The sequence below is a fragment of the Camellia sinensis genome, chromosome 7 (assembly GCF_055761805.1).
Source record: "Camellia sinensis isolate YWXY chromosome 7, ASM5576180v1, whole genome shotgun sequence".
NCBI lineage: Eukaryota > Viridiplantae > Streptophyta > Magnoliopsida > Ericales > Theaceae > Camellia > Camellia sinensis.
This window is the reverse complement of record NC_138967.1, coordinates 68418059-68531160: the sequence shown is the minus strand read 5'-3', so window position 1 is coordinate 68531160 and position 113102 is coordinate 68418059. Positions and strand designations below refer to the sequence as shown.

Sequence of the window (113102 nt, the reverse complement as noted above, 5' to 3'; positions counted from 1 at the left end):
CAAAAAATAAAAAATTTAATTTTTTTAAAATTTAATCCAAAAAACTCAAATCAAACACACTGATTAGTTTAGTCTCACTATGTTCCCTCATCGAGGCCCTTCAATTTTATTTCCAATGAATTGACTAAGTTCATGTGAAGCAATCTCACACTCCTTTCTCTCATTTTTAGCTTTCTCTAATTCTACATCATTAAGAATGGAATCGAGGGGTAAAATTAGGAGGATGAATCATTTTTCTTATTTTATATGTTATGAAAGAATTTAAGAAAAATGATTTGTCTACACAATTTCTTCCTCAATGACATGTGGTAAGTAAAATTTGAAAAGTTGACACACACTCTAATGGCTTCGTTTGGAAAGTTGTTATTTTAGTAGGCTATTTTAGTCTTTGGCTATTTTAATAGGCTAAAATTTTTGTGTTTGGGAAGATGATTGGATTTTTTTATGGTTGGATGCGATGTTTGTGAGAGAAAAAATGAAAATGATTATGAATTTGATGTGATATTTTGTCTTATTAGCTATTTTAGTTTATTTTGTCTTTTTGTGAATTTTAGCCTAAATTAGGCTATTTTTTTCTTCCCAATATCTCCTAAAAACTCTCCTTACATGTTACCACCTTATTCGGGGGATTTTTAAGGGGAGAGAAATTGTGTGGACATAGCACTGCAAGAAAAATTATCCCCAAAAAAAAAAAATTACAATTTGACCATTTTAATAAATGAAATTGTGAATTTTTTATTTTTTCAATTTAAATCCCAATATTTAAATTTTATAACAACCTCATTCATCCGTCAATTTCCCATTAAGTTATTTAACAAAAACTTTAAACATGGCACTCACTTATTACTTTTTCCAATTTAATTTTAATTGTAAAATTAACCACACCACATCAAAACTATATATTTAATAAATCAGAACCATTCATCAACAAATCTATCGTAAAACAAACCACATTGGAACATAATCTCATTCTCTTATGTTTTTTTCATCCCCACACCATTCCATCTCCAAACCCAGAGTCATCTGTAGTCTAAAGTCATTACCATCAACATAGGCTGATCAAAAGATGTGCTCATAAGATTGAGCAAAACTCTGAAAAAAAAAAAGTGTAATAATCAATAAATGAAGCACAAAATCATTAATTTTCATTGAAACTCTCATATTTGAAGCAGGGTTCAACACCACCGTAATTTATACCATTTCATTCCCTCATATTCCTCGATCGCCACCCATTTTCCCCTTTCGCCCAATGCCCAATTCCGCTCATATGCCTACTCCCTTTTTCCTTCCTCTCAATGCTTTCTCCCCTTTTGGTTTCGCTATCGTGACTAAGGCCATCTATTTCCCCTCCTCTAATTAGATCTAGAAAGACAAAAAGATCGAGTTTAATCAAGTTTGAGTTGTTGTCCGTTCTCGTTGAATCTAGGTTTTCATCTGATTGAGTTGTGCAAATTTAATTTTGGGCTTTAGTTTGTGTAACGCCTCAAAATAATTACAATAAATCATTCACAAATGACTATTTCAAGATGACATAAATAAAATAATAGATTTTCATTAACCAGAGTTAACTTACAAAAAGGTGACACATGCGATATATATTCATAAGTTATATCTTGAATTTATAGCATGCGATACCAACTTAATTATTAACAAAATAAATGTCTTACAAGCTTACAACTTTCCAAGGCTATGCTTGGTTACAACAAAAGAGAGAGTCCTAAGCTCCATACATATAAAGCCTAGGAATGGCAACGGGGCAGGGCGGGGCCGGGGACTACTCCCCCCATCCCCGATCCCCGAAATTTATATATGCCCCGTCCCCGTCCCTGATCCCCGACAGGGACCCATAGCCCAGCCCCATCCCCGCCCCGATCGGGGATCGGGGATCCCCGACCCCGAAAATCCCCGGTGGTAATTTTTCTTTTTTTATATATGTAAAAATCTGTAAATAGATTAAAAACATCCTGAAGCATCCATTTTTCAAAACATCCCGAAAATCCATTTTCATCCTGAAACAATAGATTAAAAATCTATAAATTGATTACAAAGCAACATCTGTAAATTGATTAAAAATCTGAAGCAACATTTTGTTGCCAACATACAAAACATCCTAAGGCAACAAAAAAATTTGTAAAAATATGTAAATGTAAACACCCTGAAGCAAAATACAAAACATCAATAAACATCCATTTAAATCCTAGAGCAACATCCTGAAAATTCAACATCCACTACATCCTGAAAATTCAACATCCATTACATCCTGTAGCAACATTATGAAAAGTCAACATCTATTACAACATGAAAATTCAGCAGTCCAACAAAACAACACAAACAAAACATCATGTAGCAACAAAATAACACAAACCAAACATCTGTCCAGCAACCCACACACATAAGAAAATTCAACAAGTACCAAAGAGAATAATTAATCCCAAGCACAACCCGCAAGGGATAGGTTACCCAAAAATTGAAATTAAAAATATATATATATATATATATATATATATATCCATTACAACATAAAAAAGCAAATCCATTGTTTCTTGAAACCCATACAAATCACATAACTTCCATCATCTCCTTCAACTTGAACTCCTGTTAAATAACAAAAGGAAAAAAACAAATAATTAATACTAATAATAAAATGTAAAAAATGTTAACAATTAAAACAAAAAAGATGACAACTAACACAAAAGTGGCACATGACTGATCCGACTCGATCTCATCATCATCATATATAGTTGCATAGCCCACCGATTCCAATGTTGAATTCCCTAAAAAGTAAAGAATATAAATTCAATAGTGAAATTGTTCCATGGTAATATAAGTAATAAAAAGTGAAATAATAATATGTAAATTGGATGAAATAATACCTTTCATCTCTTTACCCCACAACCAACTTTGTGCACACATTAATGCTTCTAATGTGTTTGAATGAAGTCTACTACGATGTGGACTCACCAACCTTCCACTAGAACTAAATGCTGACACAGAAGCAACAGTGGATACATGAATAGCTAAAATGTCCCTAGCTATTGTCTGTAAGGTTGGATACTTTGGTCCACTAGCTTTCCACCAATTCAAAACATCAAAACCTGAAGTTCTTGGCAAAACATCATCATCTAGATAATGGTCCAACTCTGATCTTACATTCTTCATTTTTTTACTTCTCTTTCTACTAATAAACAAATCAAATTCTGAAAGGGTCTCCGTAACAATTTCTGGATGAGTAGAAGAGTCACCAACAACATTGGTCTCCATACCAACTCGATGCTGATACTCTTGCAACAAATCATAACAAATATGACGAACCCTATCAACTTCATCTTCAGCTTTGTCTCCATAAAGTTTTTCAAAATAAAACTCCAATACACTCATCTTATACCTAGGATCAAGTACAACTACAACCCCAATAACACCATGTATCACTAACCAATATTTATCAAATTTTTCCACCATTTTTGATGCCATTGTTTTGATCACTTCAATTTCACAAGAGAGCCATTGAGACAGTGTCATCCTAATCTCACATAAAGTTGGGAAACAAACATTGGCTGTGGGATACTTTGTACCAGAAAACAACTCAGTGATAGAAAAAAAAATCTTAAACCTCCCACTAATCTCTCTAGCAAACTCCCATTCTTGCTCAGTTGGCACAGTCTTATATTGAGGCTCTCTAATTTTCAACCTAGAAAAGACATCCTTATACAATAAGGCTGTCTGAAGCATTAAGTAGGTTGAATTCCACCTAGTTGCACAATCAAGTCCTAATTTCTTAGTATGTGGAATACGCAATTGGTTGACTGTTTCTTCAAATTTTTCTACTCTTTTTGGTGTTGCTGTCCAATAAGCTACACTCTCTCAAATTTTCTCCACACCAACTCGTATGACATCCAATCCATCTTTCACTATCAAATTCAAAATATGCACACAACAACGCATATGAAACAAAGTACCACCCAACAAAAGCGATGAATTACTTAACTTATCCATCAACATGGTAATCATGGCATCATTTGTGGAGCAATTATCAACAGTAACACTCGAGATTTTTCTATCAATATTCCAATCCATTATACACTCAAGCAAAGTATCACAAAGAACTTCTTTTGTGTGTGGACATAGAACATAAATAAACCTAAAATATGATATTCATAAACAAGTATTAATAACATGTAAATTGACCTGAATAAGATAGAATTTTTAAATGATTTGCAAATGTACAAAAATATACCTCAAAATGCGACTTTGCAATGTCCACGAATCATCAATAAAGTGTGCGGTGACAGCCATGAATCCTTTCTTTTGATTGCTAGCAGTCCACATATCAGTTGTGATTGCCACCCTACTTTTATTATGCTCCACCAAACTCAATGTCTTCACCCTCTCATAATCATAAATCTTTAAAATATCACTCTTTATCGTATTTCGAGAAGGCACTTTAAACAATGGTTGAAGTGCTGCTGAATATCGTTTAAAACCAACATGGTCTACGATAGAGAGGGGATATTCATGCAAGATTATGGCATATGACAACTCTTTCCTAGCAACATCTTGATCAAAGATATAAGAATTCATTTTTGGAATCTCTCTACTAAAGTTGTTAGTTAACACTTTTTGCCTCATGTCCATCGCTTTTTTCCTAGTACAACTCTTATGGTGATCATGCAAATGTCTTGTTCCATTTTTTGAATCACCTCCAAGATGCTTATTACAATAATCACATATTGCCTTCCACACCCCATTGACTTGTTGTTTTTTAAAAGGTTCCCACACAACACTTGATTTTCTTTTAGTTCCTTCACAAGTAGTATTAGACTCTTCTAAATCAATAACATGTTGATTAGAGAGGGGAGACGGTGAGTTCATAGGTGCGTTCATAGCTGGCGATGAATGTTGTGACGCGTCACTCTCAAATGGTACTTGAGAGTTAACGGGTGCTTCAGAGTTAACATCTGACATTTTTAACCTTTATAAAAATAATATGGATTGAATTAATATAAATAAATTAAGTACTCATCATCTTTTAAACAAATTATGACATGATTGAAACAATTAGAAACAATAGTCTGATTGAAACAAATTAAATACTCATCATCTTTCTCTTAGAAAGAGTAGTGTGATTAGTGGACAACACACTAAGCAACTGTTACATGAACAATAAGTTATAAATATGCACCATGAGCTATATTCATCACTTTTAACATAGTTAGACAGACTCCTACTCCAGAAGAAAACTCATTATTTAGGATACATTTTTCTTTCACATGCATATTTTTAAATATTCTTGATGAAGTATAGGGGCTGAATTTTTTTGAATGCTTAATTTAAAAAAAAAAATATGAAGCTCCACATGCAAGGAAGCAATAGAATCAAAATACCTCCGGTCCGTAGAGTTCAAGCAAGCACTTTGACTGCAGGTCCTCTCCTCTGCTTGAGTTTAGATCTGAGTATATATCAGTGTTCTGTTATTTTAATCCTGAAATAGGACACATCCAAGGGTCTTAAGTATTAACCTTCTTTGCAACATTTTCATAACTGGCCTTGCTAATGAGAGAAAATGCAAGAACAAATACATCTGCCCCACGATAACTCAAAGGTCTTAATCTATTGTAATCCTCCTGACCTGTTAAACCATTAATACAGTTAAACCCAAAACAAGAAAAATTGAGAAAGTACTGAAACAAAAAAGATCACCTGGTTTAGAAACAAGCTATTTAAAATTACCAGTAGTGTCCCATAAACCTAGATTGACTGTGCTCCCATCCACAACCACATTTGCACTGAAATTGTCAAAAACAGTTGGTACGTAATCCTGTTTCCATTGCAAAACCATAAAAAGGATCAATGCCCAATAACTAAACAAGTTTTCTTCCACGACATGTCAGTAATAGTAAGAAATCCAAAAGTTACAGCACAATCATTCACAAATAGAGAATGCAGACCTAGGGCACCAAATTATATCAGTGTTCTGTTAGCAGAATTCAAACAAGAAATCAAAAGTACAAATGCTAAATAAAAATAAAATTAAAACATGAAAGAGTGTAAAAAATGTATATATATATATATATATATTGAAAATCTAGTGATATGAACCACACTTGCACTCAATAACCAGAGACCAGATTATAACGAAACAAGTAAATAAACAAAATTATCTTTTCTGTCATTTTAAATTTAAATCCGAATCAAGACTTGAAGAACAAAATAAAATAAAACCATTACTTCCCATGATGTCTTTCAGATCTGAAGCTAAATATACAAAATATTGACCTAAAAATAAATGGAAACTCAGATATATACTCAGATCTAAACTCAAATATACAAGATATTTATAGATCTATACACTCAGATCTAAACACTCAGATATATATATATATATATATAATATACATATATGTAAACCCTAGAGAGAGAGAGAGAGAGATACCTAAACAGAGAGAGCAGCGACGGAGGAGCGGCGGTGAGGGACGATCGGAGGATCGCCGGTGAGGAGGGAGGCTCAGCGGTGACGGATGCAAGAGAGAGAGAGAGACCAGTGGCGAGCGAGAGAGAGAGAGAGAGTAGCGCCGTGTGTGAGTGAGAGGCTCGGTGGTGATGGAGGATCGCCGGTGAGGAGGGAGGCGCAGCAGTGACAGATGAAAGAAAGAGGGAGAGACTAGTGGCAAGCTGCTAGAGAGAGAGAGGAGCGCCGTGTGTGAGAGGCTGAGTTAGGCGTCTGTGAAAGTGAAACCCTAAACAAATACAAGCATATATGATATATATATGCAGGGACAAAACGGTAATTTTATCTCGAGAAATAAGCGGGGCGGGGCCGGGGCTGGGCCGGGTCCGGGTCTGAAACACCTATCCCCGTCCCCGGCCCGGATATCATCGGGGATTAAATTTTGAATACCGTCCCCGGCCCGTAGGGGATATTTTTCGGTGAATAACCATTAAATTCGAGGACGAAGGGTCGGGTCACCGTCGGGCCGGTTTCAGATTGCCATCTCTAATAAAGCCCTTGGCTTGTAAAAATAGTAAATACAAAATAACAAACAGAGCCTTCAACTCCTAGGTCCTTCCAAACTAAGTCCTTGGAAGAAGCATGTCACCAGCTCCTAAAAATGGTTTTCCAAATAGGGTGAACCAAAATCCAGTGGAGACAATCTAACACAATATATGAACTTTAACAAGATTATAAATATAATGCACATGTTCAATGCTCAAAGATAAAATCATTCCAAGACCAAACTATGCCAAGTATTATATTCCAATGCATCTTATACCAATTCATTCATGTCATTTCATATTTCCTCAATTCATGAATCACATCCTTTGTTATCCAGACAACCCAACTGAGACTACAACTTAGTGGTTTTCTTACCACACAACCATTACACACAAACACTTCAATTTTCCATTTTACGAAAATTTCGTCCACGTGATCGGCACCTATGTATATACAACATTTTTGGGACTTTCACCCTAGACACACATTTCAACTTAATTCAATGGAGTCCATCCCCTTGCTCCTCCCAAACAATGGAGTACATCTCATTTCTCCTCCCAAACATCATACATATACGATGTATTAAAACACACAGTCATATTCAATGACAACCAATAAGAGCTTAGTTTCAATTCGCCTAATCCTTATGCAATTTCTACAACAATTATAACTATCCTCCACCGATAACCCAAAATAGATATTTCTACATAGATATACAATCTCTTCAACAAAATAAAATTATCCGAATTTCCATAGGTGGATAATAATGCAAATTTAACTCCACCATTAACGTAAACCCTCACCCAGTCTCATATTTCCAATACCAGTTTCATTAGTGTATACAAAATAACAATTTGAATCATTTTAGGGCAAAACTCCCATTTTCCCCAAAATCTATCTTGGATATCAATATCAACAAATTTACCACTGCCCAACTTCACATTTAGTCTCATAACCATTTTTAACACATACATTTGAAAATCCCTCTCTTGAATTTAAACCCCAAACCCTAGGTTTTTTAAAATCACCTCAACATCTAATGTTTTTTACACATCAAGAGATAACCAAGTTAAAACTCATACAGAGTGTAGAAAGTCTCTACCTCAAGTTGAAAGACCAAGGAAGAGATGAAGAAACCTCAAAAATGCCGAAACCAAGCTTTGATTGGACTAGAAGAGAGCTCTTGAGACGTACTACCTTTTTAACAAAGGCACACATGTAGAGAGATCACTAGATCTAGGTGAAAATGTAAAGAGAATGTGAGTTTTAGAAAGAGAGACTCTAGATCTAGGATTTTTGAAAAGTAGAGAGAGAGAGAGAAGTGAAAAAGTGATGTAAAATGACCTTTTTACAAATTAATATACGCATAGTCCGCTCGAGCGCAAGAAATGACGCTCGAGCGCCAGACACAATAAGTTGTTCCGCTCGAGCGCAAGAAGTGATGCTCGAGCACAGAATACACACATCTAGTAGTTTTGCAGACAACAGACCAACGCTAGAGCGCAAGAAAGGCCGCTCGAGTGCCTACCCGCTCGAGCGTAGGAAACAACGCTCGAGCGTAGAATACACTCTTCCAATAGTTTTGCAAACCTGCAAAAGTACTGAGAGTTTGCAAAGCCTGCTCGAGCGCAAGAAGTGCTGCTTGAGCGTAACATAAAAAATCTGAGCAACAAAAGTTTGAAAAACTAAGTGACCAACCTGTTCCAACCAACTCAAAATCCAAACTCAAGTAAGAATAAAGAAGAAAAGATATGGACAACATTCATAAACCATAAAACCCGAGTCCGGAAAGCCAATAGGCCGGGTCAAAACTGGAATCACTATAGTTTGCCATCCGTTCCACAGCCACCTCCAATGAATCTAGATTTTTTTCAATGAGCACTCTGACTTGTTCCTCCTCCGATGAATCTTGGTTTTTTCTAGAATGATTTGTCTACTTTTTAAAAATTTCTGTTTGAATTTTTTTACATTAAATTTGAATGTTGAATTTTTATTGAAAATGAGTTTTTGATTTTTAATTGGATCTAGGTGATTTCTCTAGGTGAATTTGGGTAATTTGTCTATTGAAGCGTGGTAGCCATGGGGAGAAGGGACTAGGTTGCTGGATGGTGGTGGGGTTGGAGCAATGGTAGTTAAAGGCGGTTGAGAGTAGATAAATACTTGTTGGAAGAGGGTTGTTGTGGCAAAGGGTGGTGGTAATGGTGATGTCGGTCAGTCAGTCGGTCAGTCGATGGTGATGATGGTGATTATTGAGTACGTTTATACACAATATATGTATATGTAGGGAAAGAATGATAACAAATTAACATGATTATCCGTTTTTGTTGGTGAGTTAATGGTTAAATAGACAGATGGCTTTAATTGAGATTAAGGCCTCATTTGGCATGTGCCTGTTTTAGCTTAAAAGTCAAAAAGTTACTAAAAAAATCAAAAAGTGATTCCCTTTTCTTTCTACTTTTTACACATTTGTTCGTAAATAATCAAAAAGTCATTTCAAACATACTAGTTTTTTTTACCTCACATTTTAGCCAAAAAACTAAAAAGTTACTAAAATAGTTTGTTCCCAAACGAGGCCTAATTTGAAAGTTTAGGGTTTATGTTGAAAAAAATTAAAAATTTAGGTTTGATTTGTTAAAAGGGTCAAACTCAAGTTTTTTTTTTTCTTCTTCTTTTTTTTTTTTTTTTTTTGTAATTTTCCCAATAATATGTTTAAGGGTTTGAATTCACTCAAGTTTGATCTTACTTGATAGAACAATTTGAGTTGGTTGGATTTATTTTGGGCGGATTTTGGTGATTCGAACCATTCACTTTATATGATTCGTTGAGTAGACTATTTGTGTAAAAATTAAGATGATCGGATATCAATAGTTATATAATTGAATTAAATTGGTATTACAAAAAATAAATGTCCATTCTTGAAATTATATTTGTCATTCATTTTTTAGGACAAATGTGATTCAAACATAAAAATATTGATATTCGATTATCTTGATTCTTTTTGTATGACTATTTTACTCAACAAGTCTTAAAAAATAAACAGTTCTGATCTTCGAGGTTGCCTTCAAAACAGATCCGCTAAGTCCAACTGCACTTTCAAGCAATCCAAACCCTTGATTTAATCCTTCATAAATTTAAATTTGATGAAAAATACAAATCAAATGCCCTAATTTATAATTATTTCCATACTTGTTCTACTTTTTCTCTCCATCTTATTAGTTTATTAACATAATAATTTTAAACAATTTAAAATTACAAAAGGAAGTATACATTGATTCTGGGTTAGCTCACTCCAATAAGCTTTGCTTGAGCCGCATTGTGCTAGTAAAACTAATTGAATCTAGACTGCACATATGTCCGTACCATGGCAAAAATATGTTCTATTCGAATTTGTATTTAAAAGAGCAAAAGTATGCTTTCGTTTGGGATGTGAATTGGTTTTCTAACTTTTTAATTTTATAATTATTTTATTCTGAGGCTAAAATGCCTCGTTTGAGATGAGTTTTTTTGACTTTTTTGACTTTTGTGTGAGAAAAAATAAAATAATTATTATTTAGATGTGACATTTTATCTTATTGACTTTTTCATTTATTTTATCTTTTTATGATTAAATTAACCAAAAACACTTGTGCCAAAGATAGCCATATGTTAAGTTCAGCTCTACATAATGTTAGCTCTTTTAAATAAAAATTTGATAGATGATGGATTAGATCAAATTTTAATATATTAAATAATTATTAAATTATTACTTAATAAATAGACTAATTAGCCTAATAAAAAGTTACAATTTAGCTCTTTTAAACACAAATTTGATAGATGATGGATTAGATCAAATTTTAATATATTAAATAATTATTAAATTATTACTTAATATATAGACTAATTAGCCTAATAAAAAGTTACAAAAAACTAGCCTCAGTTTAAATATGTTATTCACTTCTCATTATTTGAATATTACTTAAAATTTTAAGCTCACAAAGCTTCACAAGTAATCCAATCTATCTATCTATATATTATATAAGGAAAATAGACTTTTTAGTGAGAAGCTTTCTAGGTGCTTGTAGCTCGACTTTTTGTTTTCCTTTCGGATACGATCAGTCCCACAATTCGGACTCTTGTGGTTCTAAATCTAATTTCACAAAGTGGAATGTGAAACAATGAAAACACTAAAAGAGTCCAAATCTGACAATTCTTTTGAAAAATCGATGTTCGAATCAAATGCAAAAAATTGATTGCTTTGCCAGATTTCAGAGTCACCACCCAAATATTTTTGAAAAATTTAGGAAATCTGAGACTCGTGCTAAAGGCCACTTATCCATCATCACCAAAGTGTCTCGGCTCGGGAACTTAGGTACGAGAGGAGAAGGTCATGAATTGAGCACCCCACTCACTCGATCAAAGATCAGCCTCTGCTAATCATGATGTGATTTTTTATTTACATTATATGCTCTTGTTTCGGTTTATTAGCTATCTTTACTATGTGATGCACGTAAGTATAGACTAATTTGCAAAAGTTGGAATTTTTGATTTCATATTTGTTTGAAAATTATTTCGAATATGTACCACTTGAAAAAGTGATTGCATATGTACATTACTCAAATTATTTCAATCCAAGCAATTAGCTTTCATCCACAGGCATTCAAGCAAGTATATCAATTAAGCACTTAGCCTTATGGCAAGCATGCTAAACATGTCAACAATCACACGCATGCAATATGCTAAAGCACAAAAATGCTCACCTCGTACTTCAAGGCAAGCAAAAAGAAACAAAAGAAACAAAAGAGTTAGAAAACATACATACTCCTAATTAATGCAACATGACTAATGCAACACATGTGATATGTAACTAATAAGCTCGGCTACTAATTATGTCATGTGAGTCAATTTAATAGCATGTGATTTAAATACGTATTCAACGAAGTAATAAACGGCAATGCATTGTTTAGAATGATGAACCGAGCTTCGATGCATGAAAGACAAGTGGATGCAAGCATGAAAAATGCTAAAAGAAACATGATGTTCTAAACTACCCATTATAAACAAGTAAATAAAGGGAGAAAGACGTGGGATTGGAAGACATACACATTATTATATGTTTTCCCTCACACAAGAGGGTCTGAATGAATGTCCGAGTGTCTAAATTAAACTAACTATTACAAAACCGAATGAATAAATTAAGCTATGCTAACTACTTATTACAAATTCTAATAAATACCAAATAAATGAACTAGTTATCTAAGTTAACTATCTACAACAATTACCAATAAACAATGGCTACAACAATATTAAATAAGTATAACAATAATAATTAATTACAACAATAATAATTAATGATTAATCATCAAACAACGATGCACAATGCTCACATGCTCAGCGTCCAGAAACTACTATGTTTGCCCAGACCATTCTGTTTCACCTTCAGCCACTGCCTTCTGTTTTCTACAAAACATGCTGCTGACCAAACATTGGAGCCCGACCGACCCAAATAAGGTCAGTCGTGCCCTATTTTTGTGAAAAGCCCTATTTTTGTGATCTAAAGTGAAAACAGTGCAGACAGAGTTATTTTGAACTCTGTTTGTCCCTTCTACTCTTCTCTGTTATGGAAAGCCTCAAGAGAAGAACGAAGTCATTTCCAAAATCATCAATGAGCAAATTGATTACTTGATGAGTTACGACATGATTTTGGACAAAAATCAATGAGTGCAATGAATCAATAACCACCCTTTCTTCCTATCATATAGTAAGCTCAAAAAGGGAAGTAGACACGCTCCAAGATCTGTCAAAACATCATGAATTGACATGTGATGACTCTTGACACGATGGACTCGACATAACGTTCGGCCGAATCCAACCAATTTTATTCATCTTCCTTATGTCGGTTGACTTGCTTTTAAGCCAATTTTATTAATCCTTTTTGATTTACCTTTCCATTACTTAATCAATTTGTCCAATAATGAGAGTAACGCCCACTAAAAGGAGAGAAGCGTCAAATGAGAAGTTGTTTTCGACATTAGAGAGACGTAATGCCCTAATAATGAACCTCCGAAGAGATTAAACCATCTTTCTCATGTTTAAACAACATTCGGTTGAAACAACTCTCAAAAAGAAAAGAAAAACCAAGAAAGAAGGAAGGTTGCAGAAATGATTATACAAGGTTGATTTAGTACACAAGTAAGACTCTTTACATGGAATTAAGTAAGAAAGAGTTATCAACTCAAATGATTTAGTATCTAAGGCCTAAACAACTAAAGCCATGAGGACTTATAACACAACAATCATAATATTCAAAGCATAAACTATTTAAATAAATTAAAATAGCCCTAAAACAACCCCTAAAGTGTAAAAAACAGTAGCTAAAACCATGTTAAAAGAGCACAAAAAGATAGGCAAAAACAAAGAGATACAAAGCTAGTAAGCAAAGCTAAGGAGGGGTGGCTAACCCCTCAACTTTTGGGACTTCTAAACATATTTTAGCCTCTGAAAATAGTCCAAAAACAGCCCCAAAATAGTGGCTAAAATTAGAGAAATAAGTGGGAAACACAAGGATATAAGCTTGGAATAAGGTTCAAGGAAGGATGGTTAACCCCTCTACCTCTGGTAGCTCTTAAATCATAAATTTCAGCCCACAAAACAGCTCCAAAACAATGTACAAAGCATGTAAAAGAGAGGAAAAGAGTAAAAGAGAAACAAGGAAGAAGATGCAGAAGTTATACCTCTTGAAGGAGAGGATGCTTGTAGTTAAACAAACTTGATTTCAACACCCTCAAGTTTTATGAAATAAGGTTTGAAACTTCAACAAAAGCTTCAAGAACAAGCTCTAATGGTGTATGTATTGTGTATGTATAGCTAAAGAAGGTTTGAGGGTCAAAGGAGGAAGGAAGATGGAAGGAGGTCTACTTAGCTCTTCAAAGCTTTTGGAAATTTTTACTAACCTTGAATTCTGAAGGAAGAGGCTCTATTTATAGAATTTGAGCCAAAATGGTCAAAAATATCTTCAAAAAACAATAACTGACGAATTCCCACCAGCTATCCTATTTCTCACCACTGAGCCCCGACCGGACCCCAAAACCCACGACTGGGCCTAAAAAGCAAGTCTGGAAAAGTTTTCATTGAGACCTGGCTAGGCCTAAAATGGACCCGGTCGGATCGAAAAATCTGCATTCAAGCCTGACTTCAAATGGGCATATCTCCCTTATCCAGACTCGATTTTAGGTGATTCTTGAGTCTAAATTAATGCCCCAGAAGTCTACTTTCCAATGGTGGTGGCCTAACATCTAAATTCTAAGTAGTTAGAGAGATATGCCTAATTTAGTGAAGGCTACTCATCTCTATCTTAACGGTTTGATGCCCAACTTCTTCCCCAACTAGTTTTCTTCCCTCCCCTCATATTTTCTTCAAATCCAAACCTATAAATAAGATGTTTTAAATATTTTTTCAAAAAGTTCACCTCTCTTTCATTTATTTTCACTTTGTCCTTGCTCGATTTATCGAAAAATGCAATATTTGAAACGAGATGCGAGCCTCGAAATATCGTAGAAACATTTGAAAAAATATTTTGAAAAAGAGGGTTTTAACGTCTAAAATAGTTTGGCCAAAATGGGGTGTAAGGTTTGAGATTAGAGCTTGAATCCAAATTTCTTCGCTGAGAACTCAAAAGATTGCATAGTGTAACTTTCATCATCGGGTGCTTGGAATAAAACACCCAAGTCTTTCGGGCGGTCAAAAAATGGGGTGTCTATAGTGCTCCAAATACTCATTCTAACTTTTTTGATTTTCTTAATTTAAACAATTAAGAAAATCTTCATTGTCTAACTTTTATTTGATAATCCCTCATCGGGAAAATAAGGAAAAAATGAATTGTTTTACTCATATAAAGTAAATTTTATACTCTCATCCATTTAGTGAGGAACATTGTGAGAGTTTCAGTATCTAATATTAATTTTCTTAATTTTTAATAATTAAGAAAATCTCTATTAGCTAGCTTTTATTTGATAATCCCACAATGGAAAAAAAAAAAAAGAAAAAAAATGAGTTGTTTTACACATATAAAGTGAATCTTATACTCCCATCCCATTTAATATTGTAGTGTTGTACATGTTTCAATTCAATATAGTTTAAATTTTAAAAGTTTAATTAATTAATTATGAGATAATTATAATTAACTAATTAATAAAAATGATAATTTTAAAATAATTAATTACTAAAGTTTTAATTAATATTTTCACCTCATATTGTAATGAAAGAATCAAAAAATTATTAAAAACTTACTTCTCAAACAACTTCTTAGAAGTCTAAACAAATTTATCAAATATTTTACACAATAATCATATGAATAAAACTAATACTATATGAGACTTACACGCCATATGACTATTGTGTAGAAATTTTGATTTTTTTTTTGTGTTTTGTGTTTTGTTTTTGTTTTTGTTTTTGTTTTTGGAATATTTAACATATATCTATCTATTACATAAGGAAAATGGACTTTTTAGTGAGAAGCCTTCTAGGAGCTCTAAATTCTCATTCTAATTTTCTTGATTTTGTTAATTTTAAACAATTAAAAAAATCTCTATTGTCTAACTTTTATTTGATAATCTCATATCTGGAAAAGAAAGGAAAAAAAGAATTGTTTTACTCATATAAAGTAAATCTTATACTCCCATCCCATTTAGTGAGGAACCTTGATTTTCTTAATTTTAAACAATTAAGAAAGTCTCCATTAACTAGCTTTTATTTGATAATAATCTCCATTTGATAATACCACATCAGAAAAAGAAGGAAAAAAATGAATTATTTTACTCATATAAAGTAAATCTTATACTTCTATCCCATTTAGTGAGGAGCATTGATTTTCTAAATTTTAAACAATTAAGAAAATCTCTATTGGCTAGCTTTTATTTGATAATCCCACATCAGGAAAATAAAAAGAAAAAAAAAAGAGTTGTTTGATTCATATAAAGTGAATCTTATACTCCTATCCCATTTAATATCATAGTATTGTGCATGTTTCAATTCAATATAGTTTAAATTTTAAAAGTTTTAATTAATTAATTATGACCTAGCCGATTAGGCTAAATCATTTTTGATTTGATTGATTCGTTGGTTGAACCGCGATTTTAGCGATTTTATACTTTTATTTGATAATCTCACATTGGAAAAAGAAGGAAAAAATAAATTGTTTTATTCATATAAAGAAAATCTTATACTTCCATCCTATTTAATGAGGAGTCTTATGAGTGTTTCAATATCTCATATTAATTTTCTTGATTTTTTTAATTTTAAACAATTAAAAAAATCTCTATTAGCTAACTTTTATTTGATAATCACACATTGGAAAAATAAGAAGAAAAAAAAATGAGTTGTTTTACTCATATAAAGTGAATTTTATACTCCTATCCCATTTAATATTATAGTTTTGTGCATGTTTTAATTCAATATAGTTTAAATTTTAAAAATTATAATTAATTAATTATAATTATCATAATTAATTAATTAATAAAAATGATAAATAAATAAAAAATACTGCGAGTTATTCCCAATCTCGATCCCGCTAAATATCATCACCTGAAAGGGGATAACAGTTATAAACACATGGCAGAGTGAAAAAAATTATACAATGAGCATGAAGGTACAAAAATTACCATAGATAATTATTTGGCTAAATAGAGATTAGTTTGGTAATTGAAATATATAACTAAATGTAAATAACCGAAGCAGAATATAGAAATCATATAAGTAAATAATCATAACAATGGTGTCAAATAATTTTTAAAATTTAAACAAATATATTCATGGATTTCAATTTAAGCAAATAGAATTCAGAAAATAATTAACGTAATCGAAATATTAATATAATTTATAAAACATAGATTGTATAAAATAAATTATGATAATTCAAAACATATGTAAAATATATTATGATGACTCAAGTTATAATACAACTCATCTTAATATTAATTATAACTTTTTACTTTTTGTTTATCGCGACCCACTAAAACTCCAAACTAAACTCAAAATTTTATATAAACACAACTTAGAGGGCAGAGAGAGACTAAGAGAGTTTTGGAGAAATGATGATGAGATTTGCATCTATATATCCAGTGAACAAGGCGCGGGTAGCAAGACGCATGGACAACAAGACAACTTGGCGGGCACTTTTTCTTTTTTCTTTTTTTTTTTTTCTTTTTTTCATACAGATTGTTTGGTTTGTTTTGGAGAAAAAAATTTAGAAAAAATTCTTTACAAACAAATTTTCAAGAGTAATCAAACCAAAAAAAAAATTTCAAAAAAAATCTCAAAATTTTGTTTGGTTTGCTTCTTTCCAAAATCAATCTCCCTCTCATATACATCAAATCAATCACTTTTTTAAAACTCTCTTCCCAAAACAATTTTCCAAAACTATTTCTGAAAAAAGACAAATCAAACAAGTTTTCGTACTTTTTATCTCAAAAACTACTATACAAACACAAACCAAACAATATTTTAGTGTATTTTGATTTAGGAAAAATATAGAAAAAAAATAATAAAAATATCATAATACTCAAAAAATAATATCAAATAATAATATAAAGTTAAAATTATTTTTTGAAATAAGTATAAAGATATACAAACTATTATATTGAAAATAATGTGAATAATTATTTAGAAAAATTTCGAAAAATATACTTTTTAATACTCCAAAAGTATTAAAAATTTAATAACATCTAATTCTTTAAGTCACATGCTTCTAAAATTTAATATTAAAGTGGTGTGAAATTAATTGAACATTTGGGGTGTCACATTTCTTCCTTCTAAATATAAGTTTGTCCCCAAACTTGTCGTATCTTGATTTTCAAAGAGGTGTGTGTATTTTGCCGGTATTTGATTCTCCGTTTCCCATATAACTTATTCAACACGATGATTCCGCCATAAGACTTTTACCAAAGGTATAATCTTGTTTCGAAGAACTTGATCATGACGATCAAGAATCTGTACTGGTTGTTCTTCATAAGAGAGATCTTCTTGAACTTCCGCCATAAGACTTTTACCATAGTTATAATCTTGTTTCGGAGAACTTGATTACGACGATCGAGAATCTATACTAGTGATTCTTTATAAGAGAGATCTTCTTGAACTTCCAGGTTCTCATGATCGACAACATGCTTTAGATCTCGAAGATATCGTCGAAGCATTGAAACGTGAAACACATTGTGGACATTGGACAGTTCAGGTGGCAGTGCAAAGTGATATACCACATGACCAATCCTTTCTAATATCTCGAATGGCCCGAAGTAACATGGGTTCAACTTTCCTCACTTTCCAAATCGAATAACCTCTCTTGTTGGTGAGATCTTTAGGAACACATGATCTCCTATTTGAAATTCTAAGTCTCGTCTTCGTGTATCTGCATAGCTTTTCTAGAAGCTCTGAATAGTGGGAATTCGCTGTTGGATGAGTTAATTTTATCACTTGTTATTTGCACGATCTCGGGGCCTAACAGTTTCCTATCTCCGACTTCCGTCCAACACAGAGGTGTTCAACATCTCCTTCCATATAGTGCTTCGTACGGTGCCATTCCAATGCTTGTTTGGTAGTTGTTGTTATAGGCGAATTCCACTCAAGATAGGTGCTTGTCCCAATTACCTTTGAGGTCCAACATGTACACGTGTAACATGTCTTCTAAATTCTGGATTGTTTTTTTGGATTGCCCATCAATTTGCGGGTAATAGGCAGTGTTAAACTTCAGAGTTATTCCCAAGGCTTCTTGCAATTTGTTCCAGAAGTGAGATACGAAGCGGGGATCTCGGTCAAACACTATTAAAACTGGGGTAACATGCAATCGAATGATTTCCTTGATGTATAAAGTGGCAAACTTATTAAGGGAGTACGTGATTTTGATTGACAGAAAATGCTTCGACTTCGTCAATCAGTCTACTATAACCCATATTACATTATTCTTCGAGACCGACTGTGGTAGCTCGACCACGAAATCCATAGTAATGTGCTCCAATTTCCAACCAGGAATAAGGAGTGGTTGCAGCATTCCTGTAGGTCTTTGATGTTCTATAGCGATTCCGGTTTTCCCTTTCTGTAATTGTTGTATTTCGGACCTTGGTTTCGCGGAGTTGGTGGTTGTTTATCTTGTTGTCATCCTTTAATTCCATATATTTGAGTTTTAGGATGCGTTGGGCGTGTTTCGAACAGGTAGGTTGAGTTTTGGTCTCAAGTGTAGTTGCCCAGGTTTTTAGTGTTACGCTCGAGCGGGTCATTATGCGCTCGAGCGTAGTTTTGGTTTTTGGTTGTCCGCTCGAGCGGGATTTACACGCTCCCAGTATCTCGTGTCCCTGCAAAACTTCTACAGGTGTGTTTTTCACGTTCGAGCGGGTTTCCTATGCTCGAGCGGGTCGCGCTCGAGCGGGCATGTTGGCGTTCGAGCGGGTAGTGCTTTGTCTGTGAAAGGTCTGGGAGGGGGAAATCTACGCTCGAGCGGACTGGTTTTCGCGCTCGAGCGGATGTATTTTATTCTTGTGTCTTAGAGCTTGAGCGGGCCTTCTCGCGCTCGAGTGTGTCCAGATTTTTGTGCTTGACGCTCGAGCGTTCTATTCTCCGCTCAAGCGGGAGTGTCGTATATCAGTGGGCAACTGGGCATTTTTGAATCACTTTTTACATTCACTCTCTCTCTTTTACTTTCTAAAGACACTTTTCAGAGCCTCTCTCTCTAGGGTTTGATCTAGTTAGAGTGTTCTCCTATCCTTCGGCCTTTGTAAAAAGCATGTTGATCGTAGAGGGCTTCGTTTTGATCCAAAAAGTTTGGAGTTTGGAGTTTGGAGTTTGGAGCACTTTGGTTTTGGTCTTCTCCTCCATTTTAGCTCTAACTTCGAGGTAGGGATATCCTCCTCCTCCTTATGAGCTTTGTCTTTAAATTTTAGCATTTTGATATGTTGGGGATTGTTGGGTAATTTTGAGAAAGTTTGGGTCTTTGTGTAATTTTACAAAAGATGGGGTTTTATTTATATAAGCCTATATGCATGTTTAGCATGGAGAAATGAGATAAATGTTGGGTTATTGATAGAAATGGAACCTTAGGGTTGTTTTGTTAATTATGGGAAATGCCCTAATTACATTGATGAATTAATTTGTGAAATTAATTTTGAGAAATGAGAAGTTGAATTGAGAATGTTGAAATTGGGAACGTATGGGATTAAAGGGTGTAGTTGGATCATTTATCACTCACCTAATTGAAATGTTGATATTTTATCCATTTGGTGTATTTATTTTCTGTTTAGAAATAATTGCTTTGGGCTATCGGTGGAGAATAGTCTTGATTGTTGTTGACAATACATGATGATTAGGCAAACTAAAACTAATCGATTGAGTATGCTATCGAGTATAGCGGTTGGAATAATACATTAACTTTATGTATTGATTGATTATGTATATGATCTATGTTTATATACATTCTGTGTGGGAGGAGATAGGGGATGTACTCCACAGTTTAGGGGAAGATAGGGGATGGACCTCTAAACCGGATTTTGTGTGACATTGATACAGCACTACAATGTGTATCAAGTGTGGATTATGGAAGTGTTTGAATTGATTTGATATAGCACTAAAATGTATATCGTTATCAATTGTGAAGTATAGAAGTGTTTCTATGTGTTATTGATATAACACCAAAATGTGTATCCAACATGAATTTCGAAAGTGTTTTAAAGATGAGTCTTAATCTCATTAAGTTATTTGGCTAGGTTCTAAGCCTTGTTCTCAAACTCAAAGTTGAGAAAGAAATGGGAAATGAAATGTAACATAGACTTAAATGTCATGAAACGGTAACGTGTTATAAGTGGAAATATAAGTGTGGACCATCTATCGAATGCTGTTATTTTAGTCATTGTTTATAGTTGGTTTAGTATATTTCTACTGGGCTGTGGCTCACACTATATGGGACATCATTTTCAGGTACAGATAGCATGCTACCTCCAAGGATACAGCTTGGGAGGCTTGAGACTGTTGGGCTGTTTTGTATTTTTGATTGTATTACATGTATATCAAGCCAAGGGCTTTCTGTGTATAGAGTTAGTACTCCCTTTTTGTAACCAAGTGTTGACTTGGAAAGTTGTAAGCCCATAGGGCATTTATTTTTGATGTCAACATGTAATACATTTTGTAAAGAGTATTCTGATGGAATATATTTATGCTTTATTCACTTATGTTTAAGCATGCTATTGTTAGATGATTTATGAGTTTATTTTGAGGGCGCTACAACTTGGTATCAGAGCGTACCGGGTTCGAATACCTTGGGTACGTGGGAAGTGATTAGTATCACAATGTGTTTGTCTCGCTTGTTAGAGACTTATGTGTGACATTATGTGTTTATTTGATAATATGTTTATGTGACTACTTGGGTATGGGATTTAGTTTCCAGGATGTTGATTGGATCCTTGGGTTTCTGTGAGTCTTGTTGGAAAAGCACTTGATCAATGTTGTTTCTAACCGGAACTCTAGTAACGCCTTGGGACTATCATTATCCGGAAATAAAATTCGTAAGTGCTTATGTGTTTATGTGCTTACATGGAGTGAATTACAGTTGTCCATGTATTAGGACGCGAGTGTTTAGTTTTGGCACACTTATGAATGTGCTAATGTTCTTCGCTACATTTATTAGGATGTCAGGACGAGGAAGAGGTGGTAGACGTGGCAGATGTGGTAGGCAGGAGATGCCTTTATCGGATGATATTCCGGCACAGTAGGAGGGGGTTGGCCAGGCCAATGTGGCCGAGCCAGCAGGTCAGAAGGCTATGGGCCCTTTAGTCCAAGGGATAGCCGATGCTTTGAGGGAGTCTATAGGTATTCTCAGAGCTGAGAATCCAGTTCAGGCTCCAGTGCAGGCCCAGGTTGTTGAGGCAGGGCCTTCCTTCTTGAAGAGAGAGTTCTTCCGGTCTTACCCGGACAAGTTTATTGGGGATCCAAAGGAGCCATTTAAGGCTGACGAGTGGTTGAAGCAGTTGAGTAAGACGTTCGAGATGCTCGGCATCGAGGACGGGGCGTTAAAAGTGACCTTGGCATCCTTCCAGCTTAAAAGGGGCGCGGGTCAGTGGTGGAAATACATGAGGGGCCGTATTGCTGGCACGTGGGAGGCTTTTGTGGAGGCTTTTCAAGAGAAGTACTTATCTCCAGCAGTCAGGGAGAAGCTGAGAGACCAGTTCTACTAGCTTTTGCAGTTGAGTTCTTCAATGGCCGAGTATGAGGCTGCTTTTACTAGTTTGTCCAGGTTCGCACCTGAACTTGTGGCATCCGAGGAACACCGCTGTATCGAGTTTGAGAGGAGGTTGAGGCGCGGCCTCAAAATGAGGGTTCAGTGGCCGAGTATGAGGCTGCTTTTACTAGCTTGTCTAGGTTCGCACCTGAACTTGTGGCATCCAAGGAATGCCGCTGTATCGAGTTTGAGAGGAGGTTGAGGCGCGGCCGCAAAATGAGAGTTGGGGGGTCTATGATCCGAGACTATGGGCGCTTGGTTGATGCTGCAGCCCATATGGAGATCATGATACAGGAGGAGGAGGGACAGAGAGGCTCCAAGAGGAGCCAAGATGGTCAGGGGGATGGCAGGAGACAGAGGGGTACTAACCCTCAGCAGTCTCAGGGTGGTGTTGCTAGATCGACCTTTCCAGTGCCGAGTGCAGGCTCGGGGAGAGGCAATCAAGGAGATTTCACCTGTTACAAGTATGGTCAGCTGGGCCACAAGGCTTTGGTTTGCCCACAGAGGGGAGGAGGTCAGAGAGCTGCTTCATCTTCAGCTAGACCGCAGGGCTAGAGTCAGGGCAGGGCCCAGCCCTTGTCTCGTTATCAGTGTGGTTAGCCTGGGCACCTGAAGAGGTTTTGCCCACAGTTGAGTGCCACTTCGGGCGCGTCTAGTTTTAGGCAGACGCAGGGTTTTCAGCCAGCTCAGTCTGTGCAGGCCTCGAGGGCCAATCCGGGAGCCTCGTCGTCCCAGTCTGTGCAGCAGTCGTATGCTCCGAGAGGTGAGCAGGTGGATCAGGGGCCTACTGGGCGCGTGTACGCTGTTACCGCGTAGGATCTTGTACCTGCTTCATCAGTTGTGAGAGGTACCTTCTTGTTTTGCAACTCGGTTGCTAGTGTATTGATGGATACGGGTGCATCTCATTCTTTTGTATCTGCTGCATTTGCATTTGTTTTGGGATTGGAGTTGGCACAGTTAGCATCTCCTATTTGTGTAATGTCACCTATTGGGGGTGAGTTGATTTTGAAACAAGGATGTAGGGGTTGTGATATAGAAGTCGCCGATCACCGGCTTCTGTTTCCTTTTGTAGTTATGCCCATGATGGGTTTTGATGTTATTTTGGGTATGGACTAGCTATCATCATACCGGGCTGTTATCGATTGCTACTGCCAAAGGGTTACAGTATGTACCTTGAGCGGGGAGTGTTTCCATTTCTTGGGGGATCAGGTTGGTAGTGTGTTGCCACAGGTGTATGATCCGCGAGGGCGGAGTGAGCTTAATGGTCTACTTGCTAGCTTTTCGAGTAGTGAGTGCGGTGAGACCCAGACTGTGTTGCCGAAAGTGGTTTATGAGTACTCGGATGTCTTTCCCAAGGATCTCGTTAGTTTACCACCTCATCGAGAGATCAAGTTCTCTATTGATTTAGTGCCCGGCACGGCGCCGATTTCTATGGCACCTTATCATTTTGCCCCAGCCGAGTTGAGTGAGTTGAAGATTCAGCTCCAGGCATTGCGAGATAAGGGCTTCATTCGCCCTAGTGTTTCGCCGTGGGGAGCACCGGCCCTCTTTGCTAAAAAGAAAGATGGTGCCTTAAGACTTTGTATAGATTACCGGAAGTTGAATCGGGCTATGGTTAAGAATAAGTACCCTATGCCTCGTATAGATGATCTGTTTGACCAGTTGAAGGGGTCCCGTTGTTTCTCTAAGATAGATTTGAGATCGGGTTACCACCAGTTGAGGGTCAGGGAGGAGGATGTTTCGAAGACGGCATTCCGTACGCGGTATGGCCACTATGAGTTTCTGGTGATGCCGTTTGGGCTCACCAATGCACCGGCAGTCTTTATGGACTTGATGAACCGGATCTTCCGGGAAATCTTAGATCGTTTTTTGGTCGTTTTTGTGGACGACATTCTTATCTATTCACCTTCAGAGGAGGAGCACGAGGAACACTTGAGAGTGGTGCTTGAGTTACTTAGAGCCTATAGGCTGTGTGCCAAGTTTAGGAAGTGTGAGTTATGGCTGGGGGAAGTCAAGTTCTTAGGCTATGTGGTTTCCGGGAAAGGGGTGTCTGTTGATACATCCAAGATTGAGGCAGTGCAAGATTGGGCACAGCCTAAGAGTGTGTTTGAGATCCGCAGTTTTCTGGGGTTAGCTGGGTATTACCGCCGGTTTGTGAAGGATTTCTTCAGGCTAGCTTCGCCATTGACTAGATTGACTCGGAAGGGAGTCAAATTTGTGTGGAGTGAGACTTGTGAAAAGTCGTTCCAAGAGTTAAAAGTTAGATTGACCACCGCTCCGGTCTTGATTATTCCGGAGAGAGGGTTGGGTTATGCGGTTTATTATGATTCCTCACGAGAGGGTTTGGGTTGTGTGTTAATGCAGGAGGGGAAAGTGGTGGCCTATGGCTCATGTCAGTTGAAAATACACGAGAAGAATTACCCTACACATGACTTAGAACTAGCAGCTGTGATCTTTGCCTTGAAAATCTGGAGGCACTACCTTTATAGGGAGAGGTTTGAGGTATTCTCGGATCATAAGAGTTTGAAGTATCTGTTTACACAGAGAGACTTGAACTTGAGGCAGAGAAGGTGGATGGAGTTTATTGAGGATTACGACTTCGAGTTGCACTATCATCCGGGAAAGGCCAATGTAGTGGTCGATGCCCTTAGCAGGAAATCCATTAGTGATGTAGCTTGTATAGCCATCCGGGAGTGGGAGATGTTGGGTGCACTTGGCGAGTTTGATTTGCTTTTGGGCGAATCCGTTGAGGTTGCGGCCTTATTTTTTGTTGTTGCGTAGCCTACACTTGTGACTCGAGTGTTAGAGGCACAGAGAGGTGACCTTGAGGTAGAGTCCTTCCGAGAGAAGATCTCCAGTGGGAAAATTGAGAAGGGTTTGACGGTGTATCTCGACCAGAGTGTGAGATACCGAGACCGTTTGTTTGTGCCGGAGTTTTGCCGAGAGGTAGTACTCCGAGAGTTTCACCACTCACGCCTTGCGGTGCATCCGGGAGGCACTAAGATGTATCGGGATTTGGGTCGCCAATTTTGGTAGCGGGGTATGAAGAAGGATGTGGCGGTTTTCATGTCTAAGTGCCTTACTTGTCAACAAGTGAAGGCCAAACATCAGAGGCTAGCGGGTTTGTTGCAACCCTTGTCCATTGCCGAGTGGAAGTGGGAGTATGTCACTATGGACTTCGTTGTAGGCTTTCCGAGGACTCAGCGGGGTAGTGATGCTATTTGGGTGGTTGTAGACCGATTGACTAAGTCGGCGCACTTCATTTCGATGCGCGTGAGAGATTCGGTAGATCATCTTGCCGACTTGTATATTCGGGACATAGTGAGGTTGCACGGGGTCCCAGTGACGATCGTCTTAGATAGAGACCCTCGTTTTACTGCTAGATTGTGGCAGAGCTTGCAGAGTGCCTTGGGCACTAGATTGACCTTTAGCACGACTTATCATCCTCAGACTGACGGGCAGTCCGAGCGTATTATTCAGATCCTTGAGGATATGCTTCGGGGTTGTGTTCTTGACTTTAGTGGGTCTTGGGAGAGGCACTTGCCCTTGGTAGAGTTTGCCTACAACAACAGTTTCCAATCTAGTATCGGTATGGCACCGTTTGAGGCCTTGTATGGCCGACCGTATAGGTCTCCAGTTTGTTGGGCCGAGGTGGGTGATACACCTTTGTTGGGCCCGGAGCTAGTGAGAGAAACGACGGAGAAGGTCGAGCTTATTCGTAGAAGGCTTGTTACAGCCCAGAGTCGTCAAAAGAGTTATGCCGACCGTAGGAGGAGGCCTTTAGCTTTTGAGACGGGTGATCATGTCTTTCTGAAAATATCACCTAGGCGAGATTTGATGAGGTTTGGGAAGAGTGGGAAGTTATCCCCTCGGTTTATCGATCCCTTTGAGATCCTTGAGAGGATTGGGGAGGTTGCTTATCGTTTGGTTTGCCGCCGCAGTTGTCCGGAGTGCATGACGTGTTTCATGTGAGTATGCTTCGGAAGTATGAGCCGGATCCATCACATGTATTGGATTGGACCGATTTAGAAGTAGATGAGGATGCCTCGTATGAGGAGAGACCGGTTCGGGTCTTGGATAGGCGGGATCAAGTCTTGCGAGGCAAGACCATTCCCTTGGTAAAGGTTTTGTGGAAATATCACGGAGTGGAGGAAGCCACTTGGGAACGTGAGTTGGAGGTCCGCAAGAAATATCCGGATTTGTTTGCTAATGTTTAATCATGCATTAGTAATTTTGTAATATTGTGAACTTTAAAAACATTGAATATGTCTTAAGTTGTAAAACATTGTATATGTTGTGATTGATGGGAGTTATTTTTAACATTGTGTATGTTAAATATATTGTGGAAATGCAAGCATGATATTAATGTTGCAAGTGTTATAGAATTGTGGAGAATGTGTTAAAATTGGTAAAATTTCAAAGGGATGCATGTTGGTAATGCAGGTTGTTATATACAATGTGATTTGCCTCTTGAAAAGAGATGAGATTGGCCGGTAATGGGCCGGGTTGTTTAATATTATGTAGTAATATTGTTGGGAATTGAGAAAATCTTGTTTTTGAAGAACTTTTCGAGGACGAAATTCTTTAAGGGTGGAAGGTTATAGCGATTCCAGTTTTCCCTTTCTGTAATTGTTGTATTCCGGACTTTGGTTCCGTGGAGTTGGTGGTTGTTTATCTTGTTGTCATCCTTTAATTCCATATATTTGAGTTTTAGGATGTGTTGGGCATGTTTCGAACAGGTAGGTTAAGTTTTGGTCTCAAGTGTAGTTGCCCAGGTTTTTGGTGTTACGCTTGAGCGGGTCATTATGTGCTTGAGTGTAGTTTTGGTTTTTGGTTGTCCGCTCGAGCGGGCCTTCTTGCGCTCGAGTGGGATTTACACGCTCCCAGTATCTCGTGTCCCTGCAAAACTTCTGCAGGTGTGTTTTTCACGCTCAAGCGGGTTTCCTACGCTCGAGCGGGTCGCGCTCAAGCGGGTAGTGCTTTGTCTGTGAAAGTTCTGAGAGGGGAAAATCTACGCTCAAGTGGACTGGTTTTCGCGCTTGAGCGGATGTATTTTATTCTTGTGTCTTGGAGCTCGAGCGGGCCTTCTTGCCCTCGAGCGTGTCCAGATTTTTGTGCTTGACGCTCGAGCGTTCTATTCTCCGCTCAAGCGGGAGTGTCGTATATCAGTGGGCAACTGGGCATTTTTGAATCACTTTTTACATTCACTCTCTCTCTTTTACTTTCTAAAGACACTTTTCAGAGCCTCTCTCTCTAGGATTTCCCTTCTCTCTAGGGTTTGATCTAGTTAGAGTGTTCTCCTATCCTTCGGCCTTTGTAAAAAGCGTGTTGATCGTCAAGGGCTTCGTTTTAATCCGAAAAGTTTGGAGTTTGGAGCACTTTGGTTTTGGTCTTCTCCTCCATTTTAGCTCTAACTTCGAGGTAGGGATATCCTACTCCTCCTTATGAGCTTTGTCTTTAAATTTTAGCATTTTGATATGTTGGAGATTGTTGGGTAATTTTGAGAAAGTTTGGGTCTTTGTGTAATTTTACAAAAGATGGGGTTTTATTTATATAAGCCTATATGCATGTTTAGCATGGAGAAATGAGATAAATGTTGGGTTATTGATAGAAATGGAACCTTAGGGTTGTTTTGTTAATTATGGGAAATGCCCTAATTACATTGATGAATTAATTTGTGAAATTAATTTTGAGAAATAAGAAGTTGAATTGAGAATGTTGAAATTGGGAACGTATGGGATTAAAGGGTGTAGTTGGATCATTTATCACTCACCTAATTGAAATGTTGATATTTTATCCATTTGGTGTATTTATTTTCTGTTTAGAAATAATTGCTTTGGGCTATCGGTGGAGAATAGTCTTTTTAGTATATTTCTATTGGGCTGTGGCTCACCCTATATGGGACATCATTTTCAGGTACAAGTAGCATGCCACCTCCAAGGACATAGCTTGGGAGGTTTGAGACTGTTGGGCTGTTTTGTATTTTTGATTGTATTACATGTATATCAAGCAAAGGGCTTTCTGTGTATAGAGTTAGTACTCCCTTTTTGTAACCAAGTGTTGACTTGGAAAGTTGTAACCCCATAGGGCATTTACTTTTGATGTCAACATGTAATACATTTTGTAAAGACTACTCTGATGGAATATATTTATGCTTTATTGACTTATGTTTAAGTATGCTATTGTTGGATGATCTATGAGTTTATTTTGAAGGCGTTACATGTTTTGTTTTAACCTGCTGACAATGTAGGCATTTGGAGACGTGGCTTGCTATGTCTCTTTTCATTCCTGTCCAACAGTAATATAGCGTTCCTAATTTAGACCCGATCAATTGATGTTTTGAATCCGAGTTCCATTTGTCTTATTTAGATATTCATACTGTGTTTTCCTTTATTTCTCATTGAGTTTTGAGTATTGGAGTGTCTTGGCTTCGTTTGGAACAGGTTGGTTGCTAGTTGGTTCAAACTGTTGTTGTCTAGAATTTGGCTTCTTCGCTTGAGCGAAACTTCTTACACTCGAGCGAGCTTTGTGAGCTCCCAGTACTTTTGCAGGCCTGCAAAGATACTGGGGAGGTAGTGTTTTGCGCTCGAGCGACGCTCTTCTGTTTGTAAAACTTCTGGGAGTATGCATTCTGCACTCGAGCAGAGCTTCTTGCGCTTGAGCGGAACAACTATTGTGTCTAGCCGCTCGAGCGACAACTTTTGCGCTCGAGCAAGTTGCGTGTATTTCAGTTCGCAGAAACACCTTTTTACATATCTTTTTCTCTCAAAACCCTAGATCAGCTCTCTCTCTCTCTCTCTCTCTCTCTAAAACCCAACTTTTGTCTATAAATACACTTAGATCTAAGGATCTCTACCCCACTCTCTTTGATAAAAAGATAAAGCACTCCGAGGGCTCTCATTTGATCCGAATAGAGTTGAGTTTTGGCATCTTTAAAGTCTCTCCATTTCTTCCTTTGGTCTTCTAAGCTTGAGGTAAGGATTTTCCATACTCTTTTATGATTTTTAACTTAATTATTTGTTTTTCATAAACAATATTGTGATTTTAGAGAAATTTGAACAAACCTAGGGATTTGGGTTACAATTAAAAAAAGGCTTTACAAATGGAGGTATCTAAAATGGTTATGAGAGTGTATATGTGGTTGTGTTATAATAGAATCGTTGATTTTGGTACTTGAGTTAGATTTTGAAAGGAAATGAAGTTTGCCCTAAAATGTCTCAATATTTATTTTGTATAAATTAATGGAATTAGAATTGAAAATGTGAAATTGGGTGGATGTTTATATAAATAGTGGAGTTGGATATGTATTATCACTCACCTACGGAATTTGGATAATTTATCTGTCGTAGAGATTGTATATCTATTTACAAATATCTATTTTGGGCTATTGGTGGAGGATAGCTATGATTGTTGTAGAAATTGCATAAGACTTAGGTAAATTGAAACTAACTTCTCATCCATTTGCATTGTGTGTTGTCTCATCTTTAATACATTGTAAATGTATGACGTTTGGGAGGTGTCAAGATCCTCTAGAGTAAAACCTAGAGTGATCTCCTAGAGTGAGGAGATCCAACGGCTAAAAATAAACCTCACCAAAATGAAGGGATTCCTGCAAATATAAAGCATGAGAGTGAGAGAGAGTGAGAGAGAGAGAGAGAGAGAGAAAGGGTTGAGAGGAGGAGCCCTTCCCACCCCCGACGTGCCACCGCCGCCGCCGCTGCCCCACTATACTCCAACAGATTGAAGGAAAAAAACCACAAGTTCGTTCATCCTTCAAACTTAAAATATTGGGGCTTTGATTCCAAAAATTAGGAAAAAAAACCAGAATGAAGGATTTTCTTTGAAGGCATTGATTGTTTAGGCGGTTGGTTGTTTGGATACGTAAAAAATCTGAACTTGAGCCATAATCTAAACTTGGCTACCTCTCTAGAGTAAAAATTTGAACTTCCAAGGCAGTATTTCAAGTCCCAAAAAATCTATTCTTACAGTTTGATTTGGGACTTTTTACATGATTTATTTCAAATTTATTCTGAGAGGAGCCGATTTGATTTGTTCTATGTTCATTCAGAGATACTATATTTTTTTGTTTATTTATTTATTTTATAGTGAGATACCTTTTTTTATTTTATTTTACAGTGAGATACGTAATTTTTTATTTTTTTGTTTGACATTATTTATTTATTTATTTTACAGTGAGATACTCTTATATATATATATATATATATATATATTAAAGTGACATACGTAATTTTTGATTTTATATGTAATTTCAGTGTAGACTGAGCAAGTAACATGAATAGAAGAAGAGATGTAATTCATGCAGTTGGGAACTTGGGGTGAAGCTCGCATGGTTTTTGTGATTTGACAGACCTGAATGGCTGTAGGATGACAAGCTTTGTTGAGGCTGGTGAAGTCGACGCACACCCTCCATTTTCCGTTCTTTTTCTTCACCACGACAGTGTTAGACAACCATTTCAGATATTGTACCTCCTGTATGACCCCTGCACCAAAAGCTTGTTTACCTCTTGGATGACCGCTTCTGTCTGTTCTGCGGATGATTGTATGCTCTTTTGGACTATGGGCCGAGCTGCTGATTGGCCATTGAGTTGGTGACATGCAAAGGCTCGGTCCAACCCAGGAGTCTCGTAAGCAGACTAGGCAAATACCTCTAAATTCTTGCGGAGGAGAGTTAGCAACTGCTCCTTCTCTCCAGCGAGAAGTGAAGTGCCGAGCAGAAAGAACTTGTCTAGATCTCCTCCGCCCACCAAGATCGTTTCGAGGTCCTCCACCATCTTCTCTGTTGGTACTTTACTGACGTCTTCCAGTACAGGCTGATCAGGCAATTTGACCATCTGGACTTCCTTGCATGCTTGTTTAGACTTCATGGCGGTGATAAAGCAGTGATTTGCCGCTACTTGGTCACCCTTGATCTCCTCCACCCCATTCTTTGTTGGGAAACGAACTACCTGGTGGCAAGTGGATGGCACTGCCTCCATTGTATGAATCCAAGGTTGACCAAGTATTGCATTGTAAGGAGATGAAATGTTGATCACCAAGAAGTCGACAGGGACCACTTTGGACTTTGCTGTGACGGGCAAGGTGATCCGGCTGAGCGGCCACTTTGTCTGTCCATTGAAGCCGACCAAAGGGAAGACTGCAGGGATTAAGTGTTGCTCATCAAGACCCAGCTTTTTGAAAAGGTCATAATACATAATGTCAGCAACGCTCCCTTGATCAATTAGGACCCGTTTCACATCAAATTTGTTTGCCACACCGACGGTGACGATTAGGGCATCAGTGTGAGGATGTTGGATCCCTTCCAGATCTTTCTCGGAGAATACAATGTCGAACTGAGAGGGCTTTGCTTCTGTTCTGGACTTCTTGAGCAATGATCCTACTGACATGACTTGTTGCAAGTGCGTGGCTCTCTGAATCTCGCCACGAAGCGCATTCTCCCTTCGGGGGTCGGTTATCTCATGGATAACGTTTATCACTAGCCTTGGGGCTTGGTCCTCTGGTAGAGGGGTTGGGGGTTGTCCCTGCTTTGCCCTTGTCTTTTCCACATCGATCCATTGTTGGAGGTGGCCGACAGTGACCAAGTCTTCGAGATGCCTCTTAAGGTCTCTGCAGTTCTGTGTCTTATGCCCTTTCTCATGATGGTAGGTGCACCGCCACTCCTGGTTGCGCCGAGCAAGGTCCCCCATCATCTTAGGAGGCCAAACGAAGTAGGGTTCTCCCTTGATTTTTTCCAAGAGCCTGTAGATCGGCTCTGTGAACACAGTTGTTATGGCTTCGTAGGATCTACTCCTTTCTTCTTCGGTTTGCATGGTCAGTTGCTTATTTTGGCCATACCTCCTTCTTTGGTCCTCTATCCTAGGCTGTTCAGCCCCATGTTTCCAAGAGGCCTTAACTCCCTCATCTGCAACTGACACTTGTATAGAGGTTATGTCATCTTCCACACGAGCTCGCTCCTCTATTCGAGCCCTTAGCTCTTTCAAATCAGATGCAGGTCGTTTCGTCAATTACTGCCTAAGCTTATGTGAAGGGGGGAGACCTTGTTTGAAGTATAGAGCTGCCAACGGCTCACTACAAACATCTTCTTCCAAATCGCCATATGCCTCCCAATATCGCCGAGTGTATTCGTGCAAAGACTCTTTTTTATCCTTCCGAGTATTGAATAAGGTATCCAATCCCTTCGGGATTCGGCTATTAGAAACAAACTGTGCGAGGAAGGCTTCGGAGAGCTGAGCTCAATCATAGATTGATTGAGGAGGAAGCTTGTCATACCACCGGAGGCCGTGCTCACCAAGGCTAGAGGCAAAAACCTTGCACATGAACGCATCGTTCTGATTCCAAAGTGACATCATTTGGCAGTAATGGTTGATATGAGTCAGGGGGTTTGACTTCCCATCGTAGAGGATGAATTTCGGTGGACTATACTTATGAGGAGCTTCCACCGCTTCAATCTCAGGGCAAAGGGAGGAAGAGACTAGTTGGTCCAGAACACGATGCTCTATCTGATGAACGGACTGATCTAGATGCTCCTTTTCCCTTTCTAATCGCCGTTCTACTACTTTGTTCGACCGTCAGTCACCCCCTTAGTTGTCGTTCAACCATGTCCTCAAGTCACACGGTCGCTCGTCACAACGACGCGGAAGAGGAGAGATTGCTGAATAATGACTGATGGACTTTTGTCTCTTGCGAGAGTCTTCTCGGGGATTCTCTGTCCTACTACTAGCTCCCTCACTACGTACAGGAATCGGCCGGCTACGCTCACCACGAGCAAGATCGTAGTTAGACCGTTCATGTCGTGGGGGTAGCAGAGGAGTGTGTCTCCGTTGCTGCGACGGTCCCCCTTTAGACTTCCTTGGCTCACCCTGAGGTACCATCTGTTTCCTCAGTTGAGCACGTAGCTCCTCAATCTCTAGACTCATCGAGTCGATGACACGATCACAGTGGTCCTTCTCAACAAACAGCCGTTGAGAAGACTGATAGGCGGCGGCATGACATTGCTCCGCTGTATGAAGGGTCGGACTGTCGTGGTCCATCAGGCTGTCGTTCTCGGTAGGAAAGGCCAAACCCTTGTCTTTAGTTCTCTCCGTTCCTGGAGTCTTCTCTCCCATCCCAGGTTGCGAGGTTCCTTCAATATCCATCATCGGAGTTCGTCACAAACCAATCAGAGAACGATTTCCACAGACGGCGCCAAATGTGCGGACCAGTTTCCACAATAGAGTAAGATGGAACTTCGTGGATGAACCTTGGTGCTCCGATAGATGAAGGCCTGCACAAGGAACAAATAGTTAGGCTGACCGACCGGGGATTGGTCGGAAACCCCTCCGACAGTCGAGTCAGTACCGAAGTTTGGTAGAGACAAGACAGAAAAGACCAGTGTCTTTTTAGAGTTAAGAGATCGCCCCTTTTAAGGAGAGTAATGTTACCTTTTATAAGGATCGTATGACTTATTCATCAAGCTCCCTCGTTCTCCGCCTGGTCCTCAGCCGTAATGGTAGCACATCCCCTAATAGAGGGGAGCAAGTTCCGTCATTCGCGAGCACCACGTGCCTTTTACTTTACATGGTATTAATTGATCTGTTAGCACTCATGTGTCATAGAGTGAGAGCCTTGAAGCTCAAGTTATGGACTTACCCACTTCGAAGTGGGGAGTGGTGCTAAGGCCAGGCCCATGGTCTTTCCTTCTTCGGAGTGGGGAGTAGAGCTAGGGCCAGGCCCATGGTTTTTTCCCTCTTCGGAGTGGGAAGTGGGCCAAGACTGATCCCTTAGCTCGGCCCATCATAGAGTAGAGAGAGAGAGAGCCCACTTCGAAGCGGGGACCTTCGTCCAGTCCAACGAGGCTCCATACAAATAGGCTTGAGTATGGAGTAGGGATCTTCGTCCAGTCCAACGAGGCTCCATACAAATAAGCTTGTGTACGGAGTGGGGACCTTCGTCCAGTCCAACGAGGTTCCATACAAATAGGCTTGAGTACGAAGTGGGGACCTTTGTCCACTCCAACGAGATTCCATATAAATAGGTTTGAGTAATTGTGCCCCCTTCACCATGTATCAACAATTGCCATTCTAGTTTACCTCTTTGACATTTTAACAGGCAATGGAGTCCAGTCCAAAGGCAGACATTCCCAGTCTTAAGGATCTACTTAAAGAGGAAAATATGTACTTGATCACTAAGGTTTGTGGATTTTTGAATCTTGGTCATATATGTCTGCTTCTTGAATTAGCCTCTTTTTTTTTTTTTTCTTTTCTTCTTAATTACTGTGACGAAACATTCAAATTTTTAAAAGGGACAGGTAACATAATTTTATTTCATGATAAATTGGATTGAATCTACCATGACATTCTTCTTTCCAAAGATTTTGGATAAGTAGGGTGCTTTTTTGATTTAAATAGAATGAAAATTTTACTGCCTCTTCTCAAAATTTTGTTTATTGTCTCCCTGGTTGATTAGCTTTTATCAGTTAAAATGATGGAGATTTTCTTGATCTTACAACCTAGCCACAAGAAGTTAATCATATAATGTCTCAAATCAGAGTCTTTTCCCAAGTATTCTGATCACATAGCACCCTAAATGATTCTTTTGTTTATTTGCTGTGATAAATGGACAACATCATCTATATCTCCCCTCTGATTATTGATGATGGGTTAAAAATAAGAAAAATAGCTCATTTGGGTGTCTCTTACTTTTTGCATACCTTGCTTTAGCTTTGTACAATTCTTTGATTTTAAAGCATCTATCTTCAATTTTTGGTACCTAACAACGGATTCCACCTAAGCAATCACCCACCCCACACACACATTTCTTTTTTATTTTTGTTTTTCTTATTTGTAAATGACAATGAAGACCATTTTAGTTTGTAAGAAGTCACATGCCTAATAATTATTGTAGCAAAGGAAAAATCTCTATGACACTCACATGAACTCGAGAATAGCTCTGTTTGGTAGAGCTTATTTCTAACTTATTTCAGCTTTTAGCTTAATTTAAGCTATTTTGATGTGTTTGGTTCAGCTTAACAATACAGCTTATACCTTTTTGTAAGTCAAAAATCAACTTATTCTTTGAGTGGGGGAGGAGAAGCTTAATTTATAAGTCAAAAATCAGTTTATGTTCACAGCTATAAGCTATAAACTGTTAGACTATAAGTTATAATCACTTTTCCACAGCTCTACCAAACGGGGCCGTTGGTGTTCAACAACTTGTCTGTCCATGGAATAGAGAGAGGTCAGAATCCACCATCAACAGTGAATTGTGATTACTTGAAACCATGTTTTGCCTCTCAACTCTCCCATGCAATATGTTTTTAACCACCCAAAAAACAAATTCTCTTAAAAGATTAGTGTACACACATCTGTGTCGGGAAAAGAGTGAAACTTAATTGTAATTTTGGGCTGGCCAAAAGTACTTTACAAGGCTTCCAATTTCTGAAACGGAGTAGATCGTAGAGCTTGTAATTCAGCCTACAGAAACTAATATGTGATTATGAATTATGTAGTGGAAGTTTCTATAGTAGCTATGCACCTGATGGGCTTTATCGAATGAACTATTCCTTTATACCTCCACATTTGCTGATTGTGGGCATGAAATGTATTTACTGTACTCATGGTTGTAAGTAGGCAGGAGAGCAAGGGCGCTTACCTGTGCTGATTTTGAGCATTAATGAAAGCAGTCATCAAAGGAAGCCATTTGTAGTATTTTTGCATAGCACACATAAGTGCAAAGAGTGGTTACGGCCATTGCTTGAGGTACCTATTTTGAGGTTTTCTCAGACCTGCAGTTTTCATCAGATAGACTTTGTTAACACAAGAGATCATCCTATATTTTTCCATTGTTTCAGGCATATGCTTCGCGTGGATATATAGCTGTTGCCATTGATTCTCGTTACCATGGAGAGCGTGCCAGCAGTATGACCACCTATCGAGATGTGTGTATGGAATACTGATGTTTTGATTTAACTTTGCAATATGGGCCTGGTCAAAACAAATAAATAAATAAACAAAAGAAAAAAGTTGTTCGTATTCTCTTACTATATGACCTACCACCTTATTCAGGCAAATAGTTTGGTGTTAGGCATGATCAAAAACTAAATCTGAGCAAGTAATATTCCAAAATGAGAGGATTTTGTGTTGCTGCAGTGAGATACGACTCCTATGGATTCTCTCATGTTTCAAATCTGAGAATGAGTTCATAACCCAGGTTGAGAACAACATTGTTGTCCTAATATGGTTTTGCTACTATCATGCAGGCTCTCGTTTCATCATGGAAACAATGTGATACAATGCCATTCATATTTGATACGGTAATTTCTTCATTCGTTCTGTTTTGAAACATATAGTTTGACGAGTCTGTAACAGTATATATCAAATATTTCAGAATCCAATGTAATTAATGAATAAAAAAACTCAACTGAAAACTTTGCATTCTGCAGGTCTGGGACTTGATAAAACTGGCTAATTATCTTGCACAGAGCGAGGATATAGACCCTTCTAAGATAGGAATCACCGGTGAATCACTTGGAGGTTGGAACTTGGAAGAACAAAAATTTAAAAAAAAAAAAAAAAACATAAATTTCATTGTTGCTAAACATGCATACAGTAATTCTTAAATGCAGGAATGCATGCATGGTTTGCTGCTGCTGTTGACACCCGCTATGCTGTAGCTGTACCAATAATTGGGGTTCAGGTTTGTCATACCCAAAGTTGTATGCGATAAGTGAGGATTTCTTAAATCTTTGTATTGGACATTTGGTACGGAAGAGTTGACTATTTATGCAATATGGTCTTAGGGCTTTCGATGGGCTATGGACCATGACAAGCGGCACGGTCGGGTTGACAATATCAAGGCTGTTTTTGAAGGTGAGGCACAGAAAGATGAAATTAATTAATTTCGAACATCAAAAAGTAAAGGGAATTAACTATGACTTTCTTTGTAATTCACTTCTACTTGTTTGCTCTGGAATCAGCAACTTCTACTACAAAATTCATTTTTGTGGAGGCTTCTCATATTCAAAATACTTTGATGTTGTTGATATTTGAGCACTTAAAAGTAAATTCCAACCTGTAGTTGTAACCATCGATAAGAAACAGAGTAATCAATGGTTAAACTGTCAGGACCTTTTGTAAATGTTTGCATAACTGGCTCTTTATGGGACGTGTGCCATTCGAAGTATTGAGCTTCTTGAAGCATATTTCTTGGATTGAATGCATCTATTGTTTTTGTGATACTACTAGTTTTTGGTTTCAGAAACACGGATTGATCTAGGGAAGAGTGCTATTGATAAGGAAGTGGTGGAGCAGGTCAGTTACAGTTCAATTCTATACATCTAAATAAGCTGCAATATTACCATGTGATCACAACTAAGCTACGTGGAGGGGCATCCAAAAATGGGGATTTCAAAGCTCAAAACCAGCCTAGGAACAACCGAAACCTCATACGCACCAGTTACAGTTCAATTCTATACATCTAAATAAGCTGCAATATTACCATGTGATCACAACTAAGCTATGCGGAGATTTTAGCTTTACCACCTATTGAACATATATCAAAAGTGTCGGTTTCAGAAAATCGAATCATCTAATGGTTTTTTCACCCAGAGGAGCGACTGTTTTCTCTGGATCTTGAAAAGCCATCAATCCCTGGTTTTTTTGTGCCAGTTATACTATTCTAGCCGCAGATGGCATTTTTATCCTCCAATAAGCAGCTTGTATGTTGAGCTTTCTACTCTTTGGAAGTCAGATCACATATAATATGATTTCTTTTTCAAATCAGGTTTGGATCAGAATTGCTCCTGGCTTAGCTTCCAAGTTTGATTCACCTTATTCTATTCCAATTATTGCACCACGGCCTCTGCTGATCTTAGATGGTATGACCTTTCCCGTGTAAAAAATTACTAACTGCACATAATCCGATTACAGAACTAGACACGACCCTCTCACTCACATGAGGTAAGAGAACCCATTAAATGTGTGGCTGTTCAGTGATCAGATTCTGTGTACATAGAAGAGCTGTTTATGGCACTCCAGTCATCAATGAACTAGGTTCACTTTCTTAGAAGCAAAGAACATACTTGAAATGTAACATTTTTTTTAACATACAGGTGAAAAAGATCCTCGATGCCCAATTGAAGGTCTGGAAATTACCAAATCAAGAGCATGCAAGGCTTATGAAGATGCCCATTGTCCAGATAATTTCAAGGTATTGTATGAAACTGTGTCATCTGATCAACTGATAATGGTCACAATGTCAAGAGAAAGAGAGGCATAGCTAAAACTGTCTCGGTCCTTTGAACTTCCAACTGTATGATATTTTTTTGTTCTAACGGTTCATTTCTTTAAATTGATTTCTAGGTGATAGCACAACCTGGAATTGGACACGAAATGATGCCATTGATGGTGAAAGAAGCCAGTGATTGGTTTGATACATTCCTCAAGTAAGAATAGCAATAGCTCCCTGATTATTAGGAATATTATTTGTGTAGATGTATCATCAATGTTTGTTGTATCTCAATTTGCTAGGACATATGATATTCACTCTTTTGAGTAGTCTCAATTTAAGAAGAGCTGAACAATTGATGTATGCACAATGTGCAAGTCTCCCTACAAAGCTTAAATTATCTACTAATCTTTGGCTCTGCAGCTCAAACCCAACAAAGTGTGGATTTGGGTCATCCAGCTAAGAACTCTTACTCTCTTTCTTTCTTTTTTTTAACTCGGCTAAGAACTCTTACTTTAATCTGCATTTTGTTTCAAAACCTTTTCTCAATGGAAAAACAGCGGGAAAAAGAGGAAAAAATAATTGAAAAAATCATAATTGTTATAAAATGAAGAAAATGTAAAAACATATAAAATAATAAATTGTAAAGCGAATAAAGTAATAAATTTAGCACAAGATATAGAAAGAATTGAGTTCTTCAGGAACTCTTGTTTGGTGCTTTAGGAACCTTTTTTGTATAGATCTTTAGGATCTAGTTATATTATTTATTCAATAAATTTACTGTACATTTCAGTATAGTTTTCATCCTTTCCATATTTCTCTTCGGAACTTTTCGTTTTCTTTCTGCTTCACTTCTTTTTGTATCTGATCGAACAAAAGACCGCCCTATTTATAGAGTAGGAGTAGGAGTGAGAGCGAATGCAAGAGCATCAATTTGTGAAATGTATAAGACTGACGGAGCCACTAGAGCGTCTATATGTTCATATATGTATGTACATTTTGTGTAAGATGTTTTCTAATAATTTTATATAGCTTTACATTTGTATAACTTAGGTACGAGAGTAACACGTCAACAAACCATTGTTAGAAACAGAAAATTCCAGCTACATGGCAAGTAAAAATCAGTCAAAACAAAATTCATGAATTTCCCAAGACAGATCTGCAAATTGGGGGCGATTTCACTCCCAATTCACATATTTGCAAATAACAGCACAATGTGGCCTCCTACCTACGCAAGTTAGGGCACTTAGCTCCAAACACAATCCTATTAAAATCACATGAACCCCAACCGAGGAATGTAGGATTCTAGGGTGTATCCCATTTTCATCAATATGATATGACTAATGAATGACTCATGGAAAGGGGGCAAAGTGTTCGTAAATTAAAACCTTAAGGTCATGTTTGTTTGGGCGGACTGGATTAAGTTGGATTAGTATTCCCATGACTAATAGTCCTGGAATTACGAATTCCTTTTGATTGTATATCATGTCCCATGTTTGGGTTGAGTTAGGATTATAAGGAGAGATTAACAAAATATTATCCAATCCGATATTTGTTTAAGGGGATTGGAATGGATAGGACATGACAGGACAAGAGACATTCAATATATTGACCATAATACCTCTATTATGGTCATTTGATAAGTTACTCCAAACTTTGACTTGGTCTCCCAATTTATATCACACCCCCTATGTGGGATTGAATAATCCATCATATGTGGGATATCATATCCAGATAAATTATTAGTCCATACTTCAATTTTTTAACCAAACATCAGATTAATAATTTTATTGGACTATTAGTCCAATCCCAAACACATGTCCACCCAAACAAACATGACCTAAGGGTGCATAGTGTGCCTAACTTGTGGGGCTCGGTGTATTTTTTCCAAACCTTAAGGGAGGTTAGTGTAATTTACCTTAAAATAATAGTGCAAACTTCTTTTTCTAAAACTAATAGCAAATATTTGTACTGATACAATATGTGATTACAAGAAACCATAAAATTTAGGGTAACACGTAAAATTATTAAATAATAAAAGCTATATGTGTTATTAGTATCTATAGAGAGCTATAGAAAAATAACCAGTAGGCTAGTTAGCAGGAGAAGAGAAAAGGCCCCCCCAAAAAAAAGGTTTGCAGGAGGCTCTAAACCAATTCCAATATTTATATCAGTCCAAAACGTCAAACCAATCCCTTAAAATTAGTAATACGGGGCAGGCTGACGTCGCGGATGACAACTCCTAACTTTCTAACGGAGCATAAGGTGATTGTGACGCTTGAATCTGTAAGAATGCATGTGAAGAAGATCTTTGAAAATAAAAAATGCTTATAGAGTGGTTTAGAAGTGCACCATAGACTGGCAAAGGTGGCTGCTGATGGGGGGACATCTGTCCATTCCAGGCAGGATTAGCACCTTGTCAGTGGTGACTGCTCGTACTGAGGTACCATCATGTTTGCGACAATTCCGTTGGGGTAAACTGAGGTTTGTGGATATTGAATATTCTGATGCTGCTGATATTGTGGCTATGAGAGGTATGCTTGTCCAACTGGAGAAGCAGGTTGATTATTGTTAATTTGAGAAAACATATCTACAAGAGTGAGGGCATTGTGCTGACCAGCTACAGGACTGGTCTGGGGTTCTGCCAAAGGAGAGTTGAAGTCATCTCCGCTCAAAAGGTCCATTTTGGGATTAACCTTTGTTGAAATTGTTGGCAGCCCATTAGTGGCAGGAAGTTGCTGCTGTTTCCCTGCACCAGCATTGGAGGTGGATCTGTAGAAAAATCCAGGTGTTTACTGCTTACGATAACCAGTACCTTCATTATAAAGGATATGAATTTTCTTAAAATTTCACGCTAGGTTTGATGCTTAAGCCATATCAAAATTCCAACCTCTTCATACGACGATGAGGAGAGAGAAGGAAGAAAAAACAAAACTCAGCTGTTCAGGAAGAAAACAAAGAACTTTCAATTTTTCTTAAAATTGTTTCAATATCATTAGTATGGCGTCAAAATAGAAAGTCAAAACATCTGTTCTATAATGAGAATAAACTCACTCAAGTTCTAGATATCCATTGCATAAGTCTTCCAAAGTTAACAATTCAATCAATCATTTAGAAGGAATGTGGCATCTAATTTCCAATTGTCTAGCCATTGGCTTTCTAAAAAAATTGTGCAAAACATAAACACTAATGTTTTGACATCTATGAACTATACCCAATATAAATTTTCAAAAGACCAATTCCAACAATAACTGATGTATCAGGGATATTAGCCAACACAAATACTGTAAAGAATAAAAATTCAAATAAACTTATATTACCCCCCATCAGACTGTTTACTGTCTCCTGTATATATTAGAGGAGCATCCAGATTCACCAGTGCTTGAACAGGTCCAGGCTTCAGTTTCTCTGTTTTGGCAATGGATTCATGTTTGGCCAGTAGTCGCTGCAAGTTATCATTCAGTGCAAGTCCTTGACATAGCAGTGATTCATCCCTACAAGAGGTATATGAATAATGAATATACACAGTGACAACAACATTGGTTGCATATAAAGAGTAAGCTGTAGCATCTACTACATCCAGTCCCAAGGCATTTTCTTATAGTACATAACTCTTCTTCATTTATAAATCAGAAACCACAGATGGGTAAATACATACATGCACACCCACCCCCCCACACACACAGAAAAGATATGCTAAAAGGGTATCAATTAGAGACCTACAAGACAACACAATATTATCTTGACAGGCAAAATGCAAGTAACTACCTACTTGAAAAGGATTGAGTACAGGGTCTCACCAGTCGCCCTTAGCCAAACATTTATACCTTAATTTTGTTTATCTTTCCACTCTTGAACCTCTGCTTATAAAAGGCAAGTGAAGATCAACCTATGGAAACCTTCATCCTTACTTATTTCAATGGGTATGTGAGGTCAACTGTTAATAAAATAACCAATAATACAAAGGGACTTACCCCAGGTTCAAAAACAAAGTTGGAAAGGAGGCTATTTAACTCTCAGGGTTTGAAAATCAAAGCTCCATCATACACCCCCAACGATCTCCAATCCAAGCAGTTTTTCCACATTCCAGTTGAGTTCACTCTTCCCAGGGTTTCCACATTCCATAATCAATTTTGCACCCACGAAAATTTTAATATTTCATTTTGGCTATTAAATTTTCTTTTGAAATTTACAACATGACCCCAAAAGTGTCCCCGGCGTGTAAGGGCACTAGCGATACATGTCCTAGTCATGTCCTTTGTGGACTGGACGGTGTTGTTGGGCCCATGGGGCCTACCACAGGTCTTGTTTCGATAATCCGAACTTTTCAATGTGTAGAGCTCGTCAAGTACTTTATCCCTGTACAAAATCACGTTGATCGGATATCGATAGCTACTTGATCAGATCAAATTTTTGTCAATAATTTATTTTAAAAATTATATTTACCGTTAATAGAAATATGATCCAATCAAGTAGCTATTAATATCCAATCAATGTGATTTTTTACAAGGATAACATACTCAACGAACTTTACACATTGAACAGTTCGGATCATTGAAACATGACCCGTGGTGGGCCCCCATGGGCCCAACAACACACTTCAGTCCAATCTCGGACTGGAGAGAAGCCTGGCCCTTTCTCTTAATGCACACATCTTTTTGGTTTGGAAATCAACTTTCAAATAAAACTGTTTGGTTCAAAAATCAAGTTTTAAACAAACTGTTTGGTTGGAAACCAACTTCTGAACCAAATAGTTTTGTTCAGAAATCAAATTTGGAACCAAAAATTCGGAAATGAAGTGTGTGAACAGAGATAATGTGGTGTGTGGAAATAGAAGCTCCCTAAAGTGATAGAAGAGCAGCTAGATGAAGCAGGGTGAGGCATCCTTTGGGGAAGGCATCCTTTGGGGCATAATTAAGTGAAACATGTGAACAACTAAACCAATCCAATCAAGGGTGGTAAAGTGGCCTCTGAAGTGTTCAAGGTTGTTGGGGGAAGGTCTGATTTAAGCCTGTCCTAGGATGTGGATGTTTTTTTCTGCAATATTCCCTTTGGGTTTTAACTCCTTTTGTTAGGAAATGGCTGTCTGATTTATTTTCCTAATAAAGTAAAAGGAGAAAGGGAAAAACTACTATACAAGATTGATTTTAAACCAGCACTAAAATTCGTTATACAAATGGGCATAATCAGTAGGGTAAGTAATACAAGGCCTTACGAAGTCGAGTTAACAAGGTGTACCACTCTTTGCTTGTATGTGCGGCATTGATCCACCAAGTCAACAACAACCTCCTGTCTAATCCCCTGCAACGTGAAAATATGATAACTCAACGCAAGGATAGACTAGCAAATTTAAGAATGTAATGTGTAAGAAATTTGCGAGGAAAGAATAATCGGTCCAAGACATATAGACTTGTTAATTTTAGCATTATTTCAGTTCCTTAACAACCCAAGTATCAGACGGAGGTTTCACCAAGTCTAAAAAGCCCACTATTAGTTCAGTATGTTGGATGTTTTACATAGAACTGCATCATTAATGTAACACTACACCAGAATCTTCAACCAGAGAAAAAGACACAACAAAAAATTAGGTCTTACAGCTTATAGATTGGGAAAATACCTCTTTGTTCCCAGGACCTATTGCATTCAGCATTTCTGAAAGAACATCCATAATACCTCGTGCATTCTGAATTTCTGTCAAGCTGGCAAAAAAATTATCCATTAATGACATAACCACAAGTAATAATAATCAACACAGTAGAAGATGCAAAAGAGTTTTACTGCAAACTAGCACATTTAGTCTGTGCTGATTCAAATCCTCTTTCCTCTAATCAATGAAGAGCAGAGAAATTAGTTTGTCAGGGAAAAATTGCAACCATAAAATAGAAACAACAAAGTGACTTGTATAAATTAAGGCTGCAAACAAACCAAGTTGTTCACGAACAGCTCAAGTTTGGACCAGCAATGGAGTTCAAGCTTGTTTATCTATAAAAGTAGAGACCATGTGTGCAGTTCCAAGACTAGTTTGGTTAAACAGCTAACCCAGAACAGGCCCACACTCATCTCATTAGGATTGACTTGATCATTTTTTCATTGACATGTATTATTAAGATTGTGACGTACAAAAAAATCTGCAAACCTCATAAGATGCAACTATACTCCACTAGAGGGGAACACATGCTATGCACATGTACATCCCCTCATTGGATTAAATATGTCATAGTTATTTCCTACTTTTTTATTGAAGTTTACTGTCAAACACTCATTTGTTGGCTTTATGTAATAGGACAGATTATCAACGAAAATCCCAGAACTGTGCCACAACTGCTCATCATCTATTTATGCTTTACTCCACGAGTGAAGAAAGAATTGAATGAAGATAAAAGATCAGAAGTTAAAGATGCATACAGCTTCATTACAACACCTGATCACCCAACATGCATATAAGCAAAAAGTTCAGAGGGTACTCTTTAGAAAATGCATATGAGGAATTAGAATTGGTTTCCCATCCGAAATTGTTTGAGATCATTTAGTGAAATGCTACGGGAAAAGAAGCACCAACTGGCAAATTGGGGGGAGTTTTCTACACTGATAGATTGGGTGTTAATTACTGAATTATCTTTCTTTCAAACAGAAAAAGAAAAGGACGCAACATTTACCTCAACGTTGGAAACTCAGCCTCTGCAAAAGACTCAGCTGCTTCTTGCTGATATCCTCAAGCCCAAATATTATGTGGATATGATGTTAGAGGCTGTGATTGTGGGGGTGTAAATACAGGTGCAGACCTTTCAGTTCTCGGAGGGAATACAGCCCCAGCGCGCTGAAAGCAACAAGCAATTTGAATCAAAGAGTTTAAAAAACGAAACTGGTTGTCAAACAGAATATACAACAAAAGCCACAAAATAACCAAGTCACAGTGTCACACCTACCAAATGGTACCTAAACTATTAATACCTAAAAACATTGAGTTCCTTCTCAAATCTGACAAATACTTAATTACACAACTTACCAACAACTCCTCGTATGCAGAATAGTATTGTGGATATCTAGCCCTAGGCACACCAAAGGCTTCTTGCCAAGTATCAATTAGAATCAATATCTTCTCTTTCACATGAAAGTCAGGCTACAAAAACAAACAAAATATTATATTAGAAACAGTTTTAACCAAAAAATCAAAATATTCATACATACATAGAGGAGCAACAATGGTAGAAGTGATGTTCTAACCTTCTTCTTCACTATTTTCACCATGTCATAAAGCACATCTTTCTCTGCGACATGCATGTGGAGAAGGTCCCCACAATTCTTTATTATTGTCTCCACAATTCTTTAAGAAGTCCCTCTTCATTAAATTATCATATCTTGTGCCTGTTTCTGGATGTAATATACAACAGAATTTCTGTTCTAGCTCTATACACTTTTTTTGTTCCTTACAATTCTATGTTAGGAAATATAAAAAATGAAAAAGAATATCCAGGGTCTTCTTGTTTCTGAAAGTTGGAACTCTCAAGAACTTCCTGATATGTATTAAAGCTTTGTCAAAAAATTTGAGTACTGTCTCATCAACAATTTGAACGTTTTCAATTCCTTCGGCCCAAAGTTTATCGTATGATCATCAAACTTAAACTCTAATGGTGACAAAGAATTAAAAAGTTCTGGTCCAACCATCTCCATTTGGCTGTTGGGGACAACCCCCTTTTCAGGTGTTTTGGAAATAAAGGTTGTAAATCTCTCATTGTTACAAACAGAATTCTCTGGTATAGGATCCATGGTAGAAAACTTAGAAGAGATTGCAGCTGGTTTATGTAAACTAAAAAGATTCACTTTTTGGGTATCAGAAAATATTTCATCTTTACTGTCACCAAGTGAAACAGCATGGTCATTATGGTCATCAAGGCTGGAACCTGATAGAGCCATTTCACTAGCCACCTGTATGACTTCATTGCACTGGTCGCTAAGTTCATCGTTCGCTGACAATAAATCTGTTTCTGCTTCGGCATGTAACTTGCGAAGAGTAAGCAAAACAGGAGTGGGAAGAACTGGACCCACAAAACCAGTACTAGGCTGCACCTTCTGCGACCACTTACTGCTACGGAACGAAGGTGTCCGGAAGACAAAAGGAGGCAACTGGGGTTGGCTGGGGACGTCTAGGAATTCCAGGGACACCTTTTTGTGGTCTACAAGAACTTCAAGGAACTCTGAGTAGCAAGAAAAGGCCAACTGCAAAAGATCTGCAGGCAAGCTTGTCCAAATTCTCCGTAAAGCAACCTCATGTACGCTGGTTAGCAGTCGGATGTCTTCAAACACATCAGAAACAGTAGGAGATGATCTTAATCTACTAAATCCACATGCCTTTAACTTCTCACATATACATTGATGGAAATCTGCAACACTAAAGGAACTCTTTTCACAAGGATCCTTACAAGGATTTTTCATTCTTTTAAGCAGAAGTTCAGTAAGATTGCCTTTCATGTACCCATTGAGGTAGTCAAGATTCAGGTACTTAAATCTCTTGGGAAAGTTGTAATCCCCTTCACCCATGGCATATAAAAGAGTATCTTCAAAATGAAGAGATGGCTCTTCGTGCGCTTCAGTCAACACTTTCATGAATTCCCATGAGGCACAGTATCTTTGTGATTCAAGCTTCCCGGAAGACATCAGCCTAATCAGTGTGAAACCACCAAAACCATCCTGTTCAGACAATTCGGCATGGAGATCTCTGTCAAGGATGCCAAAACCCAAAACTATATCTTTCTTCTGCCGCCAGTCAATCCATTCAGGAAGAACATCCTTTGAGAACTCTTCTCTCACAAGACAACTTCCACAGTGACACTCACGACCTGACAGTGAGAGCTCTGAAGGGAGATCCCATGCATAAAACGATTTATAGAATCTTGAAATTTCAGATACAATAGTTCCTTTAGGGGGTGGTCCATAGCGAAAAAGACTAAAGTCACAGTTCCAAAACGATCCCATTATAATGCAAAAACCCGACTCAGAAGCCCACTTAAAACGATCATCCTTAGAATGCGACCTCAACTCAGACAATGGAAACACATTAATGTAAGATGGGTTAGCAAGATCATGTGCCCATTGCAACAATGGCATAAATGGCTTCCGCACATCGCAAAGAAGCAGCCAATGGTCAGAGGCCACTACAAAGCAGAAACCATCGGAACCCGCTTTAGAAAGCACAACAAATCGATCATTTTGTACAGAATTACACATAGCCAACGTATCAATTTTCAGCAAAACACTCACATTGCATCCCTCAGCCCTCAAATCAACAAGAAAAACAGCACTGGAATGAGCGACAATCAAAATTCTCGGATGCCAACTAAATTCACAGCTCAACCACCCGCCTTTTCCCAAACCAGTAAAAATTTTCCACGACACCCTCAGCTTTTTCCCAGTAAATCTTGCATTTTTAGAACAAGAATCTAAATCAAACAAGAATAATTCACCACTCTCTAAAAGTACCACACACTCTTCAGGCAAATGGTGACTCCAACAAGCATGAACAACACAACAACTCTTAAACAACTTACTACCCATAAAATCTAAACAAGGCCTCTCGAAATCCTCCGAACCGAGACAACCCCTAATTCTAACACTAAACCAATGAACACCATACATAGTACAAGCTAGCAAATACCCAATAGTAGTAACAGAAACAGAAACAGAAACAGAAGAATTATTATTACCTGAACCAGACCATGATTCATTAGCTACAGGGCTAACCAACAATCGAAGAATCTGATGGTTCAACTTGTTTTTGGAAGTGAAAATGCCACCAGAATCATGGGTTTTGAGAATCAAGTTAGAATTTTTTACGGAAAGCATGAGAAACCCGACTTGATCGGAGTTGTGGCCGGTGGGGAAGAAGAGGAGGGATGAGGAGGAGGAGGGAAGGCGGAGGGAGATGAGGCGGTTGTGGAGGAAAAGGGGAGGAGGGTGGAGGAGGGGGAGGGGGAGGAGGGAGGAGGAGAGAGAGGAGGCGGTGGAGGGGAGGAGAGAGAAGGGATGGGAGGAGGAGGGGGTGGTGGAGAGGAAGCGAGGGAGAGAGAGGGAGGGGAAAGGGGGAGGGAGGAGAGGAGAGAGAGAGGGAGAAGAGAAGAGTAGGGTTAGGGTTTGGGGAGAGGGGTTGAAGAGGAGAGGGCCTAGTTGTGATTTGGAGGGGGAGGAGTAGGCGCCGCCGGAGAGGAGGAGGAGGGGGGAGGAGAAGACGGAGGAGATGGGCCACATTGACTTCCATTCCTCTGATAAATTCATATTCCTCTGCTTGGGTGCCGTTGATTTGTTTGTTCTTCGGCTACATGCTCCGACAGAGGAGAAGAGGGGAGCTTCTATATACACACACCCTTTCCTCTCTATACAAATCTTTCTTAATACACACACTAAAAAAATAAATCCTAATATATTTGACTCACTACACACACCTATCATTCCACATATATCCCAAATGTAAATCATACACACACACCCCCTCTCACACACACACACACACACCCGTGAGACCCCTCTCACACACACACCCATCTGAGAACCCCTCTCACAAACACACCCATCTCTCACACTCTCCACCGTTCCTCCCCAAAAGCTTCATCCATCCATTTGTGTCATTGAAGTTTTGGCATCATTGAAGTTTTGCCATTGAAGGGCATTGAAGAACATTGAAATTTTCACATTTTAGGTTAGTTTACACAGATTATAATCTTCTCATTCCTATTTTATTTGTAATGTAGGGTTAATTTTTACCATTTTCGAAATTTTCAGTCCACTGTGATTGCCGTGTTTCATTTGGAACTGGTTATTTGAAATTTTTGTTTTTGTTCGGCAGTAGAGTTCCGAAATTTCTGCTTCCATTCGGTACTATAGTTCCGAAAATATTGATTTGGTTCGGCTTTCAAGTGCCGAAAATAATTTATTTTTTCGGTTTTCAACTTCCGAATATGAGCTATAATTTCGGACAACAAGTTCCGAACAGAACAGGTATTTCCGGACAACAACTTCCGAACAGAGTAGGTGTTTTCGGACAACAACTTCCGAACAGAAAATAAATTTTTTTTTTTTTCCTTCTAACACTTAATTAAAACACTTAATTATAACACTCACTACACACACTCTCATTAATTTTACACACACTCTCATTATAATTTAAAACACTTATTATTTACACACACACTCTCATTAAGTTTACACACACACTCATTACACACACACTTATATTTTAAAACACTCTCATTAATTTTACACACACAGACCGTTATTATTTAGACACACACTCATTACACACACTTAGTATTTTTTGCAGATAATATGGATTCTGAATATCAACAACGTGTCCCACCTACTGCTTCAAATAGACGACGTCGTGAATTGGATGTAGACCATCAACGGGGACGAGGGCGTGGGCGAGGACGAGGTCAAGGTCGTGGTCGAGGTCGTGATCCAGTTTCGGTAGAATATGATATTCCCAGTGCCAGTCAAAGTGGGGGCCGAAGCCAAAGACGAGTTGAAGGTTATGATATGCCTGACATTGGTGTGGAGGATACCTCTTTACCTGATTCTCCTCTTGTCCAGGAAGAGTACCTTACTCATGCTTTTCCAGGTGGACCGAATGATCCGTCAATACTGCGGAGTTTCAATAGTCATGTGGCTGCAGCTATTTGGCACGGGGAGGTAAACATTCCTCAGTAAAATTGAAATTCATTTGTATATGAGTTTTTTTTTTTTTTTTGTGTTGTATGGTAGTTTGTAATGAGATATCATTTGTGTTGTAGGAACGAGGGCCCCTAAAGTGTCATAATCACTCTTCCAAGATCCTTGCATGGACATGGTGGTTAGTAGAGAACAACACCAGATTCAAAGCCATTATTGAGCAGTCTGGACTGTCACAGTTAGCTCGTTGCACTTATCGGTTCGTCAACAAGCTTCTAGCCTCATGTTTTGTTGAGAGATGGCAACCTGAGACGAACACATTTCACATGACAGTTGGTGAGATGACCTTGACCCTGGATGATGTTGGCACTATTCTTGGCCTTCCCATTGTAGGCAAATCAGTCAGCATACCAGATGTGACAGATCATCATGGAGTTACATTACTCGTTTATGGCTTGGGGATTACTGAACGTGCAGCATATGAAGAGGTTTCTTCTGCTGGTGGCAATTTAGTCAGGCTTGAATTGTTGCGAAGTCAGTTTGCTGGTGTCACAGATTCAGACCCCGAGGAGGCTATACAGTGCGCTGCAAGAGCTTATTTATTGTTTCTGTTGGGATGTACACTCTTCAGTGACAAGAGTGGCGGCAGGGTTCCCGTTGTTTACCTCGGCTTGTTGATGGATTTGGGATCCATACATACTTATGCCTGGGGTGCTGCTGCATAAGCATTTTTATATCGACAGTTGGGGTTTGCTAGCCGGTCTGGGGTTAAGCAGATGGGTGGTTATATGACTCTTTTGGAGGCGTGGATTTATGAGCACTTCCGAGCATTCCGACCTCATCAGAACATGGGCTACACTGAAGACATGCCACATGTGTACCATTAGGCATCTAGGAGAGAGGCGGGTTCCTCCATTGACCATTTGAAATCTTTTCGAGCCGAGCTTGACAGTTTAGTAGCTACTGATGTAAGTTTACTCATCCTGCGATAATTTTAAGACTTCCATTTATCTTACCCTTTATGTACTTTAATGCAATAACACTTTTACGTTTACAGGTTATTTGGGATCCATACCACAGCTGCAGAGACCGGCATCCATGTAACCCGGTTACATTCTACCATGGATGCTTAAAGTGCTTAGACGTTGTCGAACCGTATCATCCAGATAGAGTTTTGAGGCAGTTTGGCAGGGTTCAAACCATCCCAGATGCACCGCTAGCTCCTAGTCGTGGTGCACGAGGCAACATATCTGCACGATATACCGTCATGTACAGATACTTGGATAGGATGTGGGAGGCTTGGGATAACCACGTGTTGTCTGCGCAACGGAGGAGCACACCAGTTCGTCAGCCTTGGCAATGTGTACCGGGTTACATGGATTGGTATAAGAATATCACGCACCTATATGTCGAGCACACTGATGAACCGCGTGTCCATGACCATCAGGATTTCAGCGAACATGCGGATGTAATCTATTATCCTCTCTGATGCATATGTAACTTACTTTTTTTTTTTTTGATATGTTCCCTAAAATGTGATATTCTTTTCAAATGCAGCGTATTGCACATGCACTGCAGATTTCACATCCTATTATTGACGCTGGTTATGAGGAGGGGATTCGCCATCCTTATCGACTTTACCAGGCTATCGAGAGTATGACACATGTTCTTGAAGGTCAACACATTGACGAAGCTGGACCTAGTTCTGCTGGACCTAGTTCTGCTGGAGGTCGCTTTCCATCTTCGACGTTGACATACAGTCGTAGGCCTCGGCGTAGGCATACAGCTGATTCGTGACATGTTATGTTGTTACATGTTATTTTGTTAGTTGATGAATATTGTTTGGTGTTTTTTGTAAAATGACATTGTTGTAATGATAACAGTGGTTAATATTTTCTTATTAGAATGGAATGACAACAATGGTATTGTAATGACCTTTTATTATTAGAATGAAATGGTAACAATGGTCGTTGATTTTGTAAATGATATTTTCTTATTACAATGGAATGGTAACCATGGTCGATAACATTCAATCCACATTGCAAAATATAACACATCAACATAAAAAACACATTCATTAATTTCTTCCATAATTGTAACATTGTCAAATGCATACATGTGTCATGCGACATCAACAACATCAAAAGTCTCTCGAGTAGCTACATTATCATGGATAATGTCCTTGAAATGTTGAATGCGACGCACATATGCATCATCCCAGTCCACAGCGCAAGGGTGACGGTATTTTCTCCAATTAGTGGCAATAGGAGGAACTGGATGGCCTGGCTGCAACAAAACCTGCACCAAATATCAATTGACTTAGTGGTCATACCTCATAACTTCTTCTACATGCATAAACGCAATTGATAAGTTTCTGTTATACCTGCACGAAATGATTTCCGTTGACAAACCCAATGGCAATCTCACGTCTATCAAGTTGAGGTACTGGCACGGTTCTAAGAGGTAAAAAGGTGAGACATTGCTGTAAAGACAAGTGGTATAACACAAGATTGTAGCACGATGCAACAAGATGGCCCATGTCTGGCATAGTCATCCAATGTGAGTATCCAGGACTGTCTTCAAAGTATGACAATATGCTTGTCAATTCTTCAAACCTTTCATAGGACCCATAAAGTGTAATGTATTCCTCTTTGTGTGTGTGCAGCTCACCCAATAGGTCACGCCTAACCTGAGCCCAATCATCTTCTGTATGACCAATTGAAGCAGCTATAGCCCTGAAACCACAATTCCCATCTGCAGCTACATCCTTGACAAACTTAATATATGGTTTTAACCCAGTAGGGAAAGCATCAACATATGCACCAGGTTTCACTGTTCTAGTAATGTATGCCTTCCCTTTCGGGTTCACCTTCTCATTTCCCTTAACAGGTCGCTTCTTCTTGGTTTGCAGAGTAGAAGCTAATGTAGTGATTTGAGTGTCCCTAGGTGAGAAGGAATCATGTCCAGATTGCACTAACTCAAATGCACACGGGTCACGACGGGTAGAAACATTGATCTTCTTATGATCCCGAGGACGTGTTTTGGGCTTCACCTCCGGCTCAACAAGAAAAGTGCTTTCCGGATATACAATCTCTTTCAACTTCTTCAAAAGCTCCAATCGCATGGTTCTATCACTTTCATTAAACTTGTTGACAAACAACTCTACTTCTGCATGACAAGTCACCTCTGTTTCCTCTTCTTTCTTGCATATGGAGATATGAAGTTGCCTCCACTGTGAGTGTATGGTAGCAAGTGGTATAGGACGATCTTGTCTGATGTAGTCAGCAATCTCATGGGCGCAAGGTAAACCATGAGTGTGGCGAAGGACGCATCCACAAGCTTCAACATCAATACCAATGGAATTGGCTCTCTTACTCTCGACAAACAAATACTCCAATGCAGAGATAGACACATTCCCCCGTAGCTCCCTGAATTGAGAAGGTTTAAATTGATGTTGCACAACAGTTAGACTTTTCTCAAATGAAGCCTTGATATCAGTGTGTTGCAACTCAAGCAGACTGTGTATTTTCTCAAATGATGCCTGAAATGAGACTTGACATGAACCCAATTGTCTTTTAAGTTTTGCATGTGCACTCTCAGCCCTGTTCAATTAAATGTAAGTCAAGTTAAAATCAAGTACATGGCAGTTATTAATAACATATTCAACAAAAGTAATGTTACCGGTTCGTTGTAACATTGCCACAATGCATACACGTGTCTGTCCATGCCGCCACAAATTTGTCCTTGTAAGGAACCAACCAAGTATCCATGACATATTTGACTGCATCAGGATAACTACTGAATTCCTTAAGTAATGATTTAAGACGCTCCTCGTATTGAATTTCAGAAGATGAATACACTACAGAGTTCCACTCATGGTTGAACTTCTCCCATTTTTGCTGTGTCTCAAACATTTTCTTGCATTTCGTCAACACATTCTTACTGATATGCCAACGACATAATAAATGTCTGGCACTCGGGAATATCTTCTGTATGGCATTCATCAAGGCTAGCTCTCTGTCAGTAACAATAACTGTTGGCACAACAAACCCATCCATGACATCACGTAATGTGGCTAACACCCACGCATAGTTATCGACCCTCTCATACTGTAAGTATGCAAAAGCTACAGAGAATGTCATTTCAGTTGATGTCACTCCCACAATTTCAAGAAGAGGAAGCCGATATCTGTTGGTTTTATATGTGCAATCCATAATTAATATACGTGGGAAAGACCGAAATAAGTCCAAGCTGGTAGGATGTGCCCAAAACAAGTCAATCACAGTCATCGTGGACTCTTCAGACCGATGGCGCTCAATGTAATTATACTTGGCCAATTCACCCAATAAGTGTTGCATCTGTGATCTTCCAGCTCTCTGTACCACCCTGTTTCGATGGCGTACATTGTAAATGGTTTTAAGTGTGCTTACATTGAGGGCATCTCGCTGTTTCAAGGTTACTAGGATTTCTTTTGGCCGAACCATGCTCTTTGACATATCCATTAACAATGCTTTCTCATCCTTGGATAGCCTCCCCGCATATGAATGTCCCTCGAGGTGCTCCGCAGGTGGATGATTATGCAATCCGCATACTACAGTCAATGTCCATTCATCATATGTGGTAAACCTGTGAGCCCTCATATCAAAAGGACAACTACACTTCTTCGTACCAGTTATTCTTGATGTATTGTTGCCATCATGTTTTAACTTCTTTGTTGCTCTATATTGGCCACTCCTCTCACAAACAAGATACATCCTGGGTCTTTTTTTCCCTCCACCATAGTCTGATGTTTTGATTACAATGACCAAACCATTTCTCTTTCCAACTTCACGTACCCAGTTGAGCAATTCATCATTACTTTTGAATACCTACAAAGTTAAATAAATATTATCAAACATTTACATTTGGTGAGCAATTCAAAACATAATCGTTATAATTTCGTAGACTGAACCTGTTCAGTTGTGAAATGAGTGGTGTAATCTAACACAAAATTCGCGCAAACCTGACTCCCTTGAGTTGACAAATATTCCTGCATGTTTTGTATAACATTACAAATTTTTAATGGCATTATAAAGATTAATTTGCAATTTGAAACTGTAAATTTGGTATGCAGTTTGCAAATTTGGAATATAAAATGGAAAAAAAAAAATTTACTTCATTCGGAAGTAGTTGTCCGAATGTTTTTCCAAATTTCGGAAGTAGAATGTTGTATAAGTTAACATTTTTCGGACAACAACTTCCGAATTTATATATATGTTTCGGACAACAACTTCCGAAATTTATCAATTTATTCGGACATCAACTTCCGAAAATACATAATTATTTCGGTAGTACATTTCCGAACAAAATAACAAAATTTGGCACTGGTTATCCGAACGACGCTGCGAAAAAAAAAAAAATTAAACTCACATTTCCTTCGCTCTGCTTCACATGAATACTTATTTGCTGATTTTCAGAAGACAAATCCTCCATCACAAATAAGTAATGAAGAATGAGGAAGGAAGAATGAGGAAGACAGCTTGTGGAAGGAGTGTGGAGCTTGTGCAAGGAGTGTACACTAATGAAGAATGGAGTAACTTTGGAGCTCTGGTATGGAGTAACGTCTGCGTGTGTGTGGATCATTTAGCAAAATGAGGAAGCAGAGGCATTGCAACGTCTGTGTGTGTATTGAGAGGATGTGTGTTTATTTGAATTGTGTGAGATGTCTATAATGGTAATTTTATTTAGGGATAAAATTGTAATAAAAATAAAATTCATTAAGTGTGTGCAAAGAGTGGAATTGGTGTGTGCAAATAGAGGCTCCAGGAGAAGAGTCATAAAGCCTGTGTTTGGGAAGTAGGTTTTAGGGGCTTCTTTTTTTTTCTTTTTAAATAGTCATAAAAAAATAAAATAAATTTTTTAATCAAATAAGATAAAATATCACATCTAATTTATAATTATTATATTTTTTTTTCACAAAAAAAATTAAAAATCCTTCCTAAACCAAGTTTTATCCCCAAGTTAAAATAGTTTAAAAAGTCAAAAAATTAACTTACTTTCCAAACGAAACCAAAATATGGTAACATATCATTTTCGAATAATGTTATATAATTGAATTCAAAAAAACAAAAGAATAATGTTATATAATTTATCAATTCATGACGTGATATAATTTAAAATATTTTGATATTTATAATTTATATAATTAGTATATTAATTAATATTTTAATATTTATAATTTGTATAATTAGTATACTAATTGATAGATATATATATATATATATATAACACTACCATATCATTTCAAACTTTAGAGTGTATACTCATAATTTCATCCTAAAATGTCATGAGATACATCAAACAAAATCAATCATGATTTTGATTCAAAACAGTAAAGTTTGGCTTAGTTTTTAAAATAAATTTTGAATAAAAAAATAAAAAAAAATATTATTTGATTAACAAATTTTTAGAATACAATTCAAAATTCAATTTTTTTTCTCCTCTCTCCTTCCATTTTTTTATTATTTAATAAATCAATCAATCACTTTTTCTCTATCCTCTCTCATCTCTCATTCTCTCACATTCTACACATCAATCAATTAAATTTTCTCTCATATATATCTATTCAACTAAAAATAATAAAAAAAATTACAAATCATCTTAAAATTATTTTCAAAACTCATAATCAAATAAATTTTCAACTTTCAAAACTCTTTTTAACAATTTATCTTTTAAAATACAATTCAAAAACTAGACAATGGAGCCTTAGTTTTCTTACTATGTGCATCATTTTAGAGAATTGGGGTGTTGTTGTGAGTAAAGCACAGTGGGCACTGTTGTGCACTCGTAAGGTGTATTTAGAGTTTTATTTCGATAATTTAAAATATTCATTTTTTAGAATATATTGTATAAAACATACTTGTAAAAAATCAAATTGACTTTATATTATTAACCATTTTATCAAAACATATTTATATTTTAGTTTTATATTTAAAATAACACTTATTGTTCATTTTTTTTTATGCAAATGTGCTTTGATGAACGATTTTAATTTTTTGTAGGGATATTCTACACGATACATTCCAAAAAATGAACGGTTCAAATTATCAAAATAACACTTGAAGTGCGCCTTAAAGCGTACATATCAAGGACCCAATTTCCTTTTTTAGGGGTGCACGCTGTATTTATTTTAAAAAAGAGTGCATGGTGTAAATTTAAGGAATATTTGGTAGTTGGCTAAAATAATAGAAGGTCAATACAAAAAATTAACTTTATTATCATTACTTTTTTGCATGCCTTTTGTATATTAAAAAAAAAATAAAAGTACAATTCACAAACGAATCATTAAAATTAATGAGACGTGTGTCATTCATTAATTTAATTTATGAATAAATTTTCAAAATACGTCACGTTGTTTTCACATACAATTTTAAAATTTACTTATAAAGATGTTGCAACTTAAAAATTATTTTGTAAAATACACTTGTTTGGTTTGAGATTTAAATGCATTGACTAAAAGTTAAATTTCACATAATTTATCAACAATGTACCAGAAGAGAGCATATATTTATCAATAATGTACTAAAAGACAGCATGTAGTTTTTGTACAAGAGATGTGAGAGAGGGCCAATTTCCCTCTTTGTGCCGTTTTGAACATTTTAGTCCCATTTTATGGTGTACTTTTATCTTTATTCCTAAAGTAGGGTAAAACGGTTTTTCTAATGCCGTTTTCAAAAACCGGTTTTCATAAAACCGTATTCATCGATTAAAATAATAATAAAATTTGAAAATAGAAAAAAGCCGTTTTTGATTAAGATTTTAATTATTCTGAATTAATTAAAAACGGTTTTCGTAAAACCGTTTTCCCATTAATTTTTTTTTTAATTTATATTTTCAACATAAATATTTTTTGTTCTAAATTTTTTTTAATGAAAACCGGTTTTAGAAAAGCCGGTTTCAACATTAATTTTTTTTTATTTATATTTTCAACATAAATACTTTTTGTTCAAAATTTTTTTTTCATGAAAATCGGTTTTAAAAAAGCCGTTTTTTAACATTAATTTTTTATTTATTTATATTTTCAACATAAATATTTTTTGTTCAAATTTTTTTTTTCATGAAAATCGGTTTTAGAAAAGCCGTTTTTCAACATTAAATTTTTTTTAATTTATATTTTCAAGATAAATATTTTTTGTTCAAAATTTTTTTTTAATAAAAACCGGTTTTAGAAAAGCCGTTTTTACATTAATTTTTTTAAAATAAATATGTTATGACCAAAAATATTTTTTAATAAAAAACGGTTTTAGAAAAATCGTTTTTCACATTAATTTTTAATTTTTTAAAATTTATATTTTCAACTTAAATATGAAAACTACCAATTTTTTTTTAATAAAAAGTGGTTTTAAAATATAAAGTTTTTACATTAATTTTTTTAAATTTATATTTTCAACATAAATATTTTTTGACGGCAAATATTTTTAATAAAAGATGGTTTTAGAAATTTGGTAGTTTTCATATTTAAGTTGAAAATATAAATTTAAAAAAAATTAAAAATTAATGTGAAAAACGATTTTTCTAAAACCGTTTTTTATTAAAAAATTTTTTGGTCATAACATATTTATTTAAAAAAAATTAATGTAAAAACGGCTTTTCTAAAACCGGTTTTCATTAAAAAAAAATTTAGAACAAAAAATATTTATGTTGAAAATATAAATTTTAAAAAAAATTAATGGGAAAACGGTTTTACGAAAACCGTTTTTAATTAATTCAGAATAATTAAAATTTTAATCAAAAACGGCTTTAGAAAAGCCGGTTTCTATTTTCCAATTTTATTATTATTTTAATCAATGAATACGATTTTGTGAAAGCCGGTTTCTGAAAAACGGCATTAGAAAAACCGTTTTACCCTACTTTGGGAATAAAGATAAAGTACACCCTAAAATGGGACTAAAATGTTCAAAACGGCACAAAGAGGGAAATTGGCCGTGAGAGAGGGCAGAGAAAGGGAGCAGAGTGAGACTAAATTTGGATCGTTAAAGTGCTTAACGGGTAGTGGCAGTTTTAGTAGTAGACGGTAGGAAAGTCAGTACCAGATGTTAACGATGACGTTGTGGTGGCTGGCTCGGACGATGACGGATTTGATGTCCATGGTAGTAGATCTAAGATTGGTAATGACAAATATGAGATCACACTTCTTAAATCCAAGATTGCGATAAGAGGAATAATAAAAGAGGGCTTTATCGATAAGGCTAAGTTTGACATAATATAAAAAAATTAAAAAGTTACTATCCTATTTAAATCATATCATCTTATTTAAATCATATCACATCTCTATCACATTACTTCAAACTCAACCTATATTTCATAAAAAGTCAAAAAGGACACTTATTTAGATCATCCCAAACAATCCTTAAATTTGATAAAATTATTTTTATTACAGAAGTAATCATAACAGCCGTGCTACCGACCCCAGCTTGGGACACCCCTAGTAACCCCCAGTGGCAAGTGGTACACTGTCAGTGACTGGAATCCAAAAAAAGAAATATATATTATTTTTTGACCAATCACCAATGACCCAGCACCCCCACTGGGGTCTAAGTCATTTTTCCAACAACTAAATAGCATAAAATCTACTTCTAAAAAAATTGACACTTCAGTTACGAGTTCGACTACTCTAGGCTTGTGATGAAGAATATATTACTTTTCTATTAATAATGATGATATCATTTTCAATGTAATTTAATTTAAACGAATCAAGTACAAGAATGAATATTCTAATTAACGATTATTTCATGCCTTCCTTGTTTAGTAAAAGAATAAAGCTTTGGACCTCCAGTTGGAGTACTGGGGTCCCTTCCCATTGGTCCAAAAAAACAGTTTTTTTTTTTATTTTTTTTGAGTTTTCAACCAACCCCAGGCCGACACGTGGCACTGGGGGGTCACCCCCAGTGGGGGTCTGTAGCATTACTGTTAGTAAAAACACTATATATATTAAGAAATTAAAAAGAATGATAAATTAGAGATGGAGTAGGGAAATTTTGTTAAGAATTTTATAAAACTAGAACCCTTGGCTTCATTGCAAGTTTAAATTTATCATGACAAAAAACTTCTAAATTCAATATTGGAATTAATATCTAAATTATCAAATCCTAAATTTGAACATGAATAATGCCAAATCCTTTCTTCTACAAACACAATCTAAAACACTTCATTGCATAAGGAACTTTTCTGCTCTTTGGAAAAAGAAAAATGCTATCTATACATAAAATTTATACAAAAAGTATCACAAGACTAATGTAAAAATTATGTGTGGGTGTTTTGATTTGAGGTGCCTAGCCTACATTGAGCCACATCATTTATGTATAGAAATTATGTGTTTCCTACTAATGTCTCCACAAAACTAGCATCGACTAAAAAAACAAGTCCCTAATGTAAAAAAATCCGTATTCAATAAAATAATAATAATAATAATAAATCAAATATTTTTATCTATAATAATGAATGTACACAATCCAATTAAAACAAGCAACTCAATTATGGGGGCAAAGATAAAGAATGTGTATAATAATGAAAAGTTAAAATAAAAGAAATAAATAAATGAATAAAATAAAAATAAAGAACAAAATAAAACAAGTTAAGCAAACAAAATAATACTGGTCACAAAATGCAAATCCACCGGGCATTATTTTCATATGCTACCACCTCTGCCAGGAGTAGTTAAACATCTGTTAATAACCTGGTTATTGATTGCTGATAGATGACTGGTTGTGATTGGCTGAATATACATACCCATCAACTGATCGTTACCTTGATGTATGCCACTTGGAACTAGTTGGGAGTGTGTGACAACCACTTGAGTAACCTGCATTGGTAGAGGACTATTGTCTGCTGGCTGAACTTCTTGTTGAGTATCCACACCAATCTGAACTTGGTTATGGAAGTCAAGTATGGAGGCTACAAATTTGCTTAGTTTTTCAAACCTAGGGTGGCTTGCCATTAACTTTGGTAGTTGGTTGTTGGCAAGAAAAGGTTGAGTTTGGCTCTTCCGTTTGTGTATAAAATGGGAAGAGGTGAACTGAGTTAGTTCATCAGAAAGAGAAAGACAGAACAGAGAGTGTAATATGTGAGTGAGAGTGCTATAGAGAGAGAGTGAGGTGTGAGGGTTGTAAACTCCCTCCGAGAAAAATTCTATAGTGGATATCTCTCCCGTGGACGTAAGCTATTGCCGAACCACGTAAAGTTCTTGTCTATTTTCTGTGTGTGATTGATTTGTGAGTGGTCTTAATCTTAGCAAATGGTATCAGAGCCTCGTTGGTCAATTTTTAAAAAAACAGGGTGTGTTTTTTAGAATTTCCCAGAAATCAAGTTACTTGAAATTCACTTTTGAGCATACAGGAAGGAAGCTCTCGACGAGAGGAGTCCAAAACTGCAAAACAGAGGCAAAGATGAAGCTTCACGCGCCCTCACGCGCTTCCTAAAAAAAACGCATGAACACCAGTCTCAAGCACGCGCCCCATATACCGTTTACAGTACGGGCACGTTATCTTAGTCTCAGGCACACGCCTGATGCACGGCGGAAGGAAGAAGGAAAGTGCACTACGTTTCAGCGCCACGTCAGCGACACGTCAATGGCCAAGTCAGTGCCATGTGTTGCCACATCATCGCCATGTGTCAGCCATGCCAACTCCACGTGTCAGCCACGTTAGTGCCGCATGTCAACCACGTCATCATATCGGCTGACCAGTCAACCCGCCGGTTTAACCCGACCCGACCTAACCTGACTCAACCCATAGGTAGAGGGCTATCCGGTGCTACACGGCTAAGGTACATTTGCAGATCTAAACCATCAAACTTACTTTGGCTAGATCTGAGCCATTTGAAGTCCGATTTTGGTGATCCAATAGTGGTTTCCAACTATTTGGAGTATTCCAGAGAAAATTGTACGGTCAGATTTTTGAATCAGAGTTTCTGTAAAAAGTAAGAAGACGATGGAGGAATCCACATCAACTTAAGGATCGATGATAAAGTTAAATCCTTCCAATTATGCAATCTGGAAGCCGCGGATGGAAGACATCCTATATTATAAAGATCTGTTTGACCATATTGCTCTAAAAGGGGTTAAACCGGAAGAAGTAAAGGATAAAGACTAGATAAAGATGAACCAGAAGACTGTCAGTTATATCAAACAATGGACAGACCACAGTGTGTTCCACCATGTCGCTTAGGAGACAAATGCATATGTCTTTTGGACAATGTTAGAAGAAATGTACCAGTCAAAGACCATTCGAAACAAAGCCTTGGTAATGAGAAGGCTTATAAATCTGAAGTTGAAGAATGGTGTGTCTGTCACCGAGCACACCAATGAATTCAAGAATCTGGTGAATCAACTTGCAACTGTCAAGATGTCCTTGGATGATGAAATACAAGTCGTTCTACTGCTTAGTTCTTTACCGGACAACTAGGAGACATTGGCGGTTTCTCTCACAGATGCCATGTACAATGAAGAGACAAGGATGAAAGACATGGGAGGTAATCAGTCCCATGCTCTTGTCACAAAAGATAGAGGCAGAGACAGAGGAAGAAGCAAGAGTAGAGGCAGATGGAACAACATGAGTAAATCTAGAGACAATAAAAGTTAAGGTAACTCTAGCTTCACTTGCTTTCATTGTGGCTAGGAAGGTTACATAAAGAGGAACTGTCCAAGCCGGAAAGATAAAGGCCAAAACAGTAAGTCAAAGGGAGATGAGAACACGACAGCTACAACAACTGATGAAATACTTCTTGTAGTTGGTGAAGAGGAGGATTGCTTTTATGTGGCTGACCACAGCTGCACAAAGTGGGTGATTGACACAGATGCATTTTATTACGCCACTTCCTACAGAGAACTCTTTAGCTTGTACAACATTGGAGATTTTGGCACTGTTCGAATGGGAAATTCTAGCTACTCGAAGATTGTGGGCATTAAAGACATTAGTATTCAGACTAATGTCAGACATAAGATGGTTCTAAAAAATGTGAGGCTTGTTCTAGATTTGCGTTTCAATCTTATCTTCGTAAGCGCCTTGGACCAATAAGCCTATGCAAGTATATTTGGAAATGGCCATTGGAAGCTGACAGGAGGAGCTTTGACAATCGCCAAAGGAGAGATGTCTTCAACACTGTATAAGACTCAAATGAAGATCTGTCTAGGAAGTCTTAATGCAGCAGAAGACAATGAGTCACCAGATTTATGGCATAGAAGACTGGCTCACATGAGTGAGAAGAGATTGTATCTGTTGACAAAGCAATCCAAGATACCTTTATCCAAAATGAGTGCCTTGAAGCCGTGTGATCATTGTCTTTATGGCAAGTAACATCGAGTATCATTCAGTTCAACGAGCAAGAGGAAAACAAAAGTGCTCAGTATGGTATATTCGGATGTTTGTGCCCAATCGAAGTGGAGTCACTTGGTGGCCGCAAGTATTTTCTGACTTTTATTGATGATGCATCAAGGAAATTGTGGATGTATTTCCTAAAGACGAAGGATAAGGTATTCCAGCACTTTCAGGAGTTCCATGCAATGGTGGAAAGAGAGACTAGGAAGAAGTTGAAGTGTCTTCGCACAAATAATGGTGGCGAGTACACTTCCAATGCTTTTGAAGCATATTGTGCGAGCAGAAGTATCTGACATGAGACAACAGTTCCTGGTACCCCACAACACAATGGTATGGTAAAGAGGATGAACCACACTATTATTGAAAGAGTCAGATGCATGCTCAGAATGGCAAAGTTGCCAAAGTCATTCTGGGCCGAACTCGCATGTACAGCCTGTTATTTCATCAACAAGTCGCTTTCAATCCTGTTGAATTTTACAATACTTCAGGAAGTCTGGTCCAGAAGAAAGATATCAAATTCTTACTTGAGAGTCTTCGGGTGTAAGGCGTTCACACACATCTCCAAGGAAAATAAACAGAAGCTTGATGACAAGTCCACTCCATGTATATTTATGGGCTATTCCGATGCAACATTTGGGTACAAGTTGTGGGATCCAGTGAACAAGAAAATGTTCAGGAGCAGAGATATTGTGTTCTAGGAAGACCAGACAATAGCAGATTTTGAGAAGTTTGCAAAGTCTAGAGATGTCATCACTCCAGACTTATTCCCATCTCCCGAGCCATCACAAAATGCTAGATGTGATGATATGTAACAAGAAGTGCCAGGGTTACAAGATCCTATGCTAGAAATTGAGGATCAGGAGGAAAGAGATGAAGACCTGGATGAAGAGGGTGTTGAGCAGGTAGAGCAACCCTCTCAACCAGAGGCAACTGGGTCTCAGTTGAGGAGATCTAGAAGAGCTGCCATGCCATCAACCAAATATCTCGCTTCTTAGTATATTCTTATTATTGATGAGGAGGAGCTTGAGAGTTTTTCAAAAGCAAAGAGTCATACAGAAAAAGATTGTTGGATACAAGCCATGAAGGAGGAGATGAGTTCCTTGTAGAAGAACTACACTTATGAGCTTGTTTCACTTCCAAAGGGCATGAAGGCATTCAAAAACAAATGGGTGTACAAATTGGAGAAAGATGGCAACGGTAAAATATTGCAGCATAAAGCTCGCTTGGTAGTCAAAGGTGGTTTTGGATAGAAGAAGGGAATTGATTTTGATGAGATCTTCTTTCCAGTTGTGAAGATGACTTCCATTCGAGTAGCTCTGGGATTAGCAACTCGCTTGAATTTGGAGGTAGAACAGATGGATGTGAAAACTGCCTTTCTCCCTAGTGATTTGGAGAAAGAGATCTACATGGAGTTACCAGAAGGATTTGAAGTTAAAGGAAAACATAACCTAGTCTGCAAACTGAAAAAGAGTCTCGATGGCCTAAAGTAGGCGTTGAGACAATGGTATAAGAAGTTTGATTCATTCCTAGTGGATCACAAGTACACAAGAACGGTAGCAGACCAGTGTGTATATTTCTGAAGGTTTTCAGATAAAAACTTCACCATCCTACTGTTGTATGTTGATGATATGCTGATCATTGGACGAGATACTGCTATGATCAACAAGTTGAAAAATGACTTGTCGCAGTATTTTGACATGAAGAATTTAGGCCCAGCACAACAGATTTTGGGCATGAAGATTGTTCGTGACAGGAAAGCCAAGAAGATATGGTTGTCACAGGAGAAATATGTTGAAGGGTGATTGAACGGTTCAACATAAAAGATGCCAAGCCAGTCAGCACACCACTGGCCAACCATTTCAAGGTGACAAAGCGTTCATGTCCCACGACCAGCTTTGAAAGGAAAGAAATTGAGGCAATCCCCTATTCCTCTGCAATAGGAAGTTTAATGTATGCAATGGTGTGTACCCGGCCAGATATAGCTCACGCAGTTGGTGTTGTGAGCAGATTTCTTTCCAATCTAGGGAAAGAGTATTGTGAAGCAGTCAAGTGGATTTTGAGGTACCTTAAGGGTACATCTAAAATGTGTTTGTGCTTTGGAGGAGCTAAACCAATTTTGAAAGGCTATACTAATTCAGATATAGCAAGCGGTCTTGATGGTAAGAAATCTACATCAGGATTTCTATTTACTTTTGCAGGGGGAGCTGTGTCTTGGATTTACCCCCCCAAAAAAAAAGAGCTGTGTCTTGGCAGTCCAAGCTGCAGAAGTGTGTTGCTTTATCCACAACTGAGGCAAAGTATATTGTCGCAGCGGAAGTTGGAAAAGAAATGTTGTGGCTAAAGCAATTTCTCCAAGAACTGGGACTAAAGCAGGAAAAGTTCACGGTACATTGTGATAGCCAGAGTGCCATAGACCTGAGCAAGAATTCTATGTATCATTCTCACACAAAAGCACATTGATATTCGGTATCATTGGATACGTGAAGTGACGGAGAAGCAGTTATTGGAACTGGTCAAGATCCACATAAATAAGGATCTAGCCGACATGCATACAAAGGTATTGCTGGGATGGACTTCCAGTAAGGATTCTACTCCTCATAGGTGTAGAGGGAGAGAATTGTTGAGTATCCACACCAATGTGAACTTGGCTATGGAAGTCAAGTATGAAGGCTACAAACTTGCTGAAGTTTTTCAAACCTAGGATGGCTTGCCATTAACTTTGGTAGTTGGTTGTTGGCAAGTAGAGGTTAAGTTTGGCTCTTCTGTTTGTGAATAAAATGGGAAGAGATGAACTGAGTTAGTTCATTAGAAAAAGAAAGACAGAGCAGAGAATGTAATCTGTGAGTGAGAGTGCTATAGAGAAAGAGTGATGTGTGAGTGTTGTAAACTCCCTCCGGGAAAAATTCTATAGTGGATATCTCTTCCGTGGACATAGGCTATTGTCGAACCATGTAAAGTTTTTGTCTCTTTTCTGTGTGTGATTGATTTCTGAGTGGTCTTTATCCTAACACTTCCTACAGTGGTGGTGGTAGTGAACTACCGCTCTGAGCACCTGTGGAACGTTGCACAATGTAAAATGATAAAAGAGTAATTCCTGTACATTTACATTCTCTACAAGGTACTTGCCCATAGCTCTGCTAAATTACTGTCAGTCAGATTCACGAAAATCTTGTGAAGATATATAATTCGTGAATTTTTACAAGAATGACTAACAAGCTTAGGGGTTAAAATGGTTCAAATCCTAACTGCCCGCCTACAAGTACATGATTATGTTCAACCAAAACCTAGAGCATTTAACAAATGGGTCATGAGGCCTCCAAACCCAAGTGCCAAACTCTTAAACCAGAAGTAGGACTAGAAGCGAGAGCGAGAGCATCAATTTGTAAAATGTCTAAGACTGAGGGAGTCTCCAGAGCGTCTATACGTTCATATATGTATGCACATTTTATGTGTAAGATGTTTTCTAATAATTTTATATAGCTTTACATTTGTGTAACTCAGGTACAAAAGTAACACGTCAACAAACCATTGTTAGAAACAAAAAATTCCAGCTGCATGGCAAGTAAACATTAGTCAAAACAAAATTCATGAATTTCCCAAGACAAATCTACAAATTTGGGGCGATTCCACTCCCAATTCATATATTCGCGAATAACAGCGCAACGTGGCCTCCGACCCACGCAAGTTAGGCAACTTAGCTCCAAACACAATCCTATTAAAATCACATGAACCCCAACCGAGGAATGTAGGATTATAGGCCGTATCCCATTTTCATCAATATGATATGATTAATGAATGACTCATGGAAAAGGGGCGAAGTGTTAGTAAATAAAAACTTTAAGGGTACACAGTGTAATAATGCCTAACTTGTGGAGCTCGGTGTATTTTTTTTAAACCTTAAAGGAGGTTAGTGTAATTTATCCTAAAATAATAGTACAAACTACTTTGTCTAAAACTAATAGCAAATATTTGTACTGATACAATATGTAATTGCAAGAAACCATAAAATTATTAAATAATAAAAGCTATATATGTTATTAATATCTATAGAAAGATATAGAAAAATAACCAATAGGCTAGTTAGCAGGACAAGAGAAGACCCCCCCCCCCCCCCAAAAAAAAAAAAAAGAAAAAAAAGAAAAAAAAAAGGGGGTTTGCTCGAGGCTCTAAACCAATTCCAATATTTATATCAGTCCAAAACGTCAAACCAATCCCTTAAAATTAGTAATACTGGGCACGTTGACGTTGCGGAAACTACTTGGGTTAGGGGAAAGTGCCCCTTTATGAGCAAGTCCTTTGAAGAAAAAAAAAAAGGTCCTTTAAAAAAAAAAGGGTCTTGCTTCTTTATTGAGAGATTTTGGCACTTTCAACAGTTAAAGTATTGGTCGCTAGTCATCTTTGCCCAAGTAACGTCCGACTCTGTTTGTACGTTTCTCTCCATCCGTTAAGTTAGTGGAAGGTTACTTGATCGACTTCGTGACTTAGATTTCAGAAAAAATTAAGTCGGAGAAACCCGAGCAGCAGCAAGCCGATTAGACATACATTCAAACATATGCATCTTTCAACTATTTTGCATATTCATGTACTAGAAATAGTGGGATATGTGAATAATTTGTTAAATTAAATATAATTAATTAAAATGAATAAAATTAATTCAATAATAATAATAATAATAATAATTATAATAATAATTATTATTAATAATAGATTTTGATTAGAATAATGACCTTTTTGACCACAGTTATAACAGGTAATATCTTTATTAGATTTAGATTTTGGATGTGATTTAGATTTATAATGTATCTTTTTGGGTTTAGTATAAAATTTATTATTTGATTTGGATAGTGAATAATTCTTTTTGTATTTATTAGAATATTTGTAAGATGATTTAGAGTCCGGATTCTCGGCCGCCCTTTCCGGCGGCCGTTCCATCAGCCCCCCAAAACGACGTCGTTTTGGGGGTTTTTTTGATTTTTTTTTTTTTTTTCTTTCTTCTTCTTCGTTGCAAAACAGAACCAGAGGGAGGGGAGGGGAGGGGAGGGAGAGAGAGAGAGGGAGGGGAGGGGAAGGAGAGAGAGAGGAAGGGAGAAGAAGAGGGAGCACAGGACTGGAGGGGGCCTAAATCACCGGGGGAGGAGGAGGAGGAGGCGGAGGCGGGCCGGACGCGGAGGCGACGGCAGATCGGGCGACGATCGACGGCTGGCGAGCTCGACGGCTGGCGAGCTCGACGACCTGCGACGGTGAGCTCGACGACCTGCGGACCCCAAAATCCGGCGAGCTCCCCTCCCCTCCCCTCCCCTCCGGCGGCCTCCCCTCCCCTCCCCTCTGCTCTGCTCTGGTTCTGCGAAAAAAAAAAAAAAAACGAAAAACCCCCCAAAACGACGTCGTTTTGGGGGGGCTGTTGGGAACTGCCGCCCAAAAGGGCGGCCGAGGATCCAAATTCGATGATTTATGTTTATGTTTGGAATATTTGTGTGATTTTCTACGGGAAGGGAGCAACATGTGGTAAACCATATTGTTCACAGAAATTTCCTAATTTATATTTAGTCTTGTGTTTATCTTTATTAGCTTTTTAACTAAGTTTAAGATCAATACACATTTTTAATCATTCTCTTTGAATAGTGCTAATTATATCACCATATGTTAAATTATCATATTCAATAACTACGAACATCTCTAATTTTGTGAGCAAATAAACTAGGTAATCCATTAATGAATTTTTCTTTCCAAAATGATTTAGTACAGTCTTCTCTTAACATAACTCTTGAGGTAAAAACATCTTTATAATTATTATTATTATTATAAGATCAGAGCCACAGGAGAATCAAATGAAATGAAAAATAAAAATAAAAATGGAAGGCCAAAAACAATCCTGACGGTAGATTCAATCAAATTCTTTGCTACCAATACAACAAGAAAGTTTCTTCTGGAATTTTTCCAGATACAACAATTGTTCTGAAGTCTGGAGTCTTCAGGTGTGGAAGCATTTGGTTGTATATATTTATCAAAATTGGTCTACATTTTGTCATTCACTAAAACATGTTAGATCTACATTAAATTTTTGATAAGTGAACCAAAATAGAAGATCTATGGAAAAGCAAAAATAGACTTCACAGTTAACTGAAAAAGTAAAATTAGACCTCACAGTGAATTCCCAACTCTTGGTAGCATGCACTGCTTGCTTACAACAGAGTTTGAAACTTTCTTTTTTTTTTTAAACCGCAAAAATCCATAGATTCCCCAGTTGCTCACATGATGCACCATTGACGACAAAGGTTGCAAATAAGTCTTGAACTTTATATAATCACCTTTATTTCTTGAGAGAATTTTTAATTAGAAGTAAATGTCCTTGATGCCAAATTAAAGTCTTAGCAACTTTTTTTTTACAACTCTACTTTGTCGACAGATATAAGATGAAACCTAACAGGAAAATCTAACAAATAACCTCTGGAGATTTGGTAAAGGAGAAGATTTTTGTTGAAACTTCCAAATACTTCTAAGTCGTGTTTGGATGGGAAACCCGTCTTTCTTTTCTTTTTCTTTCTCCTTCACAAATCCAAGATTCAAACATAGTTTTAAAACAAACTTGAACCGATAGTAATCTGCATGAGTTATTCCATTATCGACAACCAAAAGAAACAAAATATAAATTATTCTCTAGGCCTAAAATAAGCAAAATATTTCAATAATTGGAAGTACTAAAGCATATTGCAGATGCAAGAAAAGAGGAAAAAAGAAAATAAACAAAAAGTAGTACACAAACAGCACAACTAATTACAGTTTTGGTTCAGAGGTTATAAGTTCCTTCAAGTTTTTTGTCACAATAGTTGAATGCACACACATAAAGAGTTTTTTGTCATAATAGTGTCATTAGTCGAGTCACCCCTTCTTTGACATAGCTGCAAGCCTAGTGTACATCCTTGCCATAGACTGGTATCCTCGGATATCGCCAGAGCGCAGAAGATTGCCTGTGCAAAAAGATCAAGAGCAAACCCTTAGCACGACAAATGCAAGCATGCAAACACCTCAAAGTTATACAAGCTGCGTAAATGGGAACAAAAATCAAAAGCGAACGTTTAAATAAGGAGATAGAACTTGAGGCGGATGTTCATCATCATCCCCATTCTAACATTTCAATCTTTTGTAACCTAGAGCATCTCCAATGGTTCACTTACTGAAACTCTAGCTATTGCTATTTGCTCTATTTTCTTACTTTAATCACAACTATTGAATTGTGATTTTCTATCTTTAATCATAACCAATTACTTATCACCATCTCTCTCTCCCTCTCTCTTCTCTCTCTATATATTTGATGGGTTGGTAATTTTACCTATAGAGCTATTCCTTGTGTCAAATATAACGCAAAGGAATAGCAATGCTACATTATAACAGTGCTTTTACCTCACCATTAGACAGGTGATTTTGGGACTTCTTGTTATTCTTTAGCAATAGCAAGACTTTTACCCAACCATTAGAGAAGCTCTCAGCAGCAATCAAATACATTTTCATGATTTCCAGCTGAATAAGGTTTCACCTAATAAGTAAAAACACAACAACAATTAACATCATCACCATTATGAGGTATTGCATGCATTGTAGCATGAGGCAGGAGTACGACAAAGTATGAATTAACCTAGCAACTACTTTCCCGCTATCATAAACAAAGCGAAGCTTAATAGGAGCCTGAGCTCAGAGAATAGAACAAACTTGACATCACAAAACCAGAAATTGCAATCTCTAAAATTCAAGACAAATGCAATTTCTACTGTACTTCACTTCGAAAAGTCCATTTTTCAACATGTACTAATTCCAATGTTTTGTCGTTCAGTTACCACCCTTGCACTCATCCACACAGCATAATTTATCATAAACCTATGTTATATGAACTTGGGCATGAGTATCAGGTATGGGTGCATGCCCAAGCGTTATACCTTCATAAATTTAAATTTTTAAGATATTGGGATACATATCCAATACAGAACATGAGTATGGGGACTCGTTACGGACACACATGTATTACATATTATATAATATTCTTAAATAAGATGTTGTAAATTATGTAGAAATGTACTTCAAATTGAATAAGATTTAGAACGATTGTGGAATTTTTATCTCTCATCTATATTAGGTTATAAATGTTTCTTTTCTAGCAAATGTGAATTTCTTATTCTTCAAATAGTGAACAAATTGAAGGATCTAAGTGTCTAAATTAAGTAAGTATGTCAGACACATATTCCACACCCTTATCCTTGTCATATCCGTCCTTGTCATATCCGGTGGGCACGAGTACTTTGGAGGAAAATAGAAGAGTCCATGTAACATAGCTTCAAATCCTTGAAACGTTTTAGTCTATTGAGAAATGGCCCAGCAGATCTTCAACTGCATATATATATATATATATATAGAGAGAGAGAGAGAGAGAGAGAGAGAGAGAATACATTTTAAGCCTAAGTACCAAAAGGGCTCAAGGAATCTTGTTTGAAGGAGAGGAAAAAAAGACCAGGGGAATTTATTGTTGGGTCAAGTATCAGACTCAAGAAGCAACCAAATGGCACGTAATGTTTACCAACCATGATATTCGTTAGGATTTCTTTCAAGACGTTATTAAACTAGCAGTTTATACTAAGAGAAGTTCAATCAAGTTAAACTGTACCATTGAGATGGCCAACGGAACAATAATAACTATAGAAGCAACTTAAACAATAGGATTGATGGCAGAAACGAGGAGAAAAGGTTAGGATCGGATTTGTCCTACAAACAATTATGCACCAACATCAACATTACCTGAATCACAATTCAGTGGACTATCAGGTTCTGGATGGGCCATTAAAGCAATTATAGCCCTACAAACCGACTGGAGCGTCCAAGCTGGACTCCATGCATTCTTCAGGATATCAAGGCAAATCTCTCCTGTCTGCAAGGGGAAATATTAGAATAAAAATAACCAATCAATCATCTAACTGGTAGTGGTATTACATTCAGCATACAGATTTCAGTATGAACTTCTGGTTTTGTCATAAACAAGGTTCACAAGAAGGTAAGCCTAGCTCATTTTACCAACCAATAGGTCAAGTTAAAGTGCCAGCAAGCTTTGACTATGTTTTGAGATCCAAGAATGACAGGTTTACGAATCATCGATTGTCCAGATGACTAGTACAATCCAGTCATGATATGGTTGAAGCTCATAACTGAATCATAATGTCTTCCCTTTGTTAACCACATCAATTGTCCAGATAACTAGTATAACCCAGTCATGATTCAGCTACCCCGTATAAGACCAAATTTCAAAATGTCATTTATAAATGCTATATGATACATTTACGAGCACAACAGATCAACACGAACCACGACTCCCTTTTCTCATTCTCAGCATTAGAGAATGGATATCACAATGAAGAAGAACACATCAAAAAGATTATACAAAAGATTCATACCTTAAAATGCACATTGGGGTGAAATATTTTGGTTAAGAACCGGACTTGAGGAGGTTGCAGAGGATACTGCTCAGGGACAGAGAAAGCGAGCTGGAAAACACCACCCTCGAAAGGAGTTTCTGATGGTCCCTAGATAAAGAATAAAGTCAAGCAACAGCACAAAACAATGGACTGTCACCATCATCATTACAAAATCTACCTTGATAAGAGCAGTCCATTTAAATATATTGGAATCGTCACAAGCTAGTTGAATATCCGGGTCCGCTGCTTTCTCTCGCTGCACCTCTTTGTATTCCTTGAAAAGCCTTGCCCTTGATGCCTGCATTTAGCACAAAACCACAAGGTTTTTTACCCAGATGAAGTGAAAGCTGAGCACAATGCAACAACAAACTCAAGGAACATGGCCTCGTTTGGCAACTCACTATCTTAGCCTAAAAGTCAAAAACACTAAAAAGCCAATAACCTATACCCAAAAGTCAAATATTCCATTTTCTCTCTACTTTTTGCACATCTTTTCGTAAAAAACCAAAAAATCATTCCAAATAGACTATTTTTTTTTTATTTCATATTTTAGCCAAAAAATTAAAAAGTTAATAAAATAACATGTTCCCAAATGAGACCTTAGTGATGTATTTAGGTTAAATGCAGATTCCTTATGCTATATACAGTACCTAGAAAGTTATCAGTCATTTTCACATATTCACAAGCCTAGAAGATATAAAATTTTAAATAATTTCAGAGTAGAAGCTAAGTAGGGTTTTAGTTTGATTCTAATATAATAGACAATTAGGTTCAGATGAAGCCCGAGTCTCCATTGTTAAATTAATCACAATTATTCAATGGACTCATGTATGGATGCCGGGTACGGGTGGACATCTGAAGGTCAGACCCATAAAACCTAAAATGGTTATGCGGACTAGGGGAAAAAGAGTCATTTCTATATTTTGAATTTGTTATGTGAGAATAAACGGTATTCTATCTAAAATACAACGTCAAAAAGTATTTTACTCATTTTACAGCAATTATTCGATACGACAATATATGTTAAATATCCCACACTCAAGTCCTAAGTTTCAGGTGTCCGACACGAGTATTTGATTTATTTTGAAGTCATCATAAGCCTACTCTCAAGTGATGAATCAAGCAATCACCTCCTCAACTTTCAGTTGATCAATCACCTCCTCAAGAAACCAGTATGTTAGTAGTTTTTCCTTTCAATTTTCACAATCTAATCGAAATTTAAAAATTAAAAAAATAAAAACGATAATTCTTGTTTTGAAATAAGTAGAAACCCCAATTTCCCATACGAATACTCAGCCGAAAAATTAAATAGAACGGAACCTGCATTTTTTGATTGTTGCTTAATAATTCAGTACGCTAAAAAGCTCGGCGAAATCTGAAAGGCAATCAATATCTGCAAAGTTGAAGAAAAAATTAATTAAAACGTTAGATGGTTGTAAAATTCCAAAATTTTCCACCGTTTTCACCCTTGTTTCCCGGAAACCAAACAGAGCAGAATGTCTGAGCGGTCAATAAAAAAGAAGAATAGTTACAAAATTAAAATCTCACCTGCACCTGCAATTCCAGGAGTCAGATTTGAGGAGAGAGAGAAACCCTAGATCGATTCGATCGATGAATAAGCTAGCTACTGATGATGATGATGATGAGAGAGAGACGTCTGGAAATTAGATTCGGTGCGCGACAGTCTACCATACTGACGCAGCGCAACCCTATAAAGAGACCCTATGACGTCATATTATGTAAATAGTCGCTCTTTGTAGCGTTTGATTTAAGAATCCGGATCCTCGGCCGCCCTACCAGGCAGCCCCCAAAAACGACGTCGTTTTGAGAGTTTTTGAATTTTTTTTTTTTTCTTTTCTTCTTCTTCGTTCTGGCCGAAGAGAGAGAGGAAGGGAAGGGGAGGGTCGCCGTCGCAGGTCATCGCCTTGCCTCGCCTCGCCTCCGCCGTCGCGGGTCGTCCAGCGCCTCCGATCGTCGCCTCGCCTCCGCCTCCGGCCCGCCTCCGCCTCCTCCTCCTCCTCCCCCGGTGATTATGGCCCCCCTCCCCTCCCCTCCGGCCCACCGGCGGCTCCCCTCCCCTCCCCCTCTCTCTCTTCTTCCTCTCCCCTCCCCTCCCCTCGCCTCTGGTTCGGCCAGAACGAGGAAGAAGAAAGAAAAAAAAAAAAAAATCAAAAAACCCCCAAAACGACGTCGTTTTGGGGGGCTGTTGGGACGGCGGCCGAGAACGGCGGCCGAGAATCCGGACTCTTGATTTAAAACCCAAATTACGATTTAGATTTTAAAAAAAAATTTGAGCTCGCATTAAAATTTATAATTAAACTCTTTTCATATCACGTATAAAGTTTCAAGTATTAAGATTTTATAATATAAAAAATATTTAATATTTTCATAATATCTAAGAACTCTCAATATCGATGTAGAGAAAATTTAATTTAGAAAATTTATCTGGATTTTCCACTCTCTAGAGAAATTCTAGACTTTTCAAAGAATTTCTCCTCCAAAGAAATATGGGAATTTGATAAGTTTAAGTTGAAAAAGATGAAATAAATTTTTTTCTGGAACCACTCCTTCAAAACCCACGACCACCACCATCACCCTCATCTTCATCTCTCTCCTCTGGCTTTCTATATAAATTCTTTGGAAATCTAGAGAAATTCTCTGGATTTTAGAGAAAATTATGAAATTCAGGTTGATTCAGAAACAAACCCCACAAAAAAAATTAATTACTTGCCCCAATTATCAAAATTGGATAGAGCTTAGATTGAAAAAAATGAAATGAATTTTTTTGGAATCCACTCCTTTAAAACCCACCACCACCACTACCATTACCACCGCCACACCACCACTCATCTTCATCTCTCTCCTCTGGCTTTCCAGAGAAATTCTCTGAAAATCTAGATAAATTCTTTGGATTTGGAGAGAGTTATGAAATTACGGTTGATTCAGAAATGAACCCCACACAAAAATTAATTACTTGCCCCAAATTATCAAAATTGGATAGAGCTTAGATTGAAAAAAATGAAGTGAATGTCTCTAAAACCCACTCCTTCAAAACCCGCCACCACCACCACCACCACCGCCACCATTACCACCCTCCTCTTCATCTCTCTTATGGCTTTCTAGAGAAATTTTCTAAAAATCCAGAGAGGTCGATTTTGTAGCATAAAGGACACTCAAATCAGCAACAACAACACCAAATTTATGAATCCAAAAGATGAATATGAATATATATGTATATATATATATATATATATATCATCACCATGAACCTGGTAATGATGATATATATACAAATCACTCAAATCAACAACACACAGACTATACACACACAAACACACATATGAAATATGAAGTTCAAATAATTAAAAAAAGAAGAGAGGATGTGTCACAACCTAAACCTACCCTTATGAGTTTAGAATCGTAACCGGCTAGTAATCTGTGATTACCAAAGGCCTGCTTAACAATAAGGACAATAATACAATATAAAGGGGCTGACAGAAGCCATTCAATAATAACATACATCGTCTAATGAGCTGTGAGGACCTGAATGGAAATAAACTTTCATATACATTGTTATATACACAAACACTTAAGTCCATAACACACATGTGTACATAACAAAACATAAGCTAGGGAATTAAATCCCATTGCCAAAAACAGTTAACAAAACTCAATAAACATTCTTATCTCATAAACACAATGTCAAAATGGTGAATTTAATAAGCCCTGACATGTAATGGTTTGGAACCTCGCAGTGAGGCACAGTAGTTGGCTTGACAAAAACAGGGTTTGGGTCGACGCCACTAACTCTGATCCGATGCCCGATCACCTACATATATAATAAACAATGAGTTAGAGCCCAGTGAATAACATCTGCGTAAAGGGGTTATGAATGATGTCCTCACAATATTTGAAACAATCGATTATCAATAGAACATTTTCTCAATTAATATCTTGTGTCCATCAATCATTCAATCGTTCAATTTAACGATCATTCAGATTTATATAAGTCATACGTGGTACGTCCGATAGCAACAATACAATTGGTCTTAAAGACCGAACAATCAATTGATGACCATCAAACAATTACAATAGTTCCAAGATTTGAAACTGATAGTGATCTCTGTAACAATAGCGATATCAATAACAATACGCTATGGATGCCACAAATACAATTCAAAAAAGGATCATCATTTAATCGACAAAAAGTAACCGTTCAGAAACAATATAATTTATCATTCAGAAAATAAATACAATTTGAACATATCTTTACAACAGTGTTACTCACAGTGGGCTCTTGAAAACACGTAATATTCGTGCGGCATTTAACCTAAACAAATAAATTCGAGCACAACACAATTACAATCACACTCATATAATTCTATTCAATTCGATTTCACTCGTTCGGTTCTAATCGCTCATTCGTTCAATTCAATACACTTATGTAATGCAAATGCATGTTTAAGCACTTTAAAACCATGCAAAGGTGGCTTGGAGGATGGAGAAAAGAAGCAAAAATAAAACCAAAATTTTTCCTGAAATCGCACGTGCGACAACCCCATTTCGCACATACGGAACTGCTAAAAATGCAACCCGAAAATCTGCTTTGTTTTTGGAATCCTTCCTTTTAAAATCTAACTTCATAATTTGTATAATTCAATCCCCAACTCCTCAAAAATAGTTATGAACTTTAATTTGCAACCATCAATTTCAAACCATCAATTTATAACAATACTTAATTGTTCAACTTATATCCAAAAATCTTTAAAGCAAATTGTAAAATTTTAAAATGGGTATTCAAGCTACAACTCAAACTTTTAAATGAGAATTTCTTAGAAATTATGAGAGACCAAGCAAGAATTCATGTCTATAAACAAATTTGTCCATGAGATGATCATATTTCTTGGACTCAAACATTTTCAAGTGTAAAATCACCGTTATATATACAAATTATGTTCTTTTTCATAACTTTTGAGATTTCCTTCTTAAAGTTCATAAATCATGCAAGAAAACAATTGTTTTGTTCATGGATTCTTGAAAACATTACATGCATGTAAAGATCATGCAGCTTAATAGGTGTTTGAACTAAAATTATGCCATGCATATTAAATATGATAGTTAATTTCCATAATTCCTTCTTTATATGATCGTATGAATTCCTAACATCAATTTACACCACTAATCTCATAATATTAAAACAACTCAAGGTCTAAAGGATTATAAGGAAAGCATGTCAATTTCATGGAATTGATGTAGAATTCTTACCTTAAGATTGTGTAGTAATGCAGATTTCAAGTTCCCTTTCTCTTCTCTTATTTCTATCTTCTTTCTCTTATTAAGCTCTCTCTCATAAAGTCTCTCTGATAAAGTCTCTCTCTCTTTCTCTACATGGATAGTGCACCAAGGCCACCAACTCTCTTTCTATTGTTGATTTAGTCTCTTATTCCTAGCCTTATACATATATTAGGCTTAAATTTAATAGGCTAATAAATTAATTTAAATCAAATTCACTCAAATTAAATTACTTCTCATCATCTTATAATCTCAATTACACTATATTAAATTATACTAATGTGAATTAGGCTCTAATTCCTATCCAATTATTTAATTCTAACTTATTAAAATTAGCGAATCAGACAAGTTTAATTTTCATTCTAACCTATCTGTTCAAACAATACAATTCAATAAATCTCATAACAATCAATAACACTTAATCACATAATTAACATGTAGAAACATAATTAATAGTTCTAATTAAGGCTCAATTCAATCACAGACAATGTCATTAAACTGAATCAATTTTCAATTAAATTTCCCAAATGGCTCTAAAAATTTCCATAAGCTCATCCATGTATCAATTTCAATTTGTGCACCTAATAAGATTGTCAATTTCAGTTTCAAAGTTGTAACCTTACTAGGCAATTTTCCAATTTGAACAGATGTGCACAAATTAAATTACTTGGCACTTAGTTCAATTAGAATTAACACATAATTAATTAATTAAAATCACGATTAGCAAGTCTGGGTCATCACAGAACGAATACCAGAGCCATCCGTAGATGGACGGTTAAGGTCGGAGAGAGTACGAATACCACCGGTACGCCATTGTCAAATTCAAAGACTTTCAAACCAAAGATAACAAAATTCACCAACTTCTTTAGCCTCAATTAAGGCATATCTTTAGTACCAAAAATCCAGATTGGAGCTCAACTAAGTTAGATATATATTTGATCTCAAGAGGTTCTTGGTAAGATATCTCAAACTCATCTCCTCCCACAATAATAAAAGAAGCATCACCACCACCATCACCATCACCATCGCCAAGGTCGTTCGTATCTTGATCTACTTGAGCCTGTCAGTGGTCAAACCAAGAGTGAGCTTGTGGCACTTCTTTTGGTACTTAAAGCCGTCAAATTTTTTGTCAAAGGTGGTGTTAGGGTTTCGAGAGAGAAGATGAAGAAGAGAGAGAAGGAGGGAGAGAGAGGAAGGAGATCGGCAACATAAGAGTGAGAGAAGCACGACGGCGATAGGTGGTGGTCGGCGGCGTTGGCAGATCAGGCAGTGACGATAGATAAATAAAGAGAGAGAGAGAGAGAGAGGCTACGTGGGCTAATAAAATGTAATTTTTTGCTTTTTTTAAGTTTGCTATTGGTAAGTTAGAGATTTTCATCCACTTAAAGCTCCTCATACACTTCTACTATATAAAAAAGCATAAATTGATTGAACATACATACATATGATCTGCCAATCAAAAAAACATATACATATGATTTGTTAAAATAATCACTCATTTGAAACATTGACATTATTTCAAAATTCTCTCATGTAGAGTAGTGTGTTCAATACAAAATTAGCATCTAGCATATATCTTTCTTGATCTTATTCAACAGAAGAAAGAGGATTGATCATAAGGAATGAGAATAAAGATTAGATCATTCTTTCTTCTCACAATCAAACCAAGGTCCTCTTCCATGTCTAGTTCTTCATACTTTTTTCCATCAGGGAGTTTCCAATCGAAATGATACAACAATTGTGCAAGTAGAAGCTCAATATTAGGAATCGCAAATGATATCCCGGGACATATCCTCCTTCCAGCACCAAATGAAATAAACTCAAAATCTCTCCCCTTGAAATCAATTTCACTGTGAAGAAATCTCTCGAGATCAAATTTCTCTACTTCGTTCCAATATTTGGGGTCTTGGCCGATTGCCTAAGCATTGACATTGACTTTGGTCTTGGCTGGTATGTTGTATCCACTAATCATACATTGATCACCGCTTGCTCATGGAACTAACAATGGAGCTAGGTATGCAGCCTCAATGTAACGCCCCCAAAATTATAACACCTTATGATCACAACAGTCAACGTTCATTATAAGAAAGAATGCAATTCCCCAACCTTTACATCATTGAATCATTAAGGTTTGTACAAAACAGTTCCACATGCATTTATACATTCAACGATGTCAAATACATGAATCTATAGCATGTAGAACATTAATTCCAAAAATAAATAAACGCCCTCAAGGGCTTACAATTTCCAAGGCTTAAGCCCGGTTACACAAAATGGTCATCTCGGACCCAAACAGTTATAGCCCTTGGCTAACAAAAGTATACAACAACAAAAAAATAAAATAAGAGCCCAATGCTCCCAACACATACGTCCACGCCCTAACTTGGCGGGATCACCACGTCCTTTCCTGCACCAAAATCCCATAGGGGTGATCTTAAAGCCCAGTAGAGAATTCTTAACAAAGTATATACATTTATGCAAGATTTCCAATATGAAATGCACATGCCATGCTATGCCTTTTAAAAGAAGATTACATTTACATCTTTAAAAAAAAACACCATTCTCAATGTTAACTTGAAATCTCAACGATTCAGAAATTTACAATTTAATTCAATGGGGTGGTAAATACGACTTAGGTAATCCCTAGGTTGGTGTCTGCAAGTAGGCATAACTAGCACTACCCAAACCCTACTTTACCGGTTGCTAACCGGAAGGGAAGTGGTACCTTCTCTGCGCGTGTTTTCGGTCTTTCACCCCGGACACTCAGACCAACTTAATCAATTTCATCTACACCTCTTATCCGGACTTACCAACGTATTTACCCCAAAAACATTTCAACAAATCTCATTTTTCATTATTACAACATTTCGTTCTCAATGCAAGAGTTTTCAACTTTAAATTTTGAAGCTTAACATGATCAAATAACTTGATATGGCAAGGTAATGATTATCAATGCAATGCAACATTTCTTTCATGTTCAAACTTTCCAGACAATCTTACCATTGTGATCACAATTCCCAAACCTCTTATCAATGCAACCTCATAAGATGAATAAACATACTTTTATTTCAATTCATTTAAGGGGTAACACATCTCCATTCTCAACTATTTCATCATTTCAAGACTATATCAATATTTTGAACAACTATCAAGATCACTATTCTCATATTTCATGAAACTCATCTTTTATATATACAAGTGAGAAATTTCCCTATCTTTATTCACTTGACACAAAAAGTAATGTATCAACAAGGTTAACCAAGTATTCTCAACACTCTTTTAAAACCCCCAAAATTTCTAGGTTTTTCCTCATCACACTACACACACACATATCTTTTGAAAAAAATTTCTTCAAAAACATTTCTCCTTACTCAAAGTATTTCAAAACCCTCAAGAGAATCATTTCATGAGAAACAAGGAACAAATCCCCTCCTAAACCACCTACATTGTTGAGCCAACCATCAACATTCAATATTAACAAGAGAAATTTGAAAATCAACAATAATTCTTGCAAAATATATATATATATATATATAACTCTAAGAAAGTCCCTACCTCAAACTTTGAAAGAGAAAAGAGATGAAATCCCCAAAACCAATGGTGCTGAAACCCAATCTCTACCGTACAAAAAGAAGTCCTCGGTTAGCTCTCCAAATTTTGTGAATGATGATGGGTCAAAATCCATCTAGTGATGTTTTGGTGAGAAATGTAGAGAGAAGGAAGAGTAGTGTGTTTTTAGTGAGAGATATAGGAAAAATAATATACACATCCTAAAAGAGAGAAGAAAAAACAGAGTTTTTAGACTCAGGCTCGTCTCGCACGTGCGGAGCGTGCCTCCCGCACGTGCGGCACTGATCCCCGCACGTGCGGCGCCTTCCCCGCACTTCCTTCTGTACCTGCATATAATGCAGTAGCCAAACCCAGAAAACTCCTCACCGCACGTACGGCCTCCCTTCTCGTATGTATGGCCCCTCTCTCGCACGTGCAGCCCTGCTTCCAAACATCAAAATTTTAGCAATTCAACTCTAGACACGCCGAATTCAACCTCGTACCTCTCGAAGCAAGTAAAACTTAGAATTAAAGTAAATGAGAACCGGAATTTGAGAATAAGCTTTCAATAACAACGACTCAACGGTTAACAAAACTTCGCATACAAACTCTACACCATAACATGAGTAGACTCGATCACAACTCAATGGGAATGAGACGAAAAGCATACCCAGTTATCACACTCAAAGTCTCTTTGATTACTGAGTTTAAGTATTATAATTTGTGGAGGCGTGTTTCATCGACATTTCCTTTTTTTGTCAAAGACACTTCGTACTTTAGCTTGTGCTCTTTTCATTACTTCTGTGTTTTTCGGCATTTTTGACATTGCCCAGTCTACGATTGTTGATGATGTCTCGCTTCCCACACTGAAAATGTCCTGAAATTGACGAGTTTAATATACTTTAGTGCATGCTATTGATACTGTCGGGAATTCAATAAAATATAAGAAAACTAGGAATCTGTTGAATTTCAAGTATTTAATTTCACAAATAAGATACGAAGACTTACTTCCCACTTGGGATTGCACAAAAAAAATACTTTTTACTCTTCACAACACCCACAAAAAACAAAAAACATAAAAAACGAAAACAAAGATAAAATTGCAGAGTGAGTGAAATTTCAGGTATTTAATTTCACGAATAAGATACGAAGATTTACTTCCCAATTGGGGTTACACAAAAAATACTTTTTACTCCTGACAACCCCCCCACCAAAAAAAAAAAAAAAGACAAAAAAACAAAAACAAAATCAAAATCAAAGATAAAAGACTTACTTCCCACTTAGGATTGCACAAAAAATACTTTTTACTTTTGACAACACCCCCCACCGCCTCCCTCCCCAAAAAAAAAAAAAAAAATAAACAAAAGAAACACAACAAACAAAAACAAAGAAAAAATTGCGGAGTGAGTGAAGATTGCTTCTAGACTACTTAATCAAATCATTACCTATTTTCTAGACCATGGTGTCACTTTTGCTTGGCAATTAATTATTATTATATCATGTGCTATGAAAAGAAATTTTTTATATTTTGTGTGAACATTGAAATGATATAGACAAATAAAAACATACTAACCAAGATGATTGCTTTGATGTTGTTGTCTGTCAATGGAAATTGAAGGTCACCATGCTTCTGAATTCTTAAAAGAACATCAACTAGATCCTCCTCTGTTTCTCCTTTACCACTTTCTGTTATTCTCTTTCTTTCTCTATGCTCATTCAAAATGTTTTCAAGTATCTGATCAATCCTTTTATGCATCTTTTCGAGTGTACGTCGTATTCCACAGATCACGTGAAACAATTTCACCGATGGGTACATGTCAACAATGGTGAAACCACCTATCAAGTCTATAACTTCCTCCATAATCAAAACAAACTCTTCTTAGCCTTTAGTTTTCCCCCAAAAGCTGCTCTAGTAGTAACGCCATATGTGAGCGAGAAAATCTTCTTGCTCAAATTGACTTAAGAAAAGTGTATTATCATAAACCCACATAATTGATAGCCAATGAATATTTTACATGTAAACCTACATTTGATTCAATAAAAAATATTTTTAGTAAATTTTTTTTTTTAATTTTTTTTTAATATTTTCAGTAAATTTGTTTTTCTTTGATTTTTGTTTCAAAATTATATGAAAATTATTTTACAAAATATATTTTTTGCTCAACTAGGGGTGATCATTGGTTTAATGCTAAAATCTTGACCTAATAACTTGAGATTATGAATTCGAGTCTTGGGACAACCACTTTGTACACTATGCCAAAAGTTAAGTGTGTACCTAATCTTTCCCTCCCAAACACACATTAATGTAATTGGGCATTGTTTTTATTTTCTGCTTAACTAGAGAAGAATACATTGAATCCATTCTAGAAAGTAAATTTAGAAGCAATTACCCACCAACCATTAAGTTCGAGCATACACCGAGAAAGATTGCCCGCAATTTGTCTTGTGTAAATTACAATAAAAAACACAGTCAACACACTTGAAGTGGCTTTTACTACTTTGCCAAATATGAAAAGTTGTAAATGATATGGGCCATAGTCACTAATTTGTCCATGTGAGTCATACATTCATAGCATCACATTATTAAATAAATTCGAGTCAAATTTGAGTGGCCATGTGAAAATTGTGCAGAGTGTGGAAGTGATTACAAAAAATAAAAAATATAAAAAAAATCACATGTTCAAGACGTAAAACTGTTGTGTAGGGAAAACGAACACTTGCCACTAGATTCTCACAATAATTCAATTTCTACTCTATTTTGTTTACAATCAACTAGTAACTATATTTTATAATGCTCATAAAAAATTTCCCTAGCTAAGTCATTTGACTCTAGTAGGTTTATAATTGAAGTTCGTAAGACTGTTTGTGTTTGGATCATGAATTTAGAGAACGATTTGTGAAGGAAAAATAAAATGGACGAGAAATGTGAAATCATATAGGTTTGTGTTGTATTAGAAAAGATACTAGAAGCAAAGATACTGCATTTCTTGCCTATTGTCTTTATCATTTCAGTAATTATAGGACCAAATTTTAGCTTTAGGCATGTACATCAACACAATATCGCACCAAATTTTATTTTCTGGTCATCCAAACAGAGAAAGAAGGAAACAGAACAGAGCAGAGAAAGAAAAAACAACCCAGGTTGGAATGTAGCCCAGTGAGTAAACTCAATTGCAAGAACTTTAGTAATTGAGAAAATTAAATTATTCAGCATACTTTCTCTTCCTATTATCAACCATGTCCTCCCATTCAGAGAAAAGCTAATTTTCAAGCTGAGCAATCAAAGAATTCCACCACAATCTTAATTTTGAGTGAACCATCATAAAACAACCTTATCTCTACATATTGGATGAGGTCTGTTAATGTGCTATATCTTCTTTCTTGTCACACATTTTCCGATTATGACAATCACAAACAAGAGGAAAAAAAAAAATCAATGTAACAATTATACCATGTTATCATCAACACGTGGTATCACCATTCATTTATTATTTTTTGAACTCTCAATGACATTTCCAAGGAAATTCCATGTTACTTTCACTCAAGGATTGACATCGACATCCACCTTTAAATGGAAATTTGAGGTCAAGGGGCCATTCTCTTGACTCCTACTGACAAGAATTTTACTTCATGAGAAATTGAATAAAAAAAGGCTGAATCAGCCTATTTCTTGCATGTACAAATCAAATTCTTTTTTGAGAAAGGAGCTAAAGATTGAATGGTTTCTCAGCAGGAGAGAAAAAAATGTCAAGAATCCTGTTTTTTCTGTAACACCACTGATGTTTCTTTAGAACACTAATAGATTAGTGAAGCTTGAAACTATCTTCAATTGACAACTCATTTCCATTTACATTAGATGACAATTTCCATTCAAAAGCTTGTAATTTACTACTCTAAAAGAGACTTCATGACTGTTAAAGCATATATTTACTGAAACAACAAAGACAAAAGGTAATCATGTAACAAGGCATTAACACGTTATTATTACATAGTCATAGCACATTTGCAGTCTTGGAAAAAGAAATGAAGAAAAAAAATGTAATTTATATTTTATTCACATTTCACTCACTTTTCTCCATTTCCTTTTCAAATCCCGACCCAAATCCATGATCCAAACACAACCTTAGGAACAAAAAAATTTAACACTGGGAAATAAAATCTTGTTACATTTGCAATGAAAATTGATTGATTTGTATGGCCAGTTTTGTCGAATGAACTTTTAGCAATTCAGTTAGGATTTTGGTTTAAATTAAGGTAGCTTGTAATTTGTAACTATAGGTGCAACGTGAGCAGGTGCAGTCAGATTGAAGAGTTATCCAAGTTTGTTTTGAGAGTTGCCTGAGGCCCCCACGCCCGGCCTCTAACCTAATTTTGTGTGTCCAACGCTGCCTCGAGCTTAATAAATTGAACTTGGGCTATGCTCCAATTAACAACAAATTTGAGCTGAATTTTTTTTTATCATCCACCCTTCAAGGACGACAATTATTTTATCAACCACCTTTCAAACAAGCTAGACCAACATTTAAATATTGATAGCACTAAAGTATCACCAAGTAATTATTTAATATTTAAAAAACATAGTGGAGATAACCAAGCCTATGCTCATTTCCACTACTTCAACTTCAAAAAATTATTTTTTGTCATAAAGTATTTAATGAGGATTCCTAGAACAAAGCCACATGAAAAAGGTGACAAAATCCAAATGCTAACCATAATGCGACCCCCATAAGTGACAGAAGGCATTAACGTGTGTCATTCCAATCATCATCCACTGGAACACAAATTGGGATCCGAAAATTTGTTTAAAAAATTCTTGCCACAATTATTAACAGCCTATCACCCCTTTAAATCCAAGTCTATTATAGCTCTTTCAAATGCCATAAAATCTAAAACCTTTCTATCATTTCTTTGATAAAGGGAATCCACATAAGGCCAAGTTCCCACTGTATGAATCATTTCCAAATATATTAAACTGGCTCCCCTGAGGAATTGGTCCTACTAGTTGGTTGTCCTAAAGGTTTAGTACCTCAAGAAACATCAAACTTTTCAATTGTTGAGGAATCTCCCCCAACAAACTTGTTTGAGGAAAGATCCAACGATTCAAAGTTTTTCAAATTTCCAAGTGAATTCGGAATGTGGCATTTGAGGTTGTTATGGGATAAGTTAAGATGTCGAAGTGAATTAAGCCTTCCAATGGATTTCAAAATCTCTCATATTTCTTGAAAAATCAATGATTGAGAAGACTGTTAAGATTCTTGATAATTTAATCTCATATCCTTTAATCATCACCACCACAGAATCTTTATTCTTTGGCCCATGTATTTCAATTTCACATATTCATCGACATTCATCATAACTCCAAATTGTTTGATATAATTTGTTGGCAAAAGGTCAGTGAACTCATTGCAAGATATGTCAATAATTCTCAACTTAGGAAAAGGATGTTTGTCTTTGGTCTTGGAGGTGCCTATGTGACCATGAAACTTATTAAACCTCAAGACAAGAACTTGTAATTCTGTAAGAGTTTCCAACCAGTGGAGGAATGTATCATTTGTCTTGTTTTTTCCAAGATCTAGAACTTCCAAGTATTTACAATTGAGCAAAGAATGTGGAACTTGTCCTTCAATTTGGTTGCCATTCAAGTTAAGATTCCTTAGCATCCTACCTTCTGTAAATGTCGTAGTAAAGGTGCCATGAAATCTATGTAAGTTTAGTGAAGAGAAAGAGAGAGGGAATGAGTGAGACCTCATCCCCTTTTATATTGATAATAATGCGTAATTATAGGAGTGCCATCATGCATAAATTATGGGCCAGCCCATTACATCAATCAAAGGAAACAAAATCAAATAAGAATAAAATATATGCAATATTATTTCCCATTCTAACACTATTCTAACACTCCCCTCAAGCTGGTGTGAAAATATCTCTCATGCCCAGCTTGGTGAGTATGCTATGAAATGGTTTATTCCCTATTCCTTGGTAAGAACATCTGCAAGTTGATCACCAGTCTTCATAAATGGAGTGCATATTATGCTACTAGTGAGCTTTTCCTTGATGAAGTGTCTATCAATCTCCACGTGCTTGGTTCCGTCATGCTGAACCGGATTATGAGCTATGTTGATAGCCGCCTTCTTATCACAGTACAACCTCATGGAATCAGTCTAATGAATTCCCAAGTCTCTCAACAATAGTCTAATTCGCGAGCAATAGTCTAATCCACAACAATTCGCAACACCCTAGCCATATCCTTGAATTCTGCCTTTGCACTGAATCTATCAACAACATTTTGTTTTTTACTATGCCAAGTGACCAGGTTGCCTCCAACAAACGTGCAATACCCAGAAGTCGATTGTCTATTAGTGACTAATCCAGCCCAATCTGCATCAGTAAAAGCCTCAATAGTAAGATGACCATGCTTTGAGAAATAGAGGCCCTTTTCTTGGAGAAGATTTCAAGTATCTCAGAATTCTCATAACTGCCTCTAAGTGGGTGGCTCTAGGAGCATGCATAAACTGACTAACCATACTTACTACAATGGCAATGTCTAGACGAGAGTGAGATAAGTATATAAGCTTCCCTACTAATCTCTGGTATCTCCCTCTGTCCACTGGCTCTCCCCCTTGATCCTCACTTAGCTTATGACCTGGTTCTAAAGGTGTATTACATGGTCTACCTCTAAGCATCCCAGTCTCCTTTAGCAAGTCAAGTACATATTTCCTCTGGTATATGAAGATACCATCTTGGACCTAGCTACTTCAATGCCCAGAAAGTACTTTAAAGTGCCTAAGTCCTTGATTTCAAACTCGTTGGCTCGGTACTCCTTCAACTGAGGGATTTCTTCAACATCATCCCCTATCAGAACAATATCATCAACGTAGACAATTAAGGCTATAGTCTTACCAAGTGAGGAGTGTTTAACAAATAAGGTATGATCAACTTGACTCTACTTGAACCTATATCTCAACATAGCTTAAGTAAACCTTTAAAACCAAGCCCTAGGACATTGTTTTAGTCCATAAAGTGACTTTCGAAACCAGTACACTTTACTCTTGGACTTAGCATCTTTGAACCCAGGGAGAATATCCATATAGACCTCTTCTTAGAGATCTCCATGAAAGAAGGCATTTTTCATATCAAATTGATCAAGTGGTCAATCCAAATTTGCTACAAGGGAGAGCAGTATTCTCACATACTTCATCTTAGCAACTGGTGTAAATGTCACATGATAATCTATCCCATAAGTCTGAGTGAAGCCCTTAGCAATCAGTCTAGCTTTTGTACTGTTCTATGAAATCGTCTGCTTTGTGTTTTATAGTGTACACCCACTTACAACCAATAGGATTTTTGCCTCTAGGTAACTCCACTAATTCCGAAGTGCCATTCTTGTTAAGAGCTCTCATTTCCTCCATCATGACATGTTTCCACTTAGGAATAGAGAGAGTATCCTAGAAATTGTTAGGCAAACTCACAGATGAAATTTTAGAGAGAAAGGCTTTATATGAGGGAGATAGATTAGAATATGAGACATAATTAGAAATAGGATGTCGAGTACATGACCTAACCTCCTTCCTATTAGCAATAGGAACATCAAGATCTGAAAACTCAAGAATAGAAACATTAAGATCAGAATTACTTGGACTCTCAGGAGAGACGAGTGACTTCAGACACTTATCCGGAGAAAAAGTTGGCAGTAGAGGATTAGAAGTAGTGTCATACATCTAGGTGACTTTCTGTCTATCTTTGTCCGTGACATAAATTTTGCCTTCTTCCTTTTCCACAACAATTGCTGGCTCAACATCCTTTATATTTGTTCAACCACTGGTGGTAGTGGAATATGAATCTCTTCATACCAAGGCTCCCCCTGAAGGGATGACTGTGACACTGGGGAGGTCTGAAAGTAAGACTGAGACTCAAAGAAATTGACATTCATGGAGACAAACCATTTGCGAGATGAAAAATGATAACACTTATAGCCCTTTTAGGTGGCAGAGTAACCTAGGAAAACACACTTAAAAGATCTAGGATCCAATTTACCACGAATGGGTGAATGATTATAGACAAAACAAACACATCCAAAGGTCTTAGGGGGAATGGAGAACCCAGAAGATGTAGACCCAAACAAAACTTGAAGAGGTGTTTGTTTTTGAAGGACTTGGGTAGGAAAACGATTAATTAAATAAGCTGTATTGAGAACCGCTTCCCCCAATAGAAGTGAGGAACACGTATTTTAAAGGATAGACAATGTGCCATATTAAAGAGATGGTGATTTTTTCGTTCGGTAACACCATTTTGTTAAGGGGTATTAGTGCATGAAGTTTGATGAATAATGCCATAAGTGGCGAAATAACTGGCAAGACCAAAGCCAATATATTCCCTCCATTATCAGAACATAGAATTTTTACAACCGCCCCAAACTGAGTGCAAACCATTTTATGAAAGTTTTGAAACACATAAAACACCTCACTTTTATCTTTCATCAGATGTACCCAAGTGGCCCTAGAACAGTTAACTATGAAAGTAACAAACCATTTTTGACCTTTTAAAGACATAAAACATGAGGGACCCCATACATCAGAATGAATCAAAGAAAATGGAATTGAACTTTTATTAAAAGGGAGAGCAAAAAAAGCTCTGTGTTGTTTTCCAAGTTGACATGACTCATATTGAAAATCAGACACATTATTTTTCTCAAAGACAAAAGGAAAAAAATGCATAAGTAGTAAAATGAGGGATGCCCTAAGCGACGGTGCCACAGCCAAAGGTCTTCCTTGGTGGATGGTAACTAAATAGATGAATGAGCCTGCTTGTTTGTTTGATCCAGAATGTAGAGACCATGTTCCTCTCTACCATTGTCAATCCTCTTCCTCGTGATAAGGTCTTAAAAAAGACCATGATCAGGAAAAAATACGTCAAGCTACAATTCAAATCACGAGTAATACGACTCAAAGATAAAAGATTAACATTAAAATTAGGAACATAGAGTACAAAGGATAAAAGAAGGGAAGGGGTGGCATGAATTAAATCTTTACGTACACAAACAAAATAGTACTATTAGCAATATGCACTTTTTCCTGGCCTGAGGAGGGGGTATACTCTGAGAACAAATTAGAGGAACCATATATTGTAGATTTAGAGAAAAGAAAGAGTTAGAGGTATGAGTCCTACCTCATCCCCTTTTATATTAGATCATTAGCAAAATCACTGGAGCCCTTTAAGGCATAAATAAAGATACTAAATATAAATAATGATGAAATAGGCAACCTAGTCACGTGACTAGGTTGCCTTCAACAAATGTGCAATATCCTGAAGTTGATCGTCTATCAATGACCGATCCAGTCCAATCTACATCAGTGAATGCTTCCACGCTGAGATGTCCGTGTTTTGAGAAATAGAGGCCCTTTCCAGGGAAGGCCTTCAGGTATCTCAAGATTCTCATAACTGCCTCTAAGTGCAAATTTCTAGGAGTATGCATGAACTGGCTAACCATGCTCACTGCAATGGCAATGTCTAGACATGAGTGAGATAAATATATGAGCTTACCCACTAGTCCTGGTATCTCCACTTGTCCACTAGATCTCCCTCTTGATCCTTACTTAGTTTCTGGCCCAAGTCTAGAGGTGTGTTACACAGTCTACCTTCATGCATGCCAGTTTTCTTTAGCAAGTCAAGTACATACTTCCGTTGGCATATGCAGACGCCATTCTTAGACAGAGCTACTTCAATGCCCAAAAAATACTTCAAATTGCCTAAGTCTTTGATTTCAAACTCCGTGGCTAAGTATTCCTTCAAACGAGAAATCTCCTTAACATCATCTCCTGTTAGAACAATATCATCAACGTAGACAATAAGAGCCGTGATCTTACCATGGGAGGAGTGTTTCATAAACAAGGTGTAGTCATCTTGACTTTGTTTGAACCCATATTTCAGCATAACTTGAACAAACCTTTCAAACCAAGCCTTAGGAGACTGCTTTAGCCCATAAAGCGATTTTTGGAGCTAGCATACTTTACCTTTGGACTTAGCATCTGCAAAACCAGGGGGAATATCCATATAGACCTCCTCTGCGAGGTCTTCATGAAGGAAGGCATTCTTCACGTCAAACTGATGAAGTGGCCAATCCAAATTTGCAGCAAGAGAGAATAAGATTCTCACGGAGTTCATCTTAGCAACCGGTGCAAATGTCTCCTGGTAATCTACCCCATAAGTTTGAGTAAAGCCCTTAGCAACCAGTCTTGCTTTGTATTACTCAATAGAACCATCTGTTTTGTGTTTGACCGTGTACACCCACTTACACCCAACTGGATTTTTGCCTCTAGGTAACTCCACTGACTCCCAAGTGCCACTCTTGCTGAGAGCTCTTATATCTTCCATCATGGCATATTTCCATTCCGGAATAGAGAGAGCATCCTGAAAATTGGTAGGTAGACTCACAGAAGACACTTTAGACAGAAAGGCTTTATATGAGGAAGACAGATTAGAATAAGATACATGATTAGTAATAGGATGCTGAGTACATGTCGCAACCCCCTTCCTAGTAGTAATGAGAACATCAAGATCGAAAAACGCAGGAATACTAGAATTAGAATTACCTGGACTCTCAAGAGAGGAGAGTGACTCTGGACACTCATTTGGAGAAGAACTTGGCAGTAGAGGAGGGAAAGTAGGCTCTTGCATCCAGGGGGCTTACTGTCTGTCCTTGTCCCTGATATAAACTTTGCTTGCTTCCTTTTCCTCAACAACTGCTGGCTCATTATCCTCCCTTACCGGAAGTGGAATAGGAATCTTTTCACACCAAGGCACCCCTTGAAGGGATGACTGGGATACTGAGGAGGTCGGAAAGTAAGGCAGAGACTCAAAGAAAGTAACATCCATGGAGACAAACCATTTTCGAGTGGAAGGATGATAACACTTATAACCTTTTTGGCTGGCAGAATAGCCCAGAAAAACACACTTAAGAGACCTAGGATCTAATTTACCACGAGTGGGTGAATGATTATGAACAAAGCAAACACAACCAAAGGTCTTAGGGGAAATAGAGAACCCGGAAGAAGTAGATCTGAACAAAACTTGAAGAGGTGTTTGTTTTTGAAGGACTTGGGTAGGAAGACGATTAATCAAATAAGCAGTTGTAAGAATCGCTTCCCTCCAATAGGATCGATGAACCCGTATCTCAAAGGATAGACAACGGGTGACATCAAGGAGATGGCGATTTTTGTGTTCGGCAACACCATTTTGTTGAGGGGTATTAGTGCAGGAAGTCTAGTGAATAATGCCATGAGTTGTAAAGTAAGTGGCAAGACCAGAGTCAATATATTCCCCCCCCATTATCAGAACGTAGAATTTGGACAACCATCCTAAACTGAGTGCAAGCCATGTTATGGAAGTTTTGAAACACAAAAAACACCTCACTTTTATCTTTAATCAAATATACCCAAGTGGCTTGGGAACAATCATCTATGAAGGTAACAAACCATTTGTGACTAGTGACAGACAAAAAATAGGAAGGACCCCATACATCAGAATGAATCAAAGAAAATGGAACTGAACTTTTATTACTAGAAGGAGCAAAAGAGGCTCTGTGTTGTTTTCCAAGTTGACAAGACTCACATTGAAAATCTGACACGTTATTTTTCTCAAAAATAGAAGGAAATAAATGCTTAAGTAATAAAAAAGAGGGATGTCCAAAGCAACGGTGCCACAACCAAATATCGTCCTTGGTGGATGGATTAGTGGAGGGGAACTGAATAGATGAATGAGCCAGCTTGTCTATCTGATCCAAAATGTAGAGACCATGCTCCTCTCTACCACTGCTAATCCTTTTCCTCGTAATGAGGTCCTCAAAACGACAATGATCAGGAAAAAACGTCACACTACAATTTAAGTCACGGGTAATATGACTTAAAGATAAAAGATTAACACCAAAATTTGGAACATGGAGGACAGAGGACAAAGGAAGGGAAGAGGTAGCATGAATTAAACCTTTCCCGGATATCGAGGACATAGTACCATCAGCAATACACACTTTTTCCTGACCTGAGGAGGGGTTATACTCTAAAAATAAATTAGAGTAGCTAGACATATGGTCGGAAGCACCAGAATCAATAATCCATGGTACAGTTGTATGAGAGAGCAATGCACACGGGGAGGAAGCCAAGTTACCTAAATGGGCAAAAGAAGAAGATGGTGCACCTATAGCAGAAGTGGAGGCTCGATGGTCCAGCAAGTGGCGAAGAGCAATCTCAAAATCTGAGGCAGATAACCCTGAAACATCAGTAGTAGGGGAGACAACTGGATAAGAAGATGGTGGCTCAACAGTGTCTGAATGATGTGCCCGAGCATTGGCCCCTCAGCCTTTAGACTGAAAGACCGACCTCCTCGAGTACCAGGACGGTCCCCTCGGCCACCAGAAGGAGCCCCATGCAACTTCCAACAGGTCTCTCGTGTATGGCAAGGTCGGCTACAGTAGTCACAGAAAAGATTATCCTTCTCAGAGAAAGAACGAGAACCATGAGTCACATGGTTTCCATTGCGAGGGGGTGCAGAAACCAAGGCTGAACAATCAGGAGTAGTAGAAGGAAGCATCGCAGAATGGCGACTCTCCTCATTCTGTACAAAAGCAAAGGCTTCTTGGAGAAAAGGAAGCATATCCATGCCAAGTACTCTGTTTCGAACCGGATCATACTCCACATCAAGGCCATCCAAGAACTTGAAGACCTTCTCTTACGCCACAAATGTCTGGTAACTAGCAGAATCAGTTGGACAGATAGGCTTGTAATCCTAAAGGTGATCAAGTCGCTTCCAGCCATTACTAAGGAAGGTAAAACATTGGAGGATCGTCATCTCACCTTGTACGGACCTTTCAATAGAGCGACGTAACTCGAAAGCCTGTGAGAAGTTCCCCTTCCGGGAGTGAGTGGTAGTCACGGCTTCCTAAATATCCTGTGCAGTGTCCATAGAGAGATAGCCTTCTCCAATCTCTGGGGCCATAGAATGTATCAACCAACCCATAATGAGGGAGTTGGTGATCTCCCACTGATCATAACTCGGGTCGGTGGTTATGGGTACTTGTATTCTACCATCAACATACCCCATCTTCCCTCTACTCTTCAAGAAAATAGTCAGACTCTACGACCACGCTAGATAGTTCTAACCATTGAAATGAAAAGTGGTGATTTTAAGCCCAGAATTGAGATTATCAGTCATAGAAGAAGGTATAAGGGAACTCTCGCTCTTAGGCGGTTGAGAAGTTAGGGACCCACAAGTGGAATCTTCCATGAATATTTTACTAAGCAACCCTCAAACTCAGGACCAATCACAAACTCGGAAGATAGTAGAAGAACAAGTCACAATAGTAACTAGAAAAGCATAAATTTAAGAATTCATAATTTTTTTTTACTGCATTTTTTGTTTTTTTGTGTGTGTGTGTGTGTCTGTGGGTGTGGGTATGGGTGTTATACAGAGAAGACAAGAAAGAAATGTTTATTTGTGTTATACAGAGATGACAACAACCAACTAGAGAGAGTCGAATGCCCTAGTCGACCACCAGGAAGGCCACGAATGCCCTAGGCGACCACGAGGGAGGCCATAAATGCCCTAGGCGACCACAAGGGAGGCCACGACTGCCCTAGGCAACCACCTGGAAGGTCACGAAGGCACTAATTAAATACCTAGGAGCTATCGCCAGGGAGAGAGAGACACAACGGCACTATTAGGGCTGCCAACTGTCCCATGCAAGGGTTTGGGTGGCTTGGGCAGTCCTGCAGTGGAGAAAAGGAGGCTGGAATTCGTATAAGAGTCCTAACGAGGCTCTGATACCATGTAGATTTAGAGAAAAGAAAGAGTTAGAGGTATGAGTCCGACCTCATCCCCTTTTATATTAGATCATTAGCAAAATTACATGAGCCCTCTAAGGCATAAATAAAGATACTAAATATAAATAAAAAATAAAATAGGAAACATTCCTAATATATTCTAACATTCCTAATACATTCTAATAGATATATGGTCTGAAGCACCAGAATCAATAATCCATGGCATAGTCGTATGAGATAGCAATGCACATGTGGAGGAAGCTAAGTTACTTGAATTGGCAAAGGAAAAAGAGGATGCACCTGTGGCAGAAGTAGAGGCTCGACAGTCTAGCAAGTGGTGAAGAGTAATCTCAAACTCCGAGGCAGATAACCCCGAAACATCAGTAGCTGGTGAGACAACAGGAGATGAAGGTGGTGGCTCAACCGTGTCAGAAAGATATGCCCGAGCATTGGCCCCTCAGCCTCTAAACTGACTAGACCTACCCCCTCGAGTACCAGGACGATCTCCTCGGCCACCAAAAGGAGTCCTACGCAGCTTCCAACAAGTCTCTCATGTGCGTCAAGGTCTACGGCAGTAGTCACAGAAAAGATTACCCCTTTCAGAGGAAGGATGAGAACCACGAGTCACACGCTCTCCATCTCGAAGAGTTGTAGAAACCAAGGCAGAGCAATCAGTAGTGGCAGAAGGAAGCATCGCAGAGCGGCGACTCTCCTCTAACTGCACAAAAGCAAAGGCTTCCTAGAGAGAAGGAAGCACGTCCATGCCAAGTACTCTGCTCCGAACTGGATCATACTCTACATTCAGGCATTCCAAGAACTTGAAGACCTGTTCTTGTTACACATACTTCCGCTAACCAGTAGAATCAATGGGACAGACAGGCTTGTAATCCTGAAGGTGATCCAGCCGCTTCCACCTATTGCTAAGGAAGGTAAAATACTGGAGGACAGTCATCTCACCTTACTAACCTTTCAATGGAGCGATGTAACTTGAAAGCTTGTAAAAAGTTCCCCTTCCTGGAGCAAGTAGTAGTTACAGCTTCTCAAATATCCTGGACAGTGTCCATAGACAAGTAGCCCTCTCCAATCTCCGGTACCATAGAATGTATCAACCAGCCCATAATCAGAAAATTGGTGATCTCCCACTGATCATAACGAGGGTCTGTAGTACTGGGTGCCTGTACCCTCCCATCAACATATCTCATCTTCCCTCTGCTCTTCAAGAAAATAGTTAAAATCTGCGATCACGCTAGGTAATTCTGACCATTGAATAGAAAGGTGGTGATTTTAAGGCCAGGGTTGAGGTTATTAGTCATAGTAGAAGGGATAACAAAACTCTCACCCTTAGATGGTTGAGAGGTAGTAGATTCACTAGTCAAATCTGCCATGAAGACTCTACTAATTACTTCTCAAACACAATGCCAATCACAAATCCGGAAGATAATAGTGGAAGAACAAGCACAACGGTCACTATGGAAGCATAAAATTACGAATCTAGTAAACCCCCCATCCCCCCTTTTTTTTTTACATCACCAGAAGATCCCCGAAAGGAACAAACGAACCTAGGCTACCTTGGAAGGGCTGCTGAACTCAACCAGACCAGCAAGGAGTCTGGTTAGCCACCTGGGGACCCTCGACAGTGGCTGGAAGGGCCTGTTGAGTGAAAGGAAAGGCTGGGTAAGGGGTGTCGAGGGGAGAACAAGGCTTGGGTGGGGCTAGAGGAGGCTGTCAGGGAAAGAGGAAGAAGGGGAGAGGATATCGGGTGGCTCGGAGGAGTTATAAGGGTGTCTCGTATGGTAGGAGAGAGAAAGAAGGCAACTGGTGGTGATAGGTGATAGAGAAGGAGAGATGACTAGGGTATGGCTCTGATACCATGTAAGTTTAGAGAAGAGAAAAAGATAGAGAATGAGTGAGACCTCATCCCTTTTTATATTGATAATAATGCATAATTACAGGAGTGCCATCAAGCATAAATTATAGGCCAGCCCATTACATCAATCAAGGGAAAATAAAATCAAATAATAATAAAATATATGCAATATTATTTCCTATTCTGACAATCTATTGTTCCCTAAATTCAGCACTGAGAGACTATTGCTCAAGTTTCCTAAACATTGTGTAATCAAGCCACTCAAACTATTATTAGACACATCAAGAATTTCAAGTGACATCAGATTGCAAATCAATGGGGGGATTTCTCTAGTCAGTTTATTGTTTGAGATAAAGAAAACAGTTGTGGTGATGGGTAGCACTGGGGTGGTCCTTGGAGTAATTGGAGCGTAGGTTAATATATTATAGATTCTGCCATGGAATTTGCTCTAAACTTGTAAGGAAATTATGAGAAATATTTAAATAATACAATGAATCTTTCCCCACATTGAATAACCATTTTGGAAGTTCACCACGAATTTTGTTGTTTGATAGGTCTAAAATATACAATTCAGCTTGTTCTCTTAAGAAGTTTGGGAATTCGCTCAAGTTGCAAAAAACTAATCCTATAGAGTCAAAGTTGGTAAAGGTAGCGTTGACACTGTTGTTAATGTTCAATGAGAGACCATTATCTGACAGATCAAGATAGAATAGATTTTTAAGCTTTAGAAGCTTATCTAACTCCACTACGCCACTTAAGTTATTTAATGAAAGCAGCAAGTATATTGGGTTCTAGAGTTCATAAACTAATCTTGGAATTGGTCCCTATAGCTTATTGTAACTCAAATCTATACCTTCCAGTGAAGGCAGAGCAAACAACAAAGATGGTATTGTACCAGTTAGCTGATTTCTATGAAGGCCCAAGCAAGTAAGTTGGCTCATGTTGTCAAGGGAATCAGGTATTTGTTCGTTCAAATTGTTTACGCGAAGATCTAAGTCAATAAACTTTGCAAAGTTTGAAATTGATGAGGGGATTTGACAGCTGAAACTATTAAACGAGAAGTCTAAATTTGAGATTTGTGTAAGGTTCGAAAGAGAAGTTGGAATAGACCCTGAAAAGTTGCACGCAGAGAGGTGCAAACTATTCAGGGCTTTAAGATTGCTGATTAATTTAGGCAATTGGCCACAAGAACTTATATCGGAGAGATCAAGAAATTGAAGGGAACTAGTCACATTGAAGTTTGGAAATTTACCTGTGAGGTCCTAATTTGCCGGTACGTTGAGCTCTCATAGGTTTGAAAGGTGAAAAAATTTTTCTGGGAATTTCCCATGTAGTCAACAATGAACAAGACTGAGAGATGTCAAAGAAGATAGATTTAGCAAAGCATGAGGTAAAGGCGAAGAGATATGCAGCTCATCAAGGTGTAGTTCTCTTAATTGGGTTAGGTTTCTGTAAATCAAAGTGTTATAACGCAGCGGGAAAAATTTCAGCATCATACCTTTTAGTAGAGCCTGAAGTGAAGAATCTCGTGGGTAAATCACGTGCTTCCAGGTGTGAACAACCAACCCAGCAGTGGAGTGATACTACAAAATGAGTATTACCCACACAAGTCACAGTGCAGAAGCTGGATCGTTCTCATATGGGAGAGAGTTAGAGAGAGAGTCTGGGAAAAAAGGTTATGGGTAAAAAACCACATAACGTATATCTGATATCGATATATTATTCCCATCATATCAGATGTATATAATCAAATATATAACAACTAATATCTATCTATCCATCTATCCATATCTATTGATATGATAGATATAGATATCCTGAATGGTTATCCAAATAAGTTTTGAATTTAAATTCAAACTTGCATGGATAAGGTTCAAAAGGTTCAGGTTCAAATGGTTCAAAGGGTCATGCTATATGCGCCCAATTTCTAACATCTCCCATTCGCACATGAGTTGGCATGACATTGCCACATCTCTATCTCAATCTCCCAAAAAATGAACAATCTCATACTAGCCAATGCACCGTGCAACTGCTGAGAACACCTGCATGTGGGAGCTCTATACTAGAAACTCAAAATGAGCCAGCATAGAAATATCAACCCAAAAAGAACAGAAATAGTGTCTCATATACCCTAGACCCATCTAATTACACCGATCCAAAAAACATCTCTAATCCCTCAAAAAGAGCATGTTTGACCCTCTCAATTCTTGTAATATATTCACACTCAATCTGCCTCTCATACAGAGCGATGTGAGTTGCCGGTAGTGAATATACAATAGTAATGTAATACTAGATGATCTTCCCTTTGCCCTCATGCCATTTAGTTTAGGATTGACTGCTTTCCCAGTGATGTCCCTTAAGGTCGAATCATACATGACCGCAGACAACATACCAAAGTAGCAGAACATCAACCCCTTACCTTATGACATAGTCAAAAGTCACAAAAAGGGTACAAAGATGAAAGTCATATCAATAATGACACGTAAGACTCACATGGTGAGGAAACAGGGATCCATTCTCTCACCTCATTACTCGGTCGCCAAGCACATAGAGTATGAATACATGCTACGGTGGAGTAACTTTTCCAAAAGAGTGACGCCATACTCGATACACTATACAGATATTAGTCTAGTTGCTTTCTAGCCCCTAACCCGAATTCTCTATTTGCTCGCCTTCCAGGCGCCAAATGAGGTCTCGCATCTGGCTAATCATAACAGGCACAACATGGAAAGTGGGTACTAACATCCATGTTTAGTCTTTAACACAACCTCATCTTGGTTGTAACCAAGGTGACACGCATAGTGGATAATTTAAGCCTCTCTTGGCTAAAAATAAACCACTAGTCTCATCCTTGCTCGCTCCCAAGCGCCAAGGGCGATTGCTCGTGTGAGTGAGCTAATCTTGCCTGCTGACATCATCATCTGCTAACCATTGTGACACAAACCATAATAGTGTCAACATCCCATCATCTCACAACAAATAAGTGGTCAATTTTAAAAAACACAACCACAGTCTGTGCAATTTTAGATTCCAAGCATAAGCCTTATCAGCACCTCAGTCGATAAGCATATACAACGGAATCCACCATTTGCGCCTCACATGAAGTGGTTCAAGATCACTACCTCTTGCGCAATAAACTCTCTAAAGATATTTTGGTGACCGATTTGCGTTCATTCTTGATGTGCCCAACTAGTGCAGATGCGCCCAACTAGCGCATTGAATCTTACAAGGAGCAAATTAATATACTACTAGTAAAGCATTCTATCCACAGTCTAATGAGCAAGGTCAATGTCTAAACTACTTAGTTGACCATTTACCAAAGATAACACTTATCATGCCGAATACGCCCACATAGCGTACTTTAGGCTTCCACAACAAAGAAAAGATCAAGGAATATAGGTCACTTGTTTCTCCCAAAGACAATCCGAGGATTCACTCAGTAGCTAAGGCTCTGACTTTTATCGATAGGTAAGTCAATGGGTTTGCAATTTTGCATCTAGAATCATTCTAGGATATTCCTTATGTAAGTCATTAAAGACAAATCGGGAATTCTCCCAAAACAATCCCTAAGGATCGTACATCCGAGCATATAAATTACATCACCCATGTCCATTATATCTAAAACAGAGGACTGTCCACCCTAGGTGGCGACAACCTTATAAATTCCTGGCTCATAATGACTAAGTAAGGAAAAACTTCTTTTGGACCATTGATCATGCCTCAGTGGTCTTCATCGATCATCGTTGGCCTATCATGGCTTGACGAAATCTAAGACCCACTATTTGGATAACTGTTTTAGGCTGTAAAAAATTTATTGGAACTAGCAACCTTTTTTGCGCTCTTAACTTTTCACCATAAAAGCAGAAGGTAAATCCCTATGAATCTACTTATCCAATTCTCCAACGAGAAAGTTGGGTCACAATGTCCACAAATCAATGTTCCGAACTTACATTAATCATAGCCTAAGTCAAAATAACCTCACTCCCTATGAGAAAGTCTTTTCTTGGTCTACACCTTCCTCAATGGTGCGACTTTTCGGTATCTAGCGAGCCTTATGCCTTAACAATGACTATCCAAAATGCGTATAACTTTAGAATAGTTTCGCGTCTTAATGGAAAGTCAACCAAATTATAGAAATGGTTAATCCTCAAAGACTTTGTCTTCAACTGCGCAACATTGATCCACTTTCTAAAAACAGGGGACTAGAGCCTTTGGCATTATCGTAGGCTCTTTATCATCTTGCGGAGTAATCATGAATGTTTCATTCTCAATCACCCAGTGATGACGTGGAAAATTTTCACATTTGCTACCACGCAACTAAGAATGTAGAGTATTATTCTCTAATGGAGTAATCCATTAGTAGGCACATCGCTCCCACTGTCCCTAGGGTATTGGAAATTTCTTTCCATTCTTAACTAGGCTACATAGAGCGCTATACTTAGAATTCTCTATCTTATAGAGTTCCAAAACTCTATTCAGTCACCTTTACTAAGAAAACTTTATGTGACTTAGTTACATTCCCACAAAGCTGCTTACCTATATGTACATGACCCGGAGGGTTTATATGACAGCATACAATAATGCGCTATAGAACCCTAGGTCTTAACTTTGCAACCTTATGAGAAGTAAAATAAAAATAAGCTGCTTAACGGTTACAGATCGCCCATAGATGGCTCTCCGCTAACCTATTACTCAAATGGAGTGTAAAATCTGATATGGAGGGCATTTAGTTAGGGATATAGGCAACAAACTAGTGCAATTCCCAATTGAGAAACATTTTGCGCCATTAACCACCTAACATTAACAATATTTAATTCCTTATCTCTACTACACCATTGTGTTGTTGAGTACTAGAAATAATCAATTTTCTAAGCATCCATTTCTCTTCACAGAACTTTTTTTTTTTATTTTTTTTTTAAATAACTCAAATAGATACTCGCCACCTTGGTCAAAACTAAAAGCACAAAAGCTCTTATCTAATTGATCTCGACCTTATATGTGCAATGTCAAAAATTATAGCGATCCCGGTTTTCCTTTTCGTGCTTAACTGTAATCCGGATTCGATTTCGTGAGGGTGCTGTTGTCTTATCCTCTTTCTATCCCTTTCTCTTTGTGGTCGAGCTTGGGGTTGTGTTGGGCAAGTTGGGAATAAGTTGGTTGCGTTTTAAAACATAAAGTCTTTGCCCAGTTTTTGGTCTTTCCGCTCGAGCGGGGGTGTTGGCGCTCGAGCGGGGAAATCACCCATCCAGTATTTCGTCTGCAGTGGTATACGCTCGAGTAGGGGATTGGACGCTCGAGCGGGAGTACGTGTCTGACGCTCGAGCGGAGAGTTTGACGCTCGAGCGGGCATCATGTCTGTAAACGTTCTGGGAGCGTGCATCCGCCGCTCGAGCGGGGGATTGGACGATCGAGCGGGGATCTGTGAGTGACGCTCGAGCGGGGAGTTCGACGCTCGAGCGGGGCGACTTTTATATAAAGCCGAGATCCGACCTTTTTGTTCACTTTTCAACATCCTTTCTCTCTCCTACTTTTCCAAAAAGGTATTTTGAGAGCTCCTCTCACTAAAACCCTAACTTCTCTCTTAGGATTGATCTAGTAGGAGTTATTTTCTCACCTTGGGCCTTTACAAAAGTTGTGTTGATCGTCGAGGGCTATCTTCCAATCTGAAAATTTCGGGATTTGGAGCATTTCCATTTCTTCATCTCCTTCGTTGAGTCCCATCATTCGAGGTAGGGATAACCTACTCCATCTTATGAGCTTTGTCTTTGAATTTTAGCATTTTGATATGTTGGGGGTTGTTGGGTAATTTTGAGAAAGTTCGGGCCTTTGTGTAATTTTACAAAAGTCGGGGTTTTAAATATATAAACCTATATGCATGTTAGGCATAGAGAAACGAGATTAATGTTGGGACATTGATGGAAATGGAACCTTAGGGTTGTTTTGTGAATTATGGTAATTTGCCCTAATTGGTTTAATTAATTAATGTATATAATTAATTGAAGAAAGTGAGGAATTGAATTGAGAATGTTGAAATTGGGAATGTATGGGATTAAAGAGGGTAGACGAATCTTTTATTGCTCATCTAGTTGAAATGTTGATATATTATCCATTTGTGCATTTATTTCCTGCTTAGAAATAATTGCTTTGGGCTACCGGTGGAGGGTAGTGTTGATTGTTGTAGACAATGCATGATGATTAGGCAAACTAAAACTAATCAATCGGATGTGTCATAGAGTATGACGGTTGATAGAATACATTAACTGTATGTATTGAGTGATTGTGTATATGACCAATGTGTTTATATGCATTATGTGTAGACGGTTGGTAGAATACATTAACTTTATGTATTGATTGATTGCGTATGTGATTCTGTGTTTACATGCGTTATATTGTGTATAGAACCTTTGTGTTTATATGCTTTGTGTAGAGGAGGAGATGGGGGATGTCCTCCGCGGTTTAAGGGAAGATGGGGGATGTACCTCTAAACCGGATAGGATTGGGAGGAGATGGGGGATGAACTTCGTAGATACAGCTCATATGCTTGTCTAGAGAAGTGTAGATACAGCTCATATGCTTGTCTAGTGAAGTGTAGATACAACTCATATGCTTGTCTAGTGAAGTGTAGATACAGCTCGTATGCTTGTCTAGTGAAGTGTGGATACAGCTAATATGCTTATCTGTTGATGTGTAACATGCTTGTCTGTTGTGGTGTTGATATAGCTCATATGCTTATCTATTGGAATGTTGATATAGCTCATATGCTTATCTGTTATGGTATTGATATAGCTCATATGCTTATCTATTGGGTTGTTGATATAGCTCATATGCTTATCTGTTGTGGTATTGATATAGTTCACATGCTTATCTATTGAAAAGTTTGTTTGATTTGATATAGCGCTAAAATGTATATCATCATCGTTTGTGAAGTATGGAAGTAGTTTATGTGTTATTGATACAACATAAAAATGTGTATCCACCGTGAATTTCGAAAGTGTTCTACTGATGAACTATAACCTCATCAAATGTTTTGGCCAGAGTACTGAGCCTTGTTTTCAAACTCAAAGTTGAATAAGAAATGAAAAGTGAATTGTAACATAGACTTGGTTGCCATGGAATTGAAATAAGATGTAAATGAAGGTGTAAGTATCGACCATCTTTCAGTTGCTAATCTTTTAGGCATTGTTTATAGTTGGTTTAGTATATCTATGCTGGGCTGTGGCTCACCCTATATGGGGACATCATTTCAGGTACAAGCAACTTACCACCTCCAAGGACATAGCTTGGGAGGCTAGAGGCGGACAGACTTTTGTTCTCTTATCTCCTTTTGATGTATTACATGTAAATTCAATGCCAAGGGCTTAATGTGTAACCGAGTCAATACTCTCTTTTGTAACCAAGTGTTAACTTGGAAAGCTGTAAGCCCGTAGCGCATTTACTTTTGTTGTTAACATGTAATACTCATATAATGAGGTACTCTGATGAATTGAGGAAATGTAGATCTTTTGTATATAAATGTATGTTTATATTGATGGGTTTAATGTTATTATTTTGAGGGCGTTACAACTTGGTATCAGAGCGTACCGGGTTCGAATATTTTGGGTACGTAGGAAGTGATTAGGATCACAATGGGTTTGTCTCGCTTGATTGAAACTTAGATTTAGTGTCATATGCTATGTGCTTAATTGATAACATGCTTATGTGACTATGTGGGTATGGGATTTAGTTTCTAGGATGTTGATTGGATCCTTGGGTTTCTGGGAGTCCTGTTGGAAGGGCACTTGATCAATGCTGTTTCTAACCGGAACTCTAGCAACGCCTCGGGACTATCAATATCCGGAAATGAAATTCGTAAATGCTTATGTGTTTATGTGCTTACGTGGAGTGAATTACAGTTGTCCATGTATTAGGACGTGAGTGTTTAGCTTCGGCACATGTATGAGTGTGCTAACGTGTCTCTGTTACTTTTACTAGGATGCTTAGGCGAGGAAGTTGTGATTTCCCTCCTTCCGCTCGGGAAGAGTTACGGAAACAGTTTGTGGAGTTACGCCAAGGTACTACACCTTTGGTGCGGTTTGAGAGGTGGTTTGCTAATCTGTCGAGGTTTGCTCCAGAATTGGTGGAGACGGAGGACTTGCGTTGTTTCGAGTTTGAGAGTAAGCTGCGTGACGACATCCGTGTAAGGATAGCGGGGTCTTGGCTTAAAAGATATAGTGTGCTTGTTGAGGCGGCTGCTCATGTTGAGGCAGCGGTGTTAGCTATGGGACAAGATAAGGAAGAGCCCGTGGTGATGGGTGTTGGCCAGGTTAGGAAGGAAGCCATTGTGGGGACTCCTATGGTTTATAGGTACTCTAGGCCCAGTAAGAGGCAGAAGGGTTTTAACCCACTACAATTTCAGAGAGCTCAATCTGGCTCTACTCTTCTAGTACCAAGTCTAGATTCGGGAAAGGGTGAACGAAAGGTTGTTACTTGCTTCAAGTGTGGCCAGCTGGGCCACAAGTCCCCAGCTTGCCTGCAGAGGAAGAAGGCAGGGTTGTTAGTCCGACCAGTAGTTGCACCACCAGAATCTTCTAGCCAGCCGGGTATTGGGCCAATCGAACGTATAGTGGGGAAGTAGTCATTGGGGCCTTCATCAGCCCAGATATAGTGGGGAAGTAGTCATTGGGGCCTTCATCAGCCCAGATTCCGAACCAATCTCGTGCTCAGGCACCGCCTACTTGTTGGACGTGTAATTAGCCGGGTCATATTCGACGTTTTTGTACTCAGCCGGGGGCTTCTTTAGGGGTTTCGCAACCTAGCCAGGCTCAGTTTCATTCGACTGGGCAGGAACAGTATCGTTTTGGGGGACTAGCAGGCCAAATTGCGAGGGCCTCAGTAGAGTCGAGTTCCCAAGCCCCAGTTGGGGTAGTTTGTAGTTGTTCCAGGTGTGGACAGAGGGGGCACGTCAGTAGTTCTTGTTCGTGGTTAGTAAGCTCGTAGGTTGTCTTGTGTTTGGAGATGACCATTTTTGGCGGTCCAGCGAGGGACGGCAGTGGTGGTAATACCGAGGGGTTGGTTTCGTTTTGGCTAATCCGTTTTGTAATCGGTGAATTATTGTTTTGTGATCATTGGGTTCCGTTGTGTAACCAATGTGTTTTGGGAATGTTAAAACTTCTAAACTGTTTGTTTATCCATATATATACATATATGCTTTGTTTGTTAATTTCCCTGGAATGGGTGAATTGGAGCATGTTGTAGCTCTGAAGTTTTATTAATGTATAAAGTTGCTGTAAAACCATAAAAAATTTTTTTTTTGGTATTAGGCGTGTGACTTGATTTGGGAAAGATGAGGGCTGAGGAGCCATGTTTTCAAAATTTAAAAGAACCACCAAGGGGTGCGTGTCCTAGCCAAGGCAATATTGGAGCGAGAACTGTTTTACTTGCAGAGTGTGTGGAATTTCATGGGTATTACCCATTTAAAATTTTGTGCGTAGTATAGATTTCGGTCTACTGTCGGGTGAACTCGAAAGGATGTGAAGTGTGCGATTAGTACTAGATGTAACACGCTTTTAATATGGTGTCCTACGGGGGCATAGCACATAATTTTGTTAAGGTTGGACTTGTACCTTCGTGGTAAGTAACGTTGCCGAGATTGCAGGTGTACTGATTTGCCGTTTTAAGTGAGGGGATGTTAGTTCCTATATAAGGTTGTGATTGTTGTATCGGGAGCGATGTGTTGTGGGTAGCTGGTACTATATCTCGGGCAGTAGTATAATGGGTGTTTCCCTAAGTTTCCAAATTCCTTTATTTGGGTCGAATGTGATAGGTTCGTACCTTAGCACTGACCAGGTTAGAGGATGTTATCAGAAGGGTTAATTGGGTGTACAGCCCATAGTCAGGGTGTGATCCGTGGATGGAGTCACAGTGGTATGGTGTTTGCGGATAGAGATGTGGATTAATAGTAAGGAGGGTGAGAACCTTTACTCTGCTGGATAGTTAGAAGAGTGAATCCTTGAAAGCCTTGTCGGCGACTTGTAGTGGTGTCGGGGTTTGGTTCATGGTGGTTGTCTAGCAGTAACATTGGGGGCTTGCAAAATAAGGAGGTTTTTCCTAGTACAGTTGAATGTGTTAGATGTGATGGTTTCAAGAGTTGCGTGGTGTTGGCAAGATTATGTGAGAATGTTCAAGGGAATGTGAGATTTGTATCTCGAGTTAGTGGGAATGGTACCTGTATGTTGGTTCATGTTTTGGGTCTTGCTAGTCAGTGAGTCCGTGGTGACCCCATTGGTTGTGTAGGGGTAGCGTTCGTGTTGTGATTGGTTATCAATCGTTGGGTTTGGGTTGTAAGTGGATGCTGGCAGCATTCTTTGAAGGAAGAGCAGTTCGTGTTCTAAAGTAATGAGTATAGCGTTGGTCAAAGTGGTCCTTCGTGTTTGGGTTGTTGTGATTGAGGTTGACCATGTCGGTCTTCAGTCAAGGAAGCGAGCAGGCTTGCTAGATAGTCATGGTGGGGGTCGGTGATTTCCTTAGACTCAGTGTTGACGCGGTTCAATTTTAGGAGATCCGGTGAGATTCCAAAATTTGTGGTTTGTGTAGAGAACTCCGTGGTTGGGGTTAGTGGTTTTAGCGGCACGTCAGTGTGTGGGTTACGGAATGTAAAGCTTATTGAGTTGATTAGTCAGCTTGTCGGTATCGGGCTTTGGGTTGGCATTAGTCACCTTGAGTTTAGTCTCGTTTGTTGTAAACTTTGTATGTTGATTAGGGAAAACTGAAACTAATCGAACATGTTTTGTCGTTGAATCTGACGGTTGGAATAATACATCTAATATATGTATTGATTGATCATTGTGAATGATTGGCTTTTTATACATCATGTATGTATGATGTTTGGTTTGATATTGATACAGCACTATAATGTGTATCATTTGTGTATTAAAGGGAGGCAGGATGAAAATTGCAAAACCATGATTTTCTTATGCCTTATGTGTTGTTAGTACTGTCGTTATTTCTATTAACCATCATTATAGAAATGTTATATTCTGTGTCGGTTGTGGCATCACTGTGTGAGTGATGGTTGTGGATAGTGCTGTTTTGGAAAGAAATGGAAAACAAAATTTTCCCAGTGTTTGGGCCATCTGAGGGCGTTGTTGAATAGTTGATTTAAATTCAAGGATTTTAAAGAATTCTAGATTAATCTTTTTGGCAAATAAACTGTGGATGACTCTGCATTTTGGGTAACACCGTATTTGTGAAAAATGTTTACAAAGCTTTTGAGTTTTCGTATGGAAAATGCAAGATTTATTCCGGAACGTTAACGTTGAAAATCTAAACATCTTTGAGAAATGCCTTCTGAACAAGAAAATGTTTTCTTATTATCTACTCTAAAGATTTGCTTTGGTCGTGTTGTTGAGTAGTGACTTAGCTTGGGGTGCTAGTCGGTTGTTGGTGAATTGTTTCGGGGGAGGTTTGGTTTGTTGAGGCTTGCGTACCTAAGGTGTGGTCATTTAGAATGTGTTCCCTTGGTTAGTATCTTCCTTGGTAAGAGTGAGTCGGAGGTTTGTTGTGAAAGTAATTTCTTTCCATGGGGCTCGGTTGTTGAATGCTCTGTGATCAATTGGCCTTGCGTTTTGGCGTACCCTTAATTTCGGGGACGAAATTCTTTAAGGGGGAGAGGTTATAGCGATCCCGGTTTTCCTTTTCGTGCTTAACTGTAATCCGGATTCGATTTCGTGAGGGTGCTGTTGTCTTATCCTCTTTCTATCCCTTTCTCTTTGTGTTCGAGCTTGGGGTTGTGTTGGGCAAGTTGGGAATAAGTTGGTTGCGTTATAAAACATAAAGTCTTTGCCCAGTTTTTGGTCTTTCCGCTCGAGCGGGGGTGTTGGCGCTCGAGCGGGGAAATCACCCATCCAGTATTTCGTCTGCAGTGGTATACGCTCGAGCAGGGGATTGGACGCTCGAGCGGGAGTACGTGTCTGACGCTCGAGCGGGGAGTTTGACGCTCGAGCGGGCATCATGTCTGTAAAAGTTCTGGAAGCGTGCATCCGCCGCTCGAGCGGGGGATTGGACGATCGAGCGGGGATCTGTGAGTGACGCTCGAGCGGGGAGTTCGACGCTCGAGCGGGGCGACTTTTATATAAAGCCGAGATCCGACCTTTTTGTTCACTTTTCAACATCCTTTCTCTCTCCTACTTTTCCAAAAAGGTATTTTGAGAGCTCCTCTCACTAAAACCCTAACTTCTCTCTTAGGATTGATCTAGTAGGAGTTATTTTCTCACCTTGGGCCTTTACAAAAGTTGTGTTGATCGTCGAGGGCTATCTTTCAATCTGAAAATTTCGAGATTTGGAGCATTTTCGTTTCTTCATCTCCTTCGTTGAGTCCCATCATTTGAGGTAGGGATAACCTACTCCATCTTATGAGCTTTGTCTTTGAATTTTAGCATTTTGATATGTTGGGGGTTGTTGGGTAATTTTGAGAAAGTTCGGGCCTTTGTGTAATTTTACAAAAGTCGGGGTTTTAAATATATAAACCTATATGCATGTTAGGCATAGAGAAACGAGATTAATGTTGGGACATTGATGGAAATGGAACCTTAGGGTTGTTTTGTGAATTATGGTAATTTGCCCTAATTGGTTTAATTAATTAATGCATATAATTAATTGAAGAAAGCGAGGAATTGAATTGAGAATGTTGAAATTGGGAATGTATGGGATTAAAGAGGGTAGACGAATCTTTTATTGCTCATCTAGTTGAAATGTTGATATATTATCCATTTGTGCATTTATTTCCTGCTTAGAAATAATTGCTTTGGGCTACCGGTGGAGGGTAGTGTTGATTGTTGTAGACAATGCATGATGATTAGGCAAACTAAAACTAATCAATCGGATGTGTCATAGAGTATGACGGTTGATAGAATACATTAACTGTATGTATTGAGTGATTGTGTATATGACCAATGTGTTTATATGCATTATGTGTAGACGGTTGGTAGAATACATTAACTTTATGTATTGATTGATTGCGTATGTGATTCTGTGTTTACATGCGTTATATTGTGTATAGAACCTTTGTGTTTATATACTTTGTGTAGAGGAGGAGATGTGGGATGTCCTCCGCGGTTTAAGGGAAGATGGGGGATGTACCTCTAAACCGGATAGGATTGGGAGGAGATGGGGGATGAACTTCGTAGATACAGCTCATATGCTTGTCTAGAGAAGTGTAGATACAGCTCATATGCTTGTCTAGTGAAGTGTAGATACAGCTCATATGCTTGTCTAGTGAAGTGTAGATACAGCTCGTATGCTTGTCTAGTGAAGTGTGGATACAGCTAATATGCTTATCTGTTGATGTGTAACATGCTTGTCTGTTGTGGTGTTGATATAGCTCATATGCTTATCTATTGGAATGTTGATATAGCTCATATGCTTATCTGTTATGGTATTGATATAGCTCATATGCTTATCTGTTGTGGTATTGATATAGTTCACATGCTTATCTATTGAAAAGTTTGTTTGATTTGATATAGCGCTAAAATGTATATCATCATCGTTTGTGAAGTATGGAAGTAGTTTATGTGTTATTGATACAACATAAAAATGTGTATCCACCGTGAATTTCGAAAGTGTTCTAGTGATGAACTATAACCTCATCAAATGTTTTGGCCAGAGTACTGAGCCTTGTTTTCAAACTCAAAGTTGAATAAGAAATGAAAAGTGAATTGTAACATAGACTTGGTTGTCATGGAATTGAAATAAGATGTAAATGGAGGTGTAAGTATCGACCATCTTTCAGTTGCTAATCTTTTAGGCATTGTTTATAGTTGGTTTAGTATATCTCTGCTGGGCTGTGGCTCACCCTATATGGGGACATCATTTCAGGTACAGGCAACTTACCACCTCCAAGGACATAGCTTGGGAGGCTAGAGGCGGACAGACTTTTGTCCTCTTATCTCCTTTTGATGTATTACATGTAAATTCAATGCCAAGGGCTTAATGTGTAACTGAGTCAATACTCTCTTTTGTAACCAAGTGTTAACTTGGAAAGCTGTAAACCTGTAGGGCATTTACTTTTGTTGTTAACATGTAATACTCTTGTAATGAGGTACTCTGATGAATTGAGGAAATGTAGATCTTTTGTATATAAATGTATGTTTATATTGATGGGTTTAATGTTATTATTTTGAGGGCGTTACAAAAATCATCTCAAAACTTTTGACTTATGGGAGATCAAATAGTCTTGACTCAGATGCGTATCGTAATCTATAAATGTGTCGAGATTGAGGCTTAGCTATCATACCCTTACATATATCTAGTCATAAAAAATCATAGTGGACTATATGCGCCAATACAAATGACTTTCTACGGCTTTCCTACTTACTTGTGCGCAACCATTGCGAACAAAGTTATACATTCATATGAGAGCATGATGTCACAAGCGAGTGGGCCCGAGAGGGCCTACTCAAACCACACTGTCATCATCTCATTAACGTGATTAAGTATAATAAACCACCGGTTCATGACCTATGTCATAAACTAATTCCAATCATCCTAATGTGTGAGCTCTCGAAGACAAGTTTTAAAGGTTTAGGCCCAACTAGGTAATGACTCACGACTAATTTATATTCACTAGATCATAAAAGGATGTCATGGAGATATCAAGTGCGCCTAAGTCGCAAATTTAACTAGTAAGTGCTAATCCCCTGCACCTTCAAGTCAATTTTATTCTCCATACACTTTACTGCATCTAGTTGAAAGATGACGATACTCCTCTTGCCATCTCTGTTTCTCGCATCATAGTTACTTGTAATTAATTCTACTATCCACAAGAAGGAGAGAATAAGCTATCAATTTATGACAGCTCCTGAAGTAACTTAAGTGCGAATTAGGCTAAAGAGTCTAATTCAACACAATGCTCTCACAAGCGATGCGTCAAATTCTTAGAGTCATAACAACCTTGTCGGCCTTGACCTTTTCATTACTATGCTGCAACATTTGCGCTTGGTGGTAAACGTTATTCAAAAAACATTAGCCTAGCTAAGGAATCATACAAAGAAGTACCTCCTCATGTCTCACACTCAAGTGTGGAAACAGTGTCCAGACTTAGACAAGTTAACAATGCTAATAGATTTTGCAACCACTTGGCGCTAATCTCTTCACTTAGTGTTAATAGATTTTTCTGCTACTAAGCGCTAATCTTTTAACTTCAAGTGATACTTTAATGCACACTATTATAGTGCAGGAAATTTTGCTCCATCCACTCCCAACAGTTGGATAGAGAGCAAAACACTGCTCATATTGACTACTCATCTTACACTTAATGACTAATTCATTTAAACTCGCATTTCTTGGATGACGTGACTCTTGAATGTTACTTCATCCAATGATTCAACATCATTACAAGTCAAATTAAAAAGTCAATCCGCGCAGCTCATTAGTCAAGATCATATACAGATCTATTGAGGGCTTACTAATTTCATAACTCCAAAACTCGCCAACCAAAACTACGTAGCGTGCTGCTAACCATAGCGCACACATTAGTTTTTATTATGCCCAACAAGGCAACAAAACCATGGCGACTTTGAGTCATGTTTCCTTACTTTGGCTCAATTAAGGTTTGACCTAAAGTCTCCAAGACTTTTGCTCATCTAAAGAATGGGATTACATTGTTCACATTTGAACATCTCTACTAAGTCTAGGTAAACCAA

At 37.8% G+C, this 113102-nt stretch overlaps 6 protein-coding genes, 1 long non-coding RNA gene and 1 pseudogene across 11 annotated transcripts; 2 read left to right on the top strand and 6 right to left on the bottom strand.

Moving 5' to 3' along the window:
• Nucleotides 1–33674: 33674 nt before the first annotated feature.
• Nucleotides 33675–38852, top strand: LOC114310838 (uncharacterized). The gene is made up of 12 exons (XM_082880800.1): nucleotides 33675–33797; nucleotides 34326–34406; nucleotides 35846–35974; nucleotides 36067–36153; nucleotides 36475–36528; nucleotides 36658–36748; nucleotides 36841–36911; nucleotides 37015–37084; nucleotides 37473–37525; nucleotides 37998–38091; nucleotides 38326–38423; nucleotides 38576–38852. Exons 1-12 carry the CDS (start codon nucleotides 33675–33677, stop codon nucleotides 38660–38662), a joined length of 1038 nt encoding a protein of 345 aa, XP_082736926.1. The 3' UTR covers nucleotides 38663–38852.
• Nucleotides 35586–48789, bottom strand: LOC114310836 (uncharacterized). Of its 4 annotated transcripts, XM_082878111.1 has the most exons (8): nucleotides 45666–48789; nucleotides 45448–45561; nucleotides 45098–45258; nucleotides 44059–44140; nucleotides 43680–43742; nucleotides 41762–41935; nucleotides 36115–36199; nucleotides 35586–36000 (listed from the first exon to the last, which is right to left on the bottom strand). In XM_082878111.1, the coding sequence occupies exon 1, from the start codon at nucleotides 48708–48710 to the stop codon at nucleotides 45966–45968; it is 2745 nt and encodes a 914-aa protein (XP_082734237.1). In that variant the 5' UTR covers nucleotides 48711–48789; the 3' UTR covers nucleotides 35586–36000; nucleotides 36115–36199; nucleotides 41762–41935; nucleotides 43680–43742; nucleotides 44059–44140; nucleotides 45098–45258; nucleotides 45448–45561; nucleotides 45666–45965. The 4 variants fall into 4 exon arrangements, with proteins under 4 accessions (XP_082734237.1, XP_082734236.1, XP_082734234.1 ...); XM_082878110.1 differs by having other exon boundaries at nucleotides 35586–36199; XM_082878108.1 differs by lacking the exons at nucleotides 35586–36000; nucleotides 36115–36199 and having other exon boundaries at nucleotides 41533–41935.
• On the bottom strand, nucleotides 40967–45722 carry LOC114310800 (TOM1-like protein 9). The gene is made up of 7 exons (XM_028256893.2): nucleotides 45666–45722; nucleotides 45448–45561; nucleotides 45224–45258; nucleotides 44059–44140; nucleotides 43657–43742; nucleotides 41762–41935; nucleotides 40967–41213 (listed from the first exon to the last, which is right to left on the bottom strand). Exons 1-7 carry the CDS (start codon nucleotides 45720–45722, stop codon nucleotides 40967–40969), a joined length of 795 nt encoding a protein of 264 aa, XP_028112694.2.
• Nucleotides 48790–50851: 2062 nt separating the features above from the next.
• LOC145795142 (uncharacterized) lies at nucleotides 50852–51887 on the top strand. Its single transcript, XR_014335462.1, has 3 exons — nucleotides 50852–51067; nucleotides 51157–51567; nucleotides 51657–51887. It is a non-coding gene; the product is annotated as an uncharacterized LOC145795142 (long non-coding RNA).
• Nucleotides 51888–52155: 268 nt separating this feature from the next.
• On the bottom strand, nucleotides 52156–54853 carry LOC114298553 (PKS-NRPS hybrid synthetase cheA). Its single transcript, XM_082880799.1, has 3 exons — nucleotides 53781–54853; nucleotides 52483–53701; nucleotides 52156–52397 (listed from the first exon to the last, which is right to left on the bottom strand). Exons 1-3 carry the CDS (start codon nucleotides 54851–54853, stop codon nucleotides 52221–52223), a joined length of 2469 nt encoding a protein of 822 aa, XP_082736925.1. The 3' UTR covers nucleotides 52156–52220.
• A 15184-nt stretch (nucleotides 54854–70037) lies between these two features.
• On the bottom strand, nucleotides 70038–74632 carry LOC114310835 (protein PEROXIN-4). The gene is made up of 6 exons (XM_028256923.2): nucleotides 74455–74632; nucleotides 74227–74299; nucleotides 73085–73204; nucleotides 72886–73014; nucleotides 72236–72365; nucleotides 70038–70419 (listed from the first exon to the last, which is right to left on the bottom strand). The coding sequence occupies exons 2-6, from the start codon at nucleotides 74230–74232 to the stop codon at nucleotides 70331–70333; spliced, it is 474 nt and encodes a 157-aa protein (XP_028112724.1). The 5' UTR covers nucleotides 74233–74299; nucleotides 74455–74632; the 3' UTR covers nucleotides 70038–70330.
• Nucleotides 74633–79789: 5157 nt separating this feature from the next.
• LOC145795872 (cytochrome P450 71D10-like) lies at nucleotides 79790–87899 on the bottom strand (annotated as a pseudogene). Its single transcript, XR_014336740.1, has 4 exons — nucleotides 87752–87899; nucleotides 83321–83705; nucleotides 82429–82624; nucleotides 79790–80221 (listed from the first exon to the last, which is right to left on the bottom strand). The product of XR_014336740.1 is annotated as a cytochrome P450 71D10-like (transcript).
• A 3113-nt stretch (nucleotides 87900–91012) lies between these two features.
• On the bottom strand, nucleotides 91013–94329 carry LOC145795871 (uncharacterized). Its single transcript, XM_082880798.1, has 7 exons — nucleotides 94131–94329; nucleotides 93450–94008; nucleotides 92435–92671; nucleotides 92040–92278; nucleotides 91758–91940; nucleotides 91383–91562; nucleotides 91013–91239 (listed from the first exon to the last, which is right to left on the bottom strand). The coding sequence occupies exons 1-7, from the start codon at nucleotides 94327–94329 to the stop codon at nucleotides 91013–91015; spliced, it is 1824 nt and encodes a 607-aa protein (XP_082736924.1).
• Between the last annotated feature and the right edge of the window lie 18773 nt (nucleotides 94330–113102).

Coding starts and splice junctions, on each gene's coding strand:
- LOC114298553 (XM_082880799.1), bottom strand. CDS start 54,853: ATGTATCTTGTTTGTGAGAGGAGTGGCCAATATAGAGCAACAAAGAAG. Junction 53,702..53,780: donor GGCAATGTTACAACGAACCG/GTAACATTACTT, acceptor TTAATTGAACAG/GGCTGAGAGTGCACATGCAA. Junction 52,398..52,482: donor ACGGAAATCATTTCGTGCAG/GTATAACAGAAA, acceptor TATTTGGTGCAG/GTTTTGTTGCAGCCAGGCCA.
- LOC114310800 (XM_028256893.2), bottom strand. CDS start 45,722: ATGCATGTCGCAGAGAAAGATGTGCTTTATGACATGGTGAAAATAGTG. Junction 41,936..43,656: donor CACCTTGTTAACTCGACTTC/GTAAGGCCTTGT, acceptor TACCTCTTGTAG/GGATGAATCACTGCTATGTC. Junction 41,214..41,761: donor AGTAAACAGTCTGATGGGGG/GTAATATAAGTT, acceptor ATTTTTCTACAG/ATCCACCTCCAATGCTGGTG.
- LOC114310835 (XM_028256923.2), bottom strand. Junction 73,015..73,084: donor AATGGACTGCTCTTATCAAG/GTAGATTTTGTA, acceptor TTCTTTATCTAG/GGACCATCAGAAACTCCTTT. Junction 72,366..72,885: donor ACCCCAATGTGCATTTTAAG/GTATGAATCTTT, acceptor TTCCCCTTGCAG/ACAGGAGAGATTTGCCTTGA.
- LOC145795871 (XM_082880798.1), bottom strand. CDS start 94,329: ATGCTTCCTTCTACTACTCCTGATTGTTCAGCCTTGGTTTCTGCACCC. Junction 94,009..94,130: donor TGGCCGAGGGGACCGTCCTG/GTACTCGAGGAG, acceptor CTGATGTTTCAG/GGTTATCTGCCTCAGATTTT. Junction 91,941..92,039: donor AGGCAAAAATCCAGTTGGGT/GTAAGTGGGTGT, acceptor CTTATGGGGTAG/ATTACCAGGAGACATTTGCA.
- LOC114310836 (XM_082878110.1), bottom strand. CDS start 48,710: ATGAATTTATCAGAGGAATGGAAGTCAATGTGGCCCATCTCCTCCGTC.
- LOC114310838 (XM_082880800.1), top strand. CDS start 33,675: ATGACTTATTCATCAAGCTCCCTCGTTCTCCGCCTGGTCCTCAGCCGT. Junction 34,407..35,845: donor ATATGTACTTGATCACTAAG/GTTTGTGGATTT, acceptor GGTTGTAAGTAG/GCAGGAGAGCAAGGGCGCTT. Junction 36,749..36,840: donor CACCGGTGAATCACTTGGAG/GTTGGAACTTGG, acceptor TCTTAAATGCAG/GAATGCATGCATGGTTTGCT.